The sequence below is a fragment of the Tasmannia lanceolata genome, unplaced genomic scaffold (genome assembly GCF_043159265.1).
Source record: "Tasmannia lanceolata isolate RefF3 unplaced genomic scaffold, GAP_Taslan_0.1 ptg000008l, whole genome shotgun sequence".
Lineage (NCBI taxonomy): Eukaryota > Viridiplantae > Streptophyta > Magnoliopsida > Canellales > Winteraceae > Tasmannia > Tasmannia lanceolata.
Window position 1 is genome coordinate 9,674,941 of NW_027518685.1, and position 136,100 is coordinate 9,811,040.

Genomic DNA, 136,100 nt, shown 5'->3' on the forward strand with positions numbered 1-136,100 from the left:
AAGACGTGTAAAATGATGATGAAGAGGAAACCACGTGATAGCACACAGACACAAGAGGGAAATGAAGCACGTGCACAGGAAGGGAAAGTGAATGAGGAAAGTCAGCAGAAACAGGGGCAACCAGTGAGAGAAAGGAGGATTACGAATAAACCCAAGCGGTTGAAAGATTACATGCGTAATTAAGATTAGTCCAGTCTTAGTTAGTTAATTTTCCATCTTTTGTCTTTACATATGAAAAGAGAAGGATTGTAGTTGTTATAAGAAATAGCCACCTGTACTTAAACGATTTGTGACAGACCTTTTAAAGGTGGGATCACAGCCAATGAGGGCAGATAATGAAAAACAATATTCTTTCTCTGACTTCTTCTTCTTCCTTTTTCTTTCCTCTCTTCTCTCCATTTCTCTTTTCCGATACTCTGTTTGGGTGTGAGCTTCAGATCTCTAAACAAAGTTCATATCACCACGTATCCGCAAAATAGGAAAAAAGTTTTGGATAGACTATAGATGCTGAAAGATTGGTTCTCACCGGTCAGGCATCATATAAATTCTCCATAAAGAAGTACCCGAAAGAATAAAAAGTAGTTGTTACAAAAGATACACGGATTTACATTCCTAATATTTTGGTGATAGCTGGCAGTTGCTAACTTGAGATTGGGCTACATTCCTAAATATTTTGGTGATAAAATCAAATTTTAGGGCGGAAAATAATTTCTAAAAAAAATGTTTTCCTGTTTTCTTGGAAAAGGTTAATGACATTTTGAAATCCTACAGGTATGTGTATATATATATATATATATATATATATATATATATAGAGAGAGAGAGAGAGAGAGAGGAAAGTGTCTCTAGTCTCTCCCCTAGATAAGCGTATCTACTCCTCCTTTTAAAAAAACACAGTGGGCCCACGCTGTTTGGATGATCCAAAGCATTCATTTGATAGGTCCTAACATAGATAGGGTGTGCCCAAAAAATCAGCACCAAAGGGTCATCCTAGAACTTCATTTTGTTGGGCACACCATGTCCAAACGTTTATATGTGTCCATTCTGGGTACCACAAGGCACCACAAAAGGAAGTTCTAGGATGACCCTTTGGTGCTGATATATATATATATACATATAGAGGAAACTGTTGGTGAGCTTAAGCTCACCAAACTTATGGTGAGCTAGCTTGCCCAATCACATGGGGCCCCACTTTGTTAGGATGATCCAAACCATTCATTTGAAAGTCCCTTATATAGATGGGGGGTGTACCAAAAATCAGCTCCATAGGATCATCCTAACCCCTCCATTTGTGGAGGACAAAAATGGACAGACACAAGTTTGTTCATTTTTGTCCTCCACAAATGGAGGGGTTAGGATGATCCTATGGAGCTGATTTTTGGTACACACCCTATCTATGATAAGGCCTTGCAAATGAATGGTTTGGATCACTCCCCAAAATGTGGGACCCATGTGATTGGGCAAGCTAGCTCACCAACAGTTTCCTCATATATATATATATATATATATAGAGAGAGAGAGAGAGAGAGAGAGAGAAGAAAATAATGAAACTACCTATAAATTTTTATTTTTTTTAATGGTTGAAACTACCTATAAATTAAAACATGAAAATCTCGGTGTAAATGTTTTTATACCATTCCGGGGATGAATTTGGCAGTTTGGAGAAAGCTCATTTCATGTGAGGTAGATGCTATTGTATTTCACCCAAAAAGTTACAAAGAGAGGAAAACCCAAATGCCTACTATAACTAACCAGAATATACACATTTAAACCAAATAATTAATCAATAAAAAGCTCAATTAATAAAGAAACAATCCGAGCTAAGGCATGGAGCAATGGGGAGGACTTCCCCATTTGCTCCGGAGAACACATAATCACTACTACTTTTCATCTTTCTCACATAAAAATCTATGTAAGCTTTTATCAACAAATCGGGTTGTTCCCGACGGGTTTATTCCGGTGCATTTTTTAAAAGAAAGGTCAACCTGTCCCAACCGATTTTTTTTTTTAAAGGACAACCTGACCCAACCAAATTGCAACGCTAGTAATAGGATGCATCTCAACAGGGCCGTGAAACATCTCAAAGCCTAAGCAAATTGAAGTGGTCTGTAGATCATTCATCATATATATTTTCATTGGTTTCTTCAATCATACAGAAAAAGCAAGTGATGGTTATTGGTTAAATGTGTGGCTTTCTGAGAACTGATCAATGTAAATTCAAGAAATTCATCATGTCAAGCCAATCAAGATCAACAAAATGGAAAAAATAGCATGTCAAACCAAATAATCCAGAAATTCCACATGATATTTCTAACTGCATAAACAAAAATCTAAATTTTTTTGATGCAGTGTGGTGGAGAGCGTTGGCAAAGGAGTGACGCATTTCAAAGGAGACATGGTCATCCCAACTTTCGTAGGAGAGTGCAAGGAATGTGGTAATTGCAAATCGCGAAAGACCAACATTTGAGAGAAACACCCTATCACAATGCACGGCCTCATGCCCGATGTTGTTGTCATGACCATGGATTAATCCAGAAACTAAGATGAATTGTTGGCTACGAATCAGTCGGAATAAAATCATGAAACATTACCTCTTCATGAACAACTCAAATATGTTGGCATAGTTAATTTATTTTGCTAAACAGGTTTTCATGTTACCAAACCCAAGAGGTAGAGGAAAATTTTCCATTTTAAAAGAAAAAAAAATCAAGAAAAGAAGATGAAATTGATAACGCGGAGAGCAATCACCATACATACCGCTGTGAACAGTGGGGGTGTTCATCCAAATACACTCTTAGAGAACTATCAAGTTAAATGCTGATTTCAAAAGGCCAAGAAGCTCATCAAAAAGCAAGTTCAGCAAGAACCCTTTTCTAACTGGTTTTAATAGGGATTTCCTGAAGAAGCATGGGGTACACGAACTGAAGCAAGAAGAATTAATTTATAATCTATAAATTTTATAATGATATCCATCTAAAGAGAACCAATTTATAATGATATCCATCTAATAATCTATAAACCCCTTTCCACCAAGGGGCTGTTGTTTCATAGAAGAAGTTGTGGCGTTGGGGGAGAAATGATGGATCATAGAAGCTGGAAAGGAATGGTTAGAAACTGGAGAAAGGCTACTGCACTTGAGAATTGCCCATAAATACTGCACAGAAATTTTAAAAAATATCATGGGCGAGAGCTGCGAGATACAAAAAAATAAAAATAAAAAGAAATTAAAAATTGTATCTTTATTACCTGATTGTAGCTTTATTACCTTATGCAAATCCCATGGGCAAGATATACTTCCAGCCCATTTGAAGAAACCTCTGCGATTCTTCTCTGGTCTTATCGTGCAATGAAGAGAAATCCCAAGTAGATATGAGTGAGATTTGTGGGTGCCATGGATATCCATAGTCCTTGTTTTCAAAAGGATTTTCGAAACTAATCTCTTGCAAAGTTTTTTAACTAATTGATTAGATCAAATGTAAGCTCAAATGATTTGCACAAAATTGGACAGCTTGAGCTTTAATGTAGGTTTCAATGCGTCTTTTAATTCATTTAACTTCATAGAAACCGGTTAGAAGCTGAAACAGAGGATTTTGGTGCAACTGTGTATCGGTTCGGCAACGGAAAAAGAAAAAAGAAGCCCACATGGATACAATCATACAAATTAACCAAAACCTCATCCCATTAGGGGGAAAAACTGCCACTATCACCACATTAAATTTATATGTGTCCTGTAGTTTTTGGAGGTAACTCAAGTATCAGACTTGTTGAGAGAGAGAGAGAGAGAGAGAGAGAGAGAGAGAGAGAGGGGTGAATTTGTGGTTTTGATGAAATGGATGAGATGATGGTGAGAATGGAGAGTTGTAAATATTGGAAAGGAAGAATGCCATTACATTTAGTCTAATCCTTATAGCATGGAGAGCTGTGCAAAAAGAAAAGTACTTAAATGCCTCCACACAGCATATTCCAAAAAGAGAAGAGATACGACTCATCAATGGTAAGCTCCTGTGATACCAATGATATGCAAGCCAATGTAAACAAAAGCATATTCCTAAATTTGCAACAGATAAGAAGCCTTTCACTTCTCCAAGCACTTGAATTTGACAAATGAAAATAGCATCAATCAATAGCAAAATGAATTATAAATTTTTTAGTCTCCACACTGTCAATGCATGCCATACTGTTAATGACTTGTTATTTGCAAGTGTCAGAAAATATACCTCCAAAATATGTTTATGTTGTTAAAGATTTTTCAAAATCAAGTGTTTTTGGTCAAAACAATTTTTGGAAAATATTTTCTTTAAGTGTGTTTTGGAAAAAGAAAAACTTTTCTTTGGAAATAGTTGCTTTTTGCAAGAGAAAGAGAATAGTGTAATGTAGTTGAAAAGATAGTCCCAAATCGGATGAGAGAAAAGAAAGAGAAGGGCTTATAAAGCACTACACTTTTCTATTACTTGTTTGATTGCACATTGGGTTGAACCCATGGTTGGACCCGCGGGACGGTGCAACGCACCGTTCGCGCACGCGCACACGCACGCGCGGCGTGGGCAATGGGCTATAGGGCGCATAGTGGCGCTTTAGTGGCGCTTTTTTAGGCGCACTTTGCACTTCGCTGGGTGCGATCCATTGGGTTGTGTCCCTTCCCAACGGTCAAGGATCTAAGGGGTGCGATCTGTACCATAGATGGATCATCTAACGGTTAGATGGGAGGACGGGAATTTAAATATCCCAACAGACTCTCTAGGATTGATCTGGTTCGTTGAATCGCGTATGGGCGCGATCTAACGGCCAGAATTCAAACCGATCTGGAAAGACTCTATACAGGGGTGCTTTTCACACTGAAAAGACACCAGAGGCTCTATAAAAGTTGCAGAACCCAACCATTTCAAAGTACGATCGAATTTACCCATTTCTGGATAAATTCTTAAGACTTCTAGTGCATTATACTCTCTTTCTTGCTCCCACCAAAATTCGTTTTACTAAACTATTTTCTTATTGTTTATCTAATTACTGTTATACTGCAGTAACAGAAATTAGACTGATTCTCTCAGGCTTGTAAGATTCTAAGGGCATTTCGGATTTGACTCCGCTTGTGCATAGCGTCGTCAAATTAGTAGGACATTCCTACTGGCTTCATTGTATCTTGGAGGCAGTTCGCGGATCCCCTTTGCACACTTCTAGTGGGGGCGAAATCTGTCTTAAGGAAAACGATTTCGCTCCTTGAAACAAACTGGTTACTGCTTTTTCTTTCCAACAGATACATAATTATTTCTCTAACATATGTTTGCTTGCAACTAACAACCAGCCCTTAGTCACGCGACCAGTCAAACTTCATAGGCATCAATATGGTTGTTCAATATCACAACACAAAAAACAGCGAATACTTTAAGTGAAAAAACAAACTTATATCAGATTGCTGTTCAGGCAATTGGACAGCCCATTCCATAAATGTATACAATAAGCAAATAGTTTCAACTATTGTGGGAACAAACCATCTGACGAACCATATAAATCAAAACAAAACAAAAAAACCATTATAGGAATAAGAAACCAGCAAAGGATTCTACATATGATACATCAAAAAATACCCAAAAAATATAGGAAATAATCCATGAAAATATGCATAAAAAAATACCTGAACTAAAGGAACGAAGGAATGGCTGCCTCCAGTGGTGAACCCTATGGATTTCCAGACATAGATAGCGTGTGCCCAAAATATCAGCTCCATCGGATCATCCTAATTCTTCACTCTGTGGATGAACCGTCAACTGAGGGGGCCTACGTTATACAAATTCAAACCACATGGGTCTACTTGTAACTTTTTAAACATTACGGGTTAAGTTGAATGTGTCGAAACCACACGGGGTCAAAGTGTATTTTTTCCCTATGTAAAAAAACAAAAAAGCGACTCACAAAAGACACGATGGCATGTTGCAGAATGCCTAATTTTTAAGTGTAACTAACTGATATCAACCCCTTTAATAACAAGTGCACAGAAAGTTACTTTTAGGATCAATGATAAAAGGCAATTTCGGGTCCCACATGGGGCGTGCATGTAAAATTAAGACCGTTGATCTTGTAGAAATCATGAGTTAACTCATATGATCACGATCCGATCCCGAATGGACATCCCATGCCTAAGATAAATTACTACAAAATTCGACGGTTTAGCTTGTCTTGATGGAACTCTAAACGTGACTTCACGGATTAAGGCTTAAGGATCATTGTATCAATGTGTTCTCAATGACTTTTGAGTGCACTCTTTTTTCTTAATAATAATGCAAGTTTTATTAAGGCTATTCTTGTTGGCACGGCCTGGTTTTGATAATGGGACGAACTCACTTTGTTCCACACATTCTGGTTAACTGCAGAGGTTTTTTTTTTTTTTTGGAGGGGGGGGGGGGGGGGGAGGGATTGCGGATTGTTATAGCTTTTGACATCTGGTTAAACAGTGTAAAACAAGTCAAGTTTGCCATGTTATCAAAATAGCCCCAGGGAGGCCTTACGCTAGCTCGTCGCAATACAAGGCCCGGACACACGCACACAGTGCACTTATGCGGGACAAGAAAGGTTACATGATGTCATTAAGCACAGTGCTAAGTACATGTGAAAGTGTTTTTTTTTTAATGGTAAAGAAAATTTATCAAACCATCTTGGTGCCGATACATGTCCTCTCATATTATTTGAACACTTACGAGTGAGAACAAATGAGAAAGGTAGAAGATCTGTCAAAGAAGTGTAGCCTTTCTTGTCTTTTTGAGAATGAACGTCTTTCTATGGAGTGATAAAGACGACTCCCGCATTTGCACCATCTTTTCGGGCAGCCCCGTCTAAGAAGACCTGCCGGTAGAAGGTCCACAACGAAAACTTCTTCATCTATAAGATCTTCATGTAAATCCCAATCAGCTGGAATCGGGCGGTCAGCCAATATAACTAAGCCACAAATTAACGAAATTATGCAAGGTTCTGTCATAGGGAAATATGGTGAAGTGGGTTAAAAACCGTAATAAGCAAGCAGCTAATTTGACTCGACAAAGTGGGACATGACTCTACTCAGTGTTGACTCAGTTTGAATCTGTCACCATTGACTCACAACAATGGAACCGAGTTAACTCGGAGAGTGAAGCCCTGTGTTGGAATGGTGGATCTACCAACCCCAGGGTTTGGCTTCATAGGGGGCAAGATCCCAGAAAAAAACAAATTGATTACATGGCTCTAACTTTTCCTTTGCTCTCCTCTCATCATGGAAAACGCCTAGGATCCCCCAACATATTATTAGAAAGCAACCCCACCTGGCTCTAGTGGCTTGTATTGGGTTCCACATATTTCGTTTCTTTCTTTCTTCACTTGGATCAAATGTCGTACAAACCTCCATTTGTTTTTAGGAAATGATATATTCGCCCCTTTTTCTTCACTGTAACACCCCCTTATGGTGTAAATAAGTAGCCATAAATACATTGGATGCGGGTGGCCCGGGAAAGAAGGTAGTGAAAATATCACTTCCCTTCACCTTTTTAAAGTTTTTTTTTACAATAGGGGTGGGGGCCCTGGGAATAAAGGGGGCAAAAATATCACTTCCCTTTACTTTTTTAATATGTTTGAAGATCTAACGAAGGAACATTGAGGTGGCATCCATGATTAAAAAAAAAAAAAAAAAAAGGTAAAAAGAAAAGGAAAAAGAAAAAGAAAGAAATGGTGGGTGATTGACAATGTGGATTAGCATATCTTTTTAATTAAGAGGAAGTCTAAACTGAAGGGAGCCCTTGCAAAAAAGTAGTGAAAGGGCTCTCCCATCGGCTGCAAATCACTTTTCGGCAGTTACTAATGCATGATGGTGATGTGCAGCCAATGGGAGAGCCCTTTCACCTCTTTTTTGCAAGGGCTCTCTTCATTCTAGAATTCCTCTTTAATTAATTATTTAATTAAGTAATGGCATATTATGCAGTGCACCACTTTTTTTCAGCTGAAGCATGAATTGACTTGTCGACTCGATATTATAGTGCGGAGCCCCAACGTTTAGTCTTTTACTATTTAACCAGTGCAAATAGGGTGATGTTTTCTTCGCCTCCCAATAGGTTAATGCGCCCCCCTGTTAACCCGAGTAGATGTCAAAAAGCATTAAAGCCTACCCGCAATTCACGTTACAAGGGGGGCGCATTATCCTAGGGGGGGAGAAAAAAAATCATCTCTCTTGCAAATATCACCAGCCAAACCATAGTTACAATATTGAGAAATGATGAGGATGCTTCCCAAATATTTCCACAATAAAAAATAAGGGATTTGTTAGGGAATTTCTCAGAAAGGCATTTCGCAGAGAAATGAATAAGATGACTGGTCTAGACAGCAATTGCGAGGTAAGCCCGATTACAAGTCATATTAAAACGAGTCTACACTCTACACCCGCCGTTTGTTTTGATAATGGCACCTCACTTTATCCGATAGTATAAAATGAGAAAGGAGTGACATTGGTAAAACGAGGGGTGTGCGGATATCATTTTAGGCGTTTCATCTTCCCTACGGTGTCAATTTAGGTCAAATGAGTCCTTTAGCCTCATAGTCGCCCTAGTTGGCTCTGCTCCTTTCCCGCTCAACACCTTTTACTTTCTTTTCTCCCCAACGACTTCTCATTTCTCCTTCCTCAAAACCCTAAAAACTGACAGAAAACATTTTCAGTTCGCTAGCTTTTTTTACTGACCAAAAGGAAAATTGGCGGGAAAAAGCTTCTGGAATTCCTGATTCTTCTCTCTCTGTAAGTTCTCTTATTTTCTTTGAAGTTCTTTCGTCTTGATGTGTAAATTGAGGCTAAATTTCAATAGTTTTTATGCTTATGTGTACTGTTCTTGGTAGAAAATTGACTATTTATGTGTTCACTTTCGTCTTTTCAGTTTGGGGTGGAAATTCTTCAGAAATTTTGTTCGCAGATGAAATAGAGGAATGCAGGATTTGTTTTACTTCTTGTCAATTTTGGTCAATTTTTGCGATTTCAATATTGATTAAATTTTTGTTTTGGTAATTGCGCTATCGATTTTGTGGCGAGCTGAAATAGAGTTAGCTCAGTTTGCTGGGTCAAACAAAGTAAATCATCAGTAGTTTTATTCGTTTTTATTGTGTTACAATTGATGATTTCTGTTCGAGTTTGTTTTTCTATTGATTTGTATTTTGGGTTAAAATTCTTGAATTTTTATATGTTTTGATTGTTATTTCTCTTTTCCTTTTTATTTTGGTATTGTCTTATCGGTTTTGTGGCGAACTGAAATAAAATCCACTCGATTTGGTAAGATATTAGTAGTTTTATTCATTTTATGTTGGTACAATTGATGATTTATTTTCACGTTTATTTTTTTTATTGATTTGTTTTTTAGGTTGGAATTCTTGAATTTTTCCATGTTTTGATTGACATTCCTCCTTTTCGTTGTTATTTTGCATCTGTTGGATTTTGATTTAGCTTTTAACTTTTATTGTTGTTATTGGGTTATAGATTTTACGTCGAATCAGTGCAAGCTTGATCCGTTTATAGTATTTGAGATCAGATTGGTGGGTTTTCAGTTGGTGGGATGATTCCAGTTTCTTGAGGGTTTTTGGAGCTATTGGAAATAACAATGGAGATTTCTGAGGTTTCTGATTCCAAGGCTAGTTCAGTTGGCAATGGATCGATGCAATCAAGCAGTAGTTTTAAAGGGAGTGACAATCTTGGCAATGACTCAGCTCACTATGAGACTTTCCTCCTCGAAGAGATGGATTCGTACTTTGATGATATCGACACCCGTCTGATTGTCTCGAGGATGGTAAACGACTCTGTCGTCAAGGGTATGGTGAATGCTGTTTCTGAAGAGGCTGCTGAGAAAATTGCTTCAAAAGAAAAGGAGGTGGCATTGTTGAAAGGAAAATTACGGTGTTATGAGTCTGGTGAATTTAGAGATAAAGATTGTGGGTCATCATCGGCAACATCAATTGAACTTGAAAAAATGAATTTTGACGTGCTACCTGATTCAGGTGGCCAATGTAATCATATTGAGGAGCATTTGACTAATCTAAAAATAGCGGCAGAAGGGCAATCTCGGAGGCTTAAGGAAGAAATTGAGGAAATAAGGGGCTTTAGTTCAGTTAGCAAAATGAATATGGGTGCTATTCAACAAGGAAAGATAGCAGAGAAATGTGTGGAGACTGAAGAAAGCATTGATACTTTGAAAGACATAATAAGATCGGTCAACGAAGAGATTGATAATATCGTTCTATTCTCAAAGGCATCACTTTATGAATGGAAATGGGAGCAGGAGTTTCAAGAAGAAGTCAAGGATATTGTGTTTCAGAGTTACATTAGAAGCATCCAAAAGGAATTTGAAGCAAAGTTGCTGAAACAAAGAGTCCGTGCTCTTGGTAGCCAAAATAAGAAGGTTAGTGAACTTTCAAGTTTACGCCAAGAACTAGATGTGATTTCCAGGTCTTTATTCAGTCCTGAAATGGGAAAGTTGCAGTCCCATGGATCTCATGAATTTACCGATGAATGGACTAATGGTGAAAGGAAAGACCGAATTCACCGGAAGGGTCCAAGCACGGTCCTTCGGGAGGAAAATAGTATTGCTGCGACTGCGAAATCTGATTTATCTGAAAACAAAACAGCCGGGGTCACGGAGTCTCAACTGAAGCGCATGCCAAAGGATGAGTTAATTAGTTATTTTAAGAGTGAAATGACTAATTTGAAGAGAAACCACGAGTTGACCGTGCAAGAATTAACTGAAGATTATTTCAGCCTCAAGCGAGAATTCCTCAAAGAAAAGGGTTCTTCCCACTTGAGAAAAGATAGGGACCTTGATGCATTGAGGAAAAAAATCCCAGAGGTCATTACGAAATTGGATGATATCCTTGTAGAGAATGAGAAATTGCCTGCTATATGTGATGATTATGAGAATATCTGCAGTTTGAATGATAGAGTCGAAAATCTGCTTTCAGAAATTCAAAGTCTAAGTGGCTTGCTCGCAGATAAAACAAAGGAGGTCAAGTGTCTCTCTTCTCAGGTTTCAGATGCAGAGGATAAAATGTTGCACCATTCTTCGGCAGAGGTGAATCTATCAAAGCAGATAAAAACGCTCAAGTGTGATATGGAAGATGCGAACATAGAAGTTTTCATAAGGGAAAAGATATATATAAGTATACTGAAGGAGTCAATTGGCAATTTTGAATGCGACCTAGAAGATTTGGACATTGAGAAAATCATCATGAATGAGATGTGTGCAACTATTTTCAACGAAGCTATTAAGGATTATCAGGCTGCCATCAATCACATGGAAATGAAGTATGACGAGGAAAAGGAAAAGAGAATTTACCTTGAAGCAACACTTTCTGCAAATGAGAAGACCTTGCTTTTAGAAATCAAGGGAAAAGAGCAGTTGAAGGAGAAAATAGTGTCACTATCAGAGACAATGAAGGAGAAGGTGATGTTGGCATCAGAAGCAGAGTCTACATTGATAAAACAGAGGGAACAGTTTGAACTTGGCTGGCAAGAACTTAATAGGCTTAAGGACCAGACAAGCCAGCAAGAGAGATTGATTTCTGAAAATAACAAGGAGTCAGAATCATTAAAGAGACGATTGGACGAGGCTTTGGAACAAATTGGTCTATACAAAGTAGAAATAAGCAAACTAGATCAGAAACTAAAAAGATCAATGGATGTTTCAAGGGAAGCAGAGAGACAAATAAGCACACTTCATGGCATTATCAAAGAGAAGCAGGATACAGCTATAGCGAGTGATAAAAAGCAAAGGAAGAAGATGGCATCAATTATGGTTTCTCTTCAAGAATTATACAAAGCAATGGCAGATTTTGAATGCAGAGTAGCAGAAAATATTGTACAAAATAATTCCAGGTACCTGTGTTCATAATTTTTACATGGTTTTTTTTTCTTTATTCGACTATAGTTTTGTGTTATGAATTCCAGACACAATTTATGGTCTCATACCTTATTTGTCATCAAGAAATGTCAAGCACACATGGGTCACCTAATCAGACCAAATTCTGTTAACAGGAAATTTCTTTATATGGTTTACCTGCGACTCCTTGACAATTACCTTAGAATATTTATTTCATTGGGCACTCAGTCTGTCCTTTTTTTCAGGGCGGCATGTGTAGCAGGATTCTTAGCCATGAGTTAATGCTATACTTATACCTAAAACAGCCTTTTCCAACTCATCCTACAGGCAGATTGAGGAATGACCTTTCATTTTTTTTGTTTGTTTGTCTATTTATTTATTTATTATTATTAGTAGTATTAAGTGTATTTTTATGTGTTTTGAGGGGTCAGTAAACGTGATTAAGCCCATGGCATCAGCATTGTGATCCCAGCTGTTTACTTAACACTTACGGACCATAACTTCCAAATTTTATCAAATAAATGAGGGGTTCAACTGCAAAGCCAATGATGACTTGGAGAGATATAGAGTTCGATTCAGGGTGTGAAAAATCTGTGAATGGTTAGTAGGATATTTGGCAAGGAAAAATGAGGTGTTCCACTTATACAGACTATTCATTTGTTGTTTTTTTCATTATTTCTTGAACCATGCCACTTGTTCTCGATTTTCAAGATCTTAAAATTGGAGGGCTTTACTTACTGAACCTGCACCCTATGTTACCAGACACTTGCAAACTCTTTCCATACCCATGCAAGGCTCCTTGATATTGTAGAAGAGTCTAACTAAATATGCAAATTTCTTGTTGTTCTTTCATTATTTGAAGTGGAAGGACTAAAGCACATTCTCTTGGTTGTGTGCAGGTTAGAAATGCTGAATTGTCATCATAGTCCACTTGTGCAGCAGGCTAATTTAATTAAGAGAGAGGGGTTGGTGCACAAGCTGATGCTTGAAAGAAGATGCTCTGACCTTCAAAAGGCTGAAGCAGAGGTATAAGAATGGCCGTTATCTGCTTTTTCATGACTTTTAATACTAAATATTAGCTTTAGCGTTACTGTGAGTTAAACAATTTAATGAAACTATTAAAGAAGAGGAATGATAGAATGAAAGGCGACATTGCAAAAACCAACTTCAAGGGCACCCTCATTGATCAATTTCAGCAAAGTGTGCTTATGATGACACCAAAAAAAGTGGATGGCACCATAAAAAGTGGAGCGGCTTTGATTTTTTCTGGAATTGACCAATGGGGACACCCTTGAAGCTGGTTCTGCAAGGGCTTCCTTCATTCTATCATTGCTCATTAAAGAATCAAGATTTGCTTGGACTCTGCTGAAACTAGAAACTCTTACAATTAAAAAACTAGTTTTAATGATCTTAAACACATTTATTGAATATGGTTGTTCTTAAACGAGCAGCTATTTTGGTAAACCTTCATATGCCAAATTTTTATTTTGTTTTCTTTCTCTGCCTTGTCTTGTATTTCAGGGTCCTTCTCGGTTCCTGTTTCCTTTTTTAATGAAATCCTATTTGCCATTCAAAAAGAAAAAGAAAAAAACGTATGAAGCTTTCAAATGGTATATAAGCTTATGAAGCTTATATACCGTTTGGAAATTTGGCATGTGATGTGTTTCCCATGAGTTTGAAGTTTTTGGAGGTTGGAGCGAAGGACAAAAAGGTTGAGAAAAAAATGTCAAATTTCATTTTAGTTGAAAAATGGGTAGAGCATGAGAAGGGGCTAAAAATCAGGAGCAAAAACTCCTTCCCGTCGTTTTTCCTTATATGTAGTCCCTTCCCAAGAGCCCCTCACTCAAGACCCTCTCAAGTTTCTCCCTCTCCCCTCCGTCTTTTTCTCTTTTACGATTGGGTAACCCAGCACTCCATGGAATTTTTTTCATGATGCCCCTTAAACTCTGGCTTTTGTTTTGTTAATTAAATATTAGAAATGTCTTCACTTACTCAGGTTCAATTTCTTGGAACTCAGGTTGATCTGTTAGGTGATGAGGTGGATGCGCTTCTTAGTCTTCTTGAAAAGATATACATAGCACTTGATCATTATTCACCAATATTGCAGCACTACACTGGAGTAAGATGGTTTTCCCTAATTATTATGTTGAGTCTTTATTTCTTTAGTATGGCATAATGCTTTTTCTTTAATATTGAGAGAAACTTCACCAAATGAAATTAGAAGTATGTTTTCTTTGAGATTTCTATATCAACTTCAAAGTTGTGGATGATAAAAACACTGCAAGAGGATATTGCTCAATGGAACAGTGGTCTCTGAAATTTAAATTTCTATGATATTATTCAGTAGTATGTAGATACTAGATTCATCTACGATGTTATGTACATAAGGGCTAATTTGTCAAATGAATATGAGATAAATGTGCTTGGTCTTTTGAAAAAATCTATAATGCTAAACAAGAACTTTGCATGCTTGATTAAAATATAGTAATGGAACTTCATCATTGTACAATTATATTGTTTGTTATGAGTTATCTTGCATTTACTGTTTTTGGCTGTGACTTTCACATGGATATGTGTCCTTGTCACCTGCTTACACAAGGGGTTCTACAGGACCAACACTGTGAGCACTACAAACCCAATCCACCACCATGTCAGACTATGATAATCTTGATAATTATATAACACCAGTTCATACAAATAATAAAATAAAAAAACTGCATACATTTTAAATGGAAATGTAGTGTAGAGAATAAGAAGTTCGAGAGGAAAATTGTAAGTCTCAGTCAAACTACATTACTTAATGTAAATTGCTCAACTAAGGGTAGAATATTAAAATAGATACAAAAATTAAAATCCAGGAGCGTGGAGACCCATCTAGGAGAAGGATGATCGACCCTGATCGGACTCTGTCAAATCTAACTTGACAAATGGAGTACATTTCTCCTTGATGTCACCTTGGACATAACCTTCTCCCTTACGAAATGGCAATCTACCTCTATGTGCTTTGTCTTTTCATGAAATAAATGCCGATGCAACATGCATGGTTGCTTGGTTATCACAATACATCATATGTTCTCTGACAGAAAAGTACAAAAAAAAATAAAAATGTTTCAACCAAACTAGCTCACATGCAGCATGAGCCATAGCGCAATTTTCAACCTCTCACTCGAAGAAGCAGCAACAATTTGCTTCTCAGTTATCCAAGAGTGTAGATTACCACCTAGATGTGTGCAATACCCAATGGTAGAACTCCTATTATTAGGAGACCATGCCCAATCATCTTGATATGCTTGAATATTAAGGTTCCACGTTTACCAAAAAGTAGGGCCTTTTTCTAAAATTGCCTTGAGATATGAAAAAATTATGTGAAACCTTCCGTGTGAGTCTCTCTTGGACCATGCATAAACTGACTCACAAATTTAGTCGATATGCTAAATCAGCTCTCATGGTAGTCACATAGATTACCTTCCCAACAAGTTGACACGTGTTAGGATCGACCAAAAGATTCTCTTCACCTGCACTATGTCGATGATTCATTTCTGTTAGTTTCAATGTGCTCGAGTCCCAATTACCTGTTTCCATGGGAAGATCTTTAACATACTTTGTGAAATAAAATACCCCCTTTTGACCTGACAATCCCCACTAAATAAGAGGAACCAAATCTTTGATGTCGAATCCTTTGCTGATGTCTGCCTTTATCCCTTTTATGTTCTCTTCATCAATCACTACAACTATGATATCAACATATACAGGAAGAATAGCTGTGCCCCTGTCAACCTTCTTACATAGAATGAGTAATAAATTTTGCATCCTTGAAACCCACCTTAAATATTGCTGTCAAACCACGCTCTTGGTGATTATTTCAACCATAAATAGCCTTATTCAACTTTCAAATCATCTTTTCTGCCCTTTTCTCTTGAAACTCTGGCGATGGTGACATATACACATCTTCTTATAGTTTTTTCATTCGAAAGGATGCTGTTTACATCAAGTCGGTGTGCCTTTCAACCACTTCATTAAGTTTATACTAAACAATATACACCCATTTGTAGTCAACAAATTGCTTCCCTTGAGGAAGAGAGACCAACTCCTAGTTTCCATTCCTTTGGAGGGCTTTCATTTCTTCTTCCATAGCCATTCTCCATCTAGGAAGAGTTGATTCAAATTAGCAAGTAGGCTTCTTGATAAATGATAGAGTAGAAACGAATAATAGTGGAAGGGTTGAAAATGATGAAGACACAAGATATTGACATGGTCGATGAAGAAAATTGAGCTCGTGGGCAGAACAAGTCACCAAAGGTGCATTGCTTTTAAGGGTTGTGTGCTGATGGGAAATGACGCTGTACTGCATGGCTACGAGAACGACCGGCGGACGTACGATGGTAGAAGACATGATGACAACACTACGAAGGGTGGCTGGCGTGGTCATGAAGCAAGGCATATGGGACGGCGGGGCCATGACGGTTGGCATGCCAATGTAAATGGCTATCACCATGAGAGGTTCTTCCCTAAAAGACGAGCGAATGCGGAACAGCCCAAAAACAGGGGTGGGAGGGATGCTAATGTTCGAATCTTACCGGGCGACTGGTTTTGCCGGGGATGTGATTACCATAACTTCCGGCGTCGGGTAGACTGCCGGCGTTGTGGAAAAAGAAAGCTGTCGATCCAATCTCACACACTAATGCCCCGAAACGGGGTGAGGATGCTCCGGGAAGCGATAAGGACTACAACTATCACTGGCCGGAGGGTGGAACTACAGAGGCGGTGATGGAGGGTAATATGAGGACTGTCATCATATCTGGCACTGAAGTCGGTGGACGGACTAAGTTTCTCAAGACATGTTTGATTGGGAGGATCAAGAAGCCTGAATGGGAGCTTGGCGAGTTATGGGAATGGGTTCAGTGGTTTTGGGGGCTGCCGGATCTACCTGAATCGTTTATTTTGAGCCGGAACGAAGTGTTGTTTAGTTTTGCTAACGAGAAACAAGCAGATAGCATCTTTGGTCGTGGAGGAAAGGCGTTGGGACTGGGAGAGTTCCTTCTGTCCTTATACCCATGGAATCCGTCATACAAGACGGGTGCTAAGGCGATTTGGATTCGGTTCTACGGTATCCCGATGCATGCCCTTGCTAACTCTACCATTGAAGCCCTCGGTGGCTTGTTCGGCTCCGTAATGGAGGTTCGTGCCGACACAGATGATCCCCAAAACCTCTACTATGCTAAGGCAAAGGTTTTCACTACCGAATGGCAATTTCTTCGATCGGTGGTATCCCTGAAAGTGGATGACCGGCTATATTCAATTGGGGTGGCTGGTGAGTTTGGCACGGATGTTAAAATTCCGGCGGATGCGGGCGGGCTCTTTCGCTCTCATGGTTCGGAAAATGGCGTGGTGGCCGGTTGTACTGAGGATGTTAGAACTCTGGTCAATATTGTGTGTCGGGACCCATCTGCGGTGCGATCGGAGAAGAAGATGATCGCACCGTCTGATCAAATTCCAATGGATTATTCACCATCCAACGATCCAAACTGGATCGCTGAACGGAAGCGGGAAGGCAATGATCTGATGACACATGTCCCTGGTGGTGAAAGAAACTCGATCACCACCTTTCATTTGAATTTCAATGCCTTGGGGCGGGATACATCCTCGCTGCTGTGTGGAGGTGGTGGTACACGGCACACGTTCCTTTTTGATGGGGCCACTCTCTGCACGGATAGGGAGGATCGTGGTTATCCCTTGCCGGGCAAGGAAGCTAGACAGATTAAGGGAGACATGCATACGGCCACGTCGTAGGCGGCTATTATATCTGACAGGCTGCGTGGCAGCTGGACATCCTCGGGGTCTTATTGCAACACGTGGCCACATCGCAGAGGCGAGCTGGATGGTGGAGACAGTTTGTCTTCCTATTGAAAAAGAAACCTTCGCGCATCCTTTTTCTACTACTTTGGGCGATACGCGAAGCTATGGTGTAATTCCTTCCTATCCAACGAAGTCTGGGCATGCTCCACTCAGAGGCTATCTATCTTCTCGGTGGAGGAAGCGTCACGGCAACCGTCCTCACAAAAAAATCGTTATCCGATCTTGGAAGCGCCTACGTGTCACGAACGAGTTTCCGAACCGTGAGGAAATCGTCCTGGAGTTTATCAAACACAAGCGAAAGAAAGAAAATGGGCCCAACCCCATCGCTCAGTCCGGGGTAAATGTTGCGGGAGACTCTGGTGAAACGTCTGAAACTGGCGAAAATTGTACGAAAATTGGGTATATAATGGGGGATCTCTGCGATTCATTGAGAGGGGTGGAAATCGAAGAGGGCATAGGGGTAAAGTGAAGTATGGTTCTCAATGGGGCTGAATCTGGATCTGAGAAGGGGGATTGTGCAACTCGGGGGGATGTTTCGCCAAGATTAAATGGGGAAACAGGGCTGGGCCAGGCCATACCATCGGAAAAAATTCGTCGGGGTTGGGGGAGAATTCATTGGGCTCTACCAACCAGGACTCTCTGGAGATTGAAGTTCGTAACAAGGTCCTTGAGTACTTGAATCGTGGGGAGGAAAATCTGGAACCGGATATTGTGGACAAAATGGACGAATTTGGAGAAATGGCTTTGATGGCGGAGGATATCGGCATACAGTATAAAGAAAACATTCATGCAACTCAAAAAATATTTCAGGAGATTGAAGGGAGGGATATTGAGGGGATTCCACCTCCGTCTAGTAGATCGAAAGCAAGGGGGTCGCGGGAGCTGTGGCGCCTACTCTGAGGTAGGTGATCTGGTGTTGGGCATTGGGGTTTTATTTATCAGATATTATGAAGATTGTCTTCTGGAATATTATGGGAATGGGTTCGGATTGGAAGGTGTTGGCGGTTAAAGATCTTTGTACATATCGCCAATGTTCTGAAAATCGGAATCGTATCGTAAATCGTAAGAGGGGTCGAATCATAAATCGAATTGAAAATCGTAAGATTTTTTCAGATTTATATATAAAAATCAGGAAAAAAAATAAAAATTAGGAAAAATTATAAATAAGAATAAAAAGAGTCATTATCAATTTTCCATTCAAAACCATTAAAATAAATAACATGAAATGTTTGTTTTGGATTTTGAGAACAGATTGTGAGTCCATAACAGATTATTTGGCCCAAAATTAAACATAAATTTGGGTCTGACAATTTGGACACGAAATCAGTTCTCATAATCCAAAACAAACAGAGCCTCACAAATAAATTACAAAAATGGTGATTTTTAACTCATACTGAAACCTATGTTTGTTTTGGATTTTGAGAACAGATTGAGAGTCCATAATGCTCTGTATGGTTGCCGGGTTTTTTTTGTTCCTGGGAGTTATGTGGGAGAAAAAAATACCCTGGGAGATAGGTGGGAAAAAAAAAGTCCTAGAAGTATCCTGGTAAAATAAAAATCCCATGTTTGGTTATGTGGAAGAAAAAAATACCCTGGGAGATATGGTGGGAAAAAAAAAACCTTTGTTTGGTTGCTTGAACTGTTGGGTAGAAAAAAATTCTTCTCAAGCTTATTTTTGGTTCCTGAGTTTATTTTTGTTCCTGGGGTTATCTTGGGATGGGATGAAAAGGCAATCATTACAAAAGTGGGATTAAAAAATTCACCCCACAAGTAATCATTACAAGAGTGGGATTAAAAAAAACCTAGTGCTAAAAGGCAACCAAACAAGGGATGGGACCAAAATTTAACTTACTCTCCCACATAACTCCCAGGAAGAAAAAAAACCCGGCAACCAAACAGAGCATAATAGATTATTTCACCCAAAATTAAATGTAAATTTGAGTGTGAAAATCAGTTGTGGAATCGAAACTAGTTCTCAAAATCCAAAAAAAAAAAAAACAGATTTTGGAATCGAAATTAGTTCTCAAGATCCAAAAAAACAGAGCATATTCTTGTTTTAAAAAAAAAACAGAGCTTAAGGGAGAGAGATTGCCAGCCCTATTTGGTCTCGAAATCCAAAAAAAAAAAAAAAAAAAAAAAAAAAAGCCCCCTTATAACAGATTCACAGCCCTATTTGTTTTGGATTTTAAGAACTGATTTGAGTCCAAACGGTTCTCAAAATCCAAAACAAAAGGTGGAGGGGAAAGGAAAAAGAAGGGGAAGAGGAGAAAGAGGAGAAAAAAAAAACCAAAATAACATACCTCTTCTTCTTCTTCTTCTTCTTCATCTTCTTCTTCTTCTTCTTCTTCATCTTCTTTTTCTTCTTCACCGTACGATGGAGAATCGAATGGAGGGGTTTTGGCAAACCCTATGTCACAGCAAGAGGGTTTTCTTTTCTCGCCTCAAGCCCTAAATCGACAGAGGGGAAAAAGTCAAGAGAACGGTATTAAAAACGGGTATTATGCCTTCTAAGTTTAGTTGTTGGGGCCCACAGAGAACAAAAATGAAGTTTCAACATGAATCGTACGATTCAAGTATGAATCGTAAGATTCATTGCAAAATCGATTCAGAGATCCGATTTGAATCGGTGCCTGTATGATTCGATTCGAATCGTAAATCGTACGATTTTGACAACATTGCATATCGTCGTCCCGACATTCTTGTAATTCTTGAATCAAAGTTGGCCGGGGTGACTGATGGCAGTATTAACAAATTCCGGGGAAGGAGCACGGGGAATGGGTGTCAAAAGATGCGATCGGTGCATCTGGAGGTTTCATTGTTGTCTGGAAGGATTCTATGTTCTCAATGGTGGAAAGCTGGATCAGGGAACATTCGGTGTCTATCCTTTTTTCGGATAGGGGTACTTCTAGGAGGTGGTTGTTCACTGCTGTATATGGACCAGTTCGCGCTCATGAGCGGAGGGGCTTATGGATTGAATTACTCAACATTCGGTGTTTGTGGGCCGGTCCGTGGATCGTGGGGGGTGATTTTAACACTATTCTCTTTCCGGTAGAAAAGAATCGGCCGGATAACAACTAGTATGCAGAACTTCTCCGATTTTATCATGGATGCTGAATTGGCGGATCTACCACTTGCCGGTGCCCGTTACACATGGACTAATAACTAGATCTGGCAAACGGGTGGGTCGGGCCGGGTCAACCCGCAGGTGATGCGGGTGCGGGTCACACGGGTTGGGTCAGGAGATGACCTGCATTTTTGCGGGTCAGAATTTAGGTGACCCGCGCGGCCTGCGGGTGGGCCGGGTCAACCCGCGGGTCACCCGCAAATTCAAATAGTTGTTTATTTTTTAAAATGTTATCACTGGATTTTGATGAGGGGGGTATGGCCGGCACCGTGGGATGATCCAAACCGTCCATTAGATGGCCCACAGCCTAAATAGGTTGTGCCCCAAAAATCATTTCAATAGGTTGATCCTAACCCTCTGATCTATAGAAGGTCAGGATCAAGTGATCAACCCTCTAACATTCAAATCGGAGGGTTGGGATCAACCTATGGTGCTAGCCACAACGTATTTATATTCTATGGTGCCAGCCATAACCTATTCAGGCATCAAACCCTTAAAAAATAGATTAGCATGAAAAAATCACCATCCTTTACATTAGAAAAAAAAGGCCATCTAACTAGATTAGCATAACAAAATCACCACCCTTAAAAAAGCCAAGTGACTTGCGGGTGCCCGCGGGTTGACCCGACCCGACCCGTGTTTTTGCGGGTTGGGTCACCCGCGGGTTAGTTTTGACGGGTCACTAAAACTCAGACCCGTGCCCGCAAATTTGAGGGTGGGTCGGGTCGACCCGCGGGCACGGGTCGCTTTTGCCAGGTCTACTAATAACCAGGATCGCTTGGTTATGAGCCACTTGGATCGCATCCTCATATCTAATGAATGGTTTCAAGCTTTTTCCTCAATTTCTCAGCGTGCATTACCTAAGCCAATTTCGGACCATAACCCGATTTTACTGGAGCTCTCGGACTGTTTTGTTGGACCGCGTCCGTTCAAGATGGATATGTCTTGGTGTGAGTCTTCGGCTCTCAATGATTCTATCGATGGATGGTGGGCTTCGTACTCGGGGACGGGGTGGAAAGGGTATGCCATTTGCAAAAAACCTCAGGCTTTGAAAGGTTATATTAAATCTTGGGCTCGAGGGGATAAGATAAGGATGGAGAAGCGGAAAGTGGAGCTCCTACTGGAGTTATCAAATCTGGAAGCAAAAGAAGAATCTGAGCCTCTATCTGATCTTGAGCACCAGTCCCGTGCAAATCTGAAACTGGAATACGATGAAATTCTAAGACGCGACGAGATGAGTTGGAGACAAAAGTCCCGGGCGGTTTGGCTCAAAGATGGGGATAACAATACCAAGTTTTTCCACCGGATGGCTTCCAATCGTCGGTGTGTGAACTCTATCCTATGCTTAGATATTAACGGGGTTCTGGTTGATGATATGCCAACCATTCGTCACAAAGTGTTGTACTTCGATAGCAATTTATACACTCGGAAGTATGATTGGCGGCCTAAGTTTGATGGTCTTCATTTCAATCGTATATCTGCTGATTGTGCTCAATGGCTTGAACGGCCGTTTTCTATGGAGGAGATTGAAGGGGCTCTTGCATCGCTTCAAAAGGACAAGGCTCCAGCCCCGACGGTTTTCCGGCAGGATTCTACCAACGATACTGGGACACCATAAAATCTGATGTGCTTGCCTTCATGCTGGAATTCCACGAGAGAGGCATCATCATCAAGGAAATGAACTCTACGTTTATTACTCTTATCCCGAAAAAAGAAGGGCCGGCTTCCTTACAGGACTTCAGACCAATAAGTCTTCTACATGGGGTCTATAAGCTACTATCAAAGGTTCTTGCAAGGCGCATTCGTGTTGTTATGAAAGAGGTAATTTCTAAACACCAAGAGGCCTTCGTCTCGGACCGTCAAATATTGGACAACATTCTTATTGCAAATGAGATCCTAGACTCTATGAGAAGGAAGGGGGAGCGTGGTGTTCTGATAAGGGTTGATTTCGAGAAAGCATACAACCATGTAGATTGGGTGGTCTTGGACTATATTCTATCCCGCATGGGGTTTGGCCCGAAATGGCGCCATTGGATGGCGGCGTGTCTACAATCCGCAATGTTCTCTATTATCATTAACGGGACTCCCGAAGGTTCTTTTGGGTGCTCGCGCGGTTTGCGTCAAGGTGATCCCTTGCTCCGTACTTATTCATTATCGTGGCCGAGTCACTCCACTCTCTTATTGCGAAGGCAGAATTTTGTGGTTACATCCGCGGCCTTGCTCCTAGCCCCGTGGCTACTTCTTCTATATCGCACCTACAGTTTGTGGACGACACCATTCTCTTTCTTGAGGATAACCTCAAGCAGATGGTTAAGGCGAAACACCTATTTTGCTGGTTCGAGATTATCTCCGGTCTCAAAATCAATCTGTCTAAAAGCGCGGTTGCTGGTATTAATGTGGACTCGACTACTTGTGCCGCTTACGCGGAGACTCTTGGGTGCCAACTTGCCACGCTCCCTATCAAATATCTTGGGCTACCGTTGGGGTATGGTATCCCTAAAGCTGCGCAATGGGACCCGGTTATTGAGCGGATTAAAATGAAGCTTGCATCGTGGAAAAAGAGATACCTGTCATTTGGGGGCCGTATTACCCTTATTAAAGCCGCCCTCGCAAATATGCCGGTATATTTGATGTCGGTTTTCAAGATTCCAACGGCTGTTGCTTCTCGTATTGAAAAAATTCAGAGGGATTTCCTTTGGGAAGGTAAAGAATGGGGGAAAGGCCCAAGCACCTCATTGCATGGAAAATGGTGTGCCGTTCCAAAATAGACGGGGGTTTGGGCATTGGCAAAATTCGTCTACGGAACAAAGCCCTTTTGGGTAAGTGGTATTGGCGGTTCGGCACGGAGAAGGATGCTTTATGGCAAAATGTTGTGAGCCAAAAATATGGTAGCAGATGGGGCAATTGGATATGTAATGGAGCATCAAATCATGATTGATCTGGCATATGGAGGTCTGTCTCATCTGTAAGGGATGCATTCCTCCCCTAGTGCGTGACAAACCTGGAACGGGCAACTCTGTTCATTTCTGAGTTGACTTGTGGGTGGGCAACTGTACGTTGGCGGAGGCTTATCCTGATTTGTTTCGTATTGCTATTGATCCGGGTTCTACCATCGCATAAAATGTCATTCGAAACCATGGACATGCCAATCTTGTATGGGATATCAGGCTGAGATGTAATATTAAAGAATCCGAGATTGATAATTTCGGGTCTCTTCGTCGCAAACTATCTGCTACCTATTTTTCGCCTACCGGTGTAGATATGTGGATTTGGATGCCTGAGTCCGACGGGTTTTTCTCGGTGAGATCATTCTTTAGGAAATTAAACGACGATTACGGGAATCCATCCCCTCTAGCTAAAATCTGGAAAAATATCGCCCCGCCGCGTATCAAGGGATTCATATGGACTTTATTGCTCAACGGCATTAACACCTGTGAGAGATTGAAGACCAGGGGATTCCAATTAGCGAATCGTTGTGTTTTGTGCAAAATGGCGGAAGAGAATTTGGATCATCTATTCCTTCTCTGCCCATTCGCATTTAAGGTATGGATGGGAATTTTTAGGTTCTTTGGTTTTTCATGGGTACTCAGGGGAAGCATTTGTACTGTTATCAATAATTGGTGGGGCGTGTTGGCTGGCCGGGTTGGTGAATTCATGTGGCTGTCAATCCCGTTTGCGATTGTATGGCACCTTTGGGCTGAGCGTAACAACCGCATTTTCAGCGGAAAGGAGCGAGGTTGGTCAAAGGTGATTTTCAACATTAAACTCTCCATCATAAGCTAGGCAAAAGCCCGGGGAGGTATCCACTATTCCACCGGTGACTTGATTAGGAATTGGGCGGTGGTGATCTCCGAGCAGAAAGCCGTGGTCCAGATATTACCACTATGGAAACCTCCCCCTGAGGGATGGTTCAAATTGAATTTCGACGGCAGTTCTCGTGGTAACCCTGGAAAGGCTGGTATCGGGGGTGTCATCCGGGACCATTTCGCCAATATTTTAATGACTTTCTCGGGGCCACTGGAGGTGGCGAATGAAGCAGAGGTGTCGGCCCTCTTGTTTGCATTGCGGTGGTATGCACGGAATGATCTCGGACCCCTTATTGCCGAAAGAGACTCATCCAATACCATTGCGTGGGCCGGTAACAAAGCTTGTGGTCCTTGGCATCTTGCTTTCAAGATAGATGAGATCAGGGATTTGGTGGCAACTATTCGACCTGTGCTTAATCATACTCTTAGATCGGGTAATGATTTCGCGAATGTGCTTGCCAAGGAAGGGGTGGACCGCGACTCCTTGCTACTCTCCACTAATACTGTGTTGTAAATATTTTTTGGCTTTTTGGGTTTTATGTGGCCCTCTTATGGGAGGGGCCTTTTCGCATTGTAATTGTTGATATTGGGGACGTCTCGTCCCTTTGTACTCTCTCTGATATAATGCAATTTCCGTTACCTTTTCAAAAAAAGAAGAAGAGTAGAAACGAATGTTGTTTAGGAAGGAAACAAGGAAGGATAGGAAACAGACTGATTGATTGGGAGGTTAATCCGTTAATGCATGTTTTTGTTTTTCAAATAGCAATAATAAGGTCAAAAGTTAGTTAAACATGTTCTCCAACAGTTGACAAGTTTCTAAGATATATAGTTAGAAGGAAAGAAAGTAACACAGCAATTTAAACTTTTGGTCGAACAGCTTACGGACGTGATTGTAAGGAAATTTAGTAACAAGCAATATGGAGGACAAATTTAATGAAGGTAAGTGTAAAATGCAAACACTAGTATGGAGTCAAAGAACCATCAACAAGAGGTACATTTGATTGAAATGGAGGACAAAAGGTGAGACCTACTGATCTTATGTTGATCATTTGCACCTGTATCGAGACCGAAGAAGAGGACACATGTTATAAGGACGTAGCAATGAATAGCAGAATTATTGGAACCTTCAACATCTGAGGAAGATGCAGCTCTGGAAATATGTCCAATCTATTCGCTCTTTTCATTAGTGTTGATAATGGCTTTTTAGAATATGAATCATGCCCACCCACCAATCTCAGAATGGGATCCTTTACCCATGACAGTGTTTGCATGTTGCTTATTATGTTTGTTCTTCAATGAGGAGGCTTACTGATGTTGTATGGGCACTTTTCCTTAACATGTAAATTTTCCACAATGAAACCATATTTTATTATGTAGGCCACACCATTGCTATTAATAGATCAACGGTCAACACTAAAATTGGATCCACTATTACCATTGAAATTAGGTTTACTATAATTAGAATTACCTTCTCTCTCACTTTTCAGTTTGAAGACAAGAGTGGACATATTTGGAAGACATGGAGGAGTTTCTTTTCGTCAATCTTGTTCACTCAATAAGAATGCTGTTGTTAACAGAATGAGATTGGCATTGCTAATGTGACATTTGTAAAATCTTCCATCCCAGAAATCATCTAGAACATCTATCTAATGGCTGTGTGGTGGGCCATCTGGAAGGAGCACGGCCACATCCGGAGACACTTTCAGCCCACCACGTGTTACAAGGAAAGAATTCTCACCTACATAAGCTAGTGGGTGAGAAGCTCAAAGAAGTTTGCTGGATTTTTGGGAAATGATTTCAGCCAGTGCCTTGCAAAATTGCATATAATAGAAAACCAAAGGAGAAGATAGCCCTTTGTTAGCTCCCCAAAGGCAAGTGATGTGAAGCTGAACTTCAATGGATCATCCCATGCTTGTTGGGCTAGCACTCGAAAGGTTCGGGTGCATAGCGGTTGATTTACTGGGAGGTAGGTCGTAACAAAGGTTTAGGAGCATAGCGGTCGATTTGTCATGTTAGGACGAAGTTCTTGTTAGGTATTAGGTTTAGGTTGGGTAGGACTTTGTTTAGTCTTTTTGGTGTGAAGCAGGGAGATATTTGGAGTTGGATGTTTCGTAGAAATCTTAAAGGAGTCGGAGTTCACTAGCGTCAACTGTCTTCTTGGTCTTTTGGAGGAGGTTTCTCCTTTGATGTCCAAAAATAGTACAATGGCTTGGGGCAGTGTTTAAGAACGCGGATGCAGCGCGGAACGCAGCCGAAGGAAATCCTAGTCGACTCGGCATGACGCGGTCGAGTACAAAGGCTTTGTTTATGGGGCTGAATTTTTCAGAGCAAGGTTTGATGGTCCTTTACGGTGGAAAATGACTCGCAAAATGATGTGTGGTGGGGTGCTGAAATGTTAGAGGACCTATGGTGGTGGGGTTCATTATCAATGAGGTTGTCAACATTGCAAGGGAGGACAACATTTATTTAAATCATACCCTAAGGGCAGCGGCAAATGAGATTTCTGACTCTTTGGCTAAAGACGGTGTTAGGCGGGACGTTCTCATGCAGGGGCAGTATCTGTGCCGTTTGTAATTTTTTTTTTTTTTCAAATATTTGCACCGTTTGTATTTTTTCTGTTTTCTATACATTATTTCTTTTATTTTCCTGATGAATTTGGCTTCCGTTTTTAAAAAAAACGAACATGCATCAATCCCTTTAACAGTAAGCTCTGGCACTATGTTTGATTGACTGCTGTATCGCAGATAAGATTCTAAGACCAAAATTTTGTAAACAGAGTAAAGTTTAACGTGGAATGTTAAGGATATGATTGACTTCTGTATCGTATGTTTCAAGATCTTACAAGTACTTTTTGTCATTCCCAACTTTATAACCTGTTATATATATCTCTGTGTCTCATTTACCAACCCTGAAATGGTTATATTTATCAAATTTTTTGTTTCATGCAGATTATGGAGATTCTGAAATTGGTCAGACGAGAGCTAAAATGAGAAAGTGCTAAGCCAATTTGAGCAGCTCTAGTATAAGGTGATCAACATTATTACTGTACCATTCACTGCTTCTTTTGTCGGCAACATAGGCATGCTTCCCTCTCCCTGATTTCCTTCTCTTCTTGCTTAAATATATTTACCACAATAATCTTTCTATGTGCGGCCTCGGTCCCCCTGCTACATTCTCGCCTCATCATCACAGATCAGCAGTCATGTCTTGCCGGCACCCTCGATGACACAAAGAAGAAAATCACATCTTTCGTTATCTAATGCCTCTTATGCACACAGGTGTGAGCTCAACCACACATTTTTTATTCTTCAGTATTTATTTTTGCTTCTCTTATGTGGTAAATAGTGTTATGTTTTATACATTTTGTCCGGTATGTATATTTATGACTTCCATGCAGCAATGAAAAGCATGTGAGAAATTTTTGAAAAATAGAAAATTAGTTCTCTATTAGTTCATAAGCATCCCTCTCTATAAATAAGGGCAAATCCAAACATATTTGCGCGTGCAACTGAGGCCCGGCTGCTGTTGAAGCCATGTGTGTGCCATGCCCAAATGTGAAATCTGGTGTTCTTGTGGTGTGAGGAAAAGGGACGAAGCCCATGAAACTTTAAAAAATAGGAAGCTGTGTTTGTGTAGAAATTGGGGGAGAGATTCGTAGTAATGTTTGATCGAATGAGACTTATTATAAGCGCAAAACGATGAAGCCCATCAAACTTACGAAGAAAATGGGAACTACTAGATGGAGAAATAATGCCTTTTCTCTCCTCATGTTTAGACCCCAGAGAATGATGCGTTCAGAGAGTTGGAAACCATAAACTGTTGGTTAATGAGGAAAGTCTGCTATCTCACAGCTATGTGGAATTAACAAAGAACTAACAAGTAGTGGACATTTTCTTGATTAGGCTCTGATTCTTTCTACGCAAAATGGGCGTAAAATAAGAGAAATTATATGGTGCAAGGCCTTACAACAATAATGCCTTTGTACTGTGGAAGTACCACCATTGACATTTGATCCAACAGCACCTCAAAAAGTGAGCTGCTGTTGGATCAAATATCAAGGGCGGTACCCCTACCGTCTTGTTGTAAGGCCTTACACCATATAAAATCTTGTAAAACAAAATTTTATGTTCAATTTTTAAACGGAAATCCATTTCTAGAATGGCTGTTTTAAAGCCATTTTACATCTAATGAAACACTCTTTTGCAGAAAGGATGATTAGAATGGCCTTAGCTCCTGATTATTCAGACAATCAAAATCAGAAAGAAAAGATTGCAATGAGACAATTGATTTGGATACCCACAATCAAAATCATTTCTGTTACTTGACTAAACAACCCAAAATTCAGTTATTTCAATTTCACTGTTTATGGCCACTTGTCTATTTTTTGAAGAAAAAATACTAAAAAGACACTAACGCCCATTTTTCGGCCACTAACAGCCGTGAAAAGATTTTCTCATGTAGATAATAACCTTTTTCAAAAAAATAAAATAATCATAATAATAATTAAAGGAATTTGCTAGGCAATTTCGCGGAAAGCTATTTCACGGCTGGCTTTTGCATAGAGAACAGCCAAGTCAGATGGATTAAATGAGTAAGACAGAATCTGTTGAAAAGTGAGCCTGCGTGGCTGTCCTCTCATGCAAAAGCCAGCCGCGAAATGGCTTTCCGCAAAATTTACTAGAAAATCACAAAAAAAAAAAAAAAAAAAAGGCGATGCCTATAGTTGATTCATAAATTTTTGTCAGCTATCTGTATTGATCCTCATCGGGGATCAGTAAATGGAGGAAAGAAGATGTATTACAATTCATTTTTCCTATTGCATTCCACCAACTGGAATTACACTATAAGATTTATAAAAAATACTCTTACCTGAAAATAAGAACCAGTTTTTGTAGCATCCAAAGCTATGCTTGAGAACTCAAATGCAAGAAAATAAGAGAAATGTTTTAAGCCTCTATATCCTAGGCGATGGGGGGGGGGGTTAAGCTTTGAATGCCATGGATGAGCCACTGATCAAAAATCCACAATTATTGGACGATTCTAACCATCCAATTTTTGTGATCATTAAATAGACAACGAGAAAATAAAGAAGCAACCGTCAATAATCACAACCACAAATTAGATGGATAGAATTGTCCAATAAGAGTGGATTTTAATCCATGACCCATCCATGGGATGACTAACCAATAAACGGCTTCGATCATTGATCAAATGGGCCCCACTTGTACTTCTGCCTGGTCATATTTTTTTCATATAAAAACCCAATACTGATCTGTAACTGAGATTGTCAAAACTAGACATTTTCTTTAATGTCTCATACTGATCTATAAATTAAATCTATGTTAATGACTGTTTGATGAAGGAGAAACATCATTACAATGTTTGGCAACTATGAAAAAAATTCATTAGTTTATCAAATGGTGAGTGGCTGATAGTAGCAGAAATTCTTCCTAAAAAGATAACAAAATAGTATCTGATTGGCTGCAGATAATGCTTATAACAGTAAGAATGCAAATGTATGCTGGAATACATAATGAGGATAGACTGCCCAACAAACATATGGGCTTTCTTCTCTTATTTTCCTTTGCTTTACATCTTAATCAGGACTTGTAGAATAGAAAATACAAACTGTAAATAGTGAAAGTGAAATAAAACTAGGGTAGTCCAGGAACAATAAGAAAAGCTTGGAAATCCTCTTGGGGGAGGCCAGAGATCAAATCTCAATGACCAATCAATCTAACCAATGGCATTTAAGAACATTTTACCTTCTCTTTTTTCCTCAACGTTTTTTTCTTCTATCACTGCTGATGTACTGTACAATCAATGTTCTCATTCGAAGACGCGCCTTGGTCATCTTCTGAGATTACCTTCTGATTCTTTCATCAAGAAATTCCAGGCCAACAATGCAGCTCCCACGGCTGGTTCCACCTGCGAAACAGGATGAAAACTTGAGAAGATGGCAACTCAAACATTCAAGAAAATGATGCCAGGGTTCAGTATCACTTCATCATTTGGGCAGTTTTCATTCTTCAAATATAATGGAAAACACTTCTAAAACGGGATCCCGTACTGGAGATAAAAACGGGAGTGAAAATGACCATCGCATGATATTTTTGCATTTTTGGGATACACGTGTAACCTTTTTTTCTTTTCTTTTTGAAAATTTCACAGTAATGATAATAAAATACGACGAATCGCGGTGCAAATTCTGCACTTGTAACCATATAAGACCCCGTCTTTTTCTCGAAACGGGATCCTGTTTTGCTAGCAACCCTCAAATATAATAGTGGTTGTGAAACATCAGGCATGAATGAAAGTGAAAATCAACCCAAGAACCAAGTAGGTGGAAAAAATAAAACCCAACTTGAAAAAAAAATTATCTCAAGTATAGTTTGTGCCACGATAATTTTTTTTTATTTCAAGTAGGATATCTCTTTAGGACTCTATGTAGCAGAAACAAATCTTGATCGAACCCATATTTGCCCAATGGATACAATCTGCTTATGGTAAGCTCAATATATTTACTAATTACCAGCTTATGCATTCATAGCACGACTTGACTAGTCGAACTGTGTTATATACTCGTCACCAATACATTGCAGGATTCATCATGACAATTTCTGGGGTTCTATTTTTATGATTACGTGAAAAACTGGAGTAGGGTCTAAAATAAATAGCTCTCAAACATTGCAAAGCATCCTCCTCTGCATTCCTGGGGATGTAACATATGTCAATAAAGAGATGGACCACTAATCTACATGCTTAAATTTGAAGGTCATGGATGAGAACTTCTGTCACCAATAACTTTGTTCCTTAATTACCAGAAGAAACAGGAAGAGGGATCATGTGTGATTTCCGCAACAAGTAGGCAATTATATAACTTGAAGCACCTAAAATCACATTTCCAAATCACGAGCACATCTAAAGTAGGTCTGTGCAACAATAAATCACTTTGTCCACACACAGGGCAAAAGTTCTTTTTTTTTTGGAAGGTAAGCTGGGATCGAACCCCTGACATCAGGGTGAAAGAACATAGTCTTTACCAACTGAGCTAGAGGCTCCACAGGGCAAAAGTTCTTATGAGGGGAACAGCAACTATTGTTTTTTTTTTTTGAATGGTAGCAGATTTCATTAATAAGAAGGGCGACCAAGAAAGTACACCCCAAAGAAGAAACAAAGAAGAATATTATTCTCCTCTAGAACCCTGAAAGAAATCCTAAGTGGAAGAAAAATGGTTTCACTGCCTAAAAGCCAATACTTTTGAAACAATCGGGGTCTTAGGGCAGATAGAATCATCTGTATAAATATATTACAAGTGTTAAAACTTAGAAAAGAAATAATATAGATCACCAAGTAAAATATGCAAGAGCCATTAAAAAAAAAGTAAAATATGCAAGAAGTTGATGATAACAAAACCTCTTGAAGCTACTGTTAAAAAAATAACAAAACATAACAAAACCTCTTGAAGCCATGAGTTTCATTGAGGTAACAATGTGTCTGGCGGAAACATGGTCCCGGTGGCTTGACAAATAAAGGAGATGATTCTGGAGCGATAATGGGAGTGGGTTCCAGAGTAGGAAGGGCATCAAAAGTAAGTATCGAGGAGGCATCATGGAACTAAAAATATGGTTTTTAGCATTTATAAGGTAGAAGTCAATGGTCTCACAGTAACAATGTAGTTACAAAGCTTCTAACGCTTACCAGGAAGTTGCATACGTGCCTTTTTTGACTAATAGAAATTAATAAAGGAAATACTCGAAATACCATTCTCTTTATTGACATAGCAATATCATGTTCATACACAGTTTGTGGTGATTTGGTTAATTTTTTATGTGTCTTTGTTTCACTTGAGGTTTGTTTGTTCTCATAAATAGGGGCAGATTACCGAAATTAGTTTCAACATTTCCTCAATCACAGCTAAATATTTTCCAATAAGCATTATTCCACATAGCATCACGTCACAACAGATCAAAATTTAAATTGACTGAAGAACATACTTACCTTGGGTCTAATTGGACAAGCTCCTGGATAGACCTTGGAGATACAATTTACAACTTCTTTGCCAATATCCCAGTTTTTATTGGCTTCAAGGACACCACCAACCATGACAAGTGGGAAAGAATCCTTTTCATCTGCAACTCATTAAGGCATTAGAAGTAAAAACCCACAAAATCAATGACAACAGAGAGAAATCTGTAGCAGGAAAAAACTTTCTGAATGATCGCCATTCTCATTAACGAGAACATTGTATGGCATGGACCCCCAGAGGCATGTATGACAATTAGGTCCACAATTCTTACCGGCCATCACAAATTCAGCCCATTGCTCTTGACCGCACCGTCATTAGATGAACCTGGTCCTCAATCAAGTGTGATGAAAAAGGCATCTTTTTGGATTTCTCCAAGCCATCGATTGTTCACATGCCTCGATCAAGCATATAGGATCTCCATTCGGCATGAGACCTATATCCATTGAGTCGGCTAGTGATGGCACGTAAGATCAACGGTCCTGATCACCAAATATATGTGCAACGTGTCTGGTGGTGTACTGGTGCATCATGACCATTCTTGTTAATCAAGACAGTACAACTTGCCAGTCAAACTTTTTTTACATGGCAAAAATAATTACATTTGTTGAAAATCAGACTGTAGTCTACTGATGTATGCAAGAACATACACATGAAATGATACAACTAACCAGAATTTTCAGCCAGTCCATGAGAAAACCATACAGAACAACATATTTAGCAAACAGAAAAAAATATTCTCTCGAATATTCAGAATGCAATGTACCTTCACCGCACAAACCAAGTCTCTGGACAACAGCTTTCACACTTGCAGCTAGCTCTTGTACAGAGTCTTGTAAAATTTTATTCGCAACTTGATCACCAGCTTCTGCACAGGACACCACCACTGGAACAAGTGCGGCAATTCGAGCCCAAGATGGATCTGCATAGGTCCACCTGAATCTCAAATAAAAAAAAAGGGAAATCTAGTTGTAAACTTCACCGTCCTAAATGAAAATTCCATAAAAAAAACCCATCTAATAAAGGCATCACTGTAAGCAAAGACAGTATCAAGATAAAAACTAAATAATGTGCTCGCTTTCAAAGGCCTGTATTTTTACAAGGAATCAGCTAAATAATGTTTTCATTTGAAGAGGCTCAAGGTTAAAGGGTACGGATGAGAGAAGGGAAATTTCTAGCCTATTTTGAGACTTTAAGTCAAGGACCTTTAAAGGAGAGCAAGGATGGACTACTGTGGTTTCAGAGTGAAATGGAGGCTCCAAATCAAGCCTAGTGGCACAAATCTGTAACTGTGTTATTTTCTGATTGCCCATGTGCACTTAGTCATGTAACTGTTAAAATGGGCAACGCCTATTATAATGACTGTGATTATCTTCTTCTTTCAAAACCCGAAGATTTAGGCCATTGGATCAATAGTTCTATTTTCGGGGGTGGGGATCAACGATACATCGTTGATCAACCCTTGATCTTAGTTTTTAATCACTCTTTTCCCTTTGATTTGCTTTGATCCATGATCTTAGAATCTATAGCTATTGAAAGTTATAACTAAATTCCCTAAATGAGAGAAGAAAATAAGTCTTGTTGCAAAAATAATTTCCGGGGAAAATATCACTTAAAACATGGAAAAAAAAAGAGTATGGGAAGAAACCCACATTTTCCCTTGTAACGTGCACACTTTTAAATGAAGACTGGGCATACTTCCAAATTACTCAAATCCTAAAAGTATGTTACAATTGCTGATTTCTTTGGGATATGATCTAGAAATCTAGGTTTAAGGAGATATTATTGAGAATATCCTTTGACCAATCAAAAAGGAGCGATTGAGAGAAAATAAAAGGTTTCCTAATATTTGGGCAGTTACACAATCCCCACTAGGGAAAGAATCATGCGCACAACTCACTGTGCGCATCTTTCTCCCCTCTTTTGGTCGTTTTCCTTTTCTTTAAAATTTAAACCCCACAAAAATGTGCCTATCATGCCTTATAGATAAGACCAAGGAGTTGGGTTTTTGGTAACTTGCTATAGCCCTCTTATGACTCATCTTAAGTTACCAATCATAAAACAAGGAAAATAGAATAGCATAAAATATATATATATATATATATATATATATATATATAGAGAGAGAGAGAGAGAACATTTCCTACACACTTGTGTAGGAAAGTTACCTACACACTACCTTAAAATACAGTGGGGGCCCACATTGTTTGGGTGATCCAAACAATTCATTTGAATGGTCCTCACATAGATAGGGTGTCCACAAAAAATCAGATCCATAGGATCATCCCAACCCTACGATTTGTGGAGGTAAAATGGACGTGTATAAACCTTCACAAATTAGTCCATTTTTTGCCTCCATAGTTTGAATGGTTAGGATGATCCTATGGATCTGATTTTTTCTGGACACCCTATCTATGTGAGGACCATTCAAATGAATGGTTTGGATCACCCAAACAATGTGGGCCCCCACTGTATTTTAAGGTAGTGTGTAGGTAAGGAAACGTTCTCTCATATATATATATATATATATATATATATATATATAGTGACGTGCACCTCTCCCATTCTCGCCCAAAAATTTAACGAGGGAGAGAGAGACAGACTCACATCCAAAACAAAAAAACAAAAGAAAGAAGAAGAAGAAGAAGAAGAAAAGCTTTACACTTGATTCTCCTTATACCCTAGATCCATCCAAGTAAGTACCCCAAAACCTTTTTCTCTTTAAATCCCTATCAAATGAATAAGAGGGATGTTCTTGTGACCTCCTTAATGAAAATCTGGAAAATATGTCAAGATCTTTAACATCTGGATATTACAAGTATAAGTTGGGATACATCAAAGGCCCTTAATCCTCAATCACCATAAGAATAAGAGAACTGAACAGACCTTAGACCTTTAATGGCTGGGTATTATAAGTATAAATATGTGATCAGATTCAAGGTTACATGTATTTAAATGATGGTGTATATAATAACGGTGTAGTATAGGTCTGTGCTGTTGTAGGTAAAGCTGTGTATAATCTGATTTATGAGGGTTGATGACTGCATAAGTATATGCTTGTACTGTGGATTCATAGTTAATAGCATGACTGGAGGGTTCGAAAATGCGATCCATAACCTGAGTTTAATTATTTATGCTTGTATGAATGTACCCTCGAGTCTAAATCTGGAAAGGACACAGTACATATGTATGCGTATAAATGTTCTTTTTGAATGGTAATGCGTATAAACTAATGTATACATGAAAATTTATGTATAATAACTAAATAGACATGGTACAGTTTTGATGTATAAATTAGTGTATAAACTAATGTATAAGAACTGGGCAGACATGGTACTTAAATATGTAGTATGTGATTTTCTCGATCTAGTGGATATATGTTCTATGTATAATCCTCCTCAAATCCTTAAAAACGTCACTTGTATCAACTAAATACTTGAATAACAGTTGACCCTAACAAATAATAATCATAGGTCCCTCTTGTAATTGATTTTATATTCCGATCAACAGTTGGGTGTATCTTTAATAGAAATCAAAAATTTCATCTGTAGACTAATAAGTAAATACCGAATGCTTTTCTGAGAATTAATGAAATATGTCCACTTTAAAAAAATGAGTAAATCCGTATATTAGATAAATTTCAACTGTTGATCATATCTAAATAGATGTAAGTGTTTTCATATGTAAGCTAAGACAGGAATTGGCCGTCTTTGTTGGACATACAGACCCTTTGAGTGAAATTTTGAATATGCCAGTGAGATCTTAGTATATGTATCTCATCCTTGCCAAGTTATCAATCTTCCCACTTCCTCTAGGGGGCTCGTCAATTTCTTATCCACAAATCTAACTTGAAGGCAGGTGACAGCTAGACCTTGTTTTGTAATGGTTTCAATATAACTTGTTTCATGCAAAGTAATCTTACGTATATAATTTTCTTAGTAATAACTGTATAGCTCACTAAACTTGTTTACTTGAAATGAAATTAATAATAAACTGTTTCCAACCTTTATGTGAAAGAATGCAGGAAAACAAGGCAAAGGTAACGTACTTTAAAATCCCTATTTGCATATCATACATGGGAGAGAATGAAGGAAAAATTAAGGGTGTGGTGGTATCATCCTAGGACCTAAGGTCCAAAGGCCAACGCGAGAAGCGTGTACAGTCTTTCGTTGGCAAACCATCCAAAGGGATAGTATCCCCGAAACGGCTCGGCATTAAATGCGAGACCGAAATCCGAGTCCATAACGCCACTACGTTTAGATAGGGGTAGTAGGTAGTCGTGCGGCAAGGACACCGATAAAAAGAAAAGGTCAGAAGAAAACTGACAGAAAAGAAAATGGGGAAAAAGCCGGATGTACATGGGGAATTTGCTGTCTCATTTTACATAATCATTGCATACATAGTATAAACTTGAATCATTGTCACTCATTTTTATTTATATTGCCATGGATAGTGTAATTCTTTTTCAGTCTTTATTATTGTTTCTAGATATTGCTAAGGTTTTGGATTATATTGTATGCACTTCTTATATTGTCTCTCTTACTCTACTCGGTCTCTGGAGGACCCTGCTCTAACGTTGTTTTCTCCACCACAGGAGTTGAGGAGTTAGATGGTGGAGCGCTTGCAAACGAAGAAACCGTGGGATAAGGGATTGTGTGATTGGCGAGTTAGTGTCGTGAATTATTACGCTATGTCGTCTTGCGTCATTTTCTGTTCTTATTCTTTTTCGGGACTTTCTTTAGTTTGAACTTTAGTTGTTAAAACTTTACTTTTCATTTGGAGTATGAGTATTGTAGGGGACCTCTTGTTATGGTAGACTTATTTAATTTGGAATAAGATTTTGGTTGTGGATGTTGGTTATCTTATTTAGCAACTCGACGGAATCAAGTCATTACAGTTGTGGTATCAAAGCTCTAGGTTTTTGAGAAAGACATGGACTGCGTGAGTGTGGGTGTGTTAATCAGGTCCCAAATCACATATCGGTCCAAGGAAGAAATGCACCCCCAGTTCCTGTCAATCGCGTCTTTGCCTTAAGTCAGCGCGACGCTGAAGCATCTAATGCAGTTATCGAAGGTCAGCTTCTCATTAATGGTGTATCTGTTCATGTTTTATTTGATTATGGCTCTACATTATCATTTATATCGCCTGATTTTGTTCGAGAATTAGCATTATCTCCTGTACCATTACTACATCCGTTGAGAGTGATCACACCAGTAGGCGATGTGGTAGTTACTGACATGATGTGTAAGGGTTGTATAATTAAAATTGGGGACCGTGAGCTTTTGGGAGACCTTGTATTGTTGAATATGAATGACTTCAAGGTCATCTTAGGCATAAACTGGTTGGCGTCTTATCACGCCAGTGTGGATTGTTTCCATAAGGTGGTGGTGTTCAGAATACCCGAAGAGGAGTTCAAGTTTTAGGGTGTGAAGCGCCCTGGTAAGATCAAAATTATCGCTGCATTAAAGGCCCAAAAAATGTTAGGTAGAGGCTGTGAAGGTTTCTTGGCGTATGTGAAGAAAGAGGATGATGGAGTAGGGTTATCAGCAGCTGATATTCCCGTGGTGAGTGAGTTCCTTGATGTTTTTCCAGAGGATCTCACGGAGTTGCCTCCCCACAGGGAGATCGACTTTACCATTGACCTCGAATCAGGGACCCTACCCATTTCCAAAGCACCTTATCGCATGGCCCCTGCCGAGTTGAAAGAGTTGAAGGAGCAGTTGTCTGAGTTACTTGAGAAAGGGTTCATCAGGCCAAGTTCTTCGCCTTGGGGTGCTCCAGTGCTGTTTCTGGAGAAAAAAGATGGCAGCCTCCGTTTGTGCATCGATTATCGGCAATTGAACAAGGTTACTGTAAAAAATCGTTATGCTTTGCCTAGGATCGACGATCTTTTTGACCAGTTGCAGGGAGCTTGTCACTTTTCTAAGATTGACCTCAGATCAGGGTATCATCAGCTGCTTGTCAGAGATGAGGACATATCCATGACAGCTTTCAGGACCCGATAAGGTCATTTCGAGTTCGTAGTAATGCCATTTGGACTGACTAATGCTCCAGCCATTTTTATGGATGTAATGAACAGGATCTTCATGCCCTTCTTAGATCAGTTCATTGTAGTATTTATTGATGATATACTCATTTATTCTAAGTCCCAGGAAGATCATGCAGAGCATCTGAGAAAAGCACTTGAAACCTTGAGGCAGAATCATTTGTTTGCCAAGTTTTTCAAGTGCGAGTTTTGGTTAGAGAGCGTGACATTCTTAGGCCACGTGGTCTCCAAGGAGGGCATCTCAATTGACCCAGTTAAAGTAGAGGCAGTGTTGAAGTGGAAACAGCCTACTAGCACAACTGAGATTAGGAGTTTCTTGGGGCTAGCTGGTTATTACCAGAAATTTGTTGAGGGGTTTTCTACATTGGCTGGTCCTCTGACCAAGTTGACTAGAAAGAATGTCAAGTTTAATTGGACTGAAGAGTGTGAGCTTAGTTTCCAAGATTTGAAGAAGAGGTTGACTTCGTCGCCTGTACTTGTCCTCCCTTCTGAAGGAGGGGATTTTATGATTTATAGCGATGCTTCCATAAAAGGGGTTAGGTTGTGTGCTTATGCAGGATGGGAAGGTAATTGCATATGGCTCACGGCAGTTGAAGTGGAATGAGGTGAACTACCCCACCCATGACTTAGAATTGGCAATTGTGGTTTTTGCGCTCAGGATCCGGCGTCATTATCTGTATGGTGTGAAGTTTAAAGTTTTTACGGACCACAAAAGCCTCAAATACCTGTTTGATCAGAAAGAATTAAATATGCGCCAGAGGAGGTGGCTTGAGTTCTTAAAGGACTACGATTTTACATTGAGCTACCATCCAGGTAAAGCCAATGTGGTTGCCGATGCTCTCAGTAGACAAGGAGGTGCTAAACTTGCATGCTTGATGATGGAAGAGTGGAAACTCCTTGAGCAGTTTAGAGATTTGACATTGGGTGTTTGCAAAGTGGGTGAAAAAACAGTCTTAGCAAATTTTCGAGTTCAATCAGATTTTCTGGAGTCGATAAAGGCGGCTCAGGCAGAGGATGCAGAGATTGTGAAATTGAAGGCCGAGGTGGATTCCAGACCAGATTTTTCTGTTGGGGCAGACGGATACTTATACTTCAAAGACAGGATATGTGTGCCAGCTAAAGAAGATCTCAAGAGGAGCATCTTGGATGAGGCTCACAAGTCTCGCTACACGATTCATCCGAGTAGCACCAAGATGTATAAGGATTTAAAAAGGAATTTCTGGTGGAATGGGATGAAAAGAGAAGTTGCTAGCTATGTTTCTAAATGCTTGACTTGTCAGAAAATAAAGATTGAGCATCAGAAACCTGGAGGCACCCTAAAGCCTTTGGAGATACCCATGTGGAAGTGGGACAGCATTTCTATGGACTTCATCATGGGTTTGCCCAAAACCAAGAACGGTTGTGATAGCATCTGGGTGTTAGTTGATCGTCTCACCAAGTCTGCACATTTTATCCCCATGAAAAAGACTTGGACTTTGGACAAGTTGGCTGAGGTGTAAGTGGCTCAGATTATCAGATTGCATGGAGTACCTACTTCCATAGTATCAGACAGGGACACCGATTCACTTCTGGGTTTTGGCGTGGTTTGCATGAGGCTTTGGGATCGAAGCTAAATTTTAGTACCGCCTATCATCCTCAGACGGATGGTCAGACCGAGAGGGTTAATCAGATTGTGGAGGACCTATTGAGAGCCTGTATTCTCGATTTTGGGGGAGACTGGGAGCGACACTTGCCCCTAGTCGAATTTGCATATAATAATAGCTATCAGCAGAGTATCCACATGGCTCCCTTCGAGGCTCTTTATGGTCGTGCAGACTGGGTTGAAGTTGGTGAGAGGCAGTTGCTTGGGCTGAAATTTGTGGAAGAAACTTATGAGAAAGTAACTCTGATTAGAGAGAGGCTAAAGGCAACTCAGAGTAGGCAGAAGAGCTATGCCGATCAGCGACGTAGAGAGCTTGAGTTCGCTGAGGGAGATATGGTGTTTGTTAAAATCTCGCCTTTCAAAGCAGTTATGCGGTTCGGCAGGAAGGGTAAGTTGAGCCCTCGTTACATCGGACCTTATAGCATTTCTAGGCGAGTTGGATCTCGAGCTTATAAGTTGGAATTACCTCCAAACCTTGAGCGGATGCATAACGTATTTCATGTATCCATGCTCCGTCTATATCATCCCGACCCTTCTCATGTGCTGAAGGAGGACGAGGTGGAGCTTCAGGGTAATTGGTCCTTTTCAGAAGGGCCCGTGCGCATTCTGGGGCGCAAGGAGAGAGTTTTACGGAACAAGTCAATTCCGCTTGTCAAAGTACTTTGGCGTCACCACAGCGTCGAGGCACCTACCTGGGAACGGGAATCCGATGTTCAAAAGAACTTTCCAGAGTTATTTGGAGGTACGTGTGCTTCCATTGTGATGCAATCATTGTTAAATATTTCCATATCAAGAATTGTTGTGTAACCTCTTATGTCATTACTCTTACCATAGATTGGAGAGAGGAATTTCGGGGACGAAATTCTTTTAAGGGGGGTAGATTGTAATGACTGTGATTATCTTGTTCTTTCAAAACCCTAAGATTTAGGCCATTGGATCAATAGATCTATTTTCGAGGGTGGGGATCAACGATCCATCGTTGATCAACCCTTGATCTTAGTTTTTAATCACTCTTTTCCCTTTGATTTGCTTTGATCCATAGATCTTAGAATCTATGGCTATTGAAGGTTATAACTAAATTCCCTAAATGAGAGAAGAAAATAAGTCTGGTTGTAAAAATAATTTCCGGGGAAAATATCACTTAAAACATGGGAAAAAATAGTATGGGAAGAAACCCACGTTTTCCCTTGTATGGGAAAACGTGCATGTTAACTTACCAACTTCTCCAAAAGCTTAAGCTATTGGAGAAAGGCGTTATTTATCTTTTATACTTTAACACTCCCCCGCACGTGTGGCCCACTTGGCAAACACGTGGCACATGTGGTCCCACTTTGGGCCGACCATCGCATGTGGATTTTCGCTATCCGGGAGGTTTGAACTCGAGACCTTTGGCTCTGATACCATGTTAACTTACCAACTTCTCCAAAAGCTTAAGCTATTGGAGAAAGGCGTTATTTATCTTTTATACTTTAACAGTGCATACACTTTTAAATGAAGAGTGGGCCCACTTCCAAATTACTCAAATCCTAAAAGTATGTTACAATTGCTGATTTCTTTGGGATATTGTCTAGAAATCTAGGTTTAAAGAGATATTATTGAGAATATCCTTTGACCAATAAAAAAGGAGAGATTGAGAGAAAATAAAAGGTTTCCTAATATTTGGGCAGTTACACGATCCCCACTAGGGAAAGAATCATGCGCACAACTCACTGTGCGCATCTTTCTCCCCTCTTTTGGTCGTTTTCCTTTTCTTTAAAATTTAAACCCCACAAAAATGTGCCTATCATGCCTTATAGATAAGACCAAGGAGTTGGGTTTTTGGTAACTTACTATAGCCCTCTTATGACTCATCTTAAGTTACCAATCATAAAACAAGGAAAATAGAATAGCATAATATATATATATATATATATAGTGACATGCACCTCTCCCATTCTCGCCCAAGAATTTAACGAGGGAGAGAGACAGACTCACATCCAAAAAAAAAAAAAAAAAAGAAAGAAGAAGAAGAAGAAGAAGAGCTTTACACTTGATTCTCCTTATACCCTAGATCCATCCAAGGAAGTACCCCAAAACCTTTTTCTCTTTAAATCCTATCAAAATAATAAGAGGGATGTTCTTGTGACCTCCTTCTTAATGAAAATCTGGAAAATATGTCAAGATCTTTAACATCTGGATATTATAAGTATAAGTTGGGATAGATCTAAGGCCATTAATCCTCAATCACCATAAGAATAAGAGAACTGAATAGACCTTAGACCTTTAATGGCTGGGTATTATAAGTATAAATAAGTGATCAGATTCAAGGTTATATGTATTTAAATGATGGTGTATATAATAACGGTGTAGTATAGGTCTGTGTTGTTGTAGGTAAAGCTGTGTATAATCTGATTTATGAGGGTTGATGACTGTATAAGTATATGCTTGTACTGTGGATTCATAGTTAATAGCATAACTGGAGGGTTCGAAAATGCAATCCATAACCTGAGTTTAATTATTTATGCTTGCATGAATGTACCCTCGAGTCTAAATCTGGAAAGGACACAGCACATATGTATGCGTATAAATGTTCTTTTTGAATGGTAATGCGTATAAATTAATGTATACATGAAAATTTATGTATAATAACTAAGTAGACATGGTACAGTTTTGATGTATAAATTAGTGTATAAACTAATGTATAAGAACTGAGCAGACATGGTACTTAAATATGTAGTATGTGATTTTCTCGATATTTTCTCGATCTAGTGGATATATATTCTATGAATAATCCTCCTCAAATCCTTAAAACGTCACTTGTATCAACTATATACTTGAATAACAGTTGACCCTAACAAATAATAATCATAGGTTCCTCTTGTAATTGATTTTATACTCCGATCAACAGTTGGGTGTATCTTTAATAGAAATCAAAATTTTCATCTGTAGACTAAGAAGTAAATACCGAATGCTTTTCTGAGAATTAGTGAAATGAGTAAATCCGTATATTAGATAAATTTCAACTGTTGATCATATCTAAATAGATGAAAGTGTTTTCGTATGTAAGCTAAGACAGGAATTGGTCGTCTTTGTTGGACATACAGACCCTTTGAGTGAAATTTTGAATATGCCAGTGAGATCTTAGTATATGTATCTCATCCTTGCAAGGTTATCAATCTTCCCACCTCCTCTAGGGGGCTCGTCAATTTTTTATCCACAAATCTAACTTGAAGGCAGGTGACAGCTAGACCTTGTTTTGTAATGGTTTCAATATAACTTGTTTCATGCAAAGTAATCTTACGTATATAATTTTCTTAGTGATAACTGTATAGCTCACTATACTTGTTTACTTGAAATGAAATTAATAATAAACTGTTTCTAACCTTTATGTGAAAGAATGCAGGAAAACAAGGCAAAGGTAACGTACTTTAAAATCCCTATTTGCATATCATACATGGGAGAGAGTGAAGGGGAAATTAAGGGTGTGGTGGTATCATCCTGGGACCTAAGGTCCAAAGACCAACGCAAGAAGCGTGTACAGCCTTTCGTTGGTAAACCATCCAAAGGGATAGTATCCCCGAAACGGCTAAGCATTAAATGCGAGACCGAAATCCGAGTCCATAACGCCACTACGTTTAGACAGGGGTAGTGGGTAGTCGTGTGGCAAGGACACCGATAAAAAGGAAAGGTCAGAAAAAAATTGACAGAAAAGAAAATGGGGAAAAAACCGGACGTACGTGGGGAATTTGCTGTCTCATTTTACATAATCATTGCATACATAGTATAAACTTGAATCATTGTCACTCATTTTTATTTATATTGCCATGGATAGTGTAATTCCTTTTCAGTCTTTATTATTGTTTTTAGATATTGCAAAGGTTTTGGATTATATTGTATGCACTTCTTATATTGTCTCTCTTACTCTGCTCGGTCTCTGGAGGACCCTGCTCTAACGTTGTTTTCTCCACCACAGGAGTTGAGGCGTTAGATGGTGGAGCGTTTGCAAACGAAGAAACCGTGGGATAAGGCATTGTGTGATCGGCGAGTTCGTGTCGTAAATTATTGCGCTATGATGTCTTGCGTCATTTTCTGTTCTTATTCTTTTTCGGGACTTTCTTTAGTTTGAACTTTAGTTGTTAAAACTTTAGTTTGAACTTTAGTTGTTAAAACTTTACTTTTCATTTGGAGTATGAGTATTGTAGGGACCTCTTGTTATGGTAGAATTATTTAATTTGGAATAAGATTTTGGTTGTAGATGTTGGTTATCTTATTTATCCTCTTTAAAAAAAATCCATGATTTTTGCGTTGTGCTTTTGCTCGTAGCGACTCGACGGAATCGGGTCGTTACACCTATCTGCCATATTCTCTACCATGTGTATACACACACATATACATATACAGAGAAAGGGGACTGATATCCACACGTCAATGTTTTGGTAATGGGATGAATCACCTTGTTTTACACTTTTTTAACCAGATGTCAAAAGCTATATGTATAGAGAGAGAGAGAGAGGAACACATATAGGAAAACCCCAAAGACAAAAAAACACGGATATCTTCTCATCCTCCTATTTCAGAATTCATTTCCTTAATTTTCTAGCTCTTTCGTATTTCATTACTAATCACTAGTCTTTACTTAATACTCTGTCACACAATATATTGGAAGGACTACATTTGAAGGATAAATTATTGGAAAATTCTGACCATCTTTAAAAGGAGGGTTAAATTTGGTTAAATTTGGGATTGAGCCTCTAGCTCCATGGTCAAGGCTTTGGTCTTCAACGTTGAGGTCGAAGTTTTGATCCCATCTTACCTACCAAAATAGGCAGGGTTAAATTCGGTGAAGGATCGCAAGCACTTTCAAAATCTATATAAATGGGCCCTTTATAAATTGATAAAAAGAAAAGTGATCTCCTAATTTGGAAAGCATGTGTCGCTATAGAAACTGCTCAAGAAATTGTTGTTGGGATATAAGTGGAAAATGTTTTAGAATTAGAGCAATATGGAAAATGCAATCATGTTGATTGATCCTGGCGGTACTCATGCATGTGAGTAAAGATAGAAATGCAAGTGTGTGTGTGTGTGTGTGTAGGGAGAAAGAAAATAAAGCATCTTTCTTTACAAGGATCTTTCTGCTTTCAAATGTATGCTAATCATTCCCATATGCAGATAGACGAGCCAGATCCAAGTTATCAATATGATAAAAAAGGGCCGAAGGTTTCAAGCAAAGGAAAACGTACCCAATGAGTTCATCTGGTGAAGCAAGCCCAAGCATGTTTAGAATACTACATGTAAGCATTGTCTGAGGGCCACGACCATCATGAGCCCTTACCACAGCAGTCAATGCTTGTGCAGCAATTCCATATCCACTGCATAATATATGCCATCCAATCATGCTCCCGGTTTCTCATAAAAGCATTTAAGGTTAAACTAAGGGAAATAAGACCAATGTAGCATGCCTAACGTAGATGCACAAAACCACATCCACAATAGTTAGGAAATTCTCCAATCAACTAATCGCATAAATAATCATTATTTCTGCCCTGTTCATTTAAGATTATGACAACAGATTGTGAGTCTAAAACCAATTATTGGACTCAAAATTAAACGTAATTTTGAGTCCAATAACTGGTTTTAGACTCACAATCGGTTGTCATAATCTTAAACAAACAGGGCCTTGGGAAGAGTACACATCAGCTATTGGTTGAGTCTCCAACTGAATGACTTAACAGACGGTGAAACTAACTTAAAGCATAACAAACACCAACCAATGTCTAATTTAAGGTAGAAGTTGTCCAAAGTAGATGAGAAAATGGAGTACTGAAGAAAACAAATAAACTGTACTCATCCAACACAGATGATAGAAATTTTAATGAAAACAGTCCGATGCTTTTCTGTTCTCAAGTAGTACTTTCATAGATAACACATGATAAAAATGTAAGAGAAAACGGTCCAGTGTTTTTCTGTTCATAAGTAGTACTTTCATAGACGATAGATATGTGAACAATTAAATTATTTGTAAGGATGAGTTTAAAGGTCCCTTTTCCAAATCTTAAACTAGAAAATGGACCGAAATTCTGCTTGGGCACATTCCTAGAAAAAAGTTCAAACCTCCACCGTTGAATGGCATAAAGCTCAATTTTGATGGTTTTTCCATGGCAAATTTGGGCCTGGCTAGTTTGGGAGGTGCAATCAGGGATGATATCAGAGATATTATTCAATCCTCCTTCGAGCTGATAGGAATTAGATATTTCAAGAGGGAGCTTAATGGTCGTCTTCAATCCTTCTCCGAGCCGATAGGATTTAGAACTTAATGGCTCTCTCATCATTGAAGGGGACCCCACCAATGCAAAATCATGGGCACTGGGTGGAAGAATTGGATCGTGGAGATTAGCATCTTATATAGATGAGATTGTGAATCTTTGTATAAGAGTGTCTCACTCCCAATGATGCAAATATCGGTTTCTTTTGGTCTTCGGTCCTCGCGGAAGTGGATGTGTGTGGAAATCCATGGAAATCTTATAAAAATTATGAAGTTTATGAGAGAGTCCATGGAAAATATGGAAATTTAAAATGAAACTTCAGGAAATGCTAGAATAAACACAAATATACATTTAGAAACATCACATGAGCAAGAAACCATTCATAATGGTTTAACAAGATCAAAGACCTAATGACATGCATTGTTGCGCATGTCTAGAAACAATAAGGTTAATTTAAATATTGAGATTCCACAGTTTTGGAAGCTGGTGATTCTGCCATTTCTTTGATTTTTCTACTCATCTTATTAATATAATGGGCATTAATGGTAAGGATTACATTAAAGACCAAAAGCAAAAAAAAAAAAGAATTGGACAAAACTGTTAAAACTGGTCATTTATTTGAAAGTCCACATGTTAGGGTCTATTAAGCCATGGAGAGGCCCATTTCAAAAAAAATTAAGCCATGGAGAAGCATATATATATGTATAAGACTTAGGGGCATCAAAAACAAACTTTATGAATGAAAAAAGACTTTTCATGCAAACTTTGCAAAATCATGGATGTGATGTCCACTTTGTAAGGCGTGATGCCTTGCCCACCTTTGGTGTGATGCAGTGGATTTTTTTATTGTGATGCTAATATATCTATCACTTTATTCTCTTGTTACTAGGCATTTAGATCTATTCTTTATCTTTTCTTTTGGGTCTATTTTTCTTCAAAGATCAATGATGTACACCAGTCATTGTGATATGAGATTTCAGATATATTTTTGAAGTTCCAAAAGGGCAAGAAGCTATGAATCATACCTCCATTGCCACACATCACTCATATAACTGGCCAAGATATCTAAAGTATTTTTTGCATAAGATCTCTGTTTTTTCTTTCTCTGACCATTCACTCTGTAGCCAACATTATGTATTGTTATTCTCTTTATGATATTCAATTCTCAATTCCTGGGATGAGTCATCTTATAATAACAGTTGGATATACTCAATAATGCTCAAAGGTTGACTGCCAACATGTTCTCCAAAAACACTAAAAGAAAGAGAAAATTTGATGTACTTAGACTTGGGCACAAAAATAAAAACCAAAAAATGTCATATCCACAACCTGTTTTCATTTTCCAGCTTATACAGTGCTTCTTGTTCTCAAATACAGGAATCAATCTGTCAGCCCTGCACGCTGATTTTCCAACTAGCGGAAATAATGGTAATCCTGAGATTGGTAGTTTTTAGAACTTTGAATCAACATACGAAAAGAACTTCTACGCGCCTATTGGCAAAACTCTAATGACTGATCAAAAGTGAGTAGAGACAAAGAAGCTAGACCAAGGCTGAAACAAAAACTTTTGAACAGGCTCATAATCATGAACCACATTAATTTACCCCATCACCCCCTCGCATCCTTTGCTTTGGTATTAGTGATCATTATTGAAATAAATAAGGTATTTGGCTCCCAATAGAAGAAAAAAAATGCTCAGTTTCCAAGGGAACTGTATTGGCATTGCATCCTTCCTTGATCTTGCGCTTCACGTATCCCAATTCAACTCTTTAACCTTTCACTCAGTTTATGGATATTTCATAAAGCATAAATCAAATACTTTCCCAAACTTCAACATCATCTTATGCTATCACTGTTCAGAAATGCATATTATGAATGAGTTCATGTCTTATTCTCAGGTGAGGCAATCTAGTCTCCATGTTGTGAAGTAATGCTCCTTCGCATCATACGAGTAAGGAGTTGCAGACACATTCCATGTAATATTGCATGGAAAAATCCATTAATGTTTGACCAATATCTAACTCATCACATAGGTGCCTAAACAAAATTGGCTGGTCTTCATGCAGATTTTATAAAAGAAAAGGCGGCCCAGTGCACAAGGCTCCCGCCATTGCGGGGTCTGGGGAGGGCTAGATGTACGCAGCCTTACCCCTGCTTTGCAAAGAGGCTGTTTCCATGACTCGAACACGTGACCACCAGGTCACAATGGAGCAACCTTACCGTTGCGCCAAGGCTCGCCTTCATGCAGATTCTATAAGGAAAGAAAAACAGTTGGCTCTAAAACCAATTCTCATGGAAAACCAAAAGTTATGGTTAAACTGTCCTAACCTTTTGAGTGACTATTGGATGAATTCCTCTGGGAAGGCTCACAAATTAATTCCTTCAGTTAGAAGATGTCAACAAAGGCTTACTACTTACAGCCCTTGATTTTCAGAAGATGCAAAAACCCTTAAATTTCTATAGTTCTTCCTCTTCCTCGCAACATACCGCATAGTAAATTCTAGGTGTTTTGTAAAGCAAGGGAATTGCAACATGCAGCATAGAAAAGTCTTCACTGTTCTTGCAGATTCAGTTTCAACATAGAAAACTAGCTTATGCCCAGCTCTCCTTTATTAGATCATAGAATGATCAGTTTAATGGTTATATAAATACAAGAGATCCATAAACTTGTATATGGTGACTAATATATTAAAATCATTTATAAGCAAAAAAAAAAGTCAATAATGACCAGAATCACATCTTTTGTCAGTTATAGTACGACAGTCATTTGTCATGTATAGGCTTACTAGATTTATAGAAAAAGATTAGTCCAAAATTAGCTTTCAAATGGTGAAAGATTTACCTCCCCCAATCACCTAAAATGGGTCCTGCGCCAGCAGCACGGGCTTCTCTTCCATCTTCAGTGAACCCATAAGAGATGGACCCTGTACCAGCAATTAATACACAGCCATGGAGTTTTCCCATTGTCCCACTTGCCAGAGCTGCAACCGCATCATTTTGAACGAATAGCTTCACATCACTTGAAAAAATGTCTCTGAAAGCCAAGAAGTTTACCACAGATTCAGCAGTCAGAGAATCATCAAATGTTAAAATGAAGGAACACACAAAAAAAAAAGTAGATAACATGTCTGGCCTATTCTGTATGTGTGTGTCCTTCAGCACCCAATAAAAAAATGTTAAAGTTGTCATGATTCATAATATAATTATAAAGCTACTACAAAGATATCAGACATTTCCACTAGTACTCGGCATAAAAATTGCAGATAGACTAATATAAGGGGACATATTGCCACTCCTGTTTTTCCGTGCTAAGCACACTGTTTCATTCATCCTTCTGTCAAAGAATGGCTTAAGCTGTAAAAGAAGAAAGAAATAAAGGCCTCCTAGAACTCTCTCCGCATTTTCCTTCACCTTCAAAGCCCAGCCACGCCACACTTTGGGCGGCTCACCATCAATCCCTATCCAGGGCATCAACACTGCCAGCAATCAGCAACTCATTTTCCATCCCACTTATGTGTTCCATTTCCCTCAGCGATGAGGTTCACCTCAAACTGTTTATAAAATGTAGCATCGCCAAGCAAACCTTAGGAAAGTAATCTACCTCGCTTCAATGTGACTCCCTACACTGTGGAACTTGGCTTCTTAAAGGCTTTGCAGGTGCTAGATCCCAAGGAAACAGATACTTCCAATGGTGCTTCTTGTAAAAATAGATGAAGGGCATTTCCATAAATAAAATCACATATTTACGACCAACATTTGCGTTGTGAAAAAAAAAAGTCAATCCATCTTTCCTCACTGAGAGAAGTAGAAGATAATAAATGAAAGGCAAAAAAAACCACCATCTTCCAACCAAAGCCTCCCACCCAAGCAAGCAACCAAGCTAAAAAAAGGAAAAGAAGAGCTACCCATTGTATTTGTACTTATTTTAGCACCATTCAAACATAGATGTATTTACTTTATTTTCTTAATTGTAGATATTGTGGACCACAACCCAACCATCACACGCATGGCTCCTTCTTAAAGAAGGTGTTGAGCAAGAGAATAATATTGTTCACCCTCCTCCGGAATCACTGGGTGGCCCGAGCGCCCTATACCTTGGTTTGTTGTTTGGCCTCCTCTCTGCGGTTACCGCATTAGCAGTTGCCCCCTCCCTGACACGGTGGTGATGAGGATCACAAACTTAGAGTTTAGATCATTAATAGAACCTTCCTATCATCTTTAGACCCAGACCCGCCAGGTCTCTTTCGTTCTCTTCTCTGTCAACCACTTTTCTCTAAGTTAGAGAGACACGAGATATAAATCAGAGTTGGGGTTTATATCCAGCAAGAAGTGGAAGAAGAAGAAGGACACGCACAGGCGCACGCGCGCGCACACACAGAGGAGAGTGGAGTAAGGGAGACCAATAGTGCAACTGTGCAAGGGGATCTTTACTTTCTCTTTTAAGATTTTTTTTACTGTACCAGCCGGTCTTTGGCAGAAGCAACAATCAGAAGATTCTGAACAGGGTGAAAAGGACACACATAAATATATGTATATATACACAATATACAATGCAGATAGTGTTTAATTATTTATCACTTGTGCAAATCTTCATTCTAGAATATGAGACCTAGATCTCAATTGTCATAGCAGTGCACCTCTTGAGATGTTCCAACTGAGTTGTGGACAGTGTCTATATACATATTTAATTTATATAGCAGTGGATGTGTTACCCAAGTCAAAACCCAACACTTCAGGCACAACTTGCATACATATGGTTGCTAAGCCTTCCATTATGGAACTAGATGTGAGCGATATGTAGCATAAAGTAGAAAAATAATTAATGTTTCTTCTTCTTCTTTGTGTTTCTTCTATTGTTTCTTTGATCAAGTAAAAAGTAGTGTTTGACGATGCAAAAAGCTTGAACAAAGAAGCAGCTGCAAATCCAGCAAATAATGCAAGTCTTAAGAGTTACAGCTTTTCCTTGAAAGGTAAAAACACATTAACAAACAAAGTCATAAATTACAAAGTTATCCCTATCTCTTAGGTTCTAGCATATTGTTAAAAAAAAAAAGAGAACATGAACTGCATGAAACCTGTGAAAGCAATGATAGTGAAAAAGACTTCTAAAGTCCCATTGCTTTGTTGACGGAAAGTTGCAGAATCAGACCTAAGCCAATTCAGTATCCGCTGCTGATCCGTAGGATGGTTGACACCAGATACAGCTAAGCAAACAGCTCTAACAGAAGAGCGATTAGAACCAGATTTAAGAAGGGCTTCTGCCATAACCTGCTCCAAGGTCTCCCTGGCTGCAGCTTCTGAATAATCCAGCACAAAAATAAAGAATACAATGAGAAACTCGTCATCCTTATCATCATCCCAAGTGTCTTTCTTACTTATGAATAGAAAAGACACGCTTACACCATTATATGAGAACTCCAAATTTTTTTTTTTTTTTTTTAGGAACTTCCAAATCATTATTTTCTGCATTAAAGAATCTCAAAGATACAGTTTTGTAATCAGTTTTCCTGCCATTTCTCATCAAAAAGGGCGGTCCAGTGGAAGTTCCCGCCATTGCGGGGTCTGGGGAGGCTAGATGTACACAGCCTTACCCCTGCTTTGCAGAGAGGCTCTTTCCTGCCATTTCTCATCGAACATAATTAAAATCAAAAGAAATTTCAAGTTCTCAACTGAGTTCATCAATTAATTTAATATTTTTGCTCAGTAAAAAAGAAAGCAGCAAAATGATGGTAATAAAAAAATGTGTGTGCAATAAAATCATGACAACATAGCACTCATACTCATCTTTTTTTTTGGGGTTTGATAAAACATGAAAATGTGGCTCGTATACTCATCTTATCATAGAAAGAATGCAGAACATATGAATTTTTATTCAACAATCTTAACCAGCTAACAATAGAATAAATCACGCAACAAGCAAATCTTATAGTTCATAAAAATATAGAAGCTACAGAAAGAACTAAAAGAATGCACATTAAGAGCTAAGATGAAGGTAGAGGATATCACTTCCAACCCATAGAGACATACAAACATATAGACATAATAATATAGGGATTTGAAGAGCGCCCTTGCAAAACCCACAGCAGCAGGGGTGCCCCATTTTCGGCGCCATAATAAGTGTGGTTGGGTGATGTGGACCCAGTGAGTTTCCCTTGTCGCCTGGTTTTTGCAAGGATGCCCTTCACTTTAGCATTCCTCTCTCTCTCTCTCTCTCTCTCTCTCTCTCTCTCTCTCTCACACACACACACACACACACCAAAAAAAAAAATTCCAAAAACCAAAAGCCAAAAAATAAAAGGATAACCCCAACACCCACAACAGCTAATTCTAAACCAAAATATAAATGCACGTAGGTATAATAGTCAAGTGGAACATGAACATAAAACACCAAAACAAATACAAACATGTGGAGCCAACTGCCAACCAATCAGTAATTTGAGAGGTAGGTGCCCTTGGAGGAGCCCCATGCAGTACCATGGGGCATTGAGCATGAGATGAATTTCAGGTCTGACAACAGTGTTAAAAAAAAAGACCAAAGTTGTGACTAGAGCTATTATTCTGGAGGCATTTAAATGAGCATTTTCACTACTGCACTTCAGAATGGAGTTCCTTGAACAATTTTCAATAATCACGATGGGATCATTTGGAAATCTCTCCTGGGATATGAGATAGTACAATATTTGAAGCACCACAGGGTTTGGGTGACTCAATTTTAATGAGACCAGCAAAGGCACCCATGATGAAGCAAATGTTCAAGGTGACTTTACTTTTTATCATAGCGCCAAAAAGCACGAAAAAAATGTGAGAAGAGATACAAGAAGCAAGAACGGGAGGCCAGGGCTCTGAAGAAGAGAAATGCAGGAAGCAAAAAGTGCAAATGAGGTGACGGGGAAAGCGAATAGGAAATATGTGAGAAGATCACAGAAATTAAGTATATAGTGTGTAGGAAGCATCATCTGAACCAAACAAGAAGCACATAAAAAGAGACAGGGTTAGCAGGGGAGGGTGAATGTAGGTTAGGGCTACTCCTTCAAAAACATAAACTGTGTAGGAAGGCATCATCGGAAGCGAACAAGAAGCGCATAAAAAGAGACAGGGTTAGCAAAGGAGGGTGAATGCAGGTTAGGGATACTCCTTCAAAAAAATGTAGGCCATGGTTACAAATAAGCTAATGGGAACTTCATGGTTATCAGGTTTAAGTTCTAGGGACGTATGGTTTTACAATTTTGACTTTTTAGTCATTTAGATTTAATCCCACCGTATTCCAAAATTACCATCATGAATTAGGATTGCTTTTGAAGAAAAATTGATAAGTTTCAATTGAAACCCAAAATGAGTTTTTTTTCTTCAAAGTTTTAAAGACACTTCAAAATAGTTTATTTAATCTGAAGTGTTTCAAGTTTTAAATACACTCATTTGGCATTACCAGAAAGGTCAAAAGTTTTTGAGGGGCGCTTCCATTAAATTTGGGAAGGAAGTTAGCTTCTGAATTGAGCTTTAGACCCTACTAAGGAGCATGTGTCAACTATGCTTTTGATAGTAATAATGTAGTTGACGTCAAATCTGATTAAAGCACGGCATAAACTTTGCTGTGGATGTAGCAACTAGGCAGATGAATCACTAAATGCCACTGGCTTATTGAAGAAAGAACTCCCCCTTCGTGGGGGATCCGATCTCATACTTCGTGAAATTATTAATTCCTTCACAGTTAATCAAGGCAATCATATCCAAAACTCGAAAGCAGGTAAGTTAACAAATTACTGGAAAGGAAAGTAAGGACCTAATTTACATTGGGTCCTAGTACACCAGTCTCACATTTGCTGTTTGAATTGCAGGAATTTATGAAAATGTTTGGAAAGGAAAAATATTTCTAAAATTATTAACATATTACACATGAAAAACATAACTTGAACCAACCATATTCAATTTTTATTTTGAAGGGTCTTCAGTTTATAATGATATCCTTCAAAATTAATCAAAATCATATTACTACCCTCTAAATTGAGGAAAGAAAAAAAAATCAGATAAAAAATTTCTCTGAGAAATATTTTTCTTGCAAACCAAACAGAGGGATTGAACAAAAAACCCAAAGAAAACAGATGAAGAAAAGAACAACTGTTAAAAGAAAATAAAACGCATACCTAAAAGGAGTAACAAATAAAAAGAATAAAACAAAACATCAAAAACCCAATTGGGGAAAAGAAAAAAGTACCCAATTGAACTGAAAAATAAACAAGAAACCAAAGAAAGAGAGAAAAAGAAGATAAAAAGGACAAAAAAAAACAAAACAAATTGAATATACCACCAACGCTGTTGTGATTGGAGCATCCAGCAACGGCCCTGGCGAGAACGGGAAGTGGGTCCGGTAGACGATCCGATGATGGCATTGACATGCAAATACAGACCGTCGATGTTGTCCCTCCATCCAAACCCAGAATAACTTCGGACCCATCTCGGGTTATGGGCATTTCGTGTTCGAAGTCCCAAATTTCTCCATTCCTATGCCTCTTCATTGTGCTTACCAAAATGAGCTATTGATAGTGAGGAAAAACAAACACTTCATTTGGAAGAAGGACAAAGAGAAAAATATTAGACTTGAAGTGTCAGGCCGGCAAGAGGTTGAAACGTTGAAAAGGAATCCTAATGTTTCCATTTTTCCCATTAGTACCACTAAGTCTTTACTCATGTCCCATCAAACCAACCTATACAACTAGGCCCCGCTTTTTCTGTAATTATTAGACGATCCTAGCCATTCAATTGGAGGTCTACAAATGGATCCTTCAGAACAGATATTCGAAACCCCCCCTGTTTGATATTGGCACTCTTCTTTTTTTTATAATTTTTAAAAGGTTTTGCATTGGGAAAGGAATTTTCCAATCATTTTTCACGTCGTTTGAGAATTTTATCTTATGTGAAAGGAATTTTATATGGTGTATGAGTGCGAAGTCCAGCCTGACGACCCATCAAGTAGAACCCTATTCGAATGTACTCAAGCTTGAAGATAACAACTATAGACCACTTTTCTTGCATGAACTAGTTTAAGAGCACTCACAATGATAATTTCAATTAATTAAGGCCCTCCAATTTAACATTTCTTACCATTTGATGATGACTTGAATGTAGATCGATGCTCATTCTTTGCTAAATATCACAATGGAACTGCAATCTATGGGGATAGCAAGCCGCGGTTTTATCTAGAATGGAGAATGAGCTTAAGAATGAAATTATTGGGACTACCCATTGATCAAAGTGATTAGTAAAGAGGTTAAGGGTAATCATTACATCTCATCCCACTTGAGTCGTGGACGGTTACCATAGCCCAATCAACTACTTCAAGCATGTCTGGTTAAGCCAATTAGAGTTCGATTATAGGTGAAACTCTAAGAGGGCATTTTTCTATAAATAAGGGGTTGGTATTTATTGCCATCTAACATGACCAAAGGCTTCTCCATCAGAGATAAGGCAAATCAGAGAGGCGGTAGAAGATCCAGCCCAGTCGATCACCGCCATGGCCGACCGAGATAGCTTCTTAAGCTTTCTTTGTATTCGATCTAGTTTATTTGCATGGTTAGATCTAGTTTGAATTTGTTTCTATTAGAACTATTGTATTGATGTGATCATTGGTTATTCTAGATTTGTGTTGAATGTCATGATCCTAATTTTACAAGACTTGCTATCCACCGCTCACGTCAAGAACAACCGTAGTTGTAAGTATAATAAACTATACTATAGGGTAGCCAATCTCAACAGTTTGTTGAAGATAAAATTATCCAAGTAGGATAGTCAAGGTACAGCTTAACCAAGGATTTTCATTGCCCATTGAGCTAGAACATCCCCAATAGTAAACCTTGTGCAGAAGATGCGTCCACTTAGAGAAAAAGTATCTTGAAACACATGCAACCAAGACCCAACTACATATTTAAGCTTTATTATACGTGTGGAACTGTCATTGGTTTATCCATGCTCGACAAGTTTGATGGATATGTGATTTAAGTATACTTAAGTTGTTTCTTGTAAGCATGGATCAGGACAGAAAGCACTCATTTAAATTGTTTGGTTATGGTTTTTTATTACAGAGCGATCTCGTTGCGCCACTTGTCATCTTTTAGCCTAAGGAGCTCCTAAAGGACAAAGAGAAACATACATACACATAATATTCTAAGAGCAGTATGTCTCAATGAATATAAGCTTTTATAATCATTAGCGGAAAAAAAAATATAAATTGAATGTTTAGATTGTTTTAATTATATTTTCAAAGCAGATCCATAACATCACGGAGTTGAGATGTACTTTGATATCTACGTTTATTTATCATATGCGAATACACTTAATTCTCTTCTCAATGCTTTGTTTTCATGGAAAATGCTACAAGGAATCAAGGACAGAGGTGTGGCATGCCACGGGATGCTTCTTTGGCCTGGGACCAAGACCATTTAGGTCAACTCGTAATGCTTCTACACGATCAACGATCATGATTCACATACATGTCCCCTTGTGGACCCTAACATTGATCGCTGTGAGTGATCTCTTGTCAGTGTTTTCTCTCACCCCCTTTTATAGTCCTGGGTGTTCCTTTTATATAGTTTTTAGGGAGAAACTACATGATGAAAGGTGTTATGAACAAGTAAATGTGGTACGATAAAGCTACCACCCTTGATATTTGATCCAACAGCAGCTCTTGTCATCATTGGTTGCATGTTTGTATTCTCATGGCGGAGATCGATCTTCCTGCCGGAAAGCTTAGGGTTTGATTCTTCTTCTGTGTTTTATTTGCTCTATCAATGCCTTTTTATCTGTTTTTGTCCCTTCCTCTGTGATATTTTCAACTCTTTCGTTTATGAAAGTGGGATTTTTGTTACCTTTTTTTACTCTATCAATATCATTTCTTTTAGCTAGAGAAGGTCGGCGAATTAATTTATTTTTTTCCCTTTAACTTTTTGTTTCTAAAAGTATTTCTGATTGTTTTGTTTCATGTGGGCTGGTATCGACGATTTTGAGGTAGAGGGGAGGAGGTTGGTGTCACTTTGCTTACATCTCGAAGACCCCACATCAACAAGTAAGAACCAGAGCAAAAGGAAGATCAAAAGAATCAGTTGGTACCAAATTCAATCCTGGTTATTTTTCATTTACTCTACTACTGTGATGTATGTTTTCCCTAAAGTGAAAGTTTGCATGTTCTTCTTGTAAAATTCCATTTTTTTAAATGATGTAAGGCCAATCAAGTAAGAATCATTCCCAATTTCTATTTTTTAAAATGGCTCTGTTGCTTAAACATTTATTTATTCATATAAGGTATTTTGTGTCACCACTCCTTATCTCTATTTACTTTGAAGAAGATAGATACAAGGGAGCCCTTGCATAAAGAGCCAAAAAAGGGCTATTGATTGGATCCACGTCTTCAAATGTAACTAATTTTACTTTTTCAACCGATTTTAAAATGTAACTAAAAATGACGTGGATCCAAGAAGAGGGCACGTGCCACTTCTGCCCTTTAGACCTACCGAACCGTGGCGCGGGGGGGGGCAGTTTTGTCATTTAATTAATACGTACAGCTTGATCTCTAAATCAAAAATAGACAGTCTACCATCAACTTTTGATAATGACAATTAACGCCTTTGATTGATGATTCTTGTTAGTTGTTAGGGATATTATGCTAGGCAATTTGGAGAGAGCCGGTTATCGGCTCACTTTTGCAGGAGAGAGGAGCCACCTCATCTGAATTAAATGAATAAGCCAAAATCTTGCTAAAAAGTGAGCCATTGAGGCTATTCTCTACTGCAAAAGTGAGTTCCAAAATGACTTTCTGCCAAATTTCCTAGCAAATCCCAGACACGACCTACGGTTCATCAAAGCCCCCACCATGATCAACATGATTTTAAAATATTCACAAATTAAAAATAGGAAACTGATATTCGCACCTGCAATGTTTAAATGTTTTGATGATGGGAGAGCTCACTCTGTCTTTTATTATTTAACCAGCTGTTAGAACCCTTATAATTCCCAAAAAGCTCCTACCAACCAATTAGAAAATAAAAAAACAAAGTGAGCTCGCTATATTATCAAAACTTAGCTGTGTGAATATTAGTAGCATAGAATGTAAAATAGGGCATTGATAAATCGACCCCCTAATATCTTAAATCGACTCCCTCTCTCTAAGCACTGCCCTATATGGGGATGGATTTAAGATATATTATTATCCAATACATATTGCATTATTTTAACATATAGGGATAATTACATTTACACCCCCTCTAGTTTTTGACACATCCACTTTCACCCCTATAGTTTAAAAAGTGACAAATACACCCCTGTAGTTTCAATTTGTTTAGGGTTTGCCCCCTCAGCAGAAGGTTTGTCCATAGATTGAAGGGTTAGGAGGGAAGTGGATGTGTCAGAAACTAGAGGGGGTGTAAATGTATTTATCCCTAAAATATAACCAAAATATCACTATACATCGATATTCCAGGTACATGCTGATATAAGTTGGTGAAGCAGATATTTTCTGATATTAAACAAAAGGGACTGCACATTATAGAAAGATTTATAGATAGGAGGGTTAGGAACATCGAGATTTTATGTGGTGTAAGCCCTTATAGTCCTGTATTTTTCAAAATGCACGGTACGGACCACACTATAGGATGATCCAAACCGTCCATGTGATGGGCCGCAACTTAAATAGGTTGTGACCCAAAAAAATAACATTTCCATAGGATGATCCCAACCATCTAATCTATAGAGGAACTGCATATTATTACCTATTTACATTGTGCCCATCACATGGGACGGTTTGGATCATCCTATAGTGTGGTCCGTACCGTACGTACTATAAGGGCATATAACATATAAAATCTCTAGGAACATCTTATTGAGAATTTGAGTTGATCTACTGGACACAGTCAATTTATGTTGTCGCCCAATAAATGAATGGTTTGGATCGTCCTATAAAGTGGGGCCCACTGTTGGATTTTGAAAAATACCGGTTCACGCGCACACAAGATAAAAAGTAAAAACTCTGAAGTTAGGGGTAATTTAGTTTGAGTTTTTAGCCCCTCCAGGATGGGTTTGACAATTCAATGAAAGAGTAAGGGTATTTCTGGTATGTTGTTTCAATAATTGCTTTGTTGATCTTCTTCCTGACAAAAGCATGTGCCCCACCGTCAAAATAATGGAGCTCCATCTCTGTCAATTCAAACAACCACACTCACCCTTTAAAAATAAAAAATATCAAAAGATATAGAGAGAGATAAGGGGAAAAAAAAAAAAAAACCCTGTTGGATATTTCGCACCACATTAAACGTTAAAAAAGCGTTGAGACACACATGGCCCATGCCTTGATTCCCTCCTTTACAGTGGTGCGAATTATCCTATCTGGGGTGCGAATTCATCATGGCCCAAAAAAATTTAGAAAAGAAACTGTCCGCAGCTCTTAATATGAGAAGCGCATCCGAAGGCTGAGGTGGCTACCAACACGAAATCAGCATGATCTTAATCGTTCATCACGTGGGCCCTAAATTGAGATTCCAAACTCAATGGTACGGATCATGCTAAGGTCACGTGCGCGGCCCGGATTGAGTTATCATTCAAGTCTCATGTTAAGACTTCTCATAATATCAGACACGACCAGTGAGAAAGAGGGAACAGGAAAAAGAGAAAATAGAAACGGCCAAAAAGGAAAACCATTTTCAGAATCTATACTCATTCCTCTTCCACTTGATTTTTTTTCCTTTTCATCCAACACTGATTTTCCTTTCCTAATCTGAGAAACCCATTTTTCCAGAATTATCAATCTGTGATCTTTCAGTGGATTTTCATCTCCCTGGTAAGGAAAACTTGTATTTTATATCAAATATCTTAGCCTTTTCATTTTACTTTTGTTTTGTGTATTGATTTTTGTGTAATCTTTATTGATCAGACTCAATAAGCTTGTTTGGAAGATCAGTATATTGAGTGGATTGCATGGGTATTTGTTGATCTTATGGCTTTTTTTTAATCTGATGATAGAAAAACCCTAATTGAAAAAAGGCCAGAAGAAGAAACCAGATGGATTTGATGGTAAAGTTGGAAGTTATGTTCTTAATTTAAGGGAATATTAAGTTTCAGTTTTTTTCTGGCTGTTTGTATCATTTATTTTTGTAGCCTTTTGGAGTGTTTATTCTCTGAAGATCAGTAAACTTGATGAACTGAACAACAGTTAAAAACAGAATAAAAGTCTTCCGGATTTGTTCGAGATTTTCATTAGCCATCTCTGAGTTCATTCAAATAATTTTTTGGCTGATTCTGGAGTTGGGTTTTTTTCCTGGTCTTCTGTTTTCATATAATTTGAAGGGAGAATTATAGTTGTTTACTGTAATTTCTCCATATTGTAAGGACTTTTCCACGAAATCCTAAAAATCGCCAATTGTTCAGACATATTTGATTGGGAGGATAAAACGAATGGAGGTTCTTGGCGTGATTTATGTGATTTTCATGTCTGTTTTTATTGGAATTGGAGAAGCTCAAATCAAACCTCTTCTGATTGATTGTGGTACAAATTCTAGTATCAATGTGGATGGTAGGAGATGGGTTGGGGATTTATCTTCTGATAATAATCTGACCCTTAGCTCTCCGGGTATGGTTGCATCTACAGCCACGCTCAGTGGAGATTCTATCTATGGTAATTTGTACAAGACTGCTCGAATTTTTACTGAAGTTTCAAATTACTCCTTTAGAGTCGACCCCGGAAAATATTTTGTTAGGCTGCATTTCTTTCCCTTCCCATTCGACAATCTCAATGTGAACGAGTCATCATTCGATGTAACAGCAAACAATCTCAAACTAGTCTCTAAATTCAGTGTCACCAGTGAGATTTTCCGAAAGGATTCCTACTTGCAGAGATTGGGGAATAATTCGACTGTTTCCGCATTGGTAAAAGAGTATTTCCTTAGTGCAAGTTCAAATGAGCTCCTGATCAAGTTTATCCCCAATGACAAGTCATTTGCTTTTGTGAATGCCATTGAGGTTATTCCAGTTCTTAAGGATTTGATCATGGATTCTGTTAACAAAGTACATGGTAATGGTGGTAACGTTTCTTTGAATTTGAGCGAACAGGGAATTGAAACCATGTATAGATTGAATGTGGGAGGATTGGAAATCAGGCCGGACCAGGATCAAGAATTATGGAGAAAATGGGAATCAGATGCTAGGTATATGTTTACTGCTGATGCCAGTACTATGAGAAGTAATTCTTCGAATATTAGTTATGCATCCGCCAATGATTCTTTGATTGCACCTCTTCTCGTCTATGAAACAGCAAGGACTATGATGGACATTCAAGTCATGGATACCCGATTCAACATGTCGTGGAAATTCGACATAGACCCTGATTTTGAATACTTGGTTCGATTACATTTCTGCGAGCTGTTCTATGACAAACCCAACCAGAGGAATTTTCGGATTTACATAAATAACCACACTGCAGCCGAAAATTTTGATGTCTTTTTGCGTGCAGGGGGGAAGAACAAGGCGTATCATCAGGATTATGCCGATGAAGTGTCTCAGCAGATAGACACACTCTGGATTCAATTGGGTCCTGATACGTCGGCTGGTGCTTTAGGTACTGATGCACTTTTGAATGGTTTAGAGATTTTCAAGGTCAGCAGAAATGGCAACCTTGCAAGTGTTTCTGAGAGATTTGGTTCACTTGGAAATACGACGTCGGGTAAGAATTCGAAGAGACCGGTTCTGTGGGTAGCTGTTGGTGCAAGTATTGTTTTAATTGCAATTCTTTCCACATTATGTACTGCAATTTTCTGTTTCCGCAACCGAAGAAGGAAATCAGTTCCTGACAAAAACCAGCCTGCCGGAATGCGCCCATTGTTCCTTCATGGGACTGTTGAAAGCACCACCGATGCACAGGCATCTAAATTTCCCGCAAATGTGAATTGGTCAATGGCTACTACTAGAACTGGAAGGAGATTTACGATAGCCGAAATCAGAACTGCAACGAAAAACTTTGATGAGTCTCTAGTTATTGGAACTGGAGGTTTTGGTAAGGTTTACAAGGGTGAGATTGACGATGGGACACTAGTGGCAATCAAGCGAGCGCATCCACAATCTGAACAAGGCTTAGTGGAATTTGAAACAGAGATCCAAATGCTATCAAAGCTGAGGCACAGGCATCTGGTTTCCATGATTGGATACTGCGAGGAGAAAAAGGAGATGATTTTGGTTTACGAATACATGGAAAATGGCACTCTAAGGAACCATCTATTTGGAAGTGATCTTCCACCTCTTTCATGGAAGCAGAGGCTAGATGTTTGTATTGGCGCTGCTCGTGGGCTTCATTATCTTCACACCGGATCCGACGGAGGGATAATTCACAGGGATGTTAAAACTACGAACATATTGTTGGATGAGAACTTTGTTGCAAAAATGGCAGATTTTGGGTTGTCGAAGACTGGTCCGGAATTTGATCGTACTCACGTGAGTACTGCTGTGAAAGGAAGCTTTGGGTATCTCGATCCTGAATACTTTCGGAGACAACAGTTAACTGATAAATCCGATGTTTACTCGTTTGGTGTTGTACTATTTGAAGTTGTTTGTGCAAGGTCGGTCATAAACCCAACGTTGCCTAAAGATCAGATCAACCTTGCTGAATGGGCAATTCAATGGCAGCGGAAAGGCTCGCTTGAAACCATTATGGATCCTCAACTCAAAGGCAATTGTTCATTGGAATCTTTGAAGAAATATGGGGAGATTGCTGGGAAATGCCTTGCCGATGAGGGGAAGAACCGGCCTACGATGGGTGAAGTTCTGTGGCACTTGGAGTATGTCTTGCAACTTCAAGAAGCTTCTACACGAGGCAATGATGGTGATTCTTTTGTAAGGACTGAGGTGAGATTCACCACCATGCCTAGTCTTCCTCGGATCGTAGAGGGAGAGAATGGATCATCTATGAATATTTCAAGTGTAGAAGAAAGCCTTGTAGAGTCAAAACCTGAGGAGGGGGGATCGGCGGCGAGGACTGGTTCTGAAGATGCCTTAGGAATTGTTGATTTCTCACAGCTGGTTAATCCTCAAGGCAGGTGAGCACAATAAGCATATCATGAATTTCTATTCTACCTGTTGTACTTTTTCTTTGTAATCTACAGATGATTCTGAGGTCTGTGAATGTTTTGAGTACTGAGTATTCTAATATTCTTTGAATTTGTTCTGCTCAGAGCTATAGAAATGTAGGATTCATTCCACAATATCTATTATCTCTCTAGAGAGAGATCAAGAGAGAGACTCCTAGTATCATGTCATTTTGTTGAATCTAGTTATTATCTGATGTAATTCATTTTTTATGTTCTTCTATTTATTTGGGTTCTATTCAACCGATGATGAATAGACCATCTTGATTTGGGTTTCGAGCAATCACGCTAAAAATGTATGTTCTTTCTTGATCAGACTTTGTTGGAGGTTGGTTTTCTGTTGGTCAGTAGCTTGTTAACAGTGGTTATTGACTCTGTTCGGTTTTAAGTATTTCTTTTCTTATTTTACTTTGTATTTGTTTGTTTAGACCCACCGTTTGTTAATATCATGGTAAGCTGAATAGGCCGTCAACGACATCCAATTTTTCTAGGAAAAATAAAAATAGAACAGAACTCAGACTCGTTGGTTTGTTTAGGTATAATCACTGATCAATGGTCTGCATGTTGTGGTCGTGATTGGGGCCCTGTCTATGTATGAGTATACCGGGCAAGAAGTGACCCAGACCCGCGGGTCGACCCGGCCCGCTCGTATTTTCAGGGTCCGGGACACTCATTTGTGACCTGTTTGAAAACGACCCACGGGTTCACCCAGCCCATAAAAACTGGGCCGGTCTGGGTGGACCCGTGGTGCCCGTAGAGAATACCGGTGGGTGCCCTTAGAGAAGAAGTGTAACAACGTTTTGGCCTTTTTCCCGTAGTTTTCATATTTTGATGCATTTTTTCATAGCTTTCTGTAAATTTTCTATAGAGGTACCTTGTCTTTGTATTTTTTTTCGTAGTTTTTCTAATTTGAAACATTTTTACCATAATTTTTCTCCAAAACTTAGCACTGTATGATTATTATTGCTAGCCACCTTTGTAGCAAATTACTTCCGTTCATCTTTTGCAGTTTGCACTTGCTAAAAGGTCAACATAAATAGCTATTATGGAAGGTGGCTAGCAAATCCCTATAAATAAAATCTTAAAAAACAGAAGAAAAAAAATAAAAAATCATTAAAAAAAAGGGTGACCCGTGGGTCCACCCAGCCGGCCCGTATGGGTGGGGTCCGGGTCAACCAAATAGTGACCAGTAATTTCTGGGTCATTTTTTATCCGGCCTGTTTGACCCGGAATTGTACGGGTCGGATTTACCTGTTTGCCAGGTTGAGATATGGGACCCGGCCTGGTATGAGACAGGTTTAAAGGGCTTAGTGCGTTCCATACTTCCATCGGCTCTGGAGATTTTGGCGGTATTGCTTAGATACCTAATACTACACTTGGTTCAACTAAAAAGACCAATGGTATGCATTTACCGACAAATCTCTTGCTCGAACGGTTGCCATCATCTAATAGCTGCCATTTTTGTACACGGTTTCAGCTTGATTGGCTCCTTCGGACCACCTGATAGTACTATCTTCCTTTATCCTATTCAAGCTCTGTTTTCCTCCTGTCGCTTTCCTTTTGTATTTTCTTCGTTACTTCTATTGTCTGAACATTCTGTCGGCACGGAAACCATTTTCCTGGAATTTTTTTTTTTAAATTTATGTTGTTTGGTTGGCTTCTTGAAAAGAACAAAAAATCTATCCTAATTCAATTTACATGTAATGTGCATGTGAACGGGATCGCTCGAGTTGGTAAGCTCCAATGGACAACCGCCCAGAAACCACGCCAATCAGATTATTCTAGGCCCCGAATTTTTGAATTTTCATGCATTGACTTGGGCCATCGATTAACTTCGGGTCTCATGGAAGAAGGAAAAAAGGAAAAGAAAATGATATCAGCACAGCTATCTTTTGTTATTTGCACTAAAGTAACTTGTCTTTTAGTATTTATAGAGCTGTCAAAAGGTTATTACACTTCCCAAAAAGCTCTCAGAAGCTAATTTGAAAAGAAAAGACAAGCTATGACCGTGCAATTATTAAAACATGGTTGTGCCGGTATCATTTCCCAAAGACATTTCCAATCTGCACAAAATTATATCAAGGAAATCCTCCCTGAAGCCCGATTAAAAAGAATGTTCTTTGGAAATCTCCATGGTAACTCCTCTTCAAAAGGTTCCAATTGTTGAGGAAGAAAATTGTTGAAAAAGGGTATGCCAAAAGCATCTCTGCATTTAAGTCGCGGGTTTGCTCTTCGGCATAAAGTCGCGGGTTTCCTCCCGCAACGAGTGTTCGAATCCCCCGGACTTATCGTGATGCACGTGGTTTGTGGGCCACTGCGTGCATCCGTAGGGAATAGTGGGGAGGAAACTTTTCCCTACTTTTTTCATGGAAATTGAGTTTTCCAGCATTTGGGAAACTCAATTTCCATGGGGGTTTTAAATAAAATTTTCCCTTGTTTTCAGGTAAACTTGCAAAGCTATTGGACCTTGGAATTTTTCCATGAAATATTATTTTCACGAAAAATTTATTTTCCATCATTCTCTTTTTCCTAGATTCCAATCCCGAATGTTTTGAGAAAGTTTTACTTGTTTATTTGAACCATTCACCACATAGAAGAGGCGGAATTTGTGCTTTTTTCCCCTTCAAAATGCGCTGAGTGGCAATGCTGTTGCATCCATTCACCAGGAAGAGAAGGTGACATGTAATCTGTTGACTTTCATTTTTTAAAAGTTCTTTGCAATTCAAAATTTCCAAACGAGATTCTATTTATCTTCTTGTGGTTTGTTCTTTAGGACTTACTTTATGATTTTGGAAGTCTCTACCTAAATTTGAACTTCCTTCCAAAATGACTAAAGTCTTGTGAGTACCTTTAGTCCAAGATGGGAAGTTTATGAGGGAGTGAGTGGCCATATATAACTTTCACTCTCATTGTCTTGTGAATGAGAAAGCGGAAAATGGGAGACCCTCGCGCATGAGCCGTCGGGTGGCTCGGTGGGTTAGTCCATACCACACGCGTGCCGCTGGCCTGGCCTGGCCGCGCGCATGGACCCTAGGCTTTCTTTTATTTTTCTTTTTTCCTTTCTTATTATTTTTTCCATAATAATTTTGTTAGAATCCGTTTGGAAACGTCTCCACGTGCTTAGTGGGCCGTTTAGAAAATATTAATTACGCAATAAGTATTGCAATGTTTCGCTTCCAACGGATACTTTCCTTTCTATAAAAATTGGATTTAGAGAGAGTAGAAAGATATCACAAGCGAAAAGTCTTCCTCTCTTCTCGTTCTTCTTTCTTGTTTTTTGCTTTTCTGCAATTTATGTTTTTCCCCCAAAGCTTTCTGATCAAGGCATTTTTGGCACATATAAGAGAGTTCTAAGGCATCCAGATTGCTTGAGTGCACACCCCTGGAACAAGAGTTGTTGTATCCTGAAGGCATATACCGAAATGCCCATCTGCACCGTTGATTCGTCATAGTGGGGGCGAGATTTGCCTAAAGGACAACGAAGATTCTTCGTGCCTCAACTCGATAAGTCTTTTTTTTCTATTTTATTTACAGGTCTATTCTTGTTGTCTATTGCATCTGGTGGTATTGATTCATCTCTGTAGAACTCTAATCAGTGGTAAATCTCGGATCCAAAAAATTACAGATTACAGTACAAGTTTTCTAACAGAATCCATGTTGGCCGATGCAGATTCCATGTCTGCGTGTAGATTTGATTCTGTCTTTAGGAAGCGGAAATCGGGCAATCAACGGGAAATAAACTAAATCTCTCTCTCTCTCTCTCTCTCTCTCTCTCTCTCTCTCCTAGTTTTTCCTTTTTTGTCAGCATATCGACATTTTTGTTTTTTTCTCCTTTTCTTTTTTTGGCCATTTTAATTCCTCCAGTTTTCTGACCCAGTAAAGCAAATGGAGAGAGAGAGAGAGAGAGAGAGAGAGAGAGAGAGAGAGAGAGAGAGAGAGAGAGAGAGAGAGAGAGAGAGAGAGAGTTGTTTCGATGAAATCTTCTCCCGAAGATTGACTCTTGTTACACATTCCAAGTCACCAATTGTTTCGACGAAATCTTCTCCCGAAGATTGACTCTTGTTACACATTCCAAGTCACCAATTGTTTCGATGAAATCTTCTCTCGAAGATAGACTCTTGTTACACATTCCAAGTCACCAATTGTTTCGATGAAATCTTCTCTCGAAGATTGACTCTTGTTACACATTCCAAGTCACTAATTCCTTTCTATTTGTTATTATCTTTACTACCCAATAAACTAATTGGGCCCTACCATAGAACCAAGTTAAAAGAAAGGAATTAATTTGCACGTAGGAACCATTAAATCCCACAAATTATTGTTCGGTGTATTACGAAAATTATTTCGGAGGTAAGAAATTGATAATTCTCTGCGGTGGAACAAAATATCTCTAATTTCCTCCTCGAACATATTGTTCTTTTTTATTTTCAATGGACTGTTGTTGTCTTGCATTGAACAGTGCACTTATCATTTGAATCTGATACCAACATCAAGTACCCTCCCCTATAACAAATTAACAATGTTCTGTTTAAGGTCTTTGAACCAATCAATACCATCTTGTAGAGCAGCTTTGCTAAAACTCGAGCAGTATCTTGAAAAATCGTTTGGGATACGAACCTTTGCCTATTCAGAGATGCCATCTTAATTCTAAAATAAGATGACTTGGTAACACCTCGTTTTTCTAAAGCACGCCCGGTTCCGTTCCCTATAATCTTGATCATTTTACCTCTAATAAGCCTTTGTTTTTTACTACGCTGCTTCTACGGAGGATAGAAAGCCTGTGTTAGGATAAAATAAGGGAGATGATAAATTCACACCCACTGTAGGATAATTCGCACCCCTTGAATGTGAATTCATGTCAAAAATGTTACTGCCACATATGGCACACCTGACACCCCCCTTTACAGTGGTGCGAATTATCCTGCAGGGGGTGCGAATTTATCATTGCCCTGAAAGAAACCCCAGGTTGCTAATTCCCATGGAGAAAGACCCCACTTCAAACTCTCTTGAAGTTTTCATCAGTTCTGTAATTTGCCCATTTTTACTTATTGCTGCATCAGAGTCAGCCTTACAAGCTCTGAGCTAGTTAACTGAATCATAAGGATAATTGCTGAGCTTTATTAGATTTTGATTTGTAGGTAGGATTGGCTAATGTGGGAAAGTCTACCCTCTTCAACACTCTCACAAAGTTGTCCATACCTGCGGAGAACTTCCCCTTCTGTACTATAGAGCCCAACGAGGCGCGAGTCAACATACCTGACGAGCGGTTTGACTGGCTTTGTCAATTGTTCAAACCAAAGAGCGAGGTTTGTTACACACATCTCTGAACGCATTTTATATGCAGTTCTGTTTAATGTATGCTATTCTTTCTGGCCACAACCTGTCAGCCCAGTTTGATTACTTCTTTTAAGGCATGTTAAATCTGAACTCAGTTATTTGTCTAAAGTCCAAACTACTGCAAACAATCAGTTTTATCCCGAGGCCTTGTTTGGATTGCAGGAATTTTCTGTAAAAGTTTGGAAAGGAAAAATATTTCGATAATCCCCTACTTTATTTACACATGAATAAGGATAACTTGAACCAATCCTATAACCTATTCAATTTTTACTTAGAGGGAGCTTAAATTTATGATGATATCCCTCGAAATTAACCATAATCCTATTATTTCCCTCTACATTGTGAAAAGAAAAAAATTTCCTTCATTAGAAATTTTTTTCTTGCAATCCAAACGGGGCCTAAGTTCAGATCTGAATCTTCCTTAGTAGATCTCCTTTCTTTTGTGTCTTGCATCATATTTACTAAAATTTGTGTTCATTACTGATTAAGTCCATTAGATTGACGAAGTCTAAGCTTTTAAGTTGGAATGCCACTAACTTAGATGCACCTACTGGATGAGACTTGAACCCAAAGCTGGTTTTGTGCCGCTTTGAGTTCTTTTTTTTTGCTAGCCTGCTATGCTGAGGAAGTGTACTGAAAAGTCTCTGTGTGTTTTAATTCATTCCCCAGTAACCTGCCCATCCTTGTTACTGTAGTAGATGGCTACCAGTCTTTGTTTGCACTAATGCTGCTGAAGAAGTTCAAATTTGTATACCCTATTTTTAACTTGCACATATCTATTACCCTAGCAAGGCGTTCTCATGATTCTTATTTTGAACTTTTAAAGTGTTCTTGTATGGTTTGTGTAGCTCATGTGTATGTCTGCAAACATGTACGGTTTTAGTTTATGTGGATTTCTCTTATTATCCTCAATTCTTTATTATATTTGACTGATATTATGCACAGGTACCGGCTTTCTTAGAAATTCATGATATTGCTGGACTTGTACGAGGGGCTCATGAAGGACAAGGGTTGGGAAACAGCTTCTTATCTCATATTCGTGCAGTTGATGGAATTTTTCATGTTTTAAGTGAGATGTTCTTTTGAACCTTTTAGTGTAGTATAAATTGTTTTTCCATCTTATTTATTGTTTGGGAGATACTTTTGGCCCTTGCCTTCCAAAACCTCAAGTCACAGGATAGGGGCCTTAGTGCCAATCAAGGTTTTAAATTTCGGTTTCGGTACCGGTTTCGGACCCCATGAAATTCGAAATTTTGACCGAAATCTGGCGAAACAAAGAAAACAGTATTTTATTCAATATAAAAATTTCGGCTGAAATTTCAGACGAAATAAAGTACCGTTTCGGGTTTATATGATTTCGGTGTCAGTCTCCACCGAAATCCAAAAATTTAAAACCATGACTGCCGATTATGTAGGAAAGGCCCCTTGCATGGAAATTCCTCTTCTTTGTGGACATTTAATGCGACAAGTTGCATCTTTTTTCCTGTTATCTGTATTCTTTATGTATCTATGGAGATATTTTAACTTTGTGCCCATATAGGGTATTCTTGTCAATGTCATTGTATCTCATCATAAAGTTTCATGCTTGCGATTAGTGGAACATGACCTAATTTTTCATTATTTCTTGCCCAGTAGTGGCCTTGTCTCCATATTTCAGGGATTTTGGATATTTCCTTTTTATTATGGCGTGCCTTCAATTAGAGGAGCTTTGTAGAAAATCAAGGAGCTTCATCTTAACTTATTCTAAATGCTTTGAAGTGATTATACACTATTTGGGGTATATGTTACTATCTAACTTTTGTTGCCAAAAAACAAAAAAAACAGCAAATTATATCCTACAGAAGAAGATTTTTGAGGATATTTTGCACATGTTGGCTTCAATGTAGTTGGTTTTATTTTCAAATTTTGTTATTTATCAAGTATAGCTTGAGCTGGAACACACCTTTAACATATTTTGCAGGAGCATTTGAAGATCCAGATATCATTCATGTTGATGACTCTGTAGATCCTGTGAGGGATTTGGAGGTTATAAGTGAAGAATTACGGCTGAACGTATTCCTGCTTTACTTTAAAAGTCGGAAAATGACTATTCTAACAGAACATGTATATACAATAATAACAGCTTCAGCTCTTGACAAACATGTTCTGCACATGTTAGTTTCAATGTGGCAGGATATTTTTTTCAATTGGACAGGGCTTTTTGCCTTAATCTTGAGTTTGCAAGTTTGATCGCAGCTTACCCACACAAAAGAAAGGAAAGAAATAAAAAAAGGAAGATACAAGTAACAGCAATGCTGTAGCATTGAGAGTTGAGACTGTAGCAACATAACACATTTTCACAATGCTAACTCCAGCGAATAAAATTAATAACTTGTTTGCATGGTAAAAAAAGAGAAGGTTTCGTGGTGTAGTTGGTTATCACGTCAGTCTAACACACTGAAGGTCTCCGGTTCGAGTAGGACTTGAATTTTTCAAAAAAAACTTGTTTGCATGGTGTCCTGACACTGTCTCCTTTTGAGGAGGCTTTTCTCTGAATGTCCCTGGAAAGTCCATAATAGTTGCATTGCTATTCTGTTGCTGCTTTTCTTTTTCCTCTTTTTTTTTTGAAAGATGACAATTTTCATTGCTGAGATCAAAGATACATAGGTTCCCTCATACAGAGTATCTGAAAGGTTAACACAGCTCTTAGTCCAATAACCATAGAGAATCCATCTAAACCTATCCTAGTATAAATCTACCACAGTGTTCATTCAGTACAAAAACCTAATTCTTTACATTCCAGTCCTCTTCTAACCACCCTAAGTCAAGACCCAAAAAAACTGGTTCACCACCAGAAGAAAGAAACTAACTGAAAGTTCTAACAACATCTACACCGACCCGGTAGATATCCATTTCCTATGAGCATTTTCTTAGTTCCCTCAAAAGGCGGTCGACCACATCAAGCAGTCAATATTCTCCACCCTCTGTCGCTTAATGGTTCGAACCTCCGGGGGAGTGGAAACGCTTGAATCCATTTAAATGAGTTAGCAGAGATGAAATTCTTTCCTCATACTGGGAAATCCCAAAAGACTAGTATTTAAAAGAGTGAAACCACTGGAAACTGCCTGTGGTTAGGCCCCACAAAATAATCTCAAACGTGTGAAAGAAGGTTTTCACCACATTAGGAGGGAGTGATGGTACTCTTCTTTTCCTCTTTCCAACAAAACCATTTATGATGGACTTCAAAATCGAGGAGACCGCCCCGCCTTCATTATAAATATGGCAGTGACAGAAACGTTCATAAAGCAACATAATTTCTGCCACTGCATTCCCTCAATACCCCAAAAGACCAATCATCATTTCAATTCCAATTAAATTCTTAATATCTGTCAGTAGAATGATAATCCTACTCCACCATCATTGAGAGCAATTTGAAATTCCCAATGTCGAAACCTACCTCCCACCTGAGGGCATCTCACAGACAGGGAGGATTGAAGAGAGAAAGAAATTTTTTACATTTCCAAGCATAAATCCCTTCCTCAGGATAAATTGGAGGGTAATTCCTTACCGATTGATATAACCCTGCTATGCTATGGCTATTTTTTTCAGAGACTCTCCTCCTGATTTGTTGACCAATGACCTTCTGAAAGAGCTTCCATTTCTGTATGAGGTTTCGATTTATGGTTAGAGAGACTTGGTTCTCAGTCCTTTCGGATCAGGCCCAAAAAAATCCTTCATTAGGGTTCCCAGCGAAGATTAGGGTTCTCAGTCCTTTCTTCATTTATTTATTGTTCATTTCTTCTTTTGCAAGTTAGCTTGGGTCTATGAGGACTGTAGATGTATGCGAAGATAAATGAAGAGAATGGAATTAATGTCATGCAAAAGCTTAAGTTCTATTACACACATGTATTTCTTTTTCTGTTCATGCAAAGCCATAGGCCTACTTAGTGCAGAATCTAAATCAAATGTGCATGCTAGTTTGTTTGAACTTGGTCACTGTACGCTATATGGACTACGAGTCTGATATTTACCATGGCATTTTTTTGAAGATAACAATTTATTAAGAAAAAAAGGAGGATTACAAAGGAAGATAATTGGGGAACTCAGTCCCAACATGCATATGAGATTTGAACATTCTCGATTTAGCTATCTTTTCGGCAAGTTCATTGGCAGTCCTAGGAATGTGGGAGAACAGTATCTCCCTCCCCCTCACCATGTCATTTTATTCTTTAAATAGAATATGTAATTCTATTCAGATTGTTCCTGCTTTGACTAAAATAGAAATTCCACTATGACACAAATTTCTTCATCAATAGTTGTCTTTTTTAAGACATGTGGAAGCAGTGACCTTATGAATTTAAAATGTTGCATAATTTCTTTAGGGTTTCAGCCTTCTAAAACAGGTTGCTAGGTCAACCCTATCAGATTCAGTAGCATCACTTCTATTGTTTACCTTCCAATGGATTTTTGCATTCACGGTATGCTTCCCAGTTGGGCAACTGTACTTAGAAACATTTGCAAATCTGTGATAATTGTGGCTCAAGATGTGGTTATCCTAATAGTTGTGCATCCTTTTCTCAATGTATTAAATGATTCTTAAACTGGCTTCCCCTATAGTTTGTAAGTTTACATGGGGATGGGAGTCTCTCCACATTTATTCTGAGTTTTGTTAAGGTTCCTGGTGTCCTCAAGTTGTATAAGTGCTTACCATTCATAAAAATAAAATAAAAGAAAATAAGAGCTTCTTGAAGCCACAGTTTTATTTTACTATTTCGATTTCCTATAGTTGTAATTAATCTTCTGCATGTATTTTTGAATGATTTAAACACTGAAGAAAGAAATAAATATAGCAGATACATAGATATGAGGGTCTTCCTTTGAAGATTTTAGTGAAACCGATTGTTTGGCTGTTCAAGACAATTCCTCCTTTAATGATTTTCAAACAGCTTCCCTTTTACAATGATAGAATTAAAGTGTTGATAAAAAAATATCAGTTGACATAAAATGTGAAGTTGGTTATTTATTGTTGAAGAGCTTGAATTGCCTATTTTAGGCTAAACTCTTATGAAACTGTATCGTTGGTTATATTGCTAGAGAGCTTGAATTGCTGACAATTTTCAGAAATCACTTTTCTGTCTTGAACTCAACTCTTACGAAACCGAATCTCTCGGCAATGCCCAATGCGATTTCAATGTGTTCCACTGTTGCACATACAAATAGCATAATCTAAACATTATCCGGTAGAATATTTCATTTATATGCTTTTGTTATCTGTAGGCCATTCAAAAAATGTTTTTGTTATTTATAGTTTTGTATACTGTTAATTGCACACAATATGTTATCCAGGCTTGATAAAGTGACTGATGCATTATTTTTCATCTTAGTTGTGAAGAATAGCTGGATTCATTTTGTCTCTGATATGTGGTCTACATGTTTATATCTATAGGTGTATGTATGTATGTATACATGTATATTAGATTGAGAAAGTAAAGATGCAGACAATCTTTGTGATCTAATTCATGCAGTGGCTACTGTCTTTTTACATGATGATATCTGCATATGATTTTATTTCATGGGAATATAGGTTTGTGATTTGTTGCTTTCTATGTCTTTGTGGGATATTGAATTTATGGAGAGGAAGGTGGAGGATCTTGAAAAGAGCATGAAAAGGAGCAACGACAAACAGTTGAAAATAGCACATGAGTGCTGCAAGAAGGTTTGCTTCTGTTTGGTTCTGGGTGATATTGTTTTACCATGTGCACGCAGTCCTCCTATGAGTACGTTAAATACCTTCGAAGATAATAAATTAATGCGTCATCATAGAATAAGATCCATTGATTGTTTGTCAGAAGCATATGTCCGTTTTTTCTTGCTTCCTTTGCGGTCATCAAATTTAAAACATGTCTAGTGCTTCAGACCATGCTCTTATTTACATTTTAAATGTGACACCCCCCCCCCCTGGAAAAAAAAAGCCCAATTGGTTAGATATAAAATAATATTTTTTGAAAGATAAGTGAAATGAAACTACAGTAGAGTGTCAGATTTAAGAAATATCAGCATTACTGATAAAATAATAACATCCCCTTCATATGATCCATTATGTATATCTACATAACATATAGATACATTGACTTTCTATTTCAGATATAGACATCCACCGATCTATTTTACCCCCACTCCCACCCCCACCCCCCTTTCTAACTATTTTAGAAGGGGAAATGCATCCTGCTTTAGGTAGCAGGACTGGAAAGCCTGCTCTGTTCCAACAAACCTTGGTCAAAGCAACTCGCTGCCCACATACACTATACAAAGTGACACGGTTCAAGAAAAGCAATGAAGATCATTTTGATACACATTCTTAGTTAATTTCTCTATTGGCAAAGATGATAAGGATCCATTTTGGAAGGTAGTAATTGAAGGGGATTCTGTGCGAGAAGAGCTTCTACAAGAGATCCGAGGACTGTGACATCTGTTTGAAGATCTTATTACAAAGGAATTGCCTGTTTAACTCCCTCCGATGATAGATGTACAACATAATATTGTTTTCATACATGACGCAACACTGCCTAATCATGATCCGGATAACTATTGAAGACGAAGGCATGATGGTCAACAATGAGGGCGGTGGGCCAAGATGGGGCCAATTATGTGGGATGCTGTGATAGAGACACAGAGATGGGACCAAGTACTCTTACGAGATTGATGATAATTGTTAACTTACCAACTTCTCCAGAAGCTTAAGCTGTTGGAGAAATGCGTTATTTATCTTTTATACTTTAACACTCCCCCGCACGTGTGGCCCACTTGGCAAACACGTGGCACATGTGGTCCCACTTTGGGCCGACCATCGCATGTGGATTTTTGCTATTCGGGAGGTTTGAACTCGAGACCTTTGGCTCTGATACCATGTTAACTTACCAACTCCTCCAAAAGCTTAAGCTGTTCGAGAAATGCAGTATTTATCTTTTATACTTTGACAGTAATAAATGATGCTAGGAAGAGTGTTCTGATTCCCACAAACGGATCAGTGGAGGAGATGGTTTGCAATCGTGAAGCATGTGATGCTAAGTTCCTCATTGATGGTGGGGAAAATCAGAATCCAAAAACTATTTTGGTTGGAGTTTTGGAAAGGAAAAGCTCCATGTCGAAATTCTCGCTTTTGAATTCAACTTTTGAAAAACGGGACGTCGTGTCTGAGGGAGATATACGAGATGTTCCAAAAAACAGGTGGCAAAGAATGAGACTCACTAATTGTAGGAGATGGATTTCCTCTTTAAATTGTATCACCCTATGTGACATTTCTTTAGTTGTATTGGGATAACTCGTCTCTCTTTTTATATTGCTATTTTCTTGAAATAAAATTATTGTTAGTGCTAAAACAAAGTCCATTTTTTTTTCATAATATGGCATCAGCTTGAAGATGTAAGGATGTTATTAATTGCATATTGATTGACAAGCACTTAGAGGATGGCAAACAGATTGAGGAAACTATCATTATAGCTTCATCATTCCCCCCACGCCCATTAGTAATGCGCTCACATGTAGATATCATTGTTTTTAGGATTACAAATCTTGGTGTGCACTACAACGCTAGGTGGAATGCTTTCCGAAGAATCATTCTAAAATAATTGGGTGTGGTGGTCCTTTTTGGGCAACACTCACAATGAACCTAGGAAGCCTACACTCATCTCGGTGCTAGCAGGCCTTGACAGTTTGCTTCAGCCCGTTATTAAAAACTTGGTGAAACTTGAATTTGCTCACTACATCCATGAAAATCATCATTTGGTTAGAACTGCGATTGGCTAGGAAGCTTTGTTGTAGCGAGTGTTGACTTGATGAAAGTTGTAGAGGAATGTCATAGTAGGGGTGGCTCAAAGAGTGCATACGATTTCAAGCTGATTAGCCTTGTAAACATTGTATACAAGATTATTTCCAAGGTTTTGGTGGAGAGGATTTAGAAGGTTATGGGTCTGATTATTTCTCCATATTAGGGTCCCCTCTTAGAAGAAGGAAGAAACCCCAGGGGTAGTTTGTAAGGTGGATATGGGGAAGGCATATGATCATCTGGAGTGGGACTTTGTTGATTTCCTTTTGGAGATGATGGTTTTGGGGAGAAGTGGAGATCGTGGAAGACGGAGTGCATCCCTGGCCCGTTCTTCTTTGTTGTCATTAACATGAATTCTAATGGTTTTTTTCAAAGCTCTTGGGGACTTTGACGAGGGATCAGCATTTTTATACACTTTTCTGGAATACAAGTGGCACTTTGACTAACATTCTTGCTCCATTGGTATAAGGACAAACACAGAAATTCTAGGGAACCAGAGGTTCCAATATACATTTCACATGGGAGATGGCCAAGATGGAAGAGTTCTTCAAGTTTGGTAGGACTCCTAGTCCACAATAAAGTTTCCTTGTTTCTCTTGCATCTTTATTGGTGCGAGGGGTAAAGAAATTTCAACTCCTTGTAAGAAACCCAATCTTCCATTCACTACTTTTATCAATATGATTTTATTGATGAATAGAGAAGTTTGTGCTGAATTTTTAGTTTTTGTACTATAGCTCCTGCTTCAGGAATTCTGCTTTGAAACTTCGGAAGCTTTTATGTAATCACAAATAAATAGTATGTTTTGTGGCATCTGTTGTTGTTTTCTAGTTTTGTGTTTCTGCCTCTATTCTTTCTTTTTCTCATTCTTGCTATTCCTCGTGTAAGTTTCTGAGTGCTATTTGTTGTTTGCAACTTTTAGAATGACTGCCTTCCTATCATTAAAAAAAAAGAAAAAAAAAAAGAATAACTGCTTTCCATTTCCACTGTTGAATTTAATCCTGGTTCCCTGTATCCTTCTCTATGTTGTGGATTGTTCTCTTCTGGAGTGTTAAATTCATGAAATTGGACATAATACTTAAATAAAATTCTGTCTGCCTTTGAACATTTACTTTGCCAATCTTCGTATTTTGATTTATTTATCTTTCCGATTCCAATTGATTGACGATGTCCCACTTGTGTCACTATGATAGTTGTATCAGTAGTCAAATTATCTGTAATCTTTGTGCGCATTGCTATTTTTATGCTTTTGTAGGTTACCATGTACTTTTTGTTCCATTGTATTTAAGTTTCTCCCCATTCACGGAACCAAGGCTTCTATTCTTGGTACTTATTTTTCCGAATAGCTTCTATTCTTGCTATTTACACCATGCACAAATCTTCAACTGTACATTTTCAAGCTATGTTTTGACCGAAGACTTGATGGTCGAAGCAAACATCAGGCTTTTGAAGGTTAAATGCTGGCAGATTAGAAGACAGACAAAGGCTCCTCAAGCCGCAGGTGCCATCCATACTGATTTCGAGAGAGGTTTCATCTGTGCCTAGGTCAGTCCCTGCTTACTATTTTATGGTCTTCATTTGTTTCCTATTTTCATTTTTCTTTAATTTTCTGTTTTTTTTAGGAGAGTTTAAAATATTGCATTGCTGTTAAAAAAATTGGATTCCTCATGTTTTCATTTTAAACATAGTTATTATTTGAATTTGTTTCCAGGAATATGTTTAGTTCTTTTTTTTTTTAATGGCAACAAATATTTTGTTGCTACAGAACCTCTATTCACAGAATTCACACCATTGTATGCATTTGAAAACCGTCACAATTTTTTTTTTGAATTATAGAGAATTATATTAAGAAAAAAGTGGGGGGGAAACCCCACGATCATAAGGAAAAGCTATACAGAAGCCCAATACCCTCATGCTTCGTTTGGTTGCTTGGAATGGCTCGGAGAGTAGTGGAATAGGAAGTCAGAGGGAAGAGACAAGTATTTTGATTTGCCTATAATTACCTTGGAAAATTGTGTAATAGTGTTTGGTTGCGCAGAATATACTCGGAGAGTAGGAGAAAAAGTAGGGGGTGTCATTACCAATATAGGGAGAGAGGAGAGAGAGAGGGAAGAGAGAGAAAGAAAGAGATCATCATTCCCTAGAAAATTAAACCATGATTCTTTGCTTTTGGAAGAAGGGGACAAGAAAGAGACAAACAATTATTACATGAGAGAAATCCAAGGGAATCTAAGGGAGTCCAATGCATTTTGGCAACCAAACGTGGAATGGCGTGCCAAATCCAAACCAAATTCCGATGGCTGCCGAGCTTTTATGCAACCAAACGAAGCATCAGGGGGGAGAAAATAAAAAAACCGCTAAGGATCTCCTGTTGATTCCCGCTGAAGCGAGTTTATCAGCTTTGCTATTAGCTGACCTCCTGATGTTCTGGTAAGATATGGAAGATCCTATCACGTGATAGTGGATCTCCTCCATCCACTGCGCGAACCTCCAAGAATGTGGATGACTCCCTTTCAACCACCTAATGACATTGACGGAGTCACCCTCACCTATTAATCTATCCATATCTCTATATTTTTGTTGGTATGAATTATTTCCACTTGTATTTGATCTATTTCTTACGATGAATCTATACGAGCAAATGCAGTCCCATGGGCTTGGACACATTCATTCTGTAACATTAAATCGCATTCACATGCCTAGACGGTTAGGGTGATGCGTTACACTATTGCTGAAAAGATAATTTACTCGTAAAACAGTAGGAAAATGTATACTAAAAATTCTGCACACAAAAAATTTCACTTATAGATGTGTACGGGGTATTAGTCATGTAACAACATGAACTTTAGAGATTATAACTGCGCTAATAAATGACGGCTTCCAGGTTATGAGATTTGAAGATCTAAAAGAGTTGGGCACTGAGGCGGCAGTTCAGGTATGCTTTAATAGTTCCAGTATCCTTGTTAGCGCTTGTCCAATCGACTGTTTCTGTTTATTACCATCTGTTCCCATCTTTTGGCATCCTTACATTGCTTCGAACATTTAAGAAATGTAGTTAGCTCTGCCTTCATATCACAGGCTGCTGGGAAGTACAGGCAGGAAGGGAAGACATATGTAGTGCTAGATGGAGACATAATATTCTTCAAGTTCAATGTCTCGGGAGGTGGTAAAAAATGAGCCTGTCCCTATCCAAGGTCAGTTTATTTCACTGAGATGCTACCAAGTTTACCACTTAGATGTGTAATCTCTATGAATTTTTTTAATCTCTGTTGTCTTTCCTGTCTTTGTTTTACTTAATTTTGTTATACATACTCTATTGAGGCAATTTTCTTTTAATTCATCATATAGGGCTGTAAGAAACCAAAACAGATAGTAGGTGCTAGAAAGATAGCACCACTTTTGGTGTGATGTCTATCTGCCTTGATGATTCTCTATGGAAATTTTCTGGCAAGGTCGCATTGTTTTCTTTTAAATCATCACCATTTATCTTTCTTGACTGGAAAGCTAAAATGTGCTTGTGAATTGTCTTGTCTTTTCCTTTCCTGCTTCTGTGACAACATCTCAATATTGGATTTTTCCTTCAAATCTTGGCAAGGAGCAGCCATATCCTACCCTGGTATTCTTTCATTTGTGATTGTATTTCCTAACCTGGTCAATCCATGGATAAATACGCATGCCTTCTTTATCAAGTGTTGGGCTGGACTAATGGGTTCCACCAAGTCAATACAGTCAGTAGAAAGTAGAATTGGTGGAGACACCCATAAATTTAGGCATTGTCCTCCATCTTTATTTTCAAATGAACAGGGCTGCATTTATGTTAAGGGAATTGGTGTTGACACCCATAAATTTAAGCATCCTCATGGCAGTGTCTGATTTATTTGTTTTTTCTTTTTCTTTTTATACAGGACAAACTGACATGGGAACATGTGGGTAGCCTGGAGGTTATTTAAAACCTTATAAATGTAAATTTCTTAATGATTATTAAGTATATTACCTAATTTTAAGGGGTCTGTTTATATCAGTCCAATTATATATTACCATCCCTGAAGGCATTTCGTGGATGGACTGTTACATGTGACAGCACCCATACAGGCTCAGATTTTGTCTTATTTATTTAATTCATATGAGGTGGCTGTTCTCACATGCAATGCAACTAGGGGTCCAACTCGGGTCGGGTTGGGTTCAGGTTGGCCTCCCAAACCCGACCTCAGGAACCATTTACTCAAACCTGAACCTGACCCGACACGACCCGAGTTCCAACCCGATGAGGTTCAACAATGAGGAACCCTTTTTTCCAACCCAAACCCGACCCGACCCGACCCTAGTTTTTAAGCTTACTAAAACAAAAAATTATAAAAAATGTCAGGTTTCACTCAAGTCGGGTTGCTTAAGCCCTCAACCCGAACTCAAACCGGGTTGGGAAAACTCAACCCGAACCTGAACCCGACTTTTTTTTTGGGTTGAACCTGACCCTAGTTGCACCCCTAAATGCAACAGCCCATCCACGAAATACCTTCGTCAGACAAGTTTTTAATGGACGGATGGAATGACACGACCATAGATTGAATCATAACATCTTTGGGTAAAACAATAATTGTTGGCTTCATGTTAAAGACCCCAATCAATTCGAAGATCCAAAGAGAGGCTAAAGACAAGGTTTAGAGTGATTTTCATAAGAAGGGTAGAGTTTCGGGTGAAAAATCACACAATGAAAGGGGGGTAACCAGGTTCGGACACCCGAAGGTGTGGGTCAGGCGCCCGGACCCCACCAAACTGAATGTGGAAAAAAGTGCCATACTTGATGTTCGGGCGCCTGAAGAGATGTTCGGACGCTAGACGGACGGTTCGGGCGCCTGAGCTAGTTAATTCGGTTGAAATTCGGGACTTGTTTCCCGGGGTCTTGTGAGGGTGTGGCTTCGCCTCAAAGGACTTGATTTCTAACCGAGGATATTAATCTAGGGTTAATGGTGCTTGTATGTTGATACTACACAGCAAATTAAAGATCTTGTCGGCGATCAAACCTTGGACAACTTCAAGGTGAGTAGACTTGTTCTTACACTATTATTTCTTCATCTATTGATGCTTTATATGGAATGATGTCGTGAATTAAAAAATAATTGATAGGGTAATTGATAGGGCAGTGATGTGTAGGGTTACGCACAAACCATATCATTTCGAACAGTTTTCATGACACATAGCTTCTTCTACCAGTACGCAATAAGTGGTTCCCATTGTAGAATCATTAAACACGCATGGTTATGCTAGTATGGACTTGGGTTAGTCACAGAAATACAATGGGACATAGAGCGTGGCCAAGTTAATATAAGACAGTTAAGATCCTTATGGGAAAATTCATGGAATCGGATGGATTGTCTCAGTATGTATGAAATTGGAACTAGTTCACATCGTGTCCTGGTTAATTTAGTCACGAGCCACAATTATTTAGTCACTCGCTGGCTTAGATCTCGCGGGTTAGTGAGCAGTGATCTTCTACAGGTTTAGTGGGGATGAGATCTCTCACGGGTTGGTGAGGGTGTAGTCTCTCACAGGTTTAGTGAGGACTTGATCTCCCATAGGTTAGTGGGGATGTGGTCTCCCACAAGTTTAGTGGGGACTTGATCAAACCTCTTAGATCTATTTACTTCGGCGAAAAGAGGGGGGCTTGTCCAAAGCTTTGTTAGGTTCAAGTCTGACGGGAATAATATTCTAGGACTAGCAACTCATTGATTTTCAAACCGATCCACTTAATATCTATTATTTGATTTACTAATCATTTATATTGGGATGGCTTTCCGCAGGTTTAGCAAGGGATGTGCCACAACCATGTAGGATGAGTAGGCCATTTTTATCATACCAGTTATACAGTAATTTCATGAAATATTACAGAGATCAGTTGCTTTAATGGATGTTATAATGTCCCAGATTTATCATGTTGATTATATATGCTGACCACGCGCAACCCTGTTCTGGGAACAGGTGCAAACTCACCTTGTCCTATATGTTTAACCAGCTGTTACAATTCCTTAAAGGTTGTCAGCAACCTTTAACAAGTGGTTAAAACGTTTGGGACAAGTTGAGTTCGTGCCTATCATCAAAACATCTATATCATTTGCCTTGCTACATACTTTTATTTTTTAGGGATTACAGCAGCCTTTAACAGCTAATTAAAAAGTGTAAACTGAAGAGAGGAGTGCCATTATCAAATATTAGTCTGTGAATGTCGATTCCCATAGCTAGGTATACGTACATTATTTAGGGGAATGATGTTTCCCCTCCTCTAACGGATACCCCCGCGGGAACGTTATCCGTTAAGTTTTAAAGGTAAAGAAAAATATTGAAGGGGGGATTTTAACCATTTCATGGGGGGATCATTTCCCATAAGCCTCTGTTCCTTCCGACATAAAATTTGTTTTATGTTCAATTTTTTAACATAAAACAAATTTTACGAACATAAAACAAATTTTACGTCGGAAGGAACAGGAACATAAAACAAATTTTACGTCCATTTTTACTTCGGAAGGAACAGAGCCTAAATTAACATGATTCAAAGTTACAATGCATCTGACTTGACTCTTTTTAAAGTGGATTTGTGATCGTCGAGACTTGAGATTATAACTCTCGAATCAAAATGGCGACATGGTACGGTCAATATCATCTATGCTAATTACATACTAATTATAATATAATCTACAAATTAAACCATTTTTATGTCAAAATATTACATACACATGGGGTGAATGTCACACCAAAAATATTTCATGGCAGAAAGAAGAGTAGCAGAGAGCTGTTCTTGATTTTGACCAAACGTAGGAGAGTACACTAGAATAGATTAGAAATAACACATTTTACTGAGACAAAGCACTAGTGTTGTAGACAAGGAAGGCACCAACCAGTAGAAGACCTGCAAGGGTTACTGCCCATATCAGGAGCCCTGTTCTCCCTGCATTATCAATATAAAAAATAAAAATAATTAAATTCTCACAAAAAATATTCATAATAAACCTGTAAATTAAAAAAATTAAAGAATTTTCTTTTCTTTTTCTTCTAATTCTTTTTAAGACTATACCTCCAACATAGACATCGCCGCTTTCGGACCATTCATCAGGAGTATAAATCGGACTGTAAATTAAACATGCTAAGTTAAATAATCCACATAAAATAATAAATACCATGCTTTTTCTTTACTTTCATAGATAGTGCAATAATAAAAAACTCCTACCTGTATCCATCAACGTTAGCTCCGTATTTATCTACAAACTGATAAACACCCTTCCCCTGCAGCCATTTAAATAAAAAAGAACAAAACAAAACAAGGGTCCTCAAAATCTAAAATTTGTTACATATTTGGGGTCTGCTAGGCAATTTTGGTAGAAAGCAATTTCGCAGCTCTCTTTTGAAGGAGAGAACAGCCACCTAAGATGAATTAAATGAATGAGGAGTGAGGCTGTGTAGCTGCTCTCTCTTGCAAAAGTGAGCTTTCCGCGAAATTGCTATGTATAATGTACCAAGTATGGGGCAAAATTCAACCTTGGCCTTCCTTCCGGATGCATCAAGACCTTCCGGATACGCCATACCACCTCCTGTACCTACAAGTATTTCAAATTTACCAAAACTAATTAACCACCATATTTAAAAAATTAAAAGATACATGGTATGAAAATAAAAAGGAAAAAGGAAAAAAATAAAATAAAAATGTAATGAGGGGATAGTAAGCTGGGGTTTCTTTTATTCCTGGATGGGGACTCGCTATATCCTTTATTCAAGTTCAACTTTGTTCTTGAATAAAATATTACGAGAACAAAATTGGTGAACAATGGACAAGATAGCCAATCCCAAGAACAGGTTATCCAAGGATTTCTATTCATGCGAACAGCCTCGAAGGGGACTGTTCTCTATAGGGAAGGCACACATAGGCTTGTATCATGTCGAGTATAGTCTTAGTGTATAGGGTATATATACAAATAGGGTAGCCCATCCCAAGGGTTTGTTCAAGATAAACTTATCCAAGCAAGATAGCCAATCCCAAGGACAGCTTATCTTAGGATTTCCAATCCGGTGAGAACATACCCAATGTCTCAAATCATTTGGGACAATATTTATACTAAGGTCTATTGACAATAGATATAAGTATGCATGTAAAAGAATATATGAAAGAAGATTTAGTTACCATAAGGTGTAGAAGTCTTAATCTTTTTTTTTCCACTAGCCTCAACCTTGAAGGAAGAAGATGATCTTGCTAAAGAGGGGAGACCTTTTATGGCTGATTTCTCAATGAAAGGAGAAGGTTTTAGAGCCAGTGAAGACATGACAGAGGCTGCCATTTTTGCTCTCTTACAAGCTTAAATTTCTTTTTCCTCTACTTCTCATAGTTTTAGAAGTTGTAGAGTTTGAGATAATAAAAAGTGAGGAGTGGGGTGTTTATCTGACACGTGGCACTATTTTTGTGGATAGAACATGATATGGTAACACAACATTATCCTTTTCTCCCTATCCTTGCAAGAAAGAAAACGACAAAAATATATTTTTCTGGAATTTCCTTTTCTTTTCTCTCTTTTTTCTCTTGACCACAAGTATTTTTTTTAAAAAATGAAAGTCACATATCGTGGGTAGGGCTGGCAATTTCACCCGAAAAAAGCGGGGATCCGCCCCGCCCCGCCCCGCTTGGGGGCAGGGATTCCCCGATTTGAGAGGGGAAGGGTAAGGGGATTTTAAAAATTCCCCGGTGCGGGGAGGGGAAGGGGAAGGGGATGGAGTTGTCCCCGCCCCGCCCCGTTAATCAATGCCATTTTTTTGTATATTTTTAACTGTTTTTTTTTTAGGAAAACTACTAGAAACTCTGTGGATCGGCTACAAGATTCCCCCAAACATAGACTTAGCTTGTCTTTTCCTTTTAATTAGCTTCTGAGAGCATTTTGGGAACTATAATAACCTTTTGACAGATGTTGAAATAATAAAGACAAGCTGAGTGAGTTAGTGTATGCAATTATCAAAAAATCGTAGTGCCAACATCGGTAGCCAAAATAAATTGCATTTTATTAATAAAAGTATGGCATGGCCCGCACCATACGATGATCCAAACCATCCATTAGATGGGGCACACCCTAAATAGGTTGTGCCCCAAAAATCATTTCCATAGGTTGATCCTAACCCTCCGATCTATAGAGGAATAGGATCATTCAGTACCTCTACAGATCGGCGGGTAAGGATCAACCTAAGGAAATGATTTTTTGGGCGCAACCTATTTAGGGTGTGCACCATCTAATGGACGGTTTGGATCATCCTATGGTGCGGGCCATACCTTACTTTTAATAAAGTCAGGAGTGCGATCATCAGAATACAGTAGTGCTCATAACATTTCCCAAAATTAATGATCCAAAATGGGGTTTGGATGTTGGGTACTCTAAGTGGCAGGCTATGATACCACTTGATCTAAAATTGAAGTTGGATCGAATCCAATTAGCAATGTGCGGAAATCCCATCATCCAACAACAGCTACTGTCGATCCAATGGGTCCATCTATCCATCGTCCACACACAAATACCAAATATGGATCTGCCCTCTCTTATTAAATCTTCAAGTAAAAAAACACTGCAAACAAGTGAAATCTGGACGTTCGTTGCTGCCGAGCATTTCAATCAATATATAAAGAAGAGAAGACAAACTCCTTATACCAATCTCTTGCTAATTTAATTAACAGCTAGCCTATTGATTGTTAGTTTATAACATTTTTAGATATTGAAATTGCATCAAGTTGATTAGGGACACCCAGCATTAGTGTATCAATGACTAAAGAGGGAGTGATGGCGGGGCGGGGTGGGGATTTTGTCCCCGAAGGATGCGGGGAGGGGGAGGGGATTAGATATTCCCTGCGGGGAGGGGAGGGGGATTCCCCACCATCCCCGCAGAGGGGAGGGGAAGGGGTAGGGGACCCCAACATCCGGCCCCGACCCGCCCCGTTGCCAGCCCTAATCGTGGGGATATTCCAGAGAATGATTTGAGGATGGCCTTTTAGGATAAAATCCAATATTTTTGCTATCCAAACACCACTTTTAAGCTAAATTTTAGATTTTATAATCTTGGATTGTAAGTCCCCTTGTCCAGATGGTCCCTTAGGCCTCATTTTTTTGGGATTTTGATACCAAAACTGATTATTGAACTCAAACATTGCATTTAATTTTGAGTCAAATAATTAGTTTTGGAATGAAAATCGATTCTCAAAATCCAAAAAGAACAGGGTCTTGGAGGATTTAGAATGAACTAAATTTTTTTTACCTTCGCGGTTGGTCGGCCCAATACCAGAGTATTTGATAATTGTTTAATATAGTTGCTAGGAAGGCATGTATCTTTTTATCATCTTCTCGATTACACAGTCTAATGTAAGTTACATGTGGTGAAAAATTATATTGATGAGGTGGGCCACAACTAATTTGGTTCATTGTCTTTGGTCGTGTCTTGTTTGGAATTTGGATATGGTGCAACCAAAGGCAATGGACCACGGTGGCCCAACAAACCAGCACTTACGTTCAATTTTGAGTCCAATAATCAGTTTTGAACTCACAATCAGTTCTTAAAATCCAAAACAAACAGAAATGAAATAATTTTCCATTGTTAAATTTTGACCAGTTTCAGTACTTGGGACAATGGTGTACCATGCATGTTTCTCACACTCTTCCCTGTTTGGAATGCAGGAAAATCATTTCTTGAGGAAAAATTTTCTTAGGATTTTTTTTTATTTCCACAATTTTGAAGAAAATGATAAATTTTAGGGATATCACTATAAATTAAAGACCCCTGTAGATAAAACTTGATCTGTAGTGGTTCAAGTAACCTATTTTTTGAAACTCTCTCTCTCTCCAATAATTTCCCCATTTATCACCTTTTGATTGACAAACACCACTTAAAAAAGCTGTTGGGATCTTCTTTTGCTGTCTGAGGAATCACCCAATTTTTCTGTTAGGATTGAAGGAAATTTTCTGAAAATGTTTGAAAAGGAAAAATATTTCTAAAATTTTACTCTCTACAAAATAATTGGACTAAAACTATTCAAATTTTATTTAGAGGGACCTTCAATTTATGATTATATCTCTCTAAATTAACCATAATAGTATCATTTTCCTCTGGATCATGGAAAGAAAAAAAATTCCATGAAATATTTTTCCATTACAAATGTTTTTTCTTGCAATCAAGACAGGGACCGAGATATATATAGCAAATCCCCTTGTTTTTATATAAACCTCACACAATCAAACACTGTTGATTCGTGAGCCCCAACCAACCAACCATCTTCAGAGCAATTATGTAGATGTTTCCTAACTGAAGCATGCTTCATCGAGTGGTCTACATGATTATATCTCTCTAAATTAACCATTACCATATCCCACTGATTATTTGCAAATTGAAGCATGTTTCTGCATTGTGATGGGGGACCTAAAGTTGCTAAGAGTGCCATTATTGAAACTTGGTAATGGGCATATATCATTTTCATATGTATGGGAAATGATTTGTCCACCCCTGTTCTAGCATTTTCATGGTGGAAATATAATTTCTCACTTTAATTGCCTTATGAAGTGGAAAGTGAGGAGTGGCATTATGAAAGCAAATGTGTGAGACAGTTGAAAAGCTAGAGTAATGTGGTCGTGATGGATTCCTGATGGGTTGAAACATATTTATTTGATAGAAACGGAATCTATAGAGATAGACAATATCCAATTATTCACGGGTTCACTTCCAATCTCACCTTACCAAAAGAAAGAATTGTTTAATGGCACGTGCGGATCACCAAGGGAATTACACAATGAGATGCCCACCCCACCCCCCACTATGAGATGGTCAGACGCTTTAATAGACCAGTGTGAGTCGTCCCACACGTTTGAACTCTACTTGATCTAGACCGTTCATTTTTAGTGGGTCTCAGTTCGAGATGCCCTATCTGAAAAATCTATTTCCTTGGAAATTTCAGCCAAAATCCCAAAATTTGATGGTCGAAATTTTTAAAAACGCCCTTTTTTACTTCTTTACAGAATTTCAGCCGAAATTCAGTAATTTCGGCCACAATGTTAGACCAAAAAACCACAATTTCGGCCAAATTTTCGGTTTCGGTACTTTTATCGAAACCGACATTGAAAACCATGGACAGACCTAATCTTACATTTGCAGGCGTCCCAGACCACAGCAACCGAAACTCAGAAAATCTAGGATTTTCTTGAAAAAAATAAGATAATCATGGCCCTTCAATCATTATCTTGAATAATTAGAATACAATCATATAATCCTGGCCCTTCAATCATTATCTTGAAAAACATGTAGGAATAATTAGTATTACATAGGCAAAAAATTTTCGAATCAGATGTTTAGGATTGTCTTATTTTGGCCCACCGGATGAACACCGGTCCGAATCATGTTGATCTAATGTGGGTGGGCCCAATGAGCGCGTCTCATGGAGAGCTCCAACACGAGTGCGTCTCATAGTATCGTTCCCTTTAAAATAATTGGTGACTATTTACCCTCGTTGGAATTACCAAAATGGTCAAACAACTGGGCCCACTCCTATGACGTGGCAGTATCGTATCCTAACTCGCGAAGAATTTGTGAGTTGGATTTGATAAAGACTTCACGTCCTCAAAGTCTTACTATTTTTTTGTTTGCTTTTTGGCGGTAATACTCTCACTTTTATACAAAAAAAAAAACGTTATTAACCATTACCCGCCCTGCCATGTCAGTTGCACAGAGAGAGAGAGAGAGAGAGAGAGAGAGAGAGCTGACCGAGAGAGCTGACCTTTCTAGGGTTTTAGTTTTTTCAGAGTATAGATTCTAGCTTTCACATGTTGTGCCTGTACAGATTAGTGTTTAGAGAGTGGTTTGGGGGGATTTGATGTATTTTTAGTTGCAATTAGGGATTTTAAGTTATTTCTTGATTAGGTTTCCTCAGGGTTTAGGGTTTTTAGTTTGCAGAGAGAGAGAGCTGACCTTTCTGGAGTTTTAGTTTTTCCAGAGTAGAGATTTTAGGTTCCACATGTTGTGCCTGAAGTGGTTAGGGTTTAGAGAGTGTGGTTTGCGTTTAATGTGTTTTTAGTTGCAGAGAGTTTGTTATGTTCTGCATCTGCATAGATTAGGGATTTTGAGGTATTTCTTGGTTAGGTTTCTACTGGGTTTCTAATATTAGGGTTTTTATGTGTTCTGCATTGCTGGGATTTGAGTCTTGAGGGGGTAGCAGTTTAGTCAAAGCTCCGTGTTTTCGAAGCAATTACATATTTGATGAATAAACTGTTCTTAATCACTGGGTGGAAGCATTTGCTTGAAGCTTTAATCTCTGTGAATGCCTACACTGTAGATCGGTTTTCGCTTGGCATTATCAGGTATGTCTATTGATGGAATTCCCCATGAAATTCAAGGGATAGGCGTTGAAATGCTATGAGGTAGTTCTTTAAAGTTTGTATCTTGGTCTGTATTTGAAGCTTTCATGCTCAAAAGACTGTAGAAAAGGTAGGTTTAGATTTCATTGGCTCTGTTGCAATTTTCTGCCATTTTGTTTGGCCAAGTTGAGACCCATTTGTCAATCTTGCTCATTTGCTCTTTGTTTTTCGCCGTCATTCTCGAACCCAGTTCAGATTTTCATGAATTTCCGCCTTGGAAGTTCAAACCCTTCATTTACCCCCAATTTTCGCTTCAGAGTACTCAAATGAATCCATTGTCTGGAGACTCTGGACTAAAGATGAAGCTCCTTTGGCTTTTGATATTACCTCTCCTCGTTGTTTCTTCCATGGCCCAGCTCCCTTCGCAAGACATTTTATCTCTCCTTGAGTTCAAGAAAGGAATCAAACGAGACCCAACGGGTTATATTCTAGATTCGTGGAACGAGGAGTCTATTGATTTCAATGGGTGCCCTTCTTCCTGGAATGGAATTGTCTGTAATGGTGCTAATGTTGCCGGGGTTGTTCTTAACAACCTGAATATCATCGCCAATGCTGATTTGAGTGTTTTTGCAAACCTCACAAAGCTTTTGAAACTCTCCATGTCGAACAACTCTATCACGGGCAAGATCCCCGATAATATAGCCGATTTCAAAACCCTCCAATATCTCGACATCTCTGATAATTTGTTCTTCGATACTTTACCGCCAGAGATTGGGAAATTGCAGACGTTACAAAACCTATCATTAGCAGGGAACAATTTCTCTGGCCCCCTCGCCGAATCGATTGGTGGGCTTGTCTCTATCCAGTCTCTTGATTTAAGCCGAAATTCTTTCTCGGGTTCATTGCCTTCATCATTGACAGGTCTGAGAAACTTAGTTTCACTGAATGTCTCGTGTAACAGCTTTATAAAGGGAATCCCCAGTGGGTTTGAGCAGATTTCCACTCTTGCAGTGCTTGATTTGCATCAGAATCAGCTAGATGGTGTTATTGATGAGCAATTTCTACTTCTTTCAAATGCGGTCCATATTGATTTTAGTGGGAATCTGCTAGCTAGTTCCAGTTCACAAAAGCAGAAGTTTCTATTTGGTGTCTCGGAGACTATTAGATATTTGAATCTGAGCAACAATCAGTTCACCGGGTCATTGGTTAATGAAGGGGATCTTTCATCATTTGGGAGTTTGAAGGTGTTGGATCTCAGCTACAACCAGCTGTCTGGAGACTTACCGGAATTTAATTTTTTCTATGCTCTTGAGGTTCTGAGGCTAGGTAACAATATGTTTTCAGGGTTCATACCAAATGGGCTTTTGAGAGGGGATCCTTTGGTTATTGCTGAACTGGACTTGAGTGCCAACAATCTGTCAGGTACTTCTGAAACTGCTATTTAGTTCGGAGAATGATTGACCTGCTGAAACCATTCTATTTTCCTTTTCAATCTTGCATAAGTGTTCTGAGCCATGTATTGAATGCATCCTGTAAATATTAGTACACACTAGCAGAATGCCAAAATCATCAACTGTCCAAAAAATTATCAAAAGCAAAGGTGAAGCTTATTTGGCATAACTGCATGAAAGTTTGTGTAGTTGAGAAACAGTGAGAAATGCAAGGGAAACACAGGGGAGACTCCAGTGTGAACTGTTGTCGAAAAAAGAGGTTCTTTTCTCGATCTTGCATCCCGGGACGTGTGTTTCTCTTGCATTTCCATATTGAACTTTGTTAATTTGTACTTCCTAAGAAATTTTTTTCTCAATTTCAAATGTGCCTCATTGTAACTGTGTTATTCTTGGGTTCTTACTTCCAAATTCTCCTCCATGTTTCAGGGCCAATCAACATGATCATGTCAACGACTTTGCACATCCTTAATCTTTCATCAAATGTGATTACCGGTGGCCTTCCTTTACTAACGGGAAGCTGTTCACTACTAGATTTATCAGGGAATCAGCTCTCTGGAAATTTATCCGCCATTGCAAAATGGGGAAATGCTGTTGAATTCCTTGATCTTAGCCAGAATCAATTGAAGGGATCTCTCCCTGAGTTAACTTCTCAGTTTTTACGGCTGAACTACCTCAACCTCTCACATAATTCTCTTGCGGATACACTCCCAACAGTTCTTACTCACTATCCAAAGCTCAAAATCCTTGACCTCAGTTTTAACCAGTTTAGTGGCCCTCTTTTAACTGACTTGCTAACTTCTCCCACATTGCAAGAGCTTCATGTCCAAAGCAATTTACTTGTTGGGAGTGTTAAATTTTCTCCCCCTTCACCAAACGAACCCAACCTTCAGGTTCTTGATCTTTCTGGTAATCAGTTCAATGGAACCTTTCCTGGTGAATTTGGTTCCTTGTCTGGCCTCCAAATACTAGACATTTCTGGAAACAATTTCTCCGGTTCGCTGCCAGATGCCATGACTCAGCTTGTTTCACTCATTTCTCTTGACATATCTGAAAATCATTTTACAGGGCCTTTGCCGGAAAACTTATCTGACACCCTCAAAGCTTTCAATGCATCGTACAATGATCTCGTGGGGCTTATTCCAGTGAACCTCAGAAAGTTCCCAGATTCTTCGTTCCACCCTGGAAATTCGAGGTTACAGTTTCCAAATGGTCCGCCCGGATCCTCTCCTGCCCAATACCCCCCAAGGAAACCAATCAAAACTGCCATTAAATTAGCTGTGATAATACCATGTGTGGTGGCAGCAGTCATTCTAGTCCTTCTAGCCATTTTCATACATTACAAGAGGATTTCGAACAGGAGAGCTAGTTCGGAGAACATTGTGAAGAAAGATGTCCCTACACGGAGCTTGCGAGAGTCACCCGGCATCAAAAGCAGAGATGTTGGTGGTGCTTTGGTTGTATCGGCCGACGATCTTATGGCTTCTCAAAAGGGTTCATCATCTGAGATTATAAGCCCAGACAAAAAATTGGCTACTACTAGTTACTCCCCATCGAAGAAGAGCCAGTTCTCATGGTCACCGGATTCGGGTGAGTTAGTACCAGAAAACCTGCGGAAACTGGATGTCCGATCACCGGATCGGCTGGCTGGGGACTTGCATTTCTTGGATGATACAATTGTGCTGACTCCAGAGGAATTATCAAGGGCGCCAGCTGAAGTGTTGGGGAGGAGTAGCCACGGGACATCTTATAGGGCAACACTCAATAATGGTGTGTTCTTGACTGTGAAGTGGTTGAGAGAAGGGGTGACGAAGCCAAAGAAGGAGTTTGCTAAGGAAGCAAAAAAGTTTGCGAATATCAAGCACCCCAATGTAGTGACTTTGCGAGGGTACTATTGGGGGCCTACCCAGCATGAGAAGCTCATCCTATCTGATTATATCTCACCCGGAACTCTTGCAAGCTTTCTTTATGGTAACAACTCTCACTCTCCCAATTTATGTCTATTTTATGCTTGCTATTACCATACATTATGTCCAAGTGTCTTGTTTTGATCTATGTATTTGGTACATTCACCTTTATGGTAACTGGCACAATGGTCCTTGGTGAAGTCATATCTGAAATTCGAGGCCACACTCCATTGGTGTGATCCATAGGACCGAGAACGATACCCATGAGGCGTGGTTCCACCACTCCCACCAATAGGAGTGGGTAGACTACGACTTTGGATAGACTTCTAAGGTCACTGCTCTTTTCCGTTTTTGTTCTTGCTTTGAAGTTTACTGTGAAATCAATCTACTTCATTTTTTTTTCAAGAAGTTGTCCTCATACCCGTCCTTTAACAGTTCTTCCTGTTAGCTATATTATTTGTCGCAGCCAGTCTTGGTTTCGAATAATTTTGATCATAGGCATTGTTTTTTCTCTTATTTGCTACAGTTGTGGGTTATTAGGTTGGGATTTCAAGTAGTGATAAATTTATTCATGCTTCCCTGACATGCACATGGTGAAAAAGGGCTTAATCTGTGGGACGTGATTAATAGGGCCACTGGAAACCATTGGCTCAACTCACATAGTGACTGCATTCCATTTTTCTTTTTCTTTTCCCTGTTTTTCAGCCACTTTTCACTCTCTCCTCACTCATACCCTCTCAATTCTCTGCCTCTCCCACCCTCCCTACTCTTTTCTCTCCATTTGGTTTACAAACTTTTCCGTGAATAAAAAATCATGGTTGCCAAACATGGCCTTAACATCACGTTTTGCTGTTTTTTTTTCCTTCTTCAATGAGTCAATTGGTATGTATATAACTTAGGTTTGTCCAAGACCTGCATGAGTTCAGTCATGGCTAACCTGGAAAACTAGACACACTAAGAACCGATATGATAATATTGAGAAATCCATTATTGTAGAAGAGAAATTCTCCTGTATTTGCCTTGTTTAGTAAAAGAACACAATATATGCTTAATATGTATGTAAGTATTATTTAACAGATGCTTATCTAGTCTAGATAAACAGAAGTACATTGAAAATTGAAACTGTATGAACATGTATTTCTATTTCTGTTCTTGTCATGTGTCTGGAGATTTGTCCTTGTTATTTAGTTTATTACTTTACATGTGATATTAAACAGAAAAGTAATGTATAATGGGTATCCCACATGGTGTAGGCAAGGTTAAATGTATATAAATGAGGAATTAGTAATGGATAAATGTATATAAATGAGGAATTAGTAATGCTGATTCCAGTAGTATCTTGTTTTTTGTGCACTATTTGTCTGGATTAAGCATACCCCATCTTGGATGGGGCAATCTGTCTCACTGGATGGTGCTTCTAATTGTCTGATTGCTGACCCCCGAATAATTGGTAAAAAAAATGATTCCATGTGGTTTCAATTCTATGGGAACAACTCCATGATTAGATGATTAGCACAATCCAATAGAGGCGATTTTTTAGGCGTCTCATCATCAAGCAATGTGGATTACTGAAGCAGGAGCTTCCCATGTAGGTTGCCTGCGTTGACACTGCTGTTGCTTGGGCCGAGCATTGTACACTTTCTCATAGAACAATTTAGTGTTATTACCATTCAAAAGAAATAATGTTATTATACTGGTTCGTCACTCTACTTCATATGGTCAGTTTGTTTCGGGTTCAAATTTTCTTTTAATTTTTACTCGGTCACTCCTCTCCATACATATTCATGTTGTATTTCTTAATCAGCAATATGTGAGCACAGAGAAAAAGACCACCACCTATGTGTTGCCCATTTATCTTGATGCAATTAGAAAATTTCCCTTGTGTTAAAATTTGATTTGATTTTGTTAAATATCTGTCCTCAGATCGACCAGGAAGGAAAGGCCCGCCATTAACCTGGGCCCAACGTCTCAAAATATCCGTTGACGTTGCACGTGGCCTGAACTATCTCCATTTCGACCGCACAGTCCCACACGGCAACCTCAAAGCAACAAACATTCTATTAGAAGGGTCTGATCTCAATGCCCAAATTTCAGATTACTGTCTTCACCGCCTCATGACCCAAGCGGGCACCATCGAACAGATCCTTGATTTGGGCGTGCTTGGCTATCGCGCACCAGAGTTGGCTACAGCCAAAAAACCATCACCTTCATTCAAGGCAGATGTGTATGCCTTTGGGGTTATACTTTTGGAGGTTTTGACAGGAAGGTGTGCCGGAGATGTGGTCTCCGGCGAGGAGGGCGGGGTTGATCTTACTGATTGGGTGAGGTTAAGGGTGGCAGAAGGGCGTGGGTCAGATTGCTTTGATCCGGCGATGTTGTCGGAAATTGGGATTCCTGAAGCTGCCAAAGGGATGAAGGAAGTGTTGGGGATAGCCTTGAGATGTATACGCCCTGTTTCTGAGAGACCAGGGATTAAGTCTGTTTATGAAGATCTTTCATCAGTGTGAGGGCTTCTGTTGTTTTGTTAATTTATCAGTTGGGACTTCATTTGGGTCTTTTGAAAAAGAGATGCATGACCCATTTACCTCCTCTTGTCTATCAATTTTTGTTTGGTTTGTTTTGTGGTTAGAGGTTTATATCACTGTTTAAAAATTCTCCTAGCCAATTTTTGACTGCCCTGAGTCAGACTCCTTTTATTGGCTGAGTCCTTATTTCAGTTAGAAGTTATTCCTTTGGTAAGAAAATAAAAACTGTTTTGGCAACCATGAAAAATCATTTCATGGAAAAAGAGCCCAATTGTAAAAGAACATTGAAAGCGTGGGAGACATGATTCCCTATATAAGTGGAGAGCACGAAGAGAGCTTGAGAAATCCCTGAAAAACAGTAAAAAAAAAAAATTCATTACTTCAAATTGGGTTTATTTTCCCCCCTATGTTTATGGGCTTTTCAAGCCCCCCTTACTCCCACCCTCTCAAGTCTCTCTCACTGTGCCCATCTCTCAAAACTGACCCCAAGAATATTCCATGGAATATTTTTTTCATGGTTACTCAACGTGCTTGTGTCCACACTGTTAAGAAACCGGTATCCTGCGGAAAGACCATTGCAGTAGGCATTTGGCAGCTGGGCTTTTAATTGGTATAAAACATTATTAACATAATTAATTGAAATTTAAGAAAATGCCAAAAAATCTAAAATCCTGGAAATACTAAATTTTTTCTTGCCGTATTTTCAAAAATAAAATAAAATAAAATAATTAGGACAAGCTTATTTGAATTGAAGCTATAAATCAAAATTGGTTTTCTAAATGGGCATTTAATTTAAGGCTGACAAATTGTTATAAAATTGCTAAAAATAATACTTGTGGAAAATTCTAAATGATTTTCCAAGAAGAAATCTTAGCCAAGAGCACTTCAGCATTAACATTAGAATTCTCTTATATCTTTTTTTTTTTTTTAAAACAAAAAAAGATAAGATAATTTGGAAAGAGATTTGCTAGGCAATTTGGCGGATCACTTTTGCAGGAGAGAACAGCCGCATAGGCTTACTTTTTAGCAGATTCTGTCGTAGTCATACTTTTTAGCAGATTCTGTCGTAGTCATTTAGTTCATCTGAAGTGGGTGTTCTCTCTTGCAAAAGTGAGCCGCGAAATGGCTTTATGTGAAATTGCATAGAAAATACCATTTGGAAAACTTATATAACGAAAAATATGGAAATGATATCACCTCCCCCCACCCAAAAAAAAGAAAAAAAGTAAGAGAAATTATCACACAAATGGCCAAGTAAAATCTGATGAACCACACCCAAGATATACATCCAATAGAAATGAAGAGTTGAACTGAGAGGGGAGAACAATTTGCATTTAATGCCATTAGTTAGAGAGCTAGAATTATTAACCAATAAGAGTTCGTCACCAACAATGGGAGCATGATTTTTTTGTTGGAATGATATTCGTGGAGCGACTGCTACAGTTTCCTCAGAAAAAGAGAGCCAAGCCAAGAGTACGCCCATGTGGAGTATGATTGCCATGTTTTTAGTTTTCTTTTTTGTCATTTTCATCAGAAAATAATAATACTACCACCCTCTTTCCCAGCATTTCCACCCCCTTTTATTTGTCTTTTGTGCAAAGTGACTTCATTTTAAGGAAACGACAAACAAATGTGGGGGAAATGCAATCATTTCATGGAAAAAACAAAGAGGAGTGGAAATGTCATTTCGTTTCTTTATCATTACTGCTGTGTAGGTTCATGAACTTTTCAATACAGATTGGGGAAGAGAACCTCAAGCAGGCTCTATTAATGGTAGGTAAGCTGGTATTGAACCCCCCACCACCTCTGGGTTGAAGAACATTGTCTTTACCAATTGAGCTAGAGGCTGAACCCCACCTCAAGCAGGCTTTATTATTAATACAGAATAAATTCTATGAATTAATTTGATGAATCAACATCCAAAAAGATAGTAGTTCTTAAATTATACAACATTATTACCAGTATAATTACAAAACTAATAGTTCTTAAAAAATATCATTCTATCCACAAATACTGTTCACATTCATGGCATGTGCATTTGACCAGTACTATGAATAGAGAAATGTAAATCACACCTTAAAAGAGGAAGCATATGACGCTTGAGCAAACTGCTGTGGATTTTCTCCCATTGATTGTGGACCATTTGGCCATATTCCTTTCCAATTGTCCAATCTGTGAGATTTTTTGGCCTTAGTTCATCCACATTGGGACCAATCAAATGAACTTTCCATCTCAGCCATGCGTTTTGGTAGAGCAAGTCTCAAGCTTTACTCAGTTAGATTGTATAGCTCCCCATATCTTACGCTAAGAACTTAATTAATAACTTACAATTCAAAGTTTGTGATTATCCTTTCCATGGTGACCTAGTACAAGTTGTGAAACAGAAGTACCTGCTTGATTTCCAGGAGTTTCCAAGAGGGCGAGCCTTGGCACAACAGTAAGGTTGCTCCATTGTGACCTGGTGGTCACGGGTTCGAGACACGGAAACAGCCTCCCTGCAAAGCATGGGTGAGGCTGCGTACATCTAGCCCTCCTCAGACCCCGCAATGGCGGGAGCCTCTCGCACTGGGCCGCCCATTGGAGAATCCTCATCCTTGCCAGAGTAATAGTGGCGGAAAACACAAGAGAAGTCTTTGGATTCAAGACCCTCCTTGCATAGCTCCATGTATCTGCACCACACCATTTGCGTATTGGCGAATGTCATAAGCTAGAATGTAAAAAACAAAAAGAAAAAAAAAGTTCCCTGAAGTTCAATTCATTTGAGAATGATAGAGAAGGCGTACATATCTCGTGCTTGAGAAGTAAATGGACACTTGAAATTGACGTCTGTGGCTGATGCTGAGGCAAGTTGCAAGTCTTTAGCCTGCATCATATGAGAAAAACTATAAAGTAAAGAGAACCAAAGGTTCCAATAACACATGGGAAATGATATCCATATTCCCTTGTTTTGATTACTTTAGGGAAATGATTTCTGCGCTCTAGTGTTTTGATAAACATGTGCTCCACTTGTTTGTCGTGTAGTATTTAAAGGGATGTCAGAGGATATTACGGTTCTCAAAAAGCTCTTAAAGCCCTTTAAATACCACACGACAAACAAGTGGGCGCATATTTATCAAAACATTGGAGCGCTGAAATCATTTCCCTTACTTTATTAGACATTTTTAGATTGATCGTTGATAGTTTTTTGGAGAATTGTAACACCCATTATCAGCTAATTAGAAAAATGCACACTGAAGAGAGGAGTGCCATTATTAAAGTAAGGGACTGCAGATATCAATTCCCTGATATGTTGGACATGCATTAATATGTACATGCATGTCCTAATATGCTAGTAAAATGGATATAACAATTCACTATGTACAAACAGCATATTGTGAAGTTCTTTTCGAAAGTTCTAGTTCCACAGACTGTGGATGGAAAACTACCAAGAAAAGATTGATGAGAAAAGATCGCCACTTAGATAGGTCAGGTTGATCTTACAAAGTCCAAAGCATTAAAGCCTCATGCCAACTGTAAGCTAATGATTATGTAACATTTGAAGAAGTCACTCTTTTTAACACATTTTCTTTGTTCATGTGCTCATGTAATAATTGAGATTGCTCCATACTGTTGTGCCCTCATAGGGCAAAATGCAGAATACCCATGTAATGATGCATAATGTGTATGTGTATTATACTATCATATTGATATTTGATAGAATCAATTCCATTCTAGGTATTTTCATCATTTGCGTTGGTATTTGTTTTTCCCACCAACTGTATTATACTATTATAGTTACCATATATAGTTCTTCTAGGGGAAAAAGGTTATATATTTGATAATAATCATATCCGTTCTAGGGAAAATGGACATAAAATTTGTTTTGCGCCCATTTTAGGTCAAAAGAAACAGAACCCTAAGAAAATTATTTGCTCTATTCAACTGACCCTTCTGGAAACTTGAATGAAAAAGAAAGCAAGAAAGATTAATGAAAAGTGAATGACGCTGAACCACATACCATAAGCTTAGATGAAAAGCCACCATCATAATTCCTAGTAGAAGGCACCCCTTCCATCACTCCTGGAACTGGATTGTAACTGTCACTGCCACATTTTAACAGATGAATGGAATCAAGGAAATCAATTTAAATTGTCAATCTAATTATACTGATTGGATAAATCAAATCCCTTAAGAAGAGGAGAAAATGAGCTTCTGATATGGCATTTAAGGGCAAACTCGGGTAGCTGTATGAAAAGAGGAGTGTTAGCAGGACACCGGCCTCTCTGGGTATCCCCAAATCATTTTCCATATGAAAAATGTAAGATGCCTTTACTTCAATAAATTTAGTCGTAATGAACATTTATTGGCAGACGGATGATTTTTTTTTCTTTGCTAAAATTGCAAACAAATCATAAAAGAAGACCTTTTGTTTTATAGAAACTACCAAAATGCACTGTGTTCCCAGAATACAATATGTATCCTAGAGTGATGACAGCATATATGTGCCATTCTTTTTATACCTTTCTATGTTTAGAACCAGAAAAAAAAACAAAGTACATTTCAGGATCTAGCTGTGGGGTTGAGAAGAAAGTACTTTTTTGGGATTAAGCAGTGGGATGGAGCGCCCCCCCCCCCCCCCCCCCCCCCAAAAAAAAAAAAAAAAAATCCCCTCCACACACACTCACTCAAGGACAACACCACTTTAATACACCCATAAATGTCACGGCCGGTTAAGATCATCATAGTTGAGCAGATGCAAGTTCAAGCCATCCATTTTGAAGAAGGCCAATCAGCTCGAAGAAAATTTGTAAATGCACATAAATACTTCATTTACCCTTTTATACTTATTTGCTGCCCATATTAAACTAGAAACCATATTAATGCTCCAAAGTTCCCAGAATTGACTTCTGAACCCTAGGCTTGCACCAGATAGCCATTCCAGATTTTCAAGTAGAGCACCAAATGCAAATTGCACTTATACATAAAATGATGGCCAATTGTTGTGCCTGAGTGTGCGCACACTACAAAATCTAAACTGAAAGGTTGTTTTTCCATTTTCAGAGATTCTAATGCTATCTAAAGTCTAAACTGAAAGGGTTGTTTTTTCCATTCTCAGAAATTCTAATACACATAAGTCAACCGTTTTCATCCGTTCGCCAAGGCGAAAAGGATTTTCACCTGACTAATTGCTGAAAGTTCTGCTCATGCTAATTGAGAAGATGGAAGTCCAAACGCTAGCACTTCTATAGCATCCTGAGGCTTCCCCTATTTGGTAATTATCATGTAGGAAAGGGAAAAACAAACAAATATTGACAAGATGCTTAAATTATATCAACAATTTAATGAAATATCCATGTTCATTGCATAGGATTGTTAGATCATAGCCTGACGACCTGAGGCAAAAACCAATCCTTCTGAGGTCAGACACATCTATAATGGTTCTATTCAACCAACCAGGCTAAGTATCCTATCACAAATTAAGTGAGGGCAGAAAAGCAATTTTAAAGTTCATGTGGATTTCTGTTAAAAAATGTTTAATAAGATTGTCATTTTTCTTGAAATGACAGCATACTATGGTAATTTTCTTGGAAAGAAGGTAGTATGTGTTACCTACTCCAACAACGAGCACTAGAAGAGTTGAATATATTTGTTAGTGTTTTTGCTGTAATTCCCAGAGATTGACCAAGAGCGAAAGCTTCTGAAACCCCCAGCATGCTTACAGCCATTGCCAAATTATTGCAAATCTTTGCTGCCTGTATAATGTAACCAGGCCAAATGTACGGCATAGTCAGCAATGACAGCTAATATGTTTTGTTGATTATCAAATTTCACAGATGGGTTAAAAAATGGTATAAGCTATAGAGAAACCTACACCATTAGAAACAATAAAATGTATAATCATGTTCACAAGTCTGGTAACAAGACCCAAATGCAAGATACTATATAAGACTCATAAGGAGAATTTTATAATGTTGACTCAAGAATTATTCCAGAAGCAAGAAAAGAAGCAAGATACAATCAAGACAGATCATGACACAACCAATTTGCTTTAATGCAACCATGTGATATCCTACTTTTTTTTATGGCCATGTGACATCCTACATAAAACACTTACAACTTCCTTTTTATGAAATAAAAAAAAGAAAAAGACAAGTGAATGGTTCCTATAAAAAAGAAACAATTGTATTAAGGGACTAAGCAACGACTTTGTTTCAATTTTTTTACATTGGTTCCTCCAAGATAACTTTGTCATGATAGAAGATAGTCAGTTCCTTGCATTCAATAATAATATAAAGTAGATAATACATTGATATATATATATATATATATAAAAAATCTTCACTCAGTAAACAAGCTAAACATGTGCAGATGACCATGTTTGCTTGAGGGAGTGTTGGAAATGGTTGAAATGCATGTCAGGGGTATTTTGGTCATTTCGACCAATTTTTCCCTTTTCAAAAAATCGGTTCAAATGATAAAAATACCCCTGACATGCATTTAGACCAATTCCAATACTCCACCCAAAGCTAGCATGGTCATTACACCTGTTAAGCTTATTTACCAAGTGATGAAGACGATCCCTGGGTGATAACACCAGCAATATTTATTCATGACCTGTACCAAAGCAAGGAAGCACTTTACCACATTCTACTTTCTCATGAATGAATTGTTTGAAATTCTTTATAGTTCAATTGATCTTAGGTAAAGCAGGGAATAGATTAGGGGAGATGGAAATCCGGCCTGTTAAGGACTTGGCTTGACTGTGTGTTCTCTCGTAGTCAGGTCGAAGGCAAAGACTGGCAAAGTTTACCATTCATTGGTAGACTGAACTTACGTAAGTGGAAAAATACGAGGATGACTAGTGGGAAGGGGTGAAAGGCCGACCAAGATCAGATTGAATGAAGTGGTCTCGGTGAATCTCAATGAGCCTAGTCCTAGCATGGAAGACTGGGTTATGTGACACTTTGATGTCACTTTGGTTGTCACAAACCAAATGTGTGTCTGATTTGAGATGGAGTTTCTGCATTAGGTGTCCATCGCTCTACACTCAGTAGGTTACTGTCTTTTGCTTTTTGTTGCTCCGAGAGATTGAGCAATCATTCATCAATAGGCAGTAGCATGTAATGGATCTTCAAGTTTCAAGATCATCAACCCAAAGTGCATATGACCACAAATCCCAGCTCTCTTATCTTGGCTGATTTTGTCTTTTATATTGACTGGTTTTGTAAAACAGTCCACAGTCTTCTATACCTCCCAAGATATCTGAAAATAAGTTTTAAATAATGCATGTTAAGTGTTCTCCTCGAGGGTAATGTAAATGTTGACATACTTGATTTACAGCAAATGTAATATCTAGCCTGGTGATGAAAGATACTACATGGCTCTACCATACTTCTACAAGTATGTGGATCCTTAATGTTCTTCCCATCTCAAGCATCAATTTTTTTGTTACAAACAACAAGAGTATCCGCAAGATTGCAATTCATCATACAAACCACGTTGAGTATAATCCAAAACTAACCATCCATCACTTTGTACCAGAACATACAAATTCACATTAGGCAAATGGCACATAAATCATCCAAATGATACACACATGTGGAATACATGAACTGTAAAAAATTCTTCAATCCCATTTTTTCATTTATTTTTCAAGTCACTTCTTTAAAGCGGAGGGATGAAGATATTTGGGGCTGCTGGATTCCAGATCTAGAAAACAACATGGATCAAAGCATTGTCTGTTGGCTCTAAAGCGGAAGTGATCCTGTAGGAGTTTTTTCAACCCAAAAAGTTTTCACACATTATTGAACAATAGCAATATACACATTGTTTCTGGAACCGAACAAGCCCATACCAAACTCCCAAGATTTAAATCCTTGGGTAGAATATCGTAAATGCGCTATAGCCATCATTGTTTTCATATCCTGAATATAAAAAAATCAAAACATGCAGAAATAAAATTAAAGGCTTTGGGGAGGAAACTTACTGCGCCATTGCCATTTCCACCACAGTAGATTGTGAATTTGCCCATTGCAAGAAATAAGGATTTTGCAGCCAGATAAGCCTCCTCTAAGCCACCAACCTAAATGACACATTATATTCTATATAGAACTCGAATGGAAACACAATACATCAATTAAAATCATAGAAAGTTTGAAGAAGAAAATACCATGAAAGTGAGAGTCCCGGCTTCTGCACCAAGAACACCTCCAGAGACAGGGGCATCCAACATTACAGGACTGTTCACATAACCTAGATAAAATCTCCTAAGGTAAATGATTGGAAACTGGAACTTATGAACATTGTGCATAATTTCAGATCAAACAAAAATAAATAAATAAACGTGTGATAATATGAACAGAGTAGTCATGTATATATAATTAGTTCTGCTATCTTTCATTTTTTTTTTTTTTTTGAAAGACAACGAAGGATACTAAGGAATGCTACCAGATCCAACACAGAGAATCCATGTAGCATCAATAGACAGAAGGAGAACATTTCCATTTTACACCAGGTCAAATATGAAGTTCTTCGGTCAAATATTGCACTAAATCTGTTAGCCATTTCATAGTCTTCTTCTTCTTCCTCTCCTTTTTTTTTATTAAAATAAATTAATAATTAAATAACAAGGATTTGTAAAAATAGCATTAAAACAAGCAACAGTTAACTGAGAAGAGAATTTGCATTTCACACCAGGCCATATATGAATTTCCCCACACGAAGAAAGCAAATATTGCGTTAATAAGAATATAAACAACAAATTTTAATATTCTATGATCAACCAAACACATCATATCACTACCACAGGCACAGCCAAGTCTAACTTTAAATGTTACATGCTAGTATAATGTTTTCCCGTCTTTTTTTTTAAAAAAAGGTAACAACTTCAATTCATAAGTACAAAATTTACATATTAACACACGGGACAAGCTGTCCCTGTGAATGTACAAAAACAATCATAATAGATCTTAAGAAATCCCCGAGTCCTCGATGAAGAATATTTCCACACTTGGTCGTCTTACACCATCCTTTGCCAAAGTGTCTGCCATCGATGAAGAATAATGTTTTCCCGTCTTGATTAACTTTAAATGTTACATGCTAGCATAATGTTTCCCTCCTTGAAAGAACACATAAATCACTTAACAAGTTTTGCACAGCCAAGACTAACTTTAAATTTTACATGCTAGCATAACATTTTCCCTTCTTGAAAGAACAACAAATCACTTCCCTAGTTTTTCATTACAGAAATTTTGTATCAGGATATGATCTAATAAGTCTTATCAGTAAGCATGTTGTCTCAAGCTCCCTTTTCTCCTTTTTGTTTGCATTATAGTTACACAATAATCAAGCATAAATAACATATTACTGGTAAATACCAACATTAACTACAACATATTACTGGTAAATACCAACATTAACTACAAATAAGTTTCAGTGAGGAATTTGCTCTGTTATGCAAAACCTTTCTTTTCTTTCAGGACACATTTAGAAATAGCCGCAGAAAGCATTCTAGGTGTCATTGGATCCACTGTAGAAGAGTCTATAAATAACCATGGCCTTATAAGATTCCCTCCATGAAGCACACCATTTTCTCCAGTGTACACATCCAACACCTGCAGGAATACTTAAAAATGTATTGGGGACATAATGTAATATACTAATTTTATGGTGAAAAATAGAAAACTAAGAGGTCTTATTGCATATCATGAATTACATAAAAAAATGCGGAAGCTGTTGTAGTACTTATATTATGAGGATGGTATACAATGTAATGGGTACTGCCGTACTGTAATATATTAATTTTATGGAGAAAAGTAGAGAACAGCATTGTAGGAGTTATATTAGGAGTATCACGGTATACAAACCGGAATCATCTTATTCTATGGCGAGTAATTTTTCCCATGTGTATAACAAAGGAATTAGAAGTTTGTGGCAGTTGCGTGAGCACTAGTATCTATTTACCATCTCTTGAAAATCTTATCACAAGGCAAAGCACAATCAATATGATATTCACTTCAACAACAATAAGGCCATTTTAAGAAGAAAAAAAAGAGCAAAAAATAGAAAAGACAACAGACTCAACCGTAAAAATGGGGGAAAATAAAACAAGCAAAGCACAGCAATTTCTCATATTTCTATCAAGTGAGCCTGTTCTAGATCTCCAAAAAATTCGCATATTCAGAATTCAATTCCAAGAAAAGTTGTTTCTTTTCCTATCTACAGAAGGCGAAAAGAAAGGGTGATTGTCCCGATATAAAAATAGAAACCTCCATTATTGTTGGAACTCATCCTACCACACAGGACTGATAAATAACACAATTCCCTTCAAAACTCAAACTTCAGCTCTCCGTTGGTGGGCATCAAAATGTTACTTTCTTAACTTTTGGAGAGAGAGAGAGAGAGAGAGAGAGAGAGAGAGAGAGAGAGAGAGAGAGAGAGAGAGAGAGAGAGAGAGAGAGAGATGGCTTGAACTCACAACCACACGGTTGCAAAACAAAGACCGTCTTCCAACTAAGATACTGGATGAAGCCCAGGAGGTAACAATTACAGTACAATGGAGGCTATCACGTGGTCTCTTGGCCAGTTTATAAATGCAGGGCAACAACATTTTTGAAAACTACAGAGTATTTTTTAATGAATATCAACAATGGGTTCCGAACATCCTTTGAGATCTAAAAGCCTAAACCGCATGGGGAATCCCTCCAATACTGAAGAAGGGTCACACCAAATACTTACTGCAACAGTATGAACACCATAATCAACAAAAGGAAAAAACTAAAGTGGAAAGAAAACTATTCAGCCCAAATGCTTTATAAGAGAAGGGCATCACTTAATAAACTTCTGTGTCCTTTTGTGCTGAAGGTACCTCGTCGGATAAATGTCTTCATTGCAAGATGGAGGAGGAACGATGTACAACATTTTTCTCTATTGCTGGTTGGCTATAGTTTCGGGTGCAGTCCTCAAATGGTTTGGGATCACGAGGGTTCTCCCTAAATCAATTGGAGATCTCATAGAAAAGTGGAAATGTCGGCATTTTGGGGACAAAGACAAGGTGATGTGGTGTACATGAAGAGATTCATATATCATTTGGATAAAAGGAATCAATTGAAATTTGATGATAGAGAGGAGCATTTCAGAGGGATGATGCTTGGAATAAAGTTACTTTTAACTGTCGTGCTCTTGCTAGGAAGGACTTTGGGGGAGTGGCTACTCGAGATTTTTTTAGAAGTTGGAAATGAGTAAATGACTAAGGAAATAAGGTTGAGCGAGAAGAAGGCAAGATAGATTCCTCCCCTCTTCAAGCAATGAAGGTTAAAATCAGAATGGCTGTTCATTGGGAAACCCATGTCCAACAAGTATTGGAGGCATATTTAGCAATGAAAAAACAATATTCTTTTGTCCTACTCGGGCTCGATAGGAAAAACGAATCTTAATGAGGCCAAGGCTAAATTTCTTTTAATGGGGATTAAACTATTCAAAAGGGAGTTCAGGGGAACACTTTGGCTGGAAGGTGATTCAGTGAACTACATTGGGTGGGTGGCGAGCAGGAGTAGTGGTCCGTCAAGAGATTAGCCCATATTACAAATAAAATTGTATGTAGTTGTAGGGATATGCATGTATCTTTTTCTCGTTTTCCTAGGATGGCTAATTATTAGGGAGAGGAGGAGAGAGGCGCAGGTAGTGAGTCTAGTGACTACTCTTATGTAGGACAAGCTCAAGCCTAGTGTATTTATTTTTCTTTTTTAATAAACTTTTTATTGCTATTCCAAGAGAAAAAACATTAGGCTTTTGAACATTGACATTAATAAACCGCTTATATAAAAGAGCACTTTTATGTTAGAATTGTTCCTCTTTATGCAGAAGATTATACTTTCTTGGTGTGTCCTTTCCAGGCTATCCCTAGCTCTTTAGCAGTCTGTAATTGACAAACAGATAAGAAATTAAGGAGGATGTGGATATCATGCACAAGCAATTAATGCGACTTGAAAAGGCAAACACATCATCTTTTTACTCGAGATAGAGTACAAACAGATGTAAATTATGAAATTGTGGTTTTCTCTATCAAGAGCTCAACCATACGATGAATATAGTGGAATGAAATGACTATAATTCACATGTCATATGAAAGGTTTCGAAAGACAGAGATCGTCTTCCATGAAGTTGACTTCTGTTGCAATAAGCATACCAATGCACATCTTGTAGCTCGGAATAAATTTCAGCTGGATAGAAACTCTTACCATATTTTCAGCAGTAGTTATGGGGAAATCTAAAGCCTGATCATGGAAGGGTTGAATAAATAAAGTTGAAAGGAAATCAATTCATGTTAAACTTTGAAGGAAGTAAGGAACTAAAATAGGTGGTTTATAGAAATTAAGGTGAATTAGATAGAAATCCTTATTCAAATCCCAATATGTGGGCTGCATAAATGTTTAACATTGAACAAACTGAAGTAGTTTTTTTTTTTTTTTTTTCAAGTTGGCTATTTTATAGAAATTAAGATGCATTAGGCAGCAATTCCTAGAAAACTCCAAGTATCATTCATGACTACAAAATTTTAGGGACTATAGAACGAAAAAAAAACAAAGCAATAAAATAAAACAGAGCAACATCAAAGATATGTATAAGTTGAAACCAATTTCTAAAAGGCACCATTGAAAACCCAAGGAAATAACAACTGGTGAATTGATCTATTAAAAGAAAGAAAAGAGCTACTAGATTCATAGAAAACTCACATGGGAGGATGAAGGTAGCATTGTAATTATAACATCACTTGATTCGGCGACATCAAAAGGTGTTTCTTTTGTGGGAATTCCCTTCTCTGAGAACTTCTTCATGGCATTCTGATTACTAAAAACCACCCAAAGTCTCAATTTCAAAGTATGACAGGTTGCTGAATGAAGTATAATAACTCATTACAAAATTAAAGACCATATGGTCTTCATGATGATCACCTAATAAACTTCATCCGCATTCCAAAATCAACCCTAGTCGCCCGTGGCTCAAAATGTATTATTTTCAAACAATCAGGTTTGGAGTTAGCTTCTTATTTCTCATCAAATACTAATAACAATCCAGAATGCAAAATTAGTTAACAGTTCTGTATGCAAAAAGGCTATTCGATGGTATTTTATTTATATAAACAGACTCCAAAAAAATCATCTGCTCATTGCCCTTTTAAATATATTATTAGATCCATTCATTGAAATAGATAAATAAAAAGCATTTCAAATATGTAGCTCAAAAATCAAATCATAAATTTTAAAGTACAAGAATAATGATATAGTAACTCAAAAGTTAATAAATAACCTGACACCCATAAGCATCTTCACAAGATAAAAGAATTGGGGTACATTACATGTCATGGACGACAACATTGTATCCCGCATTAATTAGATTATTCGCCATATGGAAACCCATGTTCCCAAGCCCTATGAATCCAACCCTCTGCAATGAATCAACAAAATTAAAACATTGAAAAACCATAATTTCATAAGAGAAAAAATGAAGTGGAATTAAACATTTAAAATTTCCCTACTAAACAGAGAAGGATGATTATGCAAAGAACCCTTATTAACTAAAAAACCCTTAATTATCTTGAAAAAGGCTAACCTAGCAACAGAAGCCCTAATACATCAATTTCAGTATCCACATCAATATCATTCAATGTGAATATGCATTTTTGGGCTAAGAGCTAACTCTAACATTTGTTGAAGAAAATAACTAGGCTTGTTTTAAAGGTAAGAAGCTGGTTTTGTATTCTTCTGATCAAACCAAAGAAAATCTACATTGCATTCTCAGCTTTTTTTTTGAATGATGATCACCCCATAGTTACAGCATGACATCATTAGCTTCTTCCAAAATCAAAAGTCTAGAACATAATTATTCATTTGTTAAAGCAAATTGGGGATATTCCACTGATTTTAGTTATAGAGAAGAACTCGGATTTGTAGTAAACTTACCGAACCAAAGAATCCACATACATATATACATATATATATATAAAATATATATATATATAACATAGAGAGAGAGAGGTGCCATTTTTTGGTGCGCTTAAGTTCTTATAACGCCTACCATTGGTGCGCTTTAGCGGGACCCAAACATTTAGACGAATGGGAGGCGTTATATATATATATATATATATTCATCCAAAACAAAAATTCTAAAATGTAACTGCAATTGTCGAGCTGTATTAAGGCCAACTTCTCAAATGTTAGTTAAAAAACATGAGGGTTGTTTGTATTCTGCAGATCAAAGCAAAGGGAATCACGCACATTGATATCCATATCTCCATGCAAAAACAACATACACACTTGTAGAGCTAAACTATGGCTAATTCATCTAAAGAAAAAATTTATGGTAGCACCACGCCTAGATTAATTTGGACAGCATGGTCCATTGCAATGTCTACTAGCAAATGATCGGGGCTATTGACTTGGTCAGCCACCATGAGACCAATCCACTGCATCCATTCACACAATGATAAGGGCATTTTTAGGACATGAAGAGTTTAATGATTGATTTTCGTAGGGACCTGCATTCAGGTCAAATGGCATGACACGGTAGAAAAAATGTACCCCATGGAATGATGAATTAGGTCTTCCCCTTATCCTCCTCTGTCATGATCAGGATTGTGCTCTCTATTTTTAAGGGCATTGATAGTTCATTGGGAGGACCTTTTAGACTTTTGAATCTTAAAATTTTCAAGCCCATTAACCTTGATCTAATAGATGAGTTATCCGTTCAGCGTGAGACTTAGACCCACAGTGTTACCAGAGGTGGCCAATTTGATCAACGGTTCCGATTATCAAACGTGTGCACCATTGTGTAGTGCCATGCTTGTCCAAAGTAATTAAGTGTATGGCAATCTTCCTCTAATTACGGCCCCTTCACATGACTAGTTCAAAATCCGAGGAGTATCACCATCACATAATCATGCTTAGATGAGCTAAATTAGGCCTACATCAATATTAAACCGGGAAAATAGGATTTGTATTATATTAATCAAACCAGGAAAAATAACGCATAAAATCAACACATTCACTCAAAATCAGAAATCCAGAGCATAATTCTACATCCTTTTTTTTATCTAAATTAAGGGAAAAAATCTCGAATTTTAATTGCAGAGAACAACTAGGGTTTGTTTTGTACTGATCTAGTTGAAAAAAATGGAAATTCACCTCTAGATTAGATTGAACGATGGTTGAAGAGCATCTACGTACTGAAGATAATTGAAAAGGAGAGTAAAAGAGATACGATTTTAATGTTGTAATGGCTCTGAAAGCCCTAGTTCTGCAAATCGCCATTGATGGCTTTTTTCACTCGTATTGGGCCCCTTATCCGGGAAATAATATATTCGCCTCCTTTTTTCGGGCCACTCTCTGTTAGTGGAAAAAGAGTAGTCATAAGTCGTAAACTCATAAATACACCAGAGGGGTGGCCCAGGGAAGAAGAAATGGGGACGAACATTTCACTTCCAATACTATAATAAGATGATTTAATAAGACAAATATCAATTGAAAAGTGGTCCTATGTGGCTGCACTCTCATGCAAAACCTGCTCCGCGAAATGCCTTCTGTGATGGTCCTGAACAAATCCCAAAACGGAAAGCGTCATTATTCATTTTAGGGAGTGCAAATATCATTTCTTTTTTTTTCTTTTTTTCTTTTTTTTTTTTAAAAAACATCAAATAATCGAGGTGGGGTGGGGATACCCTATGGCATCAAAAAAAAATATCATTTCTTTTTTATAAAACCACTACATTTTGATAATGAGGCCAATTCACCATGCTGTGCATTGCCTACCCAGTTGTGAGAGGCTATTATAATTCCCAAAAAAGCTCTCAACAGCCAATTAAAAAGTGTAAAACAAGATGAGTTTGCCCTATTATCAAAACATAATTGTGCAAATAGCAATAACCTAAAATAATAGGTTTCTAAGGCCCTGCTCGTTTAAGATTATGGCAACCGATTGTGAGTCCAAAACCAATTATAGGACTCAAAATTATAAGTTGAGTAATTGGTTTTGGACTCTCAATCTGTTGCCATAATCTTAAACAAACAGGGCCTTAGCAAAGGATATCATTGTTCCTACTTTTTTTTTGTTTATTTTTCTTTCTTTTTTTCTCCTTTTTCATCCAGATAGTGGGTGTGGTGCTATAGATTTTCCTCCAAATATAAAAACGAATTTGCTAGGGAATTTCGTGTAAAGGCATTTCACGGCTGATTTTTGCGTGAGAAAAGCCACATTTCGGGGAGAACCAGCTAGCTCTGGGTTAGAGTGGCATATCACCCCTTACCACAACTCATCCGCTGATTCTTCAACATTAGTCGATCTGGACCTCCACTTAGTTTCACCCAAGCTTCATCCTAGTCATGGATAGACCACCCAGGTTCAGGTCCATAAGCAGTGACAATTGCCCTATGAAGACTCGCTTTCGCTACGGCTCAGATGAATCAAATGTTTGTGTATAGACCCGTGATCCAAGGCAGTCCATCTATTTTGCGTGAGAACAGCCACCTCAGATGAATCAAATGTTTGTGTATGGACGCATGATCCAAGGCAGTCCATCTATTTTGCGTGAGAACAGCCACCTCAGAATAATTAAATGTTATAATAGATGGAATGTAAGGACCCCTGATCCACCTCATATGAACATTTAAATTCCTAGTCGTTCAAGGCATTAGGAATTTAAATGTTCTCAGAAACTGATATATGCTTCAATCGTTGGCGGGTCCTCTTAGAAATTTGGAACTATTTGTTCTGATTTAGGCCATGTTCGTTTCGGATTATGACAAACGATTGTCAGCCTTAAAACTATTATTGGACTCAAATTTAAATGTAATTTTGAGTCAAGTAATAGGTTTAGGGCTGACTATCTGTTGTCATAATCTGAAACAAACAAGGGCTTAATTGAAAGGAAAGAGATTATGGCAGATTATGTTCACCAAGAAATGATCAGAAACTGGGTCTTGGCCTACTTGAGATTGTTCCTTTAATCGTAATCAAAGATCTTTTTCTTGTAAATCCTTTCTTTTCCGAACAAATTGAAGAATTTTCAGGGCTATTACAATACTCAAGTTGCTATCAACATTCTATCAGGAAAATGCAAACCAAAGTGACTGGTGCGAATATCAAAATATGGTAGTCTGGATATCAGTCCTCATAGTCAATAGAAATAAGGCCACACATTTCAAATGGAAAGACAATCTGGTGATGATAAGTTGTATTAAAATTTAAATGGATTACAAGTTTGAAAACTGATTTTTTTCAAATACAGGCAATTTGACAACCAAATATGAAATAGATACTATAAATTGGACAATTTTCAGAGAGGGTTGTGCCCATTATACACAGCATAGTTAAAAAACTCCATTTTTAACTTAATTTAAATCTGGATCAAATCAAGTGTTATAACTCATATGAAACCATTCAAACCACTTGAGATTGATTGGGTACCTGTAATTTTACAGATGACGGAGAACAACTATAACCAAAACCCGTTCCAAATCAATAACACTGAATTACGAGCAGGTGGGAAAATTCTTCACTAGTTTCTGAACAGCATTGTGTTGTTGCCCTGGCATTAACATGTGAACTTGCTGCTGAAAGTTGGATGAATGGCACTGTTTCTGGCAAATCGAAGAATCGGATGTGTCTCGCACGTCTTTCACTATTCAATGCAATCACAGAATCCCTACTCACTGAAGGAAGCTTCGAGCAGTCGACTTAGTAAATGTCTCAAGAAGCCTGTACATCCAACGATCCAGCATTCCTGTTGACAAATAGTGTGTTATGAATCAAAAGGCAATAAAATCATAGGAGTTATACCATGCTCAGATCATGCAAATGCCATTTTGTTCAGGCAAGCAGCTATGAGGCCGGGTAACATCTTTCAATGGTTTAGACCACCCACTTCATTACAGAATTGGCATGTCCAAAGAATTTCCGCTAGGCAATCCTAGCCACCCGATTGGTGGATCACGTCCATTTGAATGCGGACTATTGCTATATACATTTTTTTATTGAAACTTGCAGGGTACAGATTTAAAAAGGATTGGCATTTATTATGGGTTGCAAGATCGCTACTCTCCCAACTTCTTACCGTGGACTTCCTCTTGGGGTGGGTAGAGCTAATAAGGTAAGTTGGGGCCATATCATCGAGAGGGTGGAAAGAAGATTGGACACACGGAAAAGGAATTTAGTCTCCAGGGGAGGTAGAATCACTCTTATTAAAGCAGCCCCTGCCACTATTCCCATCTATCAAATGTCGTTATTCAAATGCCCAATGAGTGGTTAATAGAACTGGGGAAAAATACAAAGGCACTTCCTTTGGGGAGGCTCCAATGAAAAGCGAGGAATTGCGTTGGTAAAATGGGAAAAAGTCTTGAAGGCCTTTGAAACCGGCGGCCTTGGCATTAGAAGAATTAAGGAAATGAATATAGCTCTTCTAGGGAAACGGCTCTGGAGATTTGGGAAGGAAGAGACACACCTGTGGGCAAAAGTTATTGCAGGAAAATATGGAGCTCTGCTTGGGCATTGGGTGTCGAAGGACAAATTAAGATGCCCAGAAACATCATTCTGGAGAGATATATGAGTTTCTACAATTTGTTTGCATCAAGGATTAGATATAGAGTCTATGCAAGGGATAGAACTCGATTTTGGTTAGATCAGTGGTGTACAGATCAGATTCTAAAAGAAATTTTTCCGGACTTGTATGTGATTGCAACGAATAAGGATCGTTTCGAGATAGATCATATGGAAGAGGGGAAAAAACAGTGATATGGAAGTAGCAATTCAGGAGAAATTTCTTTGATAGGGAGTTAGCTTCCATCGATGGGCTTTTGGAAATTCTTGAGGATTGATACATTAAGAATGAGGGGGAAGATAAAAGGGTTTGGATCTAGAACAAATGGCAATTTTTCAGTTAAGTCTTACAACCAAAATTTAGTGGTTTGTCCTGTATCTTCCAAGGTGATAAGGGTGTGGACAATCCAGGCTCCGCTTAGGGTCTGCACATTTGGCTGGGCAGCTTTAAGATAAAGGATTCAAACGGTAGATTTTTTCCGCAAAAGAAAGATGCTCATAGTGGATCATTGTTCCTTATGCATTGAGGCAGGAGAAACAGTGGAGCATTTACTAATGCATTGCAAGGTTGCAAGAGAGGTATTGAGCAGGCTTCTTAGAATATTTGGCATGTTATAGGTTTTTCTAGAAAAACTCATTGACCTTTTACAGGGCTGGTCGCTTGTCCCATGGAGGAAAAAGGAAAAATCCTTTGGAATGTGTCATTCTTAGCTCCAATTTGGGTTCTCTAGAAAGAAAGAAATGCTCGAGTTTTAAAGTGGTTTTCAAAGCCCCCTGCCTTACTTTTTCATCAAGGTAATAGCCCTGGCGATTTCTTGGGTTAAACCTCTTCCTTGCTTTAAGTTTGTACCCGCCTATGATCTTTGGGGAGGGTGTAGAGAAGTGTGTGGCAGTGTGGCGAATAAGCAAAAGATTGTACAAGAGTGGGCTCCCCCCGGTCCTGGTTTTTTAAAGTTTAATTTTGATGGCTCTAGCCTGGGAAATCCTAGACCGGCTGGGATCGGTGGAGTTCTTAGAAATGAGCTAGGGGTAGGGGTGCAACTTGGGCGAGCTCAACCTGGGAAAAAGTCGGGTTGGGTTGAGTTCGGGTCGGGTCAGGTTTGGGTTGAGTTTTCTCAACCCGCGTTGAGTTCGGGTTCGGGTTGAGGGCTTGGGCAACCGGGTCGGGGTAGGGTTGATGCCAACCCGACCCAAGTTGCACCCCTAGCTAGGGGAGGTGTTATGGGCCTTTGCGGGTCCCATAGGGGAGGCAGATGCATCGGAAGGTGAGGTTGCGCGCAGTGCACCAAGGCCTAAAGTTGTTGGCTAGAGACCGATTAAGTAATGTAGTCGTAGAAGGGCACTCCTCGAATGATCCGGTGGCTAAGTGGTTCCCAGAAGCACCCTTGGCGATCTGGTAGGCTGATTGATGAGATGCAAGATTGGATGTCATCTTCCTCTATCTCGTTTCATCATGTGTGGCGTTTTGCAAACAAGATGGTGGATAATCTTGCTAGAGAAGGAGTTTGTAAGGAGGCTTTGTTTGGTTCTCCCCCTCCATGACTTCTTCTAATTGTAATTGTGTAGCTCATTCTTAGTAGGAGTCTGGTATCTTTTGTATTTGGCCAGCTCGGACCGCTTTTTCGCAATAAAATTTTTGGCTACCTTTCAAAAAAAAAACACCGGTGATATAGAGCCCAGGGTATCCCACCCCCCTCATATAAAAATAAAAAAAAGAAAGAAAGAAAGAAAGAAAACAAACAAACAATTGATGAGATGAAGGCTGGACCAAATACATGTTGCTGATATTCTTCCAAAGATTGCGCCAGACTATGGATTGAGTACCAGTAACTGCATTGCACTAATAGATTCTCCCACAAGAGAAAACTCTTAGTTAAGCAAATATTTTGAAAACGAATCTATATGTTTGGCAAGGAAACCTCAGTTAATGGATTTTCTGGGGAAAACATGAGCACGCATTTACCCATTTGCAAAATAAAAAACGCCCACATATCCTGTTCTAGCACAAATGAATAGCCACTCCTGTACATTAAATTTTTGGTTTTTTCCAAACTGTACCAGCCATATCTGTACCATGTACCAGATATCTTGTAGGGATGATGATAACCATTCCTTGTTATTTAAGAACCATTCCAAGGAACTTCATCTGCTTGTGTCCCAAAGTCAGCGGCTCTCAATTGGGAGGCTGAATAAAAGAATCAGGGGAACAGACTAAGAATAAAATCAAAGAACTGGCTAACTTATCAAAAGATGTCCAACAGGGGATCCCACAGGATGTAAACAAAACCACCTTATTTGGCTAAAAGTTGTAATGGATAGGTTAGAAACCAACTACCTTTGGAGAGCACTCTTATCATACTAGAACTCAGTAAACTCTTCATCAATCATTAAAACTTATATAGAAAATAATCATTCATAATATCCACAAATGGATGAAGAAATCAGAGAAAAATAGTCATCATATTACATGAAAATAAAAAATGACACATGAGAAAGAGTTCCTGGGAAAAGTACTTGTTATAGAAAATAAAAGTACTGGATGGAATTGCTGAGTACAACAAAAGAATAGATGAGGATGAGTCATTCAAAAAGCAGAACATGTGATTATGAGGTGCTATCTTGCATACATTCTGAAGGTAAGATCAGTAATCATATTAAGGCATCATTAACTATCAAACTATGCAGAGAGACAGAATACAGACCTGTAAGAGCAAATGTACCGCCAAGTACTGCACAAAGCCGAGTGATAAAGTGCAAAAAACTCCGGCGTTCTTCTTTAATTGTCACAGTTATAGGCGAAAGATCATACAAGAAGTAAACAGCTGCAACATAGGAAAAGAAGACGGGTGATGCTAAACACAAAGAATGAAAAAGGAAAATTGAATTCTGTGGAGGTCAAGTTGCCATAAACCTGGCCATGTCCTATCGCCTTCGTGCATAAGAACAAAATATTCAGTGACTGAAAATTGATTTGTTGGCACAACTTCTTTTGAGAGATATCTGTATTCTGTTGGAACAATCTATATCACAATGAAAAAGAAGGTTAGAAACATAATAATACCAAGAAAGCAAAGACTATCACCATCATAATATACACTGGATAAATGTAACCTACGGTGGGCTAGAACTTGGCATTCGTGGTCCTTTGAAAAACACTGACAGAAATGTTACTGTAAGACAAGAGGCAAGTTGAAATTGTGCTTTTGTCATGTTTAAGAGGAGGCAATCTAAGAAAAACCAAGTTTGGTCATTTCCATAAAGGTTAATTCCTGTCAGAAAATGGGTCATGCCCCATATGGACGTTCCATTGCTGTCACAACCGGCTGGCAGCCAGTGTTTTTGGCATATAAGGACAACCGATACGGTTCCAATCGGTCTCATATATCTTTGCCTTGCCAAAGAAATTTTTTAACACTCGTCGTACTAAAACCAGGGTGAATTATCTCAAGTTAAGAACAAGAGTAATCCAGTAGTTGAAAAGAATTCCTAGGATGTTTGTTTGACTTTGAGTATAGTTTGTATAATTCTACCCATAAAAGACAGTTTGTTTATAAGCATATGTCTGCAGAACATGTTATATTCTAAAATGCCTTGGAGAAAGCATAAAAAGCCCTTTAAGCTCACAAGTATAGATTCAATGTATGAAAGTCCAAACCTTGATGTAATATTTGAATGTTCCACTTGTATCATGTAGAATCCGTGTAGTTCCATCAAGTGGGTTATGAATTCCTGGGTACTTTGGGCCAAATGATAAATCATGAATCACATGACTTACATTCACATGAGTTGCTCCCTCAAAAATCTGAAAAAGGAAAAGGAAAAAGATGTATCAACGAAACTTCCATTATTTTTACCAAGGGAAAAAAAGAAGAAAGAAAATAGGAAGGTAGTTTCCCAGACCCAGTTTATGTACACTAGTCTAGAGTACCTCCATTATCAAAGAAGACGTCAAACAAGGTGATAAGTTGCATCGGACCATTAATAAATTTCCAAATTTCTCTTTAACTTTTTATGGGTTCGCATCTCGAAGAAAATTATGTCATTAATCATGATTTTGCATTCATAGAAACGAGGTAGAAATATGCTTGTGTGCGTGCAGAACACCCCGCACATTTAAGCTTCAATATCATGTTCAAATATGTACTGTCCTAGTGACAGATGCTGGTGTCATGCGAGAATATGACCCTTGGAAAATCAGAAATGTAGATAACACTCATGCTGTTATTACCATCCAAAAAAAAAAAAAACACCCATGCTGTTATATTATAATAACAAAACAACTAAAATTTCAATACGAATGTAAGATCGTAATATATCTAACTGCAATGAAACACTTTGTATTTATAATAATATTATACAAAGAGTACTAGGTGACAATGAAAATGTAATCAAGGTTGCCCCCTGAATTATTTTAGATAATTGCATCTGGTTATCCTTAAAAAGATGAAGTATCCACAATACATAGATTATCAGAATTGTTGCTTGCAAATCAAAAGAATCAACATATAAATAATAGAATAGCAGACTTCTTCAAATATGCGACTGGCATAATGGTCATTAAGGGGCTAACCTAAAGGATGCCAGCTCCACCCACTTGGCATCTTTCTAGAAACTGCAAGGAAATATATTATCTGGCAGAGATGTCAGAAGAACTAACCTGTTGTGCAACAAAAATATTTAAACCGTGAACTGAAATATGAAAGTTCCCAGCAACCCTTTGGACATCTAAAACCCCATAAACCTGTAATAATTAATAATTTAGTTGGTTAATATGGAATATTAAATATTCAAAAAAGTTCAATTTATGTAATATAACATGTCATAATAAAAAAGTTTGTTTTGACTTGCTATTGCAAAAGGATTTACGAAGCAAACATTGTAATGTGTTTTATTACATACCTGACACCCTTCACCATTTGCCAATGCTTGCCTCACATCCTTAATCATTTTTTCAGCATCTTGCCCAAAACCATGCTCATGAATTTTGTGGGATGAGTCCTCATGGTGATCTTTATCATCATCTAATCAATATGACATAAATGGATTTTAACAATAAATGCATAGGCATGAAATATCCAATTATTGGCCTTTGTATAGAGCTATAGAAAAACAGAAACATTAAAGTCTAGAAAGGAAAAAAACATAAACTAACAAGAAAGAAAAAATTTCAAAAGAAAAATACACAACTAACCATTCAAGATAACAGCAACACCTAAGAAATAGAAAAATCAATGTCACAAAAGCCTGTGTAAATCTATTGATGAGAATCATGAGATGACTTAATTTAGGAGAGACATTTTGCACTTGGAGGACCAGTGACTAGCCACCTTGGTTAGATGATTCCTCTTTAGCACTTTCCCATCACTATTGGGACATTGTTAGGGGAGATTAGTATGTATCGGAAGAGTTCAAAGATAGAGCTTGCTTAACGAGGGACTTTATTATGTCACCTTCGTCACCCTTATCTCAAAGAATGAGGGTACCAAATAAAACTGTTACTTTAAGTTAGACCCATCCGCATATGGTTATCAAGTATGTAGACGATCCAAACAGACAAATCGCCTAAACCCCAAGATCTCAGGATATAGTAACACGAGGGTCAGGTATGGAAGAATCTTTAAAGCCAAAATTCCCAGGATATGGGTGTTTGAGAATGGCCTTCTCAGGCCCCATGTCCCCATCAAAGTCGGAGATTCAAATAAGACGGAGATGCTTGCCCTTCAAGATAATTGGGTGCACAGCTCATTTTGTTTTGAGACGATCAATCTTGAAGGTGGTTCCCTCAATATCATTAGATGCGAGTAATAGACATATAGAGGCCAGCAGATCCAATTGAAAACTGCTAGACTTATGTGGCTCATAACATGTCTAATTCCTTTGCATTCATTGGGAAGCCAATGAAGAACTGGACACTAATGCTAACGAAGGAAGTCATAGTATCATCATTGATTTGGAAACTTTTCTCTCTTGTAATTCCTACCATTTAGGGCATACCGGTTTTTTTTCTTCCTTTGTTTTTAAATAAATATGGTTATTAATAAACTAAAAAAAATGCCTTGGGAATTAATGATACTCGAATCCAAGCAAATACGCACAGTCGCACATTACTAGTTCACTGTGGGATGCCAGCGTACAGAACCATTTTGTAATACTAAATATGCAGTCCTGAATTAAGAAATAATTGCTGGAGAACAATTGTAGCAATATTCACAAGAAAATTTTCATATGGACTTTTTTATCCGACAAGGGAACAGCGTGAGTGAACTGAAGATGATATTCAGTGCATTTAGAACAAGAAGAGCTAGAGATGATATTCAGTGCCTTTATAACAAGAAGTGCTAGATATTCCTAACCAAAACATTTTCTTAATTGGATGATAAACATTTAATGTGAGACATTACCATGCGTGTGAGTTGTATGCCCCTTCTCAACAAGATCAGACAAGTATTCAGTACCAATAATGTAACCATCTTTATTCAAGCGAAGCTGCAGGGACAACCCCAACTGATTAGCATAACAACTAAATCTTCAAGTTGAAACAATTATCAGCATTGAATTGTTGGTAGTTGATGTTCATAGAAACAAGTCTCCAGTCATCGAGAACATAATAAATCAGGCAAATCAAAGGATGTGATAAAAATAAATAAACCATAACATTTTAACAGAAATTAGGCAAACAAAACAAAACACTGGAACATCCACAGATTCTGCTTAATCGTGTAGAGTCCTGGGAACATTAGAAAAAAAAAATTGAGATGACTGTTGATAAAAAGAAATAGAAAGAAAGTATACGGTGATTCATAAAGTGTTAAGCTCGTTTAAGTATAAATTCTACAGACCCTACACTAGACAAGCATACACATTTTGAGGGTATATTTCAGGAAAAAGAGAGGTCAGTGGTTCAACATTTGTAGAACTGGTAACCAGCATTAAATGTGCACTACACTACAGTTAAATGGTAGAGGTGATTAGCTAATAGCCAGCTTCTCACTGCATTTATAGCAAAACCATTAGGTATTGAGAGGGTAATGGGATTGAGAGGGGTTATCCACTTAAACATGATGTGGTGAAAAATATATAGCTGCTGCTTTGCTTCCTAAAGATTAGCAACAGGCTATTTCATTGAATTGATGTTCTCTAGCCGCCAAGACCATAAAGTTTCTATCTAATCCAAATAGCATGTTTGCTCAGTGTTTAAAAATGCGGATGTGATGCGGAATGCGGCCAAGGAAAATCCTTGTCGACTCAGCGTGAACGCGGCCAAGAACACGGTTGACGCAGTCATAACTTGGGAGAGTAAAAGGAGTTTTTATTGACTCTGTAGGACAAAAAGCGGAATGCTCGACTCAAGTGACTTCCAAGTTGAGTCAATGAGTTTTTAAATAGTGTTTGCTTCCTATGCAATTATGAAATTTCTATCAAATCCATAATGATTAGTGAGGCTATCCATAGGAACCAGACTACGTTGTGCGATGAGTCTACCCTAATCATGAGATTTCTATCTGGGTGAAGGTTGGGTGAAGTTACAAAGATCATATAGGCTTTTTATAGTTATAGAGGGGAGTAGCTTTGCTTTCTTCCCCTGGGATGATTGCTTTCTTTTAGAATCTTGTTTTCTTTTCCAATTATGTAGTGAGTCCCTATCAACAATCGTCAAATTCAGATCGTAAATGCATTATGAATTGCATAACATGGCCCGGTTCCTATAGTACTAAAATATCTTTAGTGGCACTACCAGAAAGATGTTGAACGAACAGCATATCCTGTTCAGTTTACAAGGTCATTACTGAATATCCTTACTTCCTTGAGAATACTGTGATACGTAATATTCCACTCTAAAAAGGCGTGCCTGATTGGCATGTTGATAGATCTTCTTGAGGTATATCCACATCTCCCGAGAAATCTTACATGGACAGAGAGTTAAAGCAATGGAGGGCTGGAAAGAATTTAATATCCAAGAACTAGCATGAGCGTTACTCATCTTCCATTGCACAAATTCCTTTTCCGAAGTAGGCTAGACCACAGTTCCGTCAATCATGCCTAACAATCCTTTGCCTTGAACAAAATTTCGGAAGTGAAACTCCTGAAGAGAGTAATTGGTTCTATCGAACTTAACAGAAATGGCTCTCTGGTTTACCAGCCAAAATTTGTTCTAGGACAGATCTTCTTAATATCCTTAACCAAATCTAAGTCCTTCAATGTCAAAACACAGCAAATTTGGTGTTATCAATCAACCAAAATTTGTCTTTGAAGTGCTAAAATAGAGCAAAATGTCCTCTTGAGCTTAATTTGAATTCCATAAGTTAGTAAACATAATGTCACAACCAAAGTAGACCTCGCTTATGTAGTCTTAATCAAAATGCTGGACCCTTCCATTAAAATATTCTAGAAGCAAGAACATGTATTATGCCAAGAAAATGTTGGCACTACTCACTATTACATACTAGGCCCACAGGATGTGCCACAAAAAATCTTTGTGAACATTTGGAGAAATTTGTCAAAATATATTGATGTTTTCTCAATAATTATACCATCGGTGTGACTATTGTATTCTTATGGCATCGGTGCGACTATTGTATTCTTATGGCAAAAGAGATAGGATGAATCTACTCAACTCAACTCAACTCAACAAAGCCTTTGTCCCAAACTAGTTGGGGTCGGCTAAATGAATCCTTTAGAAAAAATTCATGAAGAGGTAAAAGGAATCTACCCAGCTCTAATCCTAGTTCTAGTTGGGTTCTTCTACGTTGATCATTTTCTTCCATTCTATCCTATCCAAGGTCATGTTCTCTGTTATGTTCCTAGCTATCAAGTCTTTCCTCACCGTTTCTACCCAAGTTGTTTTCGGTTTACCCCTACCTCTTTTTACTCCATCAATTTGGCACGAGTTGCCTCTTCTCACCGGATAGGATGAATCTAAGGGTAGGAAAATACTAGTCTTCAATAGCGACTGGTAGACCAATCCAATGAGCCTTACGCCCATACTAAGAGCTTCATTACACATAGTTATCTTCGAGCAGTTGTAGGTCATCCATCCTTAATAATAGGGCTGGTTCAAAAGAAGAGACTTTCCGGAAAAAAATGGTTGGAAGGAGCTTACTAAGGGGTGGCTCAAAAGCTTGTCACGTTAGAAAGTTAGGTTTCATTTTAGTTTAACGCAGTGTTTATCGGTGTTTCATATCATGTTCCTATTTGGCTATACAATTGAGCTCAGATGTAATATTCATTATCATATACCTTAGTTTTCAGTCAAAAACGGGACTCAGGAATATTGTAGGTCAAGTTACAATTGATCGTTGACAAAGAAATCATTCAAACAGTATAGCTTACAAGAAATAGCCTTGCTCAGAACATACAGCAGTACGTTCCACTCACAGTGACTACTACACCAGTTCATGTGCAAAGATTTCAAAGACAAACAACTTCCTAAGTTTACCATTACCAATTTAACATTACAAATGGAATAAAGATGACGATGATAAGGGGGCAGGAAAATAGAAGATGGAAGACTGTAATAAGTTCAAACTTCAAACTGCAGAGAGCTCTAGAAGGAGAAATAAACTGTTCTTACTTTTCTACCATTCAAAAAAAAATGTTCTTACTTTCCATATGCTTGTATCCAGGTCCACCTCATGTTTGCCTGACATATCAATGGCATCCACACTGACAACTGCAAAGCAAGCATAACGCTACAATGTGAAATGTATTTACAACAAATGAAAGGACATAGTACAGGTGAATACACAAGATGATCATTAAAAGAAATGACTGTCGAAAGTCCACTTGAACTCGCAAAAGGCAGAGAGCAAACCCTCGCAAGGTAGAGAAGGGAATGTCATATTTATATGAATTGGAAGAGTTTCTCCGCGCTTCAAATCTACAGACATCTGCCCATGAAAAATGCAAGACACGGTAAGAGAACCCAGACAATCACACTTGCTTACTACTGAAACTCTACGGAAGTATGCAGTATGAAGCAGTTTAAGTAGCAAGAGAGAAAGAGAGAGAGAGAGTACTCATAAGACAATTATTTGTAAATAACTAAATGAGAGGAAGTATGGCAAATGAGGGGTAATATAAATGGAGATAAGATAATTTTTTATACTAATCATTCAAAAAAATAAGATAATTTGATACTAACCTGATGTACAGTATAAGTTGTAAGATAGTACTTCAGCTCATGCGATAAGATAATTTGATACTAATCATTCAAAAAAATAAGATAATTTGATACCAACCTGATGTACAGTATATGTTGTAAGATAGTACTTCAGCTCATGCATGAACAAGGCAGCCATTATGACCAGACCGATGATGGAAACTGCACAAGCAGAAATAAAAGAACAAGGAATAAGCTACAGTCATGTTGCTAAAATGTGCTAAAATGGTCAGAAACAATTTATCATAACAAGTTAGTATGCTACTATGCTTTGTGGGTGCGTGCGGTCGCTCCTTATGTATGTTGTGTGTGCAAATCACTCAATAAATGTTTTAGACATCAATACAAAGATTTTAAACATACTACTTGAGAAACAGTCAGTTCAAATCACATACAATCAGATCATGTACCTACATGATATCAGAGATGCAATAAGAATTGACTACACTATCAGATCACCATATTTTGATAGTCATGACCTATGAGCATTATGAAGTCTCCTTCACGGATACATGCAGAGAAAGAAGGATGTGACAAAGCTACACATATTTGGTCGGATTTTACTTCTGGGAACTGGAAAATGAAAAACTAGAAAGTAGAGGTGGGGAATCTTTAACAGTAGTCCCAGAAGCAAAAGCGTAGTCGAGGACAAATGTTTTGGAACACCCTAGAGTCAATCCATTCTCTGTGAAGTTTGAAGAATGCAGTATGCCAACCTAGTTCAGATCTGCCAGGAAGTTGGCCATTAGTGTTTCTTGGGTTCCACCATGAGCCTAGTGCATAGGGATAGGGTGTGGTTTTCCCTTGCATTGTTTTTGTCACAAGTTAAACTTCAAAGTTACAGCAGATGTAACTGATGAGGCAAGGTCAGGGGAAGGACTCTTGGCGTTTAGAGATTTTGAAAAGGACAAGTGACCTGATCTTAATGACCAGCTAGAAATCTTAACTAGGTACGGCTTGGATATGCCACGTATTTGGATTTTACACATAAAATGAATACGAGATATGGCTACATCAGCAGTTTGGTGTGTCAAAGCTAGATGGTGAGGATATTAAGGAAGCGAGGAATTTCTTTGAATGTCATTGGAGTTTTTAAGGCTATCTTGATTATCTGAGCCAGAAAGCAGGGACAGATGAATCTCATTCAATTAGGTTGGTGGCTAACTTTAATCATGGTTCAGTGATGGTGCTGCCTATGATGTACAATCCCCGTGCAGAGTGTTTTTGTTTCCAACAGCATATACCGTACAAGGTTGCAGTTGTAAAGAGGCCATTGATTTGGTCCGCAAAGTGACGTTTTGTAGGACGGTGGTGCAATAGAGGGCCATTTTCAACAGAAAGCAACACATGGATTCCTTGCAGGAGTGAGGACAGAAGTAAACAAATATAGCACCATTTCTTACTAAAGGATGAGAAAGAAACTGTATTGCATTTGGTGACACAGTTAGAAGCCTTTGGTCCGTTTTTAACAACATAACATAATGACCAAAAGAAAAAGTGGTATTTCCCAAGTTTTAGAAGGAATTGCCGCTGCTATGATCACAACCACACTGTCCATTTTATCTCCAGTCAAATTAGGGTGCAAAATTTTAACATCAAACCAAAAGCAAATGATATCCAACTCAAGATGGCCAATGTTCTGCTCCTGTAATTACTGATAATGGGCACTTCTTGCATCAGAAACAGCTCTAACTCAAAAGCAGTAAGTGGCATGCAGAACTGAGTTTAAATTTTTGAAGAAAAAAAAGTCCTGAAAATTTACCAAGAAGTTTTCAAGTTATCCAAAAGATCGATTACGTGCAGATTTCTCCACCACAACAATCAGATTATAATCGCGGAAACGTAAAGGGATCTCCCACGACTTAACTTTGCATACATACGTTGATTTCAAAATATCATTATAATGAACAACATAAAAAAGTGCATACCAACTGCTCCTGACTGAGTCTTCTGCAGTAAATGCTCTTCGGCACGAGGAAATGCATCGAGATTCTTTAAAGCTTGCAGCTTAATACCCATTTCCACCTTGTCTCTAAACAAATAATCTTTTATTAACTACAAAAGAGTACGGACAAAAAGAATGAGAAACCCATTTCAAAAAAAAAAAAAAGAATGAGAACTTTTTTTTTCATGAGTTTTTATATTGTACCCGGCCGTCAAGTTCCGTGAGGGCGTGATCGTCCTTGATATTTGATCCAACAACAGCCCTTTTTTTCAAGAGGCTGCTGTTGGATCAAATATCAAGGGCAGTACTTTTATAGTACTGCCTTCACGGGACTTGACGGTCAGGCACCATATAATTTCTTCTTTTTCTTTCATTTCTTTTTGTTTTGTAAAAACCAGATACCAACCATCAAGATAATGTTACAGCAGGTAATAAAAGAATAACAGTCATCCAACAAAAATAGGAGAATGGAAAGAAGATTGTATCATAGAAAGAGTACAATAAAAGCAATAAGGTTACTGTTACTTTTACCTAAAAATATGAAACAGAATGGATGTAAAAAAACTACTCTCAAACCTAGAATTAAAGAAACCCACAAGACAAAACCAAATTGGCACCCTATCTATGCGTGTGTTTGGAACCCAAATTCCAATTACGACGTGCATCCGAGCGCATTGTACTATAAGAATTCCCCAATTTATTTTAACTAGAGAAACTAAAATAAAATAAAACACATAGCAGCTAAATCTCAACAAAATAAGATCAGATAAAATTTAAAAAAACATACACATATACCTCCAAAACCCTAGAATCGGAATTAACTACCATTGTACCACATGTCTTAAACTCCGATAATTGGAATAACAGATAAAATAGCTTTTTGCAAAGTATGATCCAATAATAACCAAATGAAATCAAATCCCCGAACTTTTTAGCTTGCTTTGTTAGATTCCCCCAAAGGCAAAAAAAGAAGCCTTAATTCACGAACTAGAGAACGAGATTTTCAAGAGAAAGATAACTCATCATCAAATATCCAAAAACGGGATCAAGAGAAAAAAAAAAGATGATTAAAATTCAAGAAACTAGGGTTCATGGAAAGAGATCTCCGGAAAATACAAAACAAGGTCGATTACCTGCGAGATTTTGACCGCTGTAATGTTAGCAGGCGAGAGAGACGCGAGAGAGACGACTGACGAGGGTTTTACTCGAGAACAGATAAAGGTCGAGCAGGTTGTGACGTTGCGCGTTTGGAAACAGGTCGAGAGTTAATGCCAAAAAAGGACGGGGTTTCTCGCCGGGAAAAATTAAGTACGGGCCCACGTAGAGATGGAACGATCTTATCATCTAGACGGCGTGTTCTCGTTCTTATTAAAGAAATAGAGGCAGATTCTAACCCGAGCGCAGGGATTTCATTGTAACGAGGTGGGTCCCATATGTGATTAATCTCAACCGTCTATTCCATATTTCTTGGTTTGTATCTTCTACGGCCCAAATAAATAGTATGATAAGGGAAGTTATATATGCACCCCCTTTTTTTTACTTGGGCTGTCCCAAGTGTGAAAAATGAGTGGGCCCTTTTTGGATTGCAAGAAAAATGCGGGACTACTCTCCCCCAGGTAGTCCTCTCCACAGGTCACCCCTTACCGACTCGAACATGGGATGTAATGTCTACTCTAATACCAAATGTTAGGTGCCTGACCAATACACCAAAAGCTCCATAGCTAATGCAATGCATCAAACTAAGCTTTTAAACATATCCCATAGGGGTGCAAGTTTGGCCCTGTGAGCCCTTACCTGCCCTGAGCCCGAACAAGGTCAGGGTTGGAAAATTTTACCCTAAGGGCGGGTTTGAGTGCATTTTTTTGGCCCTGACTTAGGGTCGGGTTCAGGGTTGATACCCCGGGCCGACCCAACCCGCCCTGACCAACCTGACCCGATCCTGTTTACACTTTACAGTCACAGTGGGTCCAACCCGTGGTAATATAATGTGGCACTCCCACTACTTAATAGTGGGTCCGACTTTGATTGATCTAAATCGTACATTTGATAGCCCTTGTCAAGATCTGAACTGTTGATCAATAATGTGAGCCCACTTGTGTTTAATTTTTGCTGGCAAATGAACAGCTCAGATCTTAGCAAGGTCTAGGCTATCAAATGAACTGATATTAGATATTATTATTTACAAAAGATATAACAAATGGGCCCACATGGTTAATGAACTAAATCAACGGCGTTGTAATGAACTAATATTAGATACTTCTACAAGGGACATCCACTTTGAACTGTTGATCAATAATCTGGGTACATGGCCCATCCAATAGCAAGGCCAAACATATGAACAGTTGGGAATTGGGATTATTGAACAAATGTCCCCCAATTGTAAATTAGTTGCATACAATTTTTTTTGTGTGCACGTACGTAACAAGTCTTGAGTTAATTCTTTGAAGCTCATGACCGATCATGTTAGATCATGATATCATGTTTGTTTGATCAAGGGTCTAGAGATTTCAAGAGATGGAATTTTCAATCTAGTGTCAATTTGACTCTTGTCTTAAGGTTTGAACCTTCACGTGTGTTCTGGTGGAACACGATCAGTGTTTTGTGTTCTGGACTTCTAGTGGACTAAGTGGAGCATGAATGCTTTAGTGTAGCCTTGATTAAATTTAAGGACTGAGATTCAAGATATTAAAATCAAGGGCTGAAATTGGTGTAGTAGCTTAATATAAAAAGAAAGAGAGGGCTCTTAATTTCATTTTAGGGTTTCTTTTAGGGCTAAGATTTAAGAGCATACGAGAAGAAAGAAAGAGGCACCGGTCCCATCCTCCAGCCAGAGACTCAAGAACGGTGCGTTCTTTTTATTCTCATTTTGGCCCTTGCTCCGTGATGCCTCGCGGTTCTGTCAAGAAAAGATAAACCCTTGATTTGTTTAGGCTCTTATCTTGTGCTTGGTTGCAATGAAGACGTGTGCCTAACGATGCTCTACAAGACCAATAATCTTGATTTCACCTGTATATTTCCCATATTCTCCTCTTGCGAGACCCAAAGTTTTACTTTTACTATTGTTTGTAAAATTGACTCTTTGGGTTGTCGTTTTCTTAATGGGGCTGTTTTCATGAGGATAGCAAGTCTGAGTTTATTATGCCAACGTTGAGAACAAGCCCAATCAAGGTCGGCCCGGCCCGGCCCTGCCCAATCAGGGCCAATCAGGGTTGGGCTGAACCTTGCAGGGCGGGCATTGGGATGAGGATTTTTGGCCCTGACCCAGGGTCAGGGCGGATCAGGGCTAAGATAATGGGAGCTAGGATTAGGCTAGGGTTTTGCAAAACCCGACCCAACCCAACCCTGATGCAGCCCTACTAGTATCCCATACTAGATTGGGTCCCACCAAATCCAATACCTATGCAGGCCCCAACTCATGGCCCGAACAGTGGGAGGCGACCAGTCATATGAATCATTGAATTTGTTCGCGATTGGTACCTAACCAATACACCAAGCTCGATAGCTGGTGGAACACTAGACTAGGCCCTTTCAAACCTATCCCATATCACCTAGTTCAATGCCTAGGTAGGCGCCGCTCAGGACCGTAACAGTGGGAGGCGACCAATTATATGAATTGCTGGATTTGTTTGCGATGGCCATAAAGGTGCCATCCAGACTATGAGAGTATACATGAGTTGACTAGGTGACCCAAGGAGCGCGCTAGGGGAATAATCTCTATCAAGCCATAGCTTTGTGCCCTTCCGTATGACTCATCATCGAAAGCCTCGCACTCGAGATTTCGGTCACATCCAAACTAACTCGTCCACCATTCATCCGTCCACCCCTCCATGGTTATGTGAGATCTGCGTCAAACACTTCCCCAACATGCCACCTGATGGGTCCGGACTCAGCACTGAGGGAATCCGGACTCAGCACTGAGGGGTCCGAACTCAGCATCCAATTAGCTACTGGCACGTGGCCCTCACAAGGACCGTTGGAAGGCCAACACCTGTCTCCACTAGGTGTGGCACCTGGACCAATCAGGGACCTCCACCTGCCCTTCTTAGGTATGAGACCTGGTCCATACAGAGCCCACCACCTGTCTTGGACAGGTGGCTCAGAATTACCACCTGTCCTAGACAGGTGGCTCAGGATCACTATAAATAGCCTTCACTTGTGCTAAGGTGAGGGTCCTGAAAATCTGAGAACCAAAACTCTAAGCTTTTGCTCTGACATTGCTCTGCACTCCTGCTCATACTGACTTGAGTGTCGAAGCGCCCGTCCGGAGTATCACTCCGGGTTGGTCCTCTGACCCTTTTCTTTCTTGTCTGTACCCTTGTGCAGCGCAGGACTCAACCAACCCCTCAGTCGTGACTTGTTAGCTCGGACCATCCAGCCCTACCATGACCTGTTACCGATTTTAGGCCTAACAGATTTGGCGCCATCCGTGGGACCACGCAACAAAAAGCATCCATGAAATTGAGCAGCTCGTGACCTGCTGTAGCGTCAATGAGCTGGTCTATTTTTGGGAGTGGGTAGCTGTCCTTTGGGCAGGCCTTATTCAGGTCTGTGAAGTCTATACAGGTCCTCCACTTCCCGTTGGACTTTTTCACCATCACCACATTCGCGAGCCAGTCCGGATACTGGATCTCACGGATGAAATCGGCCTTCAAAAGCCTCTCCACCTCTTCTCTGATGGCTCTCCGCCTTTCTGGTGCAAAGTGTCTCCGCTTCTGCTTCACGGGCTTGCAGGTCTGATCGACACCGAGCTCGTGGGTGCTAATCGACGGGCCCCTCTGACTTCACCTACGCCTCCTGGCGTGATGAACTTCATCTTCTGATGATAAGCGGAGGGAATAGCCCGGAGGAGGTTCTGGCCAGGGCGTCCTAGAATGGCATTATAGGCTGACTTGGCCTTAACCACCAGGAAGGTCACCATAGCGAAGGACTGGCGGGGCGGCTCCCCGATGAGAACTACTCCGCGGACGGCCACAGGCGAGTCACCCTTCAATCTCTCCTTCGGAACAGAAGCAGTGATCCCGGTTGACATCGGCGTCCCCTCCCCAAGGATCGTCCATTTCAGTGAGCAGCTCAACGGGGACGGACTCCGTGCCAACCTTGACTTGCTTGAAGAAGTCCGTGAGGAATCTCAGATCAGGGCTGCGGCCTATAAGCAGAAAGTATCCAGATATCATGACGTCAAGATCCGACCAAGAGAATTCCGTGCCGGCCACCTAGTCCTGAGGAAGGCCTCCGTTTCCCAGCCCAGAGCACATGATACAGTTCGTCTGCCCAACGCCCGGCCTTGCCATCCAGTCTCTTCTTTATCCCCTGCAAGAGGGTCCTGTTCGTCACCTCTGTTTGCCCATTCGTCTGAGGATGTGCCACAGATGTGAATCTCTGCTCTATCTGCAGGTCAGAACAAAACTTTCGGAAGTTCCTCGAGTCGAACTGCTTGCCATTGTCCGTTATGAGGACCCGGGGGATTCCGAACCTGCACACCACTGATTTCCAGAAGAAGTTCTGTACATTCTGCTCCGTGATCTTGGCCCTGCACGGAGGGAGATCGTGACCGGTGATGCTGACGAGGCTCAGGGCGCACGTTCCTGCCCCGCGAGCGGTGGTCTCTTCTTGTGGAGTGACGAGTTTGGTCCCGGGGTGGAGACGCGCGTTCTCTGCGGGAGCTTTCTCCCCTCTGAACGGGTCGAGAAACCTCGACCGGGTGTTGCTGGAGTGCGGGGGCCGCGTTCCTGAACTGCGCAAGAGGAGGAGAGTAAAAGATGAAAAGTAAGAAATGAAGAGTAAACTTCCGTATTTATAGAGAGGCTGGGAAGAACGGGAAAAATCCCGCCCCTTTCCCGCCAGCCGGAGTGCGCCACGTCGCCTGCCGCATTAAATGCGCCGTCCGCATTAAATGCGCCGTTTGCATTTAATACAAGGCACAGGTCCCAAAGCGCTAGAAGACAAAAGACCTGTCCGGCTGTCCGGACAGGATATGGCGCATTCGCTAAAGAAGACAAAAGACCTGTCCGGCTGTCCGGACAGGATATGGCGCGTTCGCTAGACGACAAAGCGCTAGAAGACAAAAGACCTGTCCGGACAGGATATGGCGCGTTCGCTAGACGACAAAAGCGCTAGAAGACAAACGACCTGTCCGGCTGTCCGGACAGGATATGGCGCGTTCGCTAGACGACAAAAGCGCTAGAAGACAAAAGACCTGTCCGGCTGTCCGGACAGGATATGGCGCGTTCGCTAGACGACAAAAGCGCTAGAAGACAAAAGACCTGTCCGGCTGTCCGGACAGGATACGGCGCGTTCGCTAGACGACAAAAGCGCTAGAAGACAAAAGACCTGTCCGGCTGTCCGGACAGGATACGGCGCGTTCGCTAGACGACAAAAGCGCTAGAAGACAAAAGACCTGTCCGGCTGTCCGGACAGGATATGGCGCGTTCGCTAGGCGACAAAAGCGCTAGCAGACAAAAGCGCTGGACGACGAAAAGCGCTACAAGCAACGACCTGCCCGGCTGGCCGTTCACAGCCTTAGCCGAACAGGACCGCATAACCTCCTGAACCAAGGACGTCCAGGAAGCCTGGCCGCCCAGACCTCTGGTCAAAAATTTAGCCGTACTGGATAGCCGAAAGCCTTCTGCCCGGCCTTGCTCCTTCAGGCCGAACTCTAAGGCCAGGCCAGGGCGCCCGGAGTCTCCTGTCCGGCCACGATTTCTCCTAGTTGAATCTGAGCCCGGCCTATGCTGCCCGGAGGCCTTAAGGCCGGCCCGACACTGTCTTTACCTTCTCTTTGCTTCTTCTAGCCACTCTCATGGCTTGAAGAACCAGGGGGCAACTGATGGGGTCCGGACTCAGCACTGAGGGAATCCGGACTCAGCACTGAGGGGTCCGAACTCAGCATCCAATTAGCTACTGGCACGTGGCCCTCACAAGGACCGTTGGAAGGCCAACACCTGTCTCCACTAGGTGTGGCACCTGGACCAATCAGGGACCTCCACCTGCCCTTCTTAGGTATGAGACCTGGTCCATACAGAGCCCACCACCTGTCTTGGACAGGTGGCTCAGAATTACCACCTGTCCTAGACAGGTGGCTCAGGATCACTATAAATAGCCTTCACTTGTGCTAAGGTGAGGGTCCTGAAAATCTGAGAACCAAAACTCTAAGCTTTTGCTCTGACATTGCTCTGCACTCCTGCTCATACTGACTTGAGTGTCGAAGCGCCCGTCCGGAGTATCACTCCGGGTTGGTCCTCTGACCCTTTTCTTTCTTGTCTGTACCCTTGTGCAGCGCAGGACTCAACCAGCCCCTCAGTCGTGGCTTGTTAGCTCGGACCATCCAGCCCTACCATGACCTGTTACCGATTTTAGGCCTAACACCACCATCGTCCCTCTCGTCCATCTCGAAAATCCCTTCCCATACTGACAATCAGAGACAATCCATACCTGAGTTCCCATCTTAACAAAATGGATCCTGACATGCTCATCGAGAAATCCATCTTTTGCGAGGAACGTTTGCCTGAAGATTACAATTTTTATTTGGTTTGAAGGGGGAGATATGCAATGTAAAATATACGATGGAATCTAATGTTCGATGATGAGGTGATAGGGAAAAACATGGCTTTGCTTGAGTCATCCGTTCATTAATAAAAACCGTTGGAAAATGCTTGGGTCACCGGTCCAAGGAGATGATGGCGTCTTGTGAGGCTGGGACTGAGGAGGTCGAATGCACAAAAAAAGTCCAAGGCTAAAATGAAAGATCTATGGTTGGGTGGACGACTCGTCCGATTGTCCATTAGAGAAAAAAAGTCCTCATTTGTGGTCAATGCTAGGTTCGATAGACATCTCCTAATGCCATGCCATAAAGTGAATTTTACTAGTATTATTGACTACAATTAACGGTAGAGGTGCCCATAAGTGGGGTGAGCATGTGACGAGGTTGGTAAAGAGACAGAAATCCATATCGAAAATAGAATTTTTGTTTTCCCATTTTTCAACCTTATCCCGTGCTCTTCTCACTCACCACTACTGAAATCTGTTAAGAGATGTGGATCTAACCATTGGATCGCATGGTGGTAGATTATTTATTTGGGTTAGATTAGGTAGCTTGATTAGATTAGGATGGTAAAATCATATCTTATCTTTATCTCTTTGCTTGTTTTTTTTTTTTTTCTATAATTGCTTCTTTAAGCAACCATTACTCTTGAATCTTGATGAAAAGATATTAGTGGAAAATCCAAATTTCACATGGTACCAGAGCTTTTCGATTTTGCGTGGACTAGACCAGAGCACCATCGTTTCCATTCTCCGGTGGATGGCTGATCTAGCCATCCGCCCAGCCGCCGTTTCCCTTTCTTCCTTTTGAAAATTTATGATGATCCAACATAAGTCTCTGACTTCAAACTTCACTCAACCACGCCACTGTTGCAGCGTTGCTTGTTAGCACCACATCTCTACGCACTTAGCATGTTGGTATTTTGCTCTGTTCTGGAATGAAACAAACCTCTTTCTTCCTGTCGCAAGAGATGGTCGAGAGAGTGTTCCTTGGTAGCAGCCGCAAGTACCTTCTGTCAAATGATGAGAATCCTGCATTTCTTCACAGGTGGTGAGGTCAATGAGAAGCCCATCTTCATGTTATTTAGTTGTTTCTATTCATTTGCATAAAAAAGGGGAGCAAAAGACAGGAAATGCTACGGTGGCTATTGAAATGGTGCCGGGAATGTGACTCTTGACAGAGACTCGTCAGGGCTGCCACAAGGAAAGGTGTGAAAATTAGCATTATATGGTTTTCTTTGATGAGAATTTATATGGTGGCCGACCGTCAAAATTACAAGGGTAGGGTGTCAAAACACTGCCCTTTGATTTTTGATCTGGTCAAACCACCTTTTTTGACTTCCCTCTTAGATCAAAAATCAAAGGGGCAGGGTGGCAAAACCCTGCCTTTGTAATTCTGACGGTCGGGCATCATATAAAAACTCTTCTTTGATATACCCAACCATTGATATCAGTATCATTCTCTTATTGTGCAAGAGATGATGGGCAATCACTCTCCCTTGCTTTCTATTCGAATTCCATTCAAGTTAATCTTTTTATTACACGGTAATGATTTGTTGTCCCATTGTATCATCCCAAAGAGCTCTCTTGAAATGGAAGAAGGAAGTTGGAATTTACACTTCATTGTTTGCCCACATCTCTTGATTTTGTTATTGGCACCCTCTCTTTTTTCATTACCGTTATTGATATTTGCACCCCTATCCGATTTGCTTTAAAAATCGTATGGCCTTTGATGTTTGCAGATGATTGTTGTCATTAAGCCATTTAGCTGTCATTCCGTTCTATCTCCCAACTCTTCTAAAT

The 136,100-nt window shown here is 38.9% G+C and overlaps 7 protein-coding genes and 1 pseudogene across 13 annotated transcripts; 4 read left to right on the forward strand and 4 right to left on the reverse strand.

The window, feature by feature from the left end:
* Positions 1-8,545: 8,545 nt before the first annotated feature.
* On the forward strand, positions 8,546-28,108 carry LOC143884282 (myosin heavy chain-like protein). 2 transcript variants are annotated; one of them, XM_077387757.1, is made up of 6 exons: positions 8,546-8,746; positions 9,476-11,860; positions 12,764-12,890; positions 13,882-13,983; positions 27,599-27,677; positions 27,843-28,108. In XM_077387757.1, exons 2-5 carry the CDS (start codon positions 9,597-9,599, stop codon positions 27,638-27,640), a joined length of 2,535 nt encoding a protein of 844 aa, XP_077243872.1. In that variant the 5' UTR covers positions 8,546-8,746; positions 9,476-9,596; the 3' UTR covers positions 27,641-27,677; positions 27,843-28,108. The 2 variants fall into 2 exon arrangements, with proteins under 2 accessions (XP_077243872.1, XP_077243871.1); XM_077387756.1 differs by having other exon boundaries at positions 27,599-28,108.
* A 1,999-nt stretch (positions 28,109-30,107) lies between these two features.
* Positions 30,108-55,257, reverse strand: LOC143884284 (Actin-like ATPase superfamily protein). 3 transcript variants are annotated; one of them, XM_077387758.1, is made up of 7 exons: positions 54,909-55,256; positions 51,756-51,903; positions 49,449-49,640; positions 45,584-45,712; positions 33,443-33,612; positions 32,652-32,782; positions 30,108-30,578 (listed from the first exon to the last, which is right to left on the reverse strand). In XM_077387758.1, the coding sequence occupies exons 1-7, from the start codon at positions 55,117-55,119 to the stop codon at positions 30,501-30,503; spliced, it is 1,059 nt and encodes a 352-aa protein (XP_077243873.1). In that variant the 5' UTR covers positions 55,120-55,256; the 3' UTR covers positions 30,108-30,500. The 3 variants fall into 3 exon arrangements, 2 of the variants coding, with proteins under 2 accessions (XP_077243873.1, XP_077243874.1); XR_013252808.1 differs by lacking the exon at positions 30,108-30,578 and adding an exon at positions 32,951-33,197 and having other exon boundaries at positions 32,650-32,782; positions 54,909-55,257; XM_077387759.1 differs by lacking the exons at positions 30,108-30,578; positions 32,652-32,782 and adding an exon at positions 32,789-33,197 and having other exon boundaries at positions 54,909-55,257.
* A 4,772-nt stretch (positions 55,258-60,029) lies between these two features.
* HERK2 (hercules receptor kinase 2) lies at positions 60,030-63,984 on the forward strand. The gene is made up of 2 exons (XM_077387761.1): positions 60,030-60,425; positions 60,519-63,984. Exon 2 carries the CDS (start codon positions 61,040-61,042, stop codon positions 63,671-63,673), a length of 2,634 nt encoding a protein of 877 aa, XP_077243876.1. The 5' UTR covers positions 60,030-60,425; positions 60,519-61,039; the 3' UTR covers positions 63,674-63,984.
* Positions 63,985-68,695: 4,711 nt separating this feature from the next.
* Positions 68,696-80,527, forward strand: LOC143882706 (obg-like ATPase 1; annotated as a pseudogene). The gene is made up of 9 exons (XR_013252301.1): positions 68,696-68,743; positions 68,856-69,023; positions 70,000-70,123; positions 71,015-71,105; positions 74,650-74,810; positions 78,256-78,263; positions 78,308-78,400; positions 79,740-79,790; positions 79,934-80,527. The product of XR_013252301.1 is annotated as an obg-like ATPase 1 (transcript).
* A 3,003-nt stretch (positions 80,528-83,530) lies between these two features.
* Positions 83,531-85,235, reverse strand: PSBR (photosystem II subunit R). The gene is made up of 5 exons (XM_077387762.1): positions 85,023-85,235; positions 84,383-84,441; positions 84,075-84,130; positions 83,922-83,974; positions 83,531-83,795 (listed from the first exon to the last, which is right to left on the reverse strand). The coding sequence occupies exons 1-5, from the start codon at positions 85,174-85,176 to the stop codon at positions 83,701-83,703; spliced, it is 417 nt and encodes a 138-aa protein (XP_077243877.1). The 5' UTR covers positions 85,177-85,235; the 3' UTR covers positions 83,531-83,700.
* Positions 85,236-89,544: 4,309 nt separating this feature from the next.
* Positions 89,545-96,190, forward strand: LOC143884287 (LRR receptor-like serine/threonine-protein kinase GHR1). The gene is made up of 3 exons (XM_077387763.1): positions 89,545-91,629; positions 92,085-93,626; positions 95,486-96,190. The coding sequence occupies exons 1-3, from the start codon at positions 90,534-90,536 to the stop codon at positions 96,067-96,069; spliced, it is 3,222 nt and encodes a 1,073-aa protein (XP_077243878.1). The 5' UTR covers positions 89,545-90,533; the 3' UTR covers positions 96,070-96,190.
* A 1,863-nt stretch (positions 96,191-98,053) lies between these two features.
* Positions 98,054-111,473, reverse strand: LOC143884288 (6-phosphogluconate dehydrogenase family protein). Of its 2 annotated transcripts, XM_077387764.1 has the most exons (10): positions 111,249-111,473; positions 109,424-109,512; positions 108,801-108,915; positions 105,530-105,680; positions 104,237-104,319; positions 104,054-104,149; positions 101,677-101,819; positions 100,085-100,169; positions 98,871-98,950; positions 98,054-98,756 (listed from the first exon to the last, which is right to left on the reverse strand). In XM_077387764.1, the coding sequence occupies exons 1-10, from the start codon at positions 111,372-111,374 to the stop codon at positions 98,612-98,614; spliced, it is 1,113 nt and encodes a 370-aa protein (XP_077243879.1). In that variant the 5' UTR covers positions 111,375-111,473; the 3' UTR covers positions 98,054-98,611. The 2 variants fall into 2 exon arrangements, with proteins under 2 accessions (XP_077243879.1, XP_077243880.1); XM_077387765.1 differs by lacking the exons at positions 109,424-109,512; positions 111,249-111,473 and adding an exon at positions 109,020-109,406.
* A 1,956-nt stretch (positions 111,474-113,429) lies between these two features.
* Positions 113,430-128,078, reverse strand: LOC143884289 (Endoplasmic reticulum vesicle transporter protein). Of its 2 annotated transcripts, none has more exons than XM_077387767.1 (12): positions 127,892-128,078; positions 126,742-126,845; positions 124,893-124,975; positions 124,466-124,541; positions 124,257-124,324; positions 121,056-121,140; positions 119,554-119,675; positions 119,312-119,395; positions 118,310-118,456; positions 117,566-117,674; positions 117,357-117,476; positions 113,430-113,842 (listed from the first exon to the last, which is right to left on the reverse strand). In XM_077387767.1, the coding sequence occupies exons 2-12, from the start codon at positions 126,830-126,832 to the stop codon at positions 113,769-113,771; spliced, it is 1,059 nt and encodes a 352-aa protein (XP_077243882.1). In that variant the 5' UTR covers positions 126,833-126,845; positions 127,892-128,078; the 3' UTR covers positions 113,430-113,768. The 2 variants fall into 2 exon arrangements, with proteins under 2 accessions (XP_077243882.1, XP_077243881.1); XM_077387766.1 differs by having other exon boundaries at positions 126,742-126,868; positions 127,892-128,077.
* Between the last annotated feature and the right edge of the window lie 8,022 nt (positions 128,079-136,100).

Coding starts and splice junctions, on each gene's coding strand:
- LOC143884282 (XM_077387756.1), top strand. CDS start 9,597: ATGGAGATTTCTGAGGTTTCTGATTCCAAGGCTAGTTCAGTTGGCAAT. Junction 12,891..13,881: donor TTCAAAAGGCTGAAGCAGAG/GTATAAGAATGG, acceptor CTTGGAACTCAG/GTTGATCTGTTAGGTGATGA. Junction 13,984..27,598: donor TATTGCAGCACTACACTGGA/GTAAGATGGTTT, acceptor TGTTTCATGCAG/ATTATGGAGATTCTGAAATT.
- LOC143884284 (XM_077387758.1), bottom strand. CDS start 55,119: ATGAAGAGGCATAGGAATGGAGAAATTTGGGACTTCGAACACGAAATG. Junction 51,904..54,908: donor CAATCACAACAGCGTTGGTG/GTATATTCAATT, acceptor TGGATTATTCAG/AAGCTGCAGCCAGGGAGACC. Junction 33,613..45,583: donor TCACCAGATGAACTCATTGG/GTACGTTTTCCT, acceptor TTTGAGATTCAG/GTGGACCTATGCAGATCCAT.
- HERK2 (XM_077387761.1), top strand. CDS start 61,040: ATGGAGGTTCTTGGCGTGATTTATGTGATTTTCATGTCTGTTTTTATT.
- PSBR (XM_077387762.1), bottom strand. CDS start 85,176: ATGGCAGCCTCTGTCATGTCTTCACTGGCTCTAAAACCTTCTCCTTTC. Junction 84,131..84,382: donor CATCCGGAAGGAAGGCCAAG/GTTGAATTTTGC, acceptor AAATGGCTGCAG/GGGAAGGGTGTTTATCAGTT. Junction 83,975..84,074: donor GCTAACGTTGATGGATACAG/GTAGGAGTTTTT, acceptor TTTAATTTACAG/TCCGATTTATACTCCTGATG.
- LOC143884287 (XM_077387763.1), top strand. CDS start 90,534: ATGAATCCATTGTCTGGAGACTCTGGACTAAAGATGAAGCTCCTTTGG. Junction 91,630..92,084: donor GAGTGCCAACAATCTGTCAG/GTACTTCTGAAA, acceptor TCCATGTTTCAG/GGCCAATCAACATGATCATG. Junction 93,627..95,485: donor TCTTGCAAGCTTTCTTTATG/GTAACAACTCTC, acceptor ATCTGTCCTCAG/ATCGACCAGGAAGGAAAGGC.
- LOC143884288 (XM_077387764.1), bottom strand. CDS start 111,374: ATGGCGATTTGCAGAACTAGGGCTTTCAGAGCCATTACAACATTAAAA. Junction 101,820..104,053: donor GTGGAAATGGCAATGGCGCA/GTAAGTTTCCTC, acceptor TACATTATACAG/GCAGCAAAGATTTGCAATAA. Junction 98,757..98,870: donor ACTTCTCAAGCACGAGATAT/GTACGCCTTCTC, acceptor GGTGTGGTGCAG/ATACATGGAGCTATGCAAGG.
- LOC143884289 (XM_077387767.1), bottom strand. CDS start 126,832: ATGGGTATTAAGCTGCAAGCTTTAAAGAATCTCGATGCATTTCCTCGT. Junction 124,542..124,892: donor CAACATATACTGTACATCAG/GTTGGTATCAAA, acceptor TTTCATGGGCAG/ATGTCTGTAGATTTGAAGCG. Junction 119,396..119,553: donor CAAATGGTGAAGGGTGTCAG/GTATGTAATAAA, acceptor TAATTATTACAG/GTTTATGGGGTTTTAGATGT.